Raw genomic sequence first — 144179 nt, 5'->3', positions numbered from 1 at the left:
CAAAGAGATCCCCATTTGTACCAAGATTATTAGGGAACTCTGTCTCAAGAAACACGGGAGGAAGAGATTGGAACCCCAAACCATTCAATTTGTTTGTAGGGTAGCAGAGTTGATGACGGGATGTGTGTCTATGGAAAAATATACTGATCCCGGAAACCCTGTTGTCTCAGTTCAGATTGGTAATGTCCTTGTATCTAATGTTCTTATAGACCTCGGGGCAGCCATTAATGTCACGACTAAGCAAACTATGGATCAAGTTCGATTATATCATCTTCGCCCTACTCCCACTGTGCTTGAATTAGTAGATAGATCTAAAATTAAGCCAGAAGGAGTATTGGATGATGTGATCATATCATTAGATTGTTGGTAATATCTTGCTGATTTCATTGTGCTTCAGCCAAAGAACCCAGTAGGAGGACATCCATTGTTCTTGGGTCAACCATGGCTTGCTACAGTCGATGCACATATTGATGTCGCTCCGGTGACATGTATATTTCTAGGAAGAAAGTTACCATATACCCCCCTACCTGATCCATTCAGGACCTTCGAGATACTTTATGGTTGGATCAAAGAAGTGATGAGGAGACTCAACCCATTTCCCTTATCCATCATTGTTACAGGGAAAAGTGTCTATTTAGAACTGCTCTATCCCACTAAGGTGTGACAGCTGCCTTAGAAACAAACAGAGAAAAACTACTTTTGTTTTTCCTTTATGAATTATAGATAGAGAGGAACAGAAAGACCAACCTCTGTCTTGCGCTAATCCTTCGATTCGATCCCTCTCCTCTTTGATAGTCCTCAGCTAATTGCTCCCTCGCACGCCTAGCTTCACAAAATAACTGCAAGATCACAGAAGCATAACACTATACAAAGACATGGATCTATAATCATAAACAATCTAGGATCAGATGTAAATTGACCATACAAATGTAACAAGCATCAATGATACAAAAGCATGGAGGAAAACTCAAATAGCTTTTATTGATAAACAAGAAAATATCCAGGAGGAGTTACAACCAGTTGTTCCGACCCAGCATCAACCTCCCAGCAAAGAAGCCCCTCTTCACCTCAAACAAAGCTTAGATCACCCAACAATCTGATGTTTGTCTCTAGAAACCAACAACAATTCCTTACAATATGCAAAATTCCAGCCTCTGGATCTCAGGGATGAGGGATCCATATATAGATATCTGTAAGGGGGATGAGTCAGCTTGTGATTTGATTAGTGTCTTCTCTCTGACAGTTCTTGCTTCCACTTGGAGACTGAGGGCCTCTTACTCATCCTTGGTCGAATTCAGTGAGGCAAGTGTCACAGGAGAAGATTCTGGAAGCTTCCATTGCCTCTCCACCTCGCGGAATGACACTGCCATTTGTCATTTCTCATCCATCGCACCCCACAAAAGGGACTTTTGAAATGCAACGCACCCTCAAAGTGTATTTAGGTGAGATGCAACGCACTTAGCTAGTGGAGAAGTTGCAATGATCCTATTTTGACCAATTCTGAGCAGTTTCTCTTGGAGAACTTCTGGGAGAAGCTGTAATCTGTTGACCTTGTTCCTTTAGGGGTTAGAACAACACTTTTAGGGACTTAGGAGCCCTTGGTTTATGGGCATTTCATGCTTGGGGTTGTAGGGCACAAAAATGTCTATAACAGTTTCCCCCTAAAGTATGAGGCCGTTAACCTTTTGGTGTCGGGTGAAATGCTTTATTATGAGGATCCGAAGTTCTTTCAATGCTGGGAGGAGACCTGTAATAAGATACAATACAATACATTATCTTCATAATATTTTCATGATCTAGCTGAGGCGGGCATTCCCATGCTCAGCTTTATAAATTCATTTTCATTTACATAGGACAGACAATCGTCTGAGTGTAGGCTGATGATTATGATAGAGCCATCATCCTTTTGAGTGGATGATTATCTGTGCGGCAATGATGTACATTTAATGTCTTTATTTCTTTGAATATATATCGCAGCCCGGATGGATGAAACTAGATCCGGAGTCTTCAATCTCGTCCAATCTTCACTCGAAGTACAAGTCGATCCATGTGACAAATGTTCTAAAGTCGAACATGGAAAGACATCGCTTGATTACCAGTCAATGATGTAAACTGTTAACAAGCGCGAGAGGAATCACCGATAATGATAATGACCCTCAAGGTACTGCAGTACAATTCACGTGGTGTGAATAAAGGACTTGGCGTCGAACACCACGCAAAATCTTTCGGTCGAAGGCCATTGATGTAAACCTGTCGCCGGAAGTGAGAAACTTGCCATTGAGGCATGCAAGCTTCAAAGTACTGAATGGGGTGTTCCTAGATAAACTTCTCGGATAATGAGCTGATGTCGACAAGAAGTGATCTGTCATAGGAGGGCCTTAATGATTCCCACATCAATGACACGAAACGGAGCAAATTATTTTAATGGAGGTGAAAACGATCTGGTGATATAAGGTTCAGGGTGGCGGTCTTGAAAGAATGGAGTATAATGTATGGTAGTGGGTGAGACACAGGTGAATTCACTGAATGACTTCTCTTGAACATATCGGCGACACTGATGTGATGGATTGGTAGCATTAACCCCAAATGTGGATGGTATGGCGTGACCATGGTGATGTGACCGGTGAATGAAACAACCCAACCCGACTCGGACACGGAGTGGAAGTGTCATGTTCAAGAGCGACTTGCTACCAACAAAGTTTCTTTGAGTTTTCTTCCCAATTTTTCCCCAGTCATTGCTGACCAGTACCTCTTTATTTTTGTCAAGCTTGAGGAGGATAACATATGCTTGTTCTATAATTTTCCCTTCGGGCAAACCCATCGCTATGTTTTAATGAGCCTAGCGATAGTGAAACTCGTTCTCGTCTATCGACAAGTTTGTCTCTATTAATCTTTTTAACGAGTTTAACGACAAAGATAACTCAGTCCTTTTCAATTTTAGAGAGTCTGAAAAGGAACATAAAGGTAACTCCAAAATTCCTTTTTCGTCATCTAATCCCTTAAGTCCGAAAAAGTATAAAACAATACAGAAGGGATGGATTTTCGATACTTTTAACGAGCTAAACAAAACAAGCGCTCGATCTTTTTGTGTAATAATCCCTCAGGTCCAAAAAGATTAAAATCTAGAGGAGGGATAGCACTTCCTGTCCCTTTAACGAGCTGGAGAGGCCAATGGCTCGGCAATATTTTCATATTTTACGAGTCAGTTGAAAAGAGCTTAAAGGAGACTCGTCTTTTGAGGAACAAGTGATAAAACGGGTAGCAGCTGATTCCAGGTAAGGTTTGGAATTTTCCAATCACGGCAGTGTCACAAGGATGGCTAGTGAAATCACGCTTCGCAGTTGTTCCTCAAAATGGGTAAAAAATCAAATGGAGGTGAATGATCGGCCAATGAAAAAGTGGAGGTGACGGTGCAAACACGACCAAGGCTTTAACGACTGAAGTACTAAATTCACGATGGTTATTTACCGGGGAATAGTTCATTTTTTAACGAGCTTAAATGCGGGGGGAAACATTTGCTCATGTCTTATGTTTATTTTTTAACGAGCTTGAACTATGTGCTAAAACTGCTCGATTAAATGGTCCGATTTTGATTTTACCATAAATAGCTCTGTTCTTTCAAAGATTGTACTGTATCTTTAACTGCTTCATCAAACTAGTCAGAAATGAACAATATATGCTTGAAAATGAGTTAGAACACCAATATTTTACTTTGAACTACATAAAAAGTAATGAAAAAGCGTTTTTACCTCTCGTTTTACCATTTCATTTGAACTTTGGTTTGTTGGAGCTTTGTAGGTGCTTTCCCCCTTTGATTTTCATCAGCTGATTTCGGGGGATTCTGTGGATGATTCTCGGCGCCGTCTGGACAAGGTAGGAGCTAAACCTGAGCTCTTTCATTTCATGGTTTCCATTTTGCATTTTGAGTTTGATTCCTAGTTTTTCTGAGCCCCTAGGGTTTGAAAAACTCGTTCTGCCTTTAGCGCACCCTCTGTGTATCGAAAGGTGCGTTGAATGTTGGCCATTCTGAAGGGCATCTGACATGCAACGCACCCAGAGCACTGCTGTAGGTGCAATGGGCGCAGAGAAGGAATTCTGTGCACAATTTTTGATGGAAATTTTGCCTGTTTCTTACCAAAATCATAATCTAACTCTTCTCTTATTCATTTTTCAGAGATCTTTGGAGTAAGATGACTATTACATGGCGAGAACGTGAGCATGAAGAAGAAGAAATGCTTGCCCTACATGATCCAGTTACAGTAAACGCACTGCGGAACTGTGGCTTGCTGAAGTTTTTCCGCATTTCTAGCATGAGACAACAGATCAACTTACTGCAGTATTTGCTCGATGCTTGGGATCCTACCAACCAGGTTTTCCAGATCAGGGGCAAATCTATCCCCTTGACTGTAGTAGACATCTATTTCTTGACTGGCTTGTCGAGCCAGGGTGCCCCCATCTCTTTATCAGGTTCGGCCTGGGGAGGCGACTCTTTGAGAGATTATGTTCGCCGGTACTACAGAGAAGGATCTCAGCCGAGTAAAGACGGCAAGATCATCATCCGTGATGTCACTGACAGGTCCCTGAGGACTATTCTGTTTACTTTTGGTAGGATGGCTGGTGGTGCGGCTCTTCATGTAGTCAACCGATCTTACATGCAGTATGCCTTGGAATGCCTCCAACCGAAGGTGTTCAACTGGTGCGACGCAATACTTCTTGTGATGAAAGAACAATTGACCAAGATAAAGAGCGGGAGGTTGAAGAACTTTGGGTACGGTTCTATCTTGACCACCTTTGCCTTGGAGAAGATACCACTGATGCAACCGCAATATATTGCACTCGATTTACCTTCTCCTACTGAACCACGTATGCAGAGATGGGTTGACCATATGTCTAGGCATGCTGGCCAGTCTTAGATTTCAGTTTCTGATACCTTCTTCAGGTGGTTTGATCGTCAGGAGATGGTTTATTCCGAGTATCCATACATTGGCATGGACTTTCGGGGTGATCCAGATTTAGTACTGCCGGATGGCAAACAATGGGGCGCCATTGGTAAAATCTTTGACCATATTCCTATTTATCGTTTTTCGTTTATAATGTCCTTGTGCTTTATTTTATCAAGACTTTAATCAAACTCATGTGTACATGCAGATGTTGGTCCTGTTCGTCCAGTAGTTCGCCTGAGAGTACCAGCTGTTGCCCCAGCAGGAGAGGCCGTCGGAAGGGCTATCCTTCATGACCTCGACGTGGCCGAGACTCTCACAGCATTACAGGAGTAGGTTGAGGGCCTCACTCTTGGTATTCCAGATGTGAGGATTGACGAGCTACCTTTAAGGTTACAGCGGCATACTACTGGTGTGCCCAGACGATGGACTCGTCTCTTACGCATGATCGCACAGGCTGTGACTTGCTATCATGAGCATCATTAGGCTAGGGTGCCCCCAGCATTTTGAGTTTTTTGGACATTTGACCGATTTTGTCTTGGTTACAGAACATTATGTGTAAACCATAAACAGTTATATATATTTTTGATTTTCGGAGTTTTATTTTGGTTAAGTTACATGATCCAAATGCAAACATTGATGATATGTTTCTTTTTATAAATGTTGCAAATGTCTATCTAACACATAATTTGCTAATGAGTCAGTTAATGTGTTTAAGTTTCTGGAAATGTGTTGATATTGAATAAAATCAAATTGTCTTTCTAAAATCTTAACCCTTAGGAACATTCGATAAATAGTTGGGTTTTGGACGGAATATATACCATTGAGTTGTATTATTACGAGTTGTGAGTCTAGCCTGACAATTAGTCAGCGTATACCATGTGTGATGGCATCAGAGAGAACTTCTATCAACGCGCTATATTCAGCGATGTTATTTGTTGATCGACCAATACATACCCCTCTGAAACTTACTAACTCGCCGCTTGGATAAAAAATAGCCCAGGCTGCGGAAGATAGGTTCCGCGAACTACGACTTGCTCCATCAGCATATCCAACACATGACTCCAATAGGTTCGACATCTACAATGAATGTAAAAAGTGGATTACTTGACCAAAATAAACACTTTAGCGAAAACAGAAACATAACAAAAGCATACAGGTTACCATTACGCATAGTAACGCTTGAGGTACAACCCATTACGGGGTTGCGCCAGTGGAATTCCATCATAATCCATTATTCGTAGGCTCCTTTTGCTAACACTCGTTTAACAATATAGGGGCCCATCCATAAAGACTTAAATTTACCTGCTCCCAATTTATCGGATTCTTCGTCGTAAAGCAAGACCAAATCACCTTCTGAGAAGACACGGGGTTTGACATTTTTGTTGAACTGCGCCTTGACTCGTTTCTTATGGGCTTCATTAGCCAAAGCGGCATCACGACGGGTTTCATACAATTGGATTAATTCCAAGAAACGAGCTTCTTCTTCTGAAGTTCCAGGGAGGAGATCAATTGCGAGTTTGAGAGACGAGATTTCACACTGGATTGGTAAGACTGCTTCCAGGCCATATACCAGTTGGAAAGGTGTAAACCCGGTTGCATTCCTTACCGATGTTCGGTAAGCCCACAGAGTTGAGTACAGGATTAGGTGCCATCTTCTTTTTTGAACTCCAATCATCCTTTGCAGCATGCGCTTTAGGACCTTGTTGATTGCTTCAACTTGTCCGTTGGCTTGCGGATAATATGGGGTAGAGCTGTCGTGAGACAACCCTAGTTTGGCAGCTAATTCGACCATCATGTGATTGCGAAAATGCGATCCATGATCTGTGACTATAGCCTGTGGTACGCCGAATCTGGCGACTTCATGATTGAAAAAGAAGAGGGCGGCTGTTTCACCAGTATTATCTAATGTAGGCATCGCCTCGGCCCATTTGGTAAAATAGTCAACTGCGACTATGATATACCCATGCCCCCCGGTCGAAGTGGGGTTACATGTCATGAAATCGATGCCCCATTTGGTGAATGGTCCGACAGCCACTATTGGCTGTAGAGGTGTGGGTGGTCTTCTGGTTTTGCTATCGAAAATTTGACAAGCATGGCAACTTCTGACTGCGGTTATGCAATCTTTGAACATTGTTGGCCAGAAGCATCCTGCTCGTAAGATTTTTTGTGCTGTAGCATATCCAGATTGATGCCCCCCACACGCGCCTGAATGACAATCATTCAGGACTTTTTCGGCCTCCACATGGGTGAGGCACCTTCTCAGAACTGTATCGATACCATGATGGTAAAGTGTATCACCGATGATCATGTAGTCTTTTTCTTGGTATCAAATACGTTTTTGTTCGGAGTGGGAGGTGTTTGGCCTGTATTTTTGGGTTTGGAGATAAATGATTATATCCCCATACCACTCATTGCTTGCAGATATCAGAAATAGATTTTCGTCCACGATTATTTCTTCGGATGTGTCATCGTTGGACGACGATGGGAGATCGCACAATAATTCTGCGAAAACTAGAGCTTTCTTTGACTTGGATTTTACAAATTCCAGATCAAACTCTTGTAGGATTGCTATCCATTTTGAATATTTCCCCCCAGCAACTGTCGCGACAATATATAAGTCATGGGGTTGCAATCTGATAGAATGGTAGTTTTCCGAAAGAGGACATAGTGTCGAAATCTCTGTATCGCTTGAACAGCTGCAAGTTCTAGCTTTTCAACGTAAGAATATTTGCTTTCTGTATCATTTAAGTTTTTACTTAAATAGTATATAGGATGTTCAATTCCATCGACTTCTTGAACTAAAACCATTGCGATGGTTGTATCCGCTGCAGCCAGATACAGGTTAAAATCTTTTTGATAATCAGGAGCGTACATTAATGATGCTTTCATTAGTGATTCTTTTAAAGCATCAAAGGAAGCTTGCGCAACCTGATCCCAGACAAAGGGCACTTCCTTCTTCAAAAGACGTGTATAACCTTTAGCAAGTTCGGCGTAATTTGGAATGAACCTCCTCAGAAAGCTTGCTTTCCCTTGGAGTTTCTGAATTTAAAGCAAATTCGAAGGTGGAGGCAAATTTATGATTGCCTAGACCTTACATGGGTCGAGACGAATCCCGTCCTTCGAGACTACAAAACCAAGTAAATGACCAGAACTGACGCAAAATACACATTTGTGTGGATTGAGTCGTATCTTGTAGTGTCAGCAACGTAGAAATATTGCTCTTAAATGCTACGGATGATCAGTCCGCTTTCGCGAATGAGCCGGAAGGTCATCGAGGTATGGTTGAACGATGTTTTTGATGTCATGGAAGGCATAATTCATTGCCCTCTGAAACGTCGCCCCTGCGTTCTTTAAACCAAAGGGTAATTTTCGATATGCGAATGTGCCCCACGGACAAATAAATGCAGTGTTTGACTGGTCCTTTGGGCGGATATTTATTTGATTATACCCGGAGAATCCATCCATGAATGAAAAGATTTCGCATCCGTTGCATTCATCAATTATCTGGTCAATGAAGGGTGTAGGGTAGTTGTCTTTTGGACAAGCTTGATTTACATCCCTATAATCGACGCACACTCTAACTGTTCCTTGTTTTTTCATAACAGGGACAATATTCAATACCCAATCGGTTAGAGGAACCGGGTAGATGAAACCAGCATGGAGAAATTTTTCAACTTCTGCCTTAATGGCAGCGGCTTTCTTGGGGTGCACCTGCCGTAGCCGTTGTCGTAATAGTTTGACATCTGGATACATCTTAATTTCGTGTTCAATGATACTCGAGTCAATGCCTGGCATTTCAATATATGACCAAGCAAAGAGATCTCTGAATTCGCGAAAAAGAGCGTTATATATTTCCAGTTCTGAAGGAGAACAACATTTGCCAACATAAATATTCTCTACAACATTTGTTTTGGTCGAGATATTTATGGCGATAGTCTCTTCAATGTTGGACAAGTTTTGCTCGGAATCCACAGTGTTTACAGTATTTGATAGAAAATAAAAAACTGAAGGATGATAAAGATCATCAGAAGTATCTTCTCCACAATTTGGGAGAAGGGAACGATGGTGGGAATCATTCGATGGTGCCCCTTCAATTACCATTGATTGGACGATCCCTTCGTTGGTGACATGCACTCGCGACCAAGGATCTGAAGGGGTACCATATTCTTTAGACCTATCTATCCAAACGCTTGATGAGCGTTGATTTGGGTTTGCTTCCCATGCTAGGAACATTGATTGCTACAATATTTCCGTTGGGCTTGGGGGCAAAACCATTGCATGATCCATGTCGATATCATTTTCTGAGATCTTTTTAGAAGATATCATGTTGCAGGTTCCTATCAACGCTACTTCCACCAGGTTGATTGGAGGTGGAAGGGCGAAAGTTCCCATTAGTATAGGATCTTTTAATAGGCCTACTTCGATATTTTGAAGCGAATGGGGGCTTCCATGGATCATGGGAATGCTTCCTGTAACTTGAGAACCATTGGGCAGGAAGTTTTGTTGATCGACGATTGTAATCCCCCCTTGAAAGGGAAATGAAATCTTCCTAAAATAGGTCGACACAACAGCTACCATAGCATATATCCATGGCCTTCCTAGTAGGATGTTGTAATCAAGATTTCCATCGATTAATTCAACATCTATTTCTACCGTTTTCCCTCCTAGTTCAACTTTCAAGTTACTTAGAATACCATATGGGATATATGTCCTTCCGTCGAATTCTTTTAATGTCGTCGAAGATCGCGACAAGGTTGGAGATCCTAAAGTTTTCCAGCAACTCATCGACATAATGCATGTAGATGCCCCCTCATCAATAATTGTTCGATGAACAGTTTTGTTGAGGGCTTTCACTTGAACAAGGAAAGCTAGTTGAGCTAGTAATTGAGGATCGTATCCTTTATGGTCAAAGGATACAAGATTGGAATCCTTTGGGTCTATCCCACCAATGGCTGATAATAAAGCCTGCCTTTGGGATGGGCAATTCTGTAGTACTTCAAGAGTCGACATAGCGGATGGCGATTGGGCCAAATTTTCCACTATATTATAATGCTGTGCCGCTCTAGGACGGGGATTAAATGTCGACTTGTGTACTACTCCCTTTGGCGGTTTTATCGTCAATTCAGGAATGGTAGGTGGCGCAACTTCTCTCGAAGTTGTTGTCGAACTACTAGGTTGATCTTTATCCTCGTTGTTCGACAGCTCTGGATTCCGATAATCTTTGTTCCTTGTCGACATCAAAGCATCATTTTGCTGTTTTGAAACCGATAACATTAGCACTTGAGACGGGGAAGCATCTTCACTCTCAACCAGATTTGTTCCTGGATTTGGAAACGGATCAGTTAACACTGCGGAGGTTTTTGAATTCTTGAAGAATTTTTTAAGCTCAGCTCTGTGTGGACAATCTGCGGTCCGATGATCCTCATCGCATATCATGCATGGAAATTTTAGTTTCCTATCTCCAGGAGGGTTTGAAGAAGATTTTTCAGGTGATGATTCCTCCTGTTTCTTCTTCTTCCCTTTGCCTTTCTTCTTGCTTCCTGGTTGTTTGGTTTCTTTGCCTTTATCTGTCGATACGACATTTACTTCCGAAGCAAGAAGTTCATCTTTTGCATTTTGACTTGAAATCTTACGGGCCTTTTTGGATGTAGCCTTTGTCGATTTCGTGTCTGTTGTGCCAATCACACCATCGCCGGCATGAGATTCATTGTTCGATTTAGGAGGGGGAGGAATTGAGAATTCCGGTCTAGGGGCGTCAGGTATTTTATTGTAGAGTGTGCCAGACTCAGTGTAAATCAAGTCCAGATATTGCGCACGAGCGATAACTTGCTCTTCTGTTATGACTCCTCCCTTTGCCACATCTTCCGTGATGGAAGGCAGTAATGACTTGATAAACCATTCAGCTAAGAGCTGATCGAGGACATACGTTTTTACCATTCTACGATGACATCGCCACTCATGTATATGATCAGATATGTGAGTGGTCGTTGTCTGTTTGAAGTTGGTAAGAAGTTGTGTTCCCGTTTCGTACCTTATTGGTAACTGAAAATGGGTTAAAAAGGTTGTGGCTAAGGTACTGAAGTTGTCGAACGAAGCTCTAGGCAATTCGATGTACCATTTTGTCACCGGACCCGTTAACGTCCTCTAAAAGAGGCGAAGTCTTATCGAATCATCATTTAGGGTGTTTGATGAACACAATAGATGAAAGGTCATCATGTGATTCGATGGATCTTCACCCGGATTTCCATTAAATTTAGGAATATCTGATGGAAGTTTATGCGGAATCGCTGGCCACCAAGGGGCGTAGGCGATTGGATCGTTTGTTAACCGGTTTAAATCAGGTAACTCCAAAGTTGCCACAAAGGGTAACTGTTGATTCAGGTTAGGTGAAGCATACCCAGGATAAGATGGGATTGCCTCAGCAGTTGGTCTTTGCATACCGGCATAATGCATTTGATGCTCTTATGTTTGGTAAGGTTGGTGGGCATGACCATTGTAAAATGGTTGATTTTGACCGTTTTGAATGTACGGCTGTACACTATTAGCAAAGATTTGTTGCTCAGAACCTTGGTATACTTGTTGGAATTGCGGTTGTTGGTATTGCACCAGCCATGGCTGTGAAGCCATGTGCTATTGCCCAATACTAACAGTTTGACCAAGATGAGGGGTAATTGTACCCGTCTGAACCTGTGTCGTTCCATCGGTTGGCGATTGTGGTTGAGTCGCAGGGTCAAGGGGCTGTTGCATTACAACCTGAGAAACTTGAGGTTGGCATACAACAGGCAGCGCTTGAACTTGCGACACCGTCACAATAGCTGGTGTAGTTGGGATATTTGACATAGGTAAGCATTGTTGCATCGAGTATACAACTCTTGGTTGTTGAGGTAGTATAGGTACCCAACCGCTTGAGGTAATTCCAGTATAACCTGAATGTGGTTGTGAACTCCCGTATGGATATCCTCCCGGAGGGGATAATGAAAGGGTATACTGCCCCCCATACGGTGGTAATCCAGAACTCAAGGGAATTGTTTGCCCTTGGGCGCCGGACTGCCCAAATTGACCTCCAAATGGATCAATTTGTTGAGACTCAACATAAGAGTTTCCGGATATTATTCCGGATGAACAAACAGGAACAGACCATACTGTCGAAATAGCCCCTGAGTGGACTCCTTCTAGCGGTTGAGAGCTAGTCGGGACAGATGGTATACCGGCGAACATTGTCGGAGTGATAGCAAGGAATTGTGCTGTTGCTGTGTCAGACGACAGAGTCCTAGATGTTGACGGTTGTTCAGACATTTGTAGTCTATCCAAAAGATTACCTAGCGATTCTACAGGAGCTTCCACTGGTGGTAGACTAAATTCTGATGAAGAAGGATATAAAGTGACCCCGACTCCAAATTGCGTTGGAGTACTTGTTGGAGGTTCTTCTACAATTTCTTCTATGGAAATCAGACCAGGTGGAAGGGGAAGATCATCAGGTCCGTAGAATATTTCTGGTGCCGAAGAAGGTGTTAAATCGGCAGCGACATATGTTTGAAGAGCAAGACTCTCCGAACCGGTTGTAGATGGAACTGGTTCGGTAACACAAGTGTTTACTCTCAAACTAGGATCAGTATCACTGTCCTTTTGTGGCTGTTGAACTTCTTCTGTAGAGGCAGGGATTCCAGAAATGTTTGGAGTAACCGGAGTCTCTGATGTTGTTGGAACACTTGTTCTAACTTTAATAGGAGATTTGGAACCGGTTAAACGAGTTCGCTTTGTCCGTACTGGCTTCGATTCCGGAGACAAAGACGGTTGACTCGTAAGCCTCCGCGAATGACGAGGTTTCAATTGACTTTCTTCCACGATTGTGGATTACTCGATCAACTAAAATAAAGGGGAAGTATGTTTCCGAATTAAATGAATTTTAGACGCTTTGACACAACTTGTTTTTTCAGTTTTTAAGAGTCGAGAAAAAACAAAAGATGACTCTAGTCTCCTTCGATTTTTAATGAGCCTGAAGTGACAAGTGCTCAGATGGACCTTTTCCGTTAAGGAGTCTGAAAAGGAAAGAAAGGGACTGCTCTGGAAGTCTAGGTAGAGGGAGTACCAAACCAGTCGCAAAACTGCAAAATACGTTTTACGGTACGACAGTCAATCTTCCCGAATGCTGTGTTCAGTGCATTGCGATTAATAGGGAGGCAGCCACGACTTCCTATGGATAAAGGATTAAGCCTATTAGGGTCTCCCAAAATATACTCGACGGTACATGGGAGCACAAGTTCGTACTGGCACTTATCGTCTCAAAGTGGAGGAATCACCCAACCATCAGTGAGAACAACAGTTACTAGGCTTTACGACGCCAGAATACATCTCTAGCCTAGACTTCTAAATGTTGTGCGTTAAGTTCCAGAGCGTTGTTAGATTCCTTGAATTTATTTTAAGTTGATCTTGTTTATGAAGTTTGCCTTTCGGGTTCACCACGAGATGTAGATGTAATTCCTAAAATGCAATCTAAGATGATAAACAAACTTTTTATCTCTTTTATGCAATGAAAATCCTAGCTACTAGGGAAAAGAAAGACAGAATATTTTCACAAAGAGCAAAGAGCACACTCTAAATGCACTTTCGTAAATCAAGCCAATCAGACTGTCTATATGCAAATGCACATGCATGTATTTGTTTTCTACTTTCTTAGTATATGGATGCTAAAAAGAAAGTTGATGCACAAATTTGAATTTCTTTTCAAGCGACAAATATCAACAAGCTTCTTTTCGAAATCAAAAAATGGAGACGATTACAACACCTTACGATTTTGAACTGAATACTTGTTCTTGACACTAGAAAATTATAAATTGAGACCAAAAGCAATAGTAACAGGATAATCGACCGTCAACAGCAATCAAACTTTTTCCTACGATCAAAATTGACACTTGCGACAGATTCAAATCAAAGGATGACAGTACGACTATGCTAATTTTGCAAAGGAGAACTGTAAATGACTCAACAAACACACAAAAACATCTACAGTTATCTTTTACAAAGGAGGCGGAATAACAGCAAGGAAAAGGGGTTTCAAACAGACATATACTGATCACAGGTAGCAAAATTCAGGAATAGAACTGGAAAGAATGAATCACAGAAGCCACAGTTGCACAGAGCTAGTCTGATCAGCGCACCTGTAACACAGAGAATCTGAAATGCAGCGCAGGTTGTCTACTCAGGAAGTGCGCTAAAATTTAGAATCTATGAACAGTACCTGCGCTGGGCCAGAAACGAGACTCTGTTCGGGTTCCGGGTCACAGTTTGCAGTTCAGTTCTTGGGTTTTGGCCGAGTAAAAAGCAATCAGTAATGCAACAATTAGGGATAGAACTAAGGAGGATCTAAGAGCTATCACAAGGGCAATCAGATAGTTTGTGAATTAGTTGTTTAAATCATAAACAAATATAGTAGATGGATTGAAGTAGTAGTTGTCTACTTTGCATTTGTTATGGCAAATTCAGTTCGAATGCTACTTGTCAGTTTATGAAACAAACAACAAAGAATGATAAACAAACAAACTAATTAGTTCCCCAATGGAGTCGCCATTTTGTTACAGGGAAAAGTGTCTATTTAGAACTGCTCTATCCCACTAAGGTGTGACAGCTTCCTTAGAAACAAACAGAGAAAAACTACTTTTGTTTTTCCTTTATGAATTATAGATAGAGAGGAACAGAAAGACCAACCTCTGTCTTGCGCTAATCCTTCGATTCGATCCCTATCCTCTTTGATAGTCCTCAGCTACCTGCTCCCTCGTACGCCCAGCTTCACAAAATACCTGCAAGATCATAGAAGCATAGCACTATACAAAGACATGGATCAATAATCATAAACAATCTAGGATCAGATGTAAATTGACCATACAAATGTAACAAGCATCAATGATACAAAAGCATGGAGGAAAACTCAAATAGCTTTTATTGATAAACAAGAAAAGATCCAGGAGGAGTTACAACCAGTTGTTCCGACCCAGCATCAACCTCCCAGCAAAGAAGCCCCTCTTCACCTCAAACAAAGCTTAGATCACCCAACAATCTGATGTTTGTCTCTAGAAACCAACAACAATTCCTTACAATATGCAAAATTCCAGCCTCTGGATCTCAGGGATGAGGGATCCATATATAGATATCTGTAAGGGGGATGAGTCATCTTGTGATTTGATTAGTGTCTTCTCTCTGACAGTTCTTGCTTCCACTTGGAGACTGAGGGCCTCTTACTCATCCTTGGTCGAATTCAGTGAGGCAAGTGTCACAGGAGAAGATTCTGGAATCTTCCATTGACTCTCCACCTCGCGGAATGACACTGCCATTTGTCATTTCTCTCCCATCGCACCCCACAGTAGGGAATTTTGAAATGCAACGCACCCTCACAGTGTATTTAGGTGAGATGCAACACACTTAGCCAGTGGAGCAGCTGCAATGATCCTGTTTTGACCAATTCTGAGCAGTTTCTCATGGAGAACTTCTGGGAGAAGCTGTAATCTATTGACCTTGTTCCTTTAGGGGTTAGAACAACACTTTTAGGGACTTAGGAGCCCTTGGTTTATGGACATTTCATGCTTGGGGTTGTAGGGCACAAAAATGTCTATAACAATCATTATAGTGGTTCTTCACAAGAGATGAGATTCAATATTTCCTGAACAATCTAGACACTATGCCTAATTTTGAGCCATTAAGCCAAATTTTCAGCCTAGATTTTCAAGATAATCATGATTCTCATTCTTCTGTACCACTACATTTGACCACTCCCTTGAGTACTCTTGAGCCTGATACTACTCTTGTTGAGATTAGCCTTGGTAAATCCTTGCATATTAGTTCATATTTGGACTCATCTCAGCAGGAGCAGCGTGTGAATTTGTTGCAAAACCATCTTAGTGTATTTTTTTGGGGCTATGAAGATATGAAGGGTATTCCTCCTGAAACTTGTACACATCATATCTATATTCAGGAAGGAACCCGACCTGTCCAACAACCCCAAAGACGAATGAATCCAACTCTAAGAGATATTGTGAAGGAAGAAGTACAGAAACTCTTGGATGCCAGTTTTATCTATCCAATTTTCGACAGTCAATGGGTCTCTCCATTAGTGCTAGTACCTAAGAAAGATGGAAGATGGAGTATTTGTATTGATTATCAAGAATTAAAGAAAGCCACTCTCAAATATTATTTCCCTCTCCCTTTCATTGAACAGGTGCTTGATACCCTTGCAGGAAAGAAATATTTTTCCTTTTTGGATGGCTTCAGTGGTTATAACCAGATACATATTGCACCCGAAGATCAGGATAAAACTACTTTTACATGTCCATGGGGTACATTTTCTTATAAAGTGCTTCCCTTTGGTTTATGTAATGCCCCAAATACCTTTCAAAGGGTAGTCCTAGACATTTTTGTTGATCTAGAATTTGTAGAAATTTATATGGATGAATTTTCTGTGTTTGGTGATTCTTTTCAAGAAGCTCTCAAAAATCTGGAGAAAGTACTTGTTCGTTGCTAGGAAGCCCACCTTGCCTTGAGTGACAAGAAATGTAGATTAATGTGCAAAGTGGGAGTGGTAGTTGGTCATTTGATTTCTAGTAAAGGTATTTAGGTTGATCTAGCAAAGATTGAAATCATTCTGCATCTTCCTGCACCCAAAACTCAAAGGGAAGTAAGAGTTTTTTTTAGGACATGCTGGTTACTATGGGAGATTCATTGAAATTTTTTCTAAGATAGCTACCCCTCTTTTCCAACTTCTAGCTAAGGGTAGTGAATTTTCTTGGACCACAGCTTGCCAACAGTATTTTGAAACATTGAAGGCAAAGTTTTTACATGCACCAGTTTTGAGAGGTCCTAACTGGTCCCTGCCTTTTCACATTTCCTCTGATGCTTTAGATTTGGCTATTGGCGTAAACAATGTAAACTTTGAAACTGGAACTATAAACTCAAAACGGGAACTCTGGCAAAAAAACCCCCAAAAAACATCAAAAACAGTGCTAAAAACGAAAAGTGTATATACTGGAACGATGTTTTTATTTTTTAGGCATTAATTTTGAACATGTTTTAAAAATGGCAGTAACTACGAACTTTACTATGAAATTTTCGTGCAAAATATAGCTTCAAAATGAAAGTGATGATACTGGAATAATGATTTTTTTTTTTAGGGTCAATTTTCAACATTTTTAAAAAAAGCTAATAAAACCAAATTTTTATGTGTCAAACAAAGTTGTTTATGAGGAAAAAAAACACATCAATGTTTTTGGTAGAATATAATTTTTCTTTCCTAAGTATAAATTTAACATGTTTTCAACCATAACATGCTAGGGTGGGCGCCACAGCCCGACTCGTCCCCTACCTCTAACCCCCCTCTCGACACCCTCACTACCTTCACCCACACCCCGCGCCCCTGCCCCCTTTAATCCCTACCAACCCAACCCCCGCCCGGCCCGGCCCGGGCGCCCTCTCAACCCCTGCCCCCCCAACCCTCCCAACCCTCCCAACCCCCCCCCCCCCCCAACCCTCCCAACCCCCCTGCTGGCTGGGGCGCCCTGCAACCCTCCCCGCCCGGGCGCCCACACAACCCCCTGTGCCCAAACCCTCTCAACGCCCCCCTCCCCTGGCCCGGGCACCCTCACCCGCCCCCAGAACCGACCCCCCACCCGGCCACGACGCCCTCACCCGCCCCCCGGCCCTGGTGCCCTCACCCACCCTCACCCGCCCACCCACCCGACCCGGGCGCCCTGCCAACCCCCCCCGCCCCCCGGCCCTGGTGCCCTCACCCACCCTCACCCGCCCACCCACCCGACCCGGGCGCCCTGCCAACCCCCCCCGCCCGAGCGCCCATACAACCCCCCGTGCCCCAACCCTCTCAACCCCCCCTCCCCCCGGCCCTGGCGCCCTCACCCACCTTCACCCGCCCGCCCCTCTGAGGCCGAAATTTTGAAGCAGGTTGCTGAGATAAGGCGCAAGACGAAGCCGACAAAGGAAGGCGGTTCCTTGAAGCTGAGTTTTGTGCAGGCAACCGTAAAGGGGAAAAGGTTTGCAGCTTTGATTGATACAGGAGCTACTCATAGCTTCGTGAGCAGGAAGGCAGCAAGGTCCTTTGGGAAGAAAGCAAAGATGGAAGGAGAATGCAGTGCCTTTAAAGCAGTTAATTCTACCATTCGAGCTGTTGATGGTGTATTAAAAGACACTCAGGTAAGGGTGGGATCATGGTTTGGGAAGCTGGACTTGAGAGTTGTAGATATGGATGATCATTCTATGGTGTTGGGGCTAGACTTTATGGAACTTGCACAAGCCATACCTATGATGACCCGGGACATTCTCTTGATCACAGCTGGTGGAAAGAACATGATGGTGCCGATGAATAGGAAAAGTCGCTTGGGATATAGACCAAGGATGGCTTCTATGACCTTATACCCCAAAGACCCAAATGTGAAACATGAGGATGTGGAGCAAAGAGGGCTTGGGAGCATAGTTCAAACAACGAAGGAGAAGAAACTTGTTGACTTCGTTGCAAAGGCTGGAAAAGAGAACAAAGGGAGTGAGGAGAGGACCTCACGAACTTGGAAACACTTGTTGGGGACATCTTTTACTAAAGGTCTTCACGAGGAAGTTGCAGATGAAGTAAGCCCGAGTGCTACTTCAGAAGCAGTGATTGGTGAAGATTATGAGGGAAGAGATCCCGCCGGAATAGTGGATTTTTGCAGATATGCTATGGGCATATACGACTTCCAATTGACAAAAGACAAGCTAGGTGAGCTTGGGTGCACATGTGAAGAGGTTGAAGCTGTACACAAATACTTGAGGACGCAGTATCAATCTGACACATGGGTGGACGAAAGCCAGGGAGGGAGCTTCCTGGCTCTCCTATCTTCTTAGATGACATAGAAGATGGGGCTCATTGTTAAGCTGCTCATGGCAGTGAGCCCTCAAATATGGTTGAGCAGGTATGATGATCGTAGCATGTTGCAGATGTGATGGATGGAGTTTTCATGGACCTGAACATGGAGATAAGTGTTGACACGTGACCGGGATGTGTAGCACTTATACATGGGCAGTTTGCACATGGTGATGACTTGATGGGGACGAGGCCTCATATATGTGGCAGTGATGGTTGCCTTATATGGAGGAGTCTACATCATGGTCGATGCAGTCTTGGTGGAGAGCTACTAAGATGGAGTGTTGTCGAGGACGACAACGATTTCAGGTGGAGGAGAATGTAACGCCCTCGAGTCTCGGGCAGGCGTGCACGATGGGCGGGCGCCCTCGTGCACGACGGCGGGTGCGTTTTGACCCGACAATGGGCGAACCTCCGACACTTGGACGATGGACGGCAAGCCATGGTTCGGTGCGATGGACAAGACGGATAGGCGAGCGGTGCGAAAGAGCAGTGCGACGAGATATATGGAGACACATTGGCCGGGATGTGGCCAAGTGTCGAACGATATATATTAAGAGCACGATAATGGAGCTCATATGCATGTACGTAATGGTATGAGCACACATGATGACATATTATATAATGGCTGGATGCACATATGAATATGTGCGTGGACAAATGGAATATAATATGTGAAAAATAATAAAGTATGATATGAGTGGCCTTATGTATGGATAATGGGATGGCCATTGAGACATAAGGAGGAACGAATAGCATATGAAGATGAACACATATATTAATATGTGGAAAAATAATAATAAAATATACGTGGCTTATGTATACGTAATGGAGGTGGCCATTAAAATACAAAGGAGTGCCTATATGAAGAATAATTATAAAGTGGAGCCGACATATGAATATGGAAGCACATACACATATGTGGAATGGCGTATAAGCAGATAATAAAAAGAAATAAAATATGATTTAATAAAATACGTGGCCTTATATGGAGTATGGGACAGCCATTAAAATATGAGAGAGGGCGTATATGATGAAGCCGACATGTAAAATCTGTACACGTGGCTTATGTAATGGAGAATGGAACGAATGAAGGCCGACGTTGTGGGCGTATTATGCGAAGTCGGCCTCATGGCTGGACACGTCTGTTGGAGAGATAATAATACGCATATAAATAGCACATGATGAAGCTTCATTCGGATCATCAATCAATCGACGAACCAAGAGATCTCTCAAGGACAGCTGCGCAGTTCTAATGCGCACAGCTCGATGAATGCGCAGAGTTAATTCTCGGTTGAATTAACAGCAGGAGAGATAATTGGTGAACAGGATTGCGTGGACGAACAACAGATCCTTCATACGACCAAGAGAGCGAAGGTCGCGCAGACTTGGGGATTGGAAGATCGGCCGGAAGAACAGAACTCGGGCAGTAGTTTGACATATAAGTGCGCAGAGAGATAAGTACGTTTCAGGTATCCGCTCTCGGGTAAAGCGCAGTGATTTATATGTAACCAGCAGGCTGTCGGGTTTTGGTAGAGTTACGTGGAAAGACAGCTGCCTTTCGGACAGTAAACAACTGCGCAGATTGAGGCCGAAAGGTTAGTTGGAAATCAGAGTTCGGGCAGCGACTGAGTATATGGTTGCGCAGGTTTATATGAGCGTTGGAGCCCTCAAATAAATGCGCAGAAGTTTACATATACGCAGTCGGTTGTCGAACTGATTAAGCGGGTTACAAGAAGGTTGTTACGTGGCAGTAAGATACGGGATTGCGCAGGTTGGCCTTGCGCAGGTCTACTGAGAACTGACACGTGTTATGGTATGAGCCTGTGGTTGCGTATACAGGTTTACAGTCTCGGTTTTATACACGGTTTGTACAGAATCGGGTGAACGTCTCGGTGATCCGTGGGGACACTCGTTCACAAGTAAAGGTGTATAACAGTGTATGTAAAAAGGCGGTTTGGCCTGTTATGTATTATTACTAAGTGTGGCCGTGGTTTTGCCCGGCACACTTGCTGTGTTGTATTTCTGAAATAATCATAATAAATATTATTGGGGCAGACTCGTTTTGGGAGTTGCCCCTCCCGTGCATATAAGAGTTGCAGTTGCTATTTTGGTTTAAACGTACATGGAGATGTTTAGATGTGGTATAATGGAGAATGAAGTTTAAGGTTTTTATGTGGTTATAAGATAATAATTGAAGCTGGTTATATTGGATTAAAGACTCGGTTATATCAGTTAACGTTGAGTTATAACGGTTGAGGCGTAGTCCACAACGTAAGCTTGTTAAAAGTGAGCGTTGGTGGTGCCGCACCCGCCCAATAAAAGAAAAAAAAAGATTGGGGGCGTGACAGAGGGTGTCGGGCGGGTGGGCGAGGGCGTCGGGAGGGTGGGCGGGCGAAGGCACCCGGGCGGCTGAGGCGGGTGAGGGCGCCGGGCGGGCGGGCGGGTGAGGGCACCCGGGCGGGTGAGGGCGCCGGGCGGGCAAGGGCGCCCAGGCGGGTGAGGGCGCCGGCGGGCAGGCGGGCGAGGGCGCCCGGGCGGGTGAGGCGGGTGAGGGCGCCGGGCGGGTGAGGCGGGTGAGGGCGCCGGGCGGGTTATAGTCACAGCACATCTGTAGCTCGTTCGAATCCTTCTTCCGTTGGAACAGTACTGGGGCTCCATAAGGGGACCTTGAAGGTCTGATGAATCCTGCCTCAGTTAACTCATTTAACTGGCGCTTCAATTCCTCCAATTCAGGTCCCGACAATCGATAAGGTGCCTTGGCCGGGGGCTGCTTCCCTGGCTCAAGTTCAATGCTATGGTCCACTGCACGTCTTGGTGGAAGCTTCTTTGGAAGCTCGTCAGGCATCAAATCTGCATATTGAGTAAGTACCTCAGATATTTCGGTCGGAACAGGTGTTCCTTGTCCCCCTTCCTCAACATCTTTGAACATTACCGCATATGTTTCCATATTTGAGTCCTTCATGGCCTTCTCGAAGCTTAGTGCCGAAACATGCTGCACCCTGGCTTCCTTCCTTTGCCCATGAGTTGGCAAAGTCCAAATTTGTGATTGTCCAATCAGCACCACCTCATCACATAAAGGAACAACAATAGCCTTGTTCCCTTTCAAGAAATCTTGCCCAAGTATCATATCGAAGTCGTTCATCTCCATCACCGTGAAGTCCAACTGACCCTTCCATTCCTTTATTTGCACAGGTACATCGTGTACCAACCCCACCACCTTAGCTCTAGAGTTCACTACCTTAACCTCCATGTTTGATGGGGTGATTGTCAGCCCAGCCTCTTTTGCTAACCGTGTCGTCATAAAGTTGTGTGTGGCCCCTGTGTCCACGAGAGCTTGGATGGTTTTTCCATGTACCACCAAGTCTACGAACCCCAAGCGATTCATCCATGCTTTCTCCATGGCTTCACCTGTCATGAGCAACCTTTGCTCTGATACCACCTGTCACACCCCCAATCTTTTTTTTTTCTTTTGGGCGGTGTGCGGCACCACCGAACGCCACTCTTAATCGAGTAATCGTTTATGGACTACGCCTTTAACACATAACCATTATAAGTTTCCAACACTTACATTTATAAACCATTCATAACCATGCAATATAATAAACAGCAATATTAATTCACCGAAGCACAATGTCACAATATAATAATTCTCTTTATTATATCAAAATATATTACAACCGGGTGGGCGACCGCCCATGCACCTCTGCACGGCGGTCCGCCGAGGCCCCTTATGAAATACAATACAATATAGAAATGGTGGGCGACCACCCGTGCGCTCCTGCACGGCGGTCCGCCTAACCCGTTATACTTTCTGATATGCAAGTATGGTGAGTGGGCGACTGTCCGTGCGCTGCTGCACGACGGTCTGCCGAGACCACCGCTACACCCTGTAACCGCACTTGCTGTTGTAACTTCTGCACATCGAGACTCGATATAAGACGGGCGACTGTTCGTGCGCTCCGCCCAACAGTCCGCCGGTTATATGCAATCCGAGACACGATAAGCGGGCGACTGTTCGTGCGCTCCTGCGCAACAGTCCGCCGGTTATAGCACCCAAGACACGGTAAAGAGGGCGACTGTTCGTGCGCTCCTGCACAACAGTCCGCTGGTTATATGGCAACCGAGACACGATAGAGAAGGCGACTGTTCGTGCGCTCTTGCACAACAGTCCGCCGGTTATGACAACCCGATAGGGAGAGGTCGGCACCCTGTACCACACCGAGTCCGACTCCAACCGAGTTATGACCTCCGCCTCTTGCCCCGAGCTCATCACCAATTCTGCTGCCTTCGCCCGGCATGCGGGCTCATCTCACACCGCTCGACCAACTGTCCCTTCTTCTGTAATTGCGCACTGTTGTTGTGCGAAGATGAGGAGATACTCGCCGATTGAGTGATGATCCAATGAACCACAACTCACTTGCATTTATATGCTTCCATCGTGAGCATATTTTCTCTTGGCCGACGTTATAAACCACGACAAGTTGCCACCATTCATTTTAACTTACCGTCGGCCTTCCAACAATAATTAAATCTAACGGTTGGCTTTGAACATAAGGCACCTGCCTTATAAACGAGCGATCCATCCATCTCTTGTGCGCATTTCCATCGCACTTTCCATGGCTCGCTCGTGGCTCTGTTATTTTCATGTGTTGGAGGGGTGCGTGCTCGGGCAGAGCTGCAGCTCGCCTCCTCGCGCGTCCGGGTAGGGGCGCAGGTCGTCACACTCTCCCCCGCCCGAAGTCATTGTCGTCCTGACAATTGCTGCTCTCCTTCTCAATTTTCTATCATATCTCGCGATCTTATCCTTCCATCTCCAAAGTGAATCTTCTGTCTCCCAGCTCTCCTCTTCCGGGGCATCCTTCCATCTGCAAAGAAATTCCCGTCGTCGGTGGCAACCAACACCAGTAGTTCTGAGGTTCACAATCTTCTCCAGCTCTAGTCCTGGTCTGTCCACGATCCCAGCTGGCCTCCTTGTCGGTTCAACTCTTTCTGGATGGTTGGAATCAAGTAGGCATTTTTTTAACTGACTCACATGAAAAACGGGGTGTTTCATGTTCATATGGTGTGGAAGTTCTAATTCGTAAGCCACTTCCCCCACTTTCTTCTTCACTCGGAATGGTCCCTCATATTTCCGTGTCAGTTTACCCGTGGTCCCCTTAGCTGGCTGAAACTGCTCCCTGGTGATTCTGAGAAATACCATGTCCCCTTCACCAAAGTGTGCTTCCCGTCTCCCACGGTCAGCATACTTCTTCATCCTCTTTGCAGCATCGTGCAAGTGCAACCGTGCTAACTACAGGGTCTCCTCCCAAGCCTTCATGAATCTCTTTGCATGAGGACTCCTCAAGAAACCCCCCGTCACTACAGTATGCGGTGCAACCGGCATCTGCCCATTTACCAACTCGAATGGACTGTACCCTGTTGCAGAACTCTTTTGAATATTGTAGCTAAACTGAGCAATATCCAAGAGTTCCGGCCAATTCTTCTGGTCAGCTGTCACATAGTGTCGCAAGTAGTCTTCCAGCAACGCATTGATTCTCTCGGTCTTCCCATCTGTCTGGGGGTGGTAACTCGAGCTCATCAACAGTTCTGTCCCGACCAACTTGAACAATGTTGTCCAAAATCTCCCTGTGAATCGCGGATCCCTATCTGACACAATACTCAACGGCATTCCCCAATACTTCACTACGTTCTTAAAGAACAATTCTGCTGTTCGCTCAGCCCCACAAGGTATCTTTGTAGGAATAAAGACGACATACTTGGAAAAATGGTTGACCACAACCATGATCCCATTATACCCCTGAACCTGCGGCAACTGGGTGATGAAGTCCATTGAGACACTCATCCATGGTCTCTCTGGAATCGGCAAAGGCTGCAATAGTCCTCCTGACCTCTGGTTATCCGATTTGTCCTGCTGACAAATGATGCATGTGTGTACATACTCCTCCACATCCTCTCTCATCTTCTCCCAGAAGAAACCTCTCTCCAACAAGGACAAGGAATGGCGTTGTCCTGGGTGTCCAGCCCATGGAGAATCGTGACATTCCTTCAAAAGGTGTCTCCTGAGTCCTGATGACTTTGGAACGTAGAGTCGGTTCCCAAAGAACAAGAACCCATCTCGTAGGAAGAATCTTCGTGTCTTCCCTTCCTTAACCTGCTCCACTATGTTTTGTGCCAAAGTATCGGTACCAATGCTTTCCTTGATCTTGTTTTGCATCTCTTCTGACATTTGAATTCGGCTTCTACCCCTAGCAGCCCGGTCCTCTCCTCCCTCCAATGCTGCCAGCTGTCCCTTCCTACTAAGGGCATCTGCTACCGCATTGTGCCTCCCCGGTCTATACTCGATAGTCATGTCGAATTCTGCCAAGAAATCTTGCCACCGAGCTTGTTTTGCTGAAAGCTTCGGTTGTGATGCAAAGTAACTTGCTGCAACGTTGTCGGTCTTGACAACAAACGGCTTCCCGATCAGGTAATGCCTCCACACATGAAGACAGTGGATAATAGCGGTCATCTCCTTCTCATGAACCGGGTACCTTTTTTCTCTATCCTGTAACTTCCGACTCTCGTACGCCACTCGATGTCCATCCTGCATGAGAACCCCTCCTATAGCAAAATCTGAAGCATCAGTGTGTACCTCAAATGGTCTTTCGAAGTCAGGTAACTTCAGTACCGGAGCTGTGACCATCCTCTTCTTCAAATCATCAAATGCTTCCTGACATTTGTTCGTCCAACTCCACCTCTTGTCTTTCTTTAGTAGGTCTGTCAGTGCCGATGTCACCTTGGAGTACCCCTCTACGAACCTCCGTTGGTAGTTGGTCATGCCCAAGAACACCCTCATCTCATGGACATTCTTTGGTTCAACCCAGTCTTCGATCGCCTTCACCCTGCTTGGCTCCATCCGTATGCATCCTTGACCAACAATATGACCAAGGAACGGAATCTCAGTCTGGGCGAACACACACTTGGACTTTTTCAAGAACAACTGATTTGTCCTTAGCGCCTCGAACACCATTGCCAAGTGTCTCTTGTGATCTTCCATGTTGTCACTGAACACCACTATATCGTCCAGGTATACCACCACGAACGAGTCCAAGTATGGTCGTAGGACATCATTCATCAAAGTGCAAAATGTAGCAGGAGCATTACACAACCCGAACGGCATAACAAGGAACTCAAAACTACCATACCTTGTTACTATCACAATCTTCTTTTCATCTCCTTCTGCTATCCGCACTTGATAATATCCATGCCTCAGATCCAGCTTGGAAAACACCCTAGCTTTCGCAAGCTTGTCAAAGCAATCAGCCGCTAATGGCAAAGGATATTTGTTCCTTACCGTCTGCTTGTTCAATGCACGGTAGTCACAGCACATCCGTAGCTCGTTCGAATCCTTCTTCCGTTGGAACAGTACTGGGGCTCCATAAGGGGACCTTGAAGGTCTGATGAATCCCGCCTTAGTTATCTCCTTTAACTGGCGCTTCAATTCCTCCAATTCAGGTCCCGACAACCGATAAGGTGCCTTGGCCGGGGGCTGCTTCCCTGGCTCAAGTTCAATGCTATGGTCCACTGCACGTCTTGGTGGAAGCTTCTTTGGAAGCTCGTCAGGCATCAAATCTGCATATTGGGTAAGTACCTCAGATATTTCGGTCGGAACAGGTGTTCCTTTTCCCCCTTCCTCAACATCTTTGAACATTACCGCATATGTTTCCATATTTGAGTCCTTCATGGCCTTCTCAAAGCTTAGTGCCGAAACATGCTGCACCCTGGCTTCCTTCCTTTGCCCATGAGTTGGAAAAGTCCAAATTTGTGATTGTCCAATCAGCACCACCTCATCACAGAAAGTAACAACAATAGCCTTGTTCCCTTTCAAGAAATCTTGCCCAAGTATCATATCGAAGTCGTTCATCTCCATCACCGTGAAGTCCAACTGACCCTTCCATTCCTTTATTTGCACAGGTACATCGTGTACCAACCCCGCCACCTTAGCTCTAGAGTTCACTGCCTTAACCTCCATGTTTGATGGGGTGATTGTCAGCCCAGCCTCTTTTGCTAACCGTGTCGTCATAAAGTTGTGTGTGGCCCCTGTGTCCACCAGAGCTTGGATGGTTTTGCCATGTACCACCAAGTCTACGAACCCCAAGCGATTCATCCATGCTTTCTCCATGGCTTCACCTGTCATGAGCAACCTTTGCTCTGATACCACCTGTCACGCCCCCAATCTTTTTTTTTTCTTTTGGGCAGTGTGCTGCACCACCGAACGCCACTCTTAATCGAGTAATCGTTTATGGACTACGCCTTTAACACATAACCATTATAAGTTTCCAACATTTACATTTATAAACCATTCATAACCATGCAATATAATAAACAACAATATTAATTCACCGAAGCACAATGTTACAATATAATAACTCTCTTTATTATATCAAAATATATTACAACCGGGTGGGCGACCGCCCGTGCACCTCTGCACGGCGGTCCGCCGAGGCCCTTTATGAAATACAATACAATATGCAAATGGTGGGCGACCGCCCGTGCGCTCCTGCACGGCGGTCCGCCTAACCCGTTATGTTTTCCGATATGCAAAGTATGGTGAGTGGGCGACTATCCGTGCGCTGCTGCATGACGGTCTGCCGAGACCACCGCTACACCCTGTAACCGCGCTTGCTGTTGTAACTTCTGCACGTCGAGACTCGATATAAGATGGGCGACTATTCGTGCGCTTCGCACAACGGTCCGCCGGTTATATGACAATCCGAGACACGATAAGAGGGCGACTGTTCGTGCGCTCCTGCACAACAGTCCGCCGGTTATAGCACCCAAGACACGGTAAAGAGGGCAACTGTTCATGCGCTCCTGCACAACAATCCGCCGGTTATATGGCAACCGAGACACGATAGAGAAGGCGACTGTTTGTGCGCTCCTGCACAACAGTCCGCCGGTTATGACAACCCGATAGGGAGAGGTCGGCACCTTGTACCACACCGAGTCCGACTCCAACCGAGTTATGACCTCCGCCTCTTGCCCCGAGCTCGTCACCAATTCTGCTGCCTTCGCCCGGCCTGCGGGCTCATCTCACACCGCTCGACCAACCGTCCCTTCTTCTGCAATTGCGCACTGTTGTTGTGTGAAGAGGAGGAGATACTCGCCGATTGAGCGATGATCCAATGAACCACAGCTCACTTGCATTTATATGCTTCCATGTGAGCATATTTTCTCTTGGCCGACGTTATAAACCACGACAAGTCGCCACCATTCATTTTAACTTACCGTCGGCCTTCCAACAATAATTAAATCTAACGGTCGACTTTGAACATAAGGCACCCGCCTTATAAACGAGTGATCCATCCATCTCTTGTGCGCATTTCCATCGCACTTTAATGGCTCGCTCGTGGCTCTGTTATTTTCATGTGTTGGAGGGGTGCGTGCTCGGGCGGAGCCGCAACTCGCCTCCTCGCGCGTCCGGGTAGGGGCGCAGGTCATCACACGCCCACCTGCCCGGCGCCCTCACCCGCCTCACCCGCCCGGGCACCCTCGCCCGCCCGCCCGCCGGCGCCCTCACCCGCCTGGACGCCCTCACTCGCCCGCCCGCCCGGCGCCCTCGCCCACCCGACGCCCTCACCCGCCTCAGCCGCCCGGGCGACTTCGCCCGCCCGCCCTCCCGACGCCCTCGCCCGCCCGCCCGACACCCTCACCCGGCTCACCCGCCCGGGCGCCCTCGCCCACCCGCCCTCCCGACGCCCTCGCCCGCCCGCCCGACACCCTCACCCGGCTCACCCGCCTGGGCGCCCTTGCCCGCCCGGCGCCCGGGCGGGTGAGGGCGATTCTGGGAATCGCCCGGGCGCCCTCACCCGCCCGCCCGCCTGGCGCCCTCACCCGCCTCACCCGCCCGGGCGCCCTCGCCCGCCCGCGTGCCCGACGCCCTCGCCCACCCGCCCCCCCGACGCCCTCGCCCGCCCGCCCGGGCGATTCCCGGAATCGCCCTCACCCGCCCGGGCGCCCTCACCCGCCCGGGCGCCCTCGCCCGCCCGCCCCGCACCCTCACCCGCCTCACCCGCCCAGGCGCCCTCGCCCGCCCGCCCGCCCGGCACCCTCACCCGCCTCACCCGCCCGGGCGCCCTCACCCGCCTCACCCGCCCTCACCCGCCTCACCCGCCCGGGCGCCCTAACCCGCCTCACCCGCCCGGGCGCCCTCGCCCGCCCGCCCAGCACCCTCGCCCGGGCGATTCCCGGAATCGCCCTGCCGCTCGGGCGATTCTCGGAATCGCCCTGCCGCCCGAGCGATTCCCGGAATCGCCCTCACCCACCCGCCCGCCCCCCCGGGCGGGTGAGGGCGCCGGGCGAGCAAGGGCGCCCAGGCGGGTGAGGCAGGTGAGGGTGTCGGGCGGGCGGGTGAGGGCGTCGGCGGGCGGGCGGACGAGGGCACCCGGGCAGGTGGGGCGGGTGAGGGCGCCGGGCGGGTGGGCGGGTGATGGCACCCGGGCGATTCCCGGAATCGCCCTGCCGCCCGGGCGATTCCCGGAATCGCCCTCACCCGCCCGGGCGCCCTCACCCGCCTCACCCGCCCGGGCGCCCTCGCCCGCCTGCCCGTCACCCTTGCCCGCCCGCCCGGCACCCTCGCCCGGGCGATTCCCGGAATCGCCCTCACCCGCCTCACCCGCCCGAGCGCCCTCGCCCGCCCACCCGGGCGATTCCCGGAATTGCCCTCACCCGCTCGGGTGCCCTCGCCCGCCCGCCCGGCACCCTCACCTGCCTCACCCGCCCACCGACCCAGCACCCTCACCCGCCTCACCCGCCTCACCCGCTCGGGCGCCCTCACCCGCCTCACCCGCCCGGGCGGGTGAGGCGGGTGAGGCGGGTGAGGGCGCCCGGGCGGGTGAGGCGGGTGAGGGTGCCGGGCGGGCGGGCGGGCGAGGGCGCCTGGGCGGGTGACGCGGGTGAGGGTGTCGGGCGGGCGGGCGAGGGCGCCCGGGCGGGTGAGGGCGATTCCGGGAATCGCCCGGGTGGGCGGGCTAGGGCGCCCGGGTGGGTGAGGCGGGTGAGGGCGATTCCGGGAATCGCCCGGGCGAAGGTGTCACGCCCCCAATCTTTTTTTCTTTTATTGGGCGGGGTGCGGCACCACCGAACGCTCACTTTTAACCAAGTGCACGTTTATGGACTACGCCTTAACCAATATCAACAACTTTAAACCGATATAAATATATCTTCACTTATTACCATAAGCATAAATCTTCTTCAATCTTCACAAACCATTCTTATCATTACCATATACAATTTAACCAAATACAATTGTAAGACAACCGAGAAGAATGGGAGGGGCAACTCCCAGAAAGTCTGCCCAAATATATTATATCATGAACTTTCTTCAATAATACAATAAACAAGTGTGCCGGGCAAATCCACGGCCAACACTTAAGATCTTTTACAATATATACAATCAGGCATAAGAAGCCTTTCAACGCACACAATTCTGCACCTTTATTCGTGAACGGGCCCCCTACGGGTCACCAAGACATTCACGAAAACCTGCAGCAATCTGCGCACGTCCAACCCTCGACCGACCACAAAACAGTCCTCCACCGAGACCATAAACCAGTCCTCCACCGAGAGTATAAAACAGTCCTCACATAAGTCAATCTGAAAATATACGAAGGTCCTCTTTACCTTATTCCTCATGCGTATGAGGAATGCGCATTACAAGACCTCGCACCTTTTTCTTTCCACTTATGCCAAGTCATGTGAGCGAAGATGTGATGGAGAAATGAACTCCATTCCTCCTCTATATATACGCATCCTTCTTCATGATATGAGGGGCTTCTTAACTTTCGGCCGACCTCCTTTATCATATACAAAGCCCACGTATTACATTATTTACTTCGCTTTATTCTTATTTAATTCTTATTTAATTCCACATATATTTATATGTGTTTCCTCCATATAACATGCGTCTTTCTTTGTATTTTAAGGGGTGTGCTTCCTCACGGCTGCCCCATTATTACATAAAAGCCCACATATTATATTTGATTAACTCCACATATGCGTACAGCCTTCATTAACGTATGCTCATGCGTCCATTTGAAGAGGGGTGTTCAGCCTTAAGGCTGAACCCCCATATCCTTCGCCCAACGCCCGTAAGCCCATGTCAATATGTCGGCCTCGCCCATACGTGAGTCTCCACCGCCATACTATAAACCACTTGTCGTCCTCTTCTTGATTCGCACTAAGTATTACACTTAGTCTCATCGTCCAAATCGACGTCGCAAGTGACTTGCATGACTGTCGCACCATAACCGGTTGCTGCCCGAGTCGCGCCCGTTTATGATGCATCGCCGCACCAGCTCGTTGGTCTGTTGCACCGGCTCGCCTACCTGCTGCACCGTGTCCTCGTATCAACTCGCTGATGACCCATTTGCCGGGTCCGCCCATCGTTGGGTCCGCCCATGTTGTCGAACCATACCGCAACCTCACAACGGTGCTGCCCACTACGTTGCTTTTGTTGCTCGGTTGTCCGCCCATCCGCAGCCTTGGTGACCGCACCTCAGCTTTGGTTCATCGTCCAAGTGTTGGAAGTTCGCCCACCGTCGTGTCAAAACGCACCCGTCGTTGTGCACGGGGCGCTCGTGCCATCGTGCATGCCTGCCCGAGACCCGAAGGCGTCACAGAGGGTGCCGGGCGGGCGGGTGAGGGTGACAGGCGGGTGGGCGAGGGTGCCCGGGCAGGTGAGGCGGGTGAGGGCGATTCCGGGAATCGCCCGGGCGCCCTCACCCGCCCACCCGCCCGGCGCCCTCACCCGCCTCACCCCCCCGGGCGCCCTCGCCCGCCCGCCCACCGGCGCCCTCACCCGCCTGGGCGCCCTTGCCCGCCCGGCGCCCTCACCTGCCTGGGTGCCCTCACCAGCCCGCCCGCCCGGCGCCCCCACCTGCCTCAGCCGCCCGGGCGCCTTCGCCCGCCCGCCCTCCCGACGCCCTTGCCCGCCCGCCCGACACCCTCACCCGGCTCACCCGCCCGGGCGCCCTCGCCCGCCCGCCCTCCCGACGCCCTCGCCCGCCGGCCCGACACCCTCACCCGGCTCACCCGCCTGGGCGCCCTTGCCCGCCCGGCGCCCTCACCCGCCCGGGCGGGCGGGCGGGCGGGTGAGGGCGATTCCGGGAATCGCCCAGGTGCCCTCACCCGCCCGCCCGGCCGGCGCCCTCACCCGCCTCACCCGCCCGGGCGCCCTCGCCCGCCCGCCCGCCCGACGCCCTCGCCCGCCCGCTCGCCCGACGCCCTCGTCCGCCCGCCCGGGCGATTCCCGGAATCGCCCTCACCCACCCGGGCACCCTCGCCCGCCCGCCCGGCACCCTCACCCGCCTCACCCGCCCAGGCGCCCTCGCCCGCCCGCCCGCCCGGCACCCTCACCCGCCTCACCCGCCCGGGCGCCCTCACCCGCCTCACCCGCCATCACCCGCCTCACCCGCCCGGGCGCCCTCACCCGCCTCACCCGCCCGGGCACCCTCACCCGCCTCACCCGCCCGGGCGCCCTCGCCCGCCCACCCGGCACCCTCGCCTGGGCGATTCCCGGAATCGCCCTGCCGCCCAGGCGATTCCTGGAATCGCCCTCACCCGCCCGCCCGCCCAGGCGGGTGAGGGCGCCGGGCGAGCAAGGGCGCCCAGGCGGGTGAGGGTGTCGGGCGGGCGGGCGAGGGCGCCCGGGTGGGTGAGGCGGGTGAGGGCGCCGGGCGGGTGGGCGGGTGAGGGCGCTCGGGCGATTCCCGGAATCGCCCTACCGCCCGGGCGATTCCCGGAATCGCCCTCACCCACCCGGGCGCCCTCACCCGCCTCACCCGCCCGGGCGCCCTCGCCCGCCCGCCCATCACCCTCGCCCGGCACCCTTGCCCGGGCGATTCCCGGAATCGCCCTCACCCGCCTCACCCGCCCGGGCGCCCTCGCCCGCCCGCCTGGGCGATTCTCGGAATCGCCCTCACCTGCTCGAGCGCCCTTGCCCGCCCACCCGACACCCTCACCTGCCTCACCCGCCCGCCCGCCCGGCACCCTCACCTGGCTCACCTGCCCGGGCGCCCTCACCCGCCTCACCCGCCCGGGCGCCCTCACCCGCCTCACCCGCCCTCACCCGCCTCATCCGCTCGGGCGCCCTCACCCGCCTCACCCGCCCGCCTGGCACCCTCGCCCGGGCGATTCCTAGAATCGCCCTGCCGCCTGGGCGATTCCCGGAATCACCCTCACCCGCCCGCCCACCCGGGCGGGTGAGGGTGCCGGGCGAGCAAGGGCGCCCAGGCGGGTGAGGCGGGTGAGGGTGTCGGGCGGGCGGGCGAGGGCGTCCGGCGGGCGGGCGGGCGAGGGCGCCTGGGCGGGTGAGGCGGATGAGGGCGCCGGGCGGGTGAGGGCGCCCGGGTGGGTGAGGGCGCCGGGCGGGCAAGGGCGCCCAGGCGGGTGAGGCGGTGAGGGTGCCGGGCGGGCGGGCGAGGGCGCCCGGGCGGGTGAGGCGGGTGAGGGCGCCGGGCGGGCGAGGGCGCCGGGCGGGCGGGCGGGTGAGGGCGTCAGGCGGGCAAGGGTGCCCAGGCGGGTGAGGCGGGTGAGGGTGTCGGGCGGGCGGGCGGGCGGGCGAGGGCACCCGGGCGGGTGAGGCGGGTGAGGGCTGCGGGCGGGCGGGCGGGTGAGGGCGCCCGGGCGATTCCCGCAATCGCCCTACCGCCCGGGCGATTCCCGGAATCGCCCTCACCCGCCCGGGCGGGTGAGTGCGCCGGGGCCGGGTGGGGGGGCGGTTGGGGGGCGGGTGAGGGCACCCGAGCCGGTGGGGGTTGAGAGGGTTGGGGCGCCGGGGCTTGTGTGGGCTCCCGGGCGGGGGGGGGGTTGGCAGGGTGCCCGGGCTGGGGTGGGGGGCGGGTGAGGGTGGGTGAGGGCGCCGGGGCAGGGTGGGGTGTCGGTTGGGGGGGCGGGTGAGGGCGCCCGGGCCGGTGGAGGGGGGGGTTGAGAGGGTTGGGGCGCCGGGGGTTGTGTGCGAGATTCGCAGACATCAAAGACCCATTAGAAGAGGAAGATGAGCAAAAGGAAACAGAAAATATTGTGGAAGAAGGCAATGATGAAACTCTAAAGGACGAAGAGTTTGGATTACGTGACATTATTGATTAAATTTAAGTTATGCTTGTAAATCAAGCTTTGCAATGTTTTGACTTTGACATTTTATGAGAAGAATAAACACTCAATTAGGGTTGTTATACGTTCAATATCTGTAATATGTGATTTTCGCATTGATTTTTAAGTTAATCATTATTTTTTGAAAAAAAAAGTGATTATTATTATTTTTTTGACATAAAATTCATAAAAAAAGCTATTATTTAACCATTTTTAGTTAAAATTATCATATAAAAATTGCGATTTTGACATGTCAATTCTAGCAAAAAATTATCAAAACGTGTAGTTTTTTAGTTATATTTATGTTAAAAATGGTTATTTTTATGTCCATTGTTAAAAAATATTGTTTTTTAGAAACAATTATTTCATGTGGAATGAAAAATTAATTAAGGATGTATAAATATGTAGAATATCGAAAATTCTAAATATCGACCTCCTAATTTAAAAATGCAAAACAATAAAAACCTCACTAAAAAAAAAGTTAAAATTAAAATAAGAAACAAGAAAATGTGAAGAAAACGACCACTTCAACAATGGTCAAATTTACAAAATAATTATTTACATTTTATACATTAGAGAATTTAAAGCCAAAAAACAGGTCGTTTAAAAAAAGGGGGTGATGCAGAATACTCACTTTTTTAAATCAGCATGAAAATCACTACGATTCTAAAACGTAATGTACATAAAAAAATTAAAGTGCCAAAAACTATGCTCTAAAAAAAACATGTTTGTTCTGCATCACCCCTTTTCAAAATCAGGTCAGTTTTTTGCTATCTCTACGAAACGGGTAACAGTATCAGTTCCCGTTTCAAAGTTTACATTGTTCGTAGCCTTAGGACAAGAGGAAAATAAGCAATCCTATGTTATTTATTATATTAGTAAGAATTTGTCTTCCGCTGAATTAATTATATAGTTACAGAGAAAGAGTTTTTAGCTATATTTTTTGCAATTAATAAGTTCAGGCACTATATTACAGGATATGAAGTATTTGTACATACTGATCATTCCATGATTAAATATTTGATGAACAAACCATTAACTAGCAATAGAGTGACTAGGTGGTTACTATTGTTGTAGGAATTTAATATTACTATTGTTGATAGACCAGGAAAATATAATGTTGTAGCATATTTTCTTGTTAGATTAGGTAATCCTGGTGAAGCAAATCCTGTTAATGATGATTTTCTAGATGAACATCTTTTTGCTATGTCAACATATTCTCCTTGCTTTGCTGACATTTCTAATTACTTGGTTACTGGGAAAACACCACCCCACTTGTCCGCTCGTGAAAAGCGGAATATTATTTAGAAAAGTGCTGCATACTCCTGGATTCAAGGAGATATCTTTTACACTAGTCCAGATTTGATTATTCGTAGGTGTGTAAGAGAGGATGAAGTGTTTGACATATTGAAATATGCTCATGATGAATCTTGTGGAGGCCACTTCGCTGATAAGCGAACTGCATATAAAGTATTGCGTGCTGGTTACTTTTGGCCTTCTTTTGTTTAAGGATGAAAAAAAATATGTCAGGCGATGTGATAGCTGTCAACGAATGGGCCAGCCTAATCAAACCAATGAAATGCCTTTATGCCCCCAAGTTATGATTGAGCCGTTTGAAAAATGGGCTATTGATTTTATAGGGCCAATAAATCCAACGTCATTAAGTAAAAACCATATCTTGGTTTGTACAAATTTTGTTACAAAATGGGTAGAAGCTAAAGTTGTTTCCTTTGCTACAGAAAAAGTTGTTGATTTTCTTTTTACTAAAATCTTTACTAGATTTGGTGTTCTTAGAGAAATTGTTTCTGACAATGGTCCGAATTTTATTTGTAATCTAGTACAGGGTGTGATGGAGCAATACAAGATCCGGCACATGAAATCCATGTTGTATCACCCGCAAGCAAATGGCCAGGTGGAATCAACAAACAAAGTGATCGAGTCCATTCTTACAAAGACAGTAAATATGCATTGGAAAGATTGGGCTGAAAGATTAATAGAAGCTTTTTGGGCATACAGAACCACTTGGAGAAATAGCACAAGACATACACCATATGAGCTGGTATAGGAAAACAGGTTTTGTTGCCAATTGAATTTCGGATTAAAACTTTCAGAACTGCAGTTCAGTTAGGACTAGATCTCTCTGAGGCACAACAACAACATCTTCTCCAGTTAAATGATTTAGATGAATTTCGTAGGGATTTTGTTTAGCGGAACATACTAATTCAGTAGCAATGCAAAAGGTGGCATGACAAGTCTATTCAGAAAAAGCAATTCCAACCAGGTGATTGGGTGTTACTTTATGACTCTAGATTTAAAATTTTTTGTTAGGATATTCCGACACATAGGAAATAGTTAAGTATAACTTGGTCTAGTATAGAGTTAGGTAAATTTTGTTTCTTTACTATGTACATTTTGTAACTTACAATCCGACGATCACGATATGTAGTGATCCGACGGTTCATTCTCTCCTCGGTATTACTGACACTTGATCCGTGGCTTGACACCCGATTGGTCCATGATCTCTATTTAAAGAGCATGGAGGGTCATTTGTAGGGCAACCATCCATTAGAAAATCTTATGACATTTTTCATTCTTTTATTAATAAATTGCCTGAAGTGGCCACGTTGGCTCAGGCCGTGGACTGTTTCCCTCTTTGAGGGTTTTAACCATGTCAAAAATACTGGTGTATTGATCTGTGATCTTTTTGTGAGCGGTGTCCTTTGGTGTTCTATCTGAGGAACTTACCCTGTAAATTCCTATATGGTATCAGAGCTATTTGAGGGCCGCGTCTATTGGTGATCCAAATCTGAAGCCGGTAGAACTGCATCCAACTGTCGTTTCCTAGATCTATTTTTTCTGACTACTTTTGGGCCGAGAGGACTGCTTTATTGTGTTAGGAGCATATGTTCTAGTGAGGAACCCCTTTCGTTTCACACAAAAAGGTTTCCAGTAGCCCTAGCTACGTCATTTTTAAGATCTAGAGGTATACATTGTTTATTTGCATTTTACAGTTATTTTCTCTTTGTTTATTTCAGTTTATTTAGCTTTTTAAATTACCGGAACTATACCTTTCATTTCGGTGTATGCTCTTTTCCCCATGACTCTGTGCAATCTGGGCAAATTAGAAACAAAAAGGAAGGATTTTTCTCATGCGTATGCTCTTTTCTGTTGCACCTTAGTGTGATCTCGGAAAATCAGAAACATTGAGGAAAATATTTAGTTTTCGGCTAAAGCTAACCTTGAGCCGTAAGGTTCGTTTTTTTGTATGTCCGTGTTAGGTTTTGTGTTTTTTGTTTTTTAGGGAAAAAGAGCTTTCTCAAAGTAAGCACGTAGCCCAAAGCTTCAGCGACTATAAACACCCGTGGACTGTTTCCCTCTTTGAGGGTTTTAACCACGTCAAAAATACTGGTGTATTGATCTGTGGTCTTTTTGTGAGCGGTGTCCTTTGGTGTTCTGTCTGAGGAACTTACCCTGTAAATTCCTACATGGTATCAGAGTTATTTGAGGGCCGCGTCTGTTGGTGATCCAAATCTGAAGCCGATAGAACTGCATCCAACTGTCGTTTCCTAGATCTATTTTTTCTGACTACTTTCGGGCTGAGAGGACTGCTCTATTGTGTTAGGAGCATATGTTCTAGTGAGGAACCCCTTTCGTTTCACACAAAAAGGTTTCTGGTAGCCCTAGCTACGTCATTTTTAAGATCTGGAGGTATACATTGTTTATTTGCAGTTTACAGTTATTTTCTCTTTGTTTATTTCAGTTTATTTAGCTTTTTTAATTACCGGATCTATACCTTTCATTTCAGCGTATGCTCTTTGCCCCATGACTCTGTGTGATCTGGGCAAATTAGAAACAAAAAGGAAGGATTTTTCTCATGCGTATGCTCTTTTCTGCTGCACCTTAGTGTGATCTCGGAAAATCAGAAACATTGAGGAAAATATTTAGTTTCCGGCTAAAGCTAACCTTGAGCCGTAAGGTTTGTTTTTTTGTATGTCCGTGTTGGGTTTTGTGTTTTTTGTTTTTTAGGGAAAAAGAGCTTTCTCAAAGTAAGCACGCAGCCCAAAGCTTCAACGACTATAAACACCCATGGACTGTTTCCCTCTTTGAGGGTTTTAACCACGTCAAAAATACTGGTGTATTGATCTGTGATCTTTTTGTGAGCGGTGTCCTTTGGTGTTCTGTCTGAGGAACTTACCCTGTAAATTCCTACATGGTATTAGAGCTATTTGAGGGCCGCGTCTGTTGGTGATCCAAATCTGAAGCCGGTAGAACTGCATCCAACTGTCGTTTCCTAGATCTATTTTTCTGACTACTTTCGGGCTGAGAGGACTGCTCTATTGTGTTAGGAGCATATGTTCTAGTGACGAACCCCTTTCTTTTCACGCAAAAAGGTTTCCGGTAGCCATAGCTACGTCATTTTTAAGATCTGGAGGTATACATTGTTTATTTGCAGTTTACAGTTATTTTCTCTTTGTTTATTTCAATTTATTTAGCTTTTTTAATTATTGGATCTATACCTTTCATTTCGGCGTATGCTCTTTGCCCCATGACTTTGTGCGATCTAGGCAAATTAGAAACAAAAAGGAAGGATTTTTCTCATGCGTATGCTCTTTTTTGCAGCACCTTAGTGTGATCTCAGAAAATCAGAAACACTGAGGAAAATATTTAGTTTCCGGCTAAAGCTAACCTTGAGCCGTAAGGTTCGTTTTTTTGTATGTCCGTGTTGGGTTTTGTGTTTTTTGTTTTTTAGGGAAAAAGAACTTTCTCAAAGTAAGCACGCAGCCCAAAGCTGCAGCGACTATAAACACCCCCCCCCCCCCCCCCCCCCCCTTCCTCTTTTCCAAAAATTACTAAACTTTTAGTTTAGCTCACTTGGTCCAAAGCTACTTTATGAGAGTAGAGCTCTTGAGTTCAAGTCTTATTTTTTTTGAGCTAATTAAATTAAGTTTGGAAAGGGGGCTGATTTTTTTTATAACATTATCATTCATTTCTGCACATTCCCGCACTTCGTCGGCATCTTCATCAAATTTTCTTCAAAAAGCCATAACTTCTACATCTGGAAGCCGTTTTTAGAGCTGTTTTTTTTGAACCAGCTTAATTTTTCAAGATCTTTCCATTGGAACACTTAGTTTCAGCATCTATAGCTTCAGTTTCTGTTAAAATGGAAAGTCCATGCCAAGTTATTCTTGACAGCACCAACTACTTCCAATGGTGGTCCTACATTGTGGATTTACTTAGAAGTAAAGGTGTCTACAGAATAGCCTCAGGCTAAGAAACCAAACCAAAAGATGAAGATAAGGCAGCTAAATGGGAAAATAGGCAAGATCAAGCACGAGGGTTGATAGGGATGTCTATTTCTCATGATCTTAGATTCCATATTGTAGAACTTGATACTCCTGAGGAAGCAATAAAACGGATCACTAAAGTTTTTGGAATTAAAAATGAACTTAAAGCCCATCAACTCGAAAATGAGTTACTTACATTGGACCCCAATAATTTTTCTTGCATTGAAGATTTTTTGTCCAAGTTCAAGACCCTTAGACTTCTCTTGGAAGGTGTTAAGGTTAAGAAAGAAGATAGTAACCTTATCTATTCCATTCTTACTAAGTTGGGACCAGCCTATTTTGTGTTTGTTTCCACCTTCCATTCTACAAGAGAAGCCTTCATTTCTCAAGGACAAGCCTACAAGTTCCCTTCCTTTGATTCCTTTTGTGATTCTTTAATAAGAGAACAAGAAAAACTCTTACACCTTGGTCTTCTTAATCTTGGAAACTCTTCTAAGAAAGAATTAGCCACCCAGCAACAACCAAATTCAAAGAATCCTAAGAATTTGTATCCTAAAAGGAATGGTCCTAAACCAAACAAGGGTCCTAAGCAACTTCAGCCTCAAAATGAAAAATCATTTCAACAAAATGATAAGACAAATAAAAACAAAGGGAAGAAGACTGATAGACATTGCAACTTTTGTAATCGAGATGGTCACTTAGAATCCAAATGCTTTAAGAAGATGGAAGCCTTGGAAGTAGCAATGAAGAAGCATAACATCCATTTGGAGCACTCTTCAACTTCAACTTCATCTTCAGGAATAACACTTTCTGCATGTGGTTGTCAAGCATCTCGGTCTGGCTATGCACTAAATGTATCTTCTTCTTCTCATTCTCATTAGTGGCTCATTGATTATGGAGCTTCTTATCACATGGCCAAAAACAAAGCCATGTTTTCTTCTTTAAATGATTTTAACACCAAAAATATATATGTTGGTGATGTTAGATCTCTTAGTGTTGTAGGGACTGGAACTGTTCATATAGACAATGGTCAATTTAATGATGTATTATGTGTTCCAACCTTATCCTGCAACCTTCTATCTGTATATTAGATAACTCATTCAGGTGAAGGTAAAATCGTTGAATTTTCACCTCACGATGTTGTAATTAAGGACCTAAGAGATCCTAGACAGATTTTAGCTACTGGCATTGCTGATGATTCTACAAGGTTGTATAAGTTTCACAACTTTGGGTCATCAAATTTTCCCTCGGTATTTGTTGCTCATAACGATGAAGTGAGCAATCTTTGGCATGAGCGATTTTGTCACTTAAACTATCGCTCCTTCAGAATCTATATAAAGAAAATATGGTGACAAGTCTTCCAATGGTATCTTGTAGAGATGGTGTTTGTTCCGGATGTGTACTCAGAAAACATCATCGGGATAGTTTTGAAAAACGTGCCTCTTGGCACGCCTCAGCCCCTTTACAGCTTGTGCATAGTGATTTAAGTGGTCCACTTCCATTTGTTTCATTCTGTGGCTACAAGTATTTCTTAACTTTCATTGATGATTTCTCCAGACGCACTTGGGTATACTTCTTAAAACTCAAGAGTGAAGTATTTAACATGTTCTTGGCCTTTAAGGCCTTTGTTGAAAAACAATCTGGACATCAAATTCTTAAGCTAAGATCTGATAATGGCGGAGAATATGTTAACAACAAATTCATCAAATTTTGCACTAAGAATGGACTTCAAATGCAGCATACTGTTCCATATACTCCACAACAAAATGGTGTAGCTGAAAGGAAGAATCACACCTTAAAGGAAATGGCTAATTGTATGTTTCAATCTAAAGGACTTGGTCTTAATTTTTGGGCAGAAGCAATTAACTGTGCAAATTACATAATAAATCGTACTCCTACTAAGGTTTTAAAGAATATCACTCCAGAAGAAGCATGGAGCTCAATTAAACCAGATGTAAGTCACTTTCATGTTTTTGGAAGTGAAGCATGGGCCCATATTCCAGATGAGAAACATAAAGCTTTAGAACCTAAGAGTGAAAAATGTATTTTTGTTGGATATTCTGAAGATATCAAAGGATATAGACTTATTCCACTTAAGTCCAAAAATGTTATCATTAGAAGAGATGTAAATTTTGCTGAAAATATATCGGCCTACGAGCCTAGTTCGACGAATGTGCCACCTCTCCCTATCTCTTCTACTTTTGAAAATATTTCTTCTTCAGATGATGAAAGCGAGGATGAAAATCCTCCCCCACCTTCTTAGGATCCTCCTTCAGCTCCTCAGCTTCCAAAATGGGTCCGTGCTACGCGGAATGCAGCAGGTAATCTTGCCGGTGATCCTACAGATCAGCGACGTACACGTTCTCAGTTCGATAGAGCCTCTTCTTTACTGGTTCAAGCTTCAACGAATTATGATCCTGACACCTTTGCAGAAGCTTCAGGCCATCCAGATTGGGACGCAGCTATGAATGAAGAATATCGTTCATTATTGGCAAATGATACATGTGATCTTGTTCCTCTACCAAAGGGACGAAAACTTGTTAGATGAAAATGGGTTTACAGAACCAAGTATGGACTAGATGGGAACGTTGATAAACATAAAGCTCGTCTTGTTGCTAAGGGTTTTTCACAAGTTGAAGGAATTGACTATACCGAAACCTTCTTCCTTGTTGCCAAAATGAACTCTATCTGCCTTGTTCTTTCCCTTGCTGCCTCTTTCAAATTGGAAGTCCATCAGATGGATGTTAAATCTGCCTTCTTGCATGGGGACTTGCATGAAGAAATCTATATGGAACAACCTATTAGCTTTATACAAACAGACTCCAGCCTTATATGTCGACTTAAGAAATCCCTTTATGGTCTCAAGCAAGCTCCTCGGGCTTGGTATGCCAAAATGGATAGCTTTCTTTTAGAATTTGGCTTTTTTAGGTGTCATTCTGATAATACTGTCTACACCAAGAAAGTGGGAAAGTCTCTTATCATTCTTGTTCTTTATGTTGATGATATTATCCTCACTAGTAGTGATCTAAACCTTATAAAACATGTGAAGTCCAGCCTTAAAAAGAAGTTTGAAATGACAGACTTAGGACACTTGCATTATTTTCTTGTTCTTCAAGTCTTGCAATCCAAGGAAGGTATTTCCCTTTCCCAGTCCAAGTATGCCTGTGATCTTCTACGCCATTTTCACATGGAAGACTATAAGCCAACCCCTTCTCCCTTTTAGTCTGGAGTCATCCTTTTAGTCACTTGCACTTCCCCTAAAGTTGATGCTACCTTATACCGTCAACTTGTAGGAAAACTTTTGTATCTAACCCATACTCATTCTGACCTTTCCTTTGCCGCTGGCCTTGTTGCTCGGTTTATGCAAAACCCACATGAAAGTCATTGGAAAGCAGCTAAAAAAATACTTCATTATGTTCAAGGTACAATTTAGTTTGGGATTGATTACAGTGCCGAAGCATCTCCCCTATTGGTTGGTTTCACTAATTCCGATTGGGCTGGTGACCCTGATGATCGGAAGTCTACTGCAGGTTATGTGTTCACTCTTGGTTTAGGACCTATTACATGGGTTTGCAAGAAACACGGTGCCATTTCTCTTTCTTCAGCAGAAGCAGAGTATCGTGGTGCCGTAGAAGCTAGTAAGGAAGCCTTGTGGCTTCATCAGATCCTGTCAGAGTTTGGCTTTCAGCAACAACATCCGACTACACTTTGGTGTGATAATCAAAGTGCCATTCAACTATGCAAAGATACAGTCCAACATCAGCGCAGCAAACACATTGAACTGCACATGCACTTCATCAAAAAGCTCATTCACTACCATGTTCTTGAAGTGCAATATTGTTCAACAGATGATCAAGTTGCAGACATCTTTACAAAGGCTCTCATAGAGGCGAAGTTTACTAAACTTCGATTTATGGTTGGAGTTCAGGAAGTTGCCACTAAGGGGGGATAGGCTCTAGTGCCTCCTTCCTTCTCCTATTGTGTCATATTTGTAAATCCTTCAATCCTATCCCAAGTTGTTCTTAAGGGTGGATGTTAGGATATTCCGACACATAGGAAATAGTTAAGTATAACTTGGTCTAGTATAAAGATCGGTAAAGTGTGTTTCTTTACTATGTACATTTTGTAACTTACAATCCGACAGTCACGATATGTAGTGATCCGACGGTTCATTCTCTCCTCGGTATTACCGACACTTGATATGTGGCTTAACACTCGATTGGTCCATGATCTCTATTTAAAGAGCATGGAGGGTCATTTGTAGGGCAACCGTCCATGAGAAAAGCTTATGTAAATTTTCATTCTTTTATTAATAAATTGCCTGAAGTGGCCGCGTTGGCTTAGGTCGTGGACTGCTTCCCTCTTTTAGGGTTTTAACCACGTCAAAAATACTGGTGTATTGATATGTGATCTGTTTGTGAGTGGTGTCCTTTAGTGTTCTGTCTGAGGAACTTACCCTGTAAATTCCTACATTTTAAAAGGGAAATTCCATACACGTTGGATGGGACCTTATGAAGTGATCCGAGTATTCGAGAATGGAGCAGTAGAAGTTAAAACTATTGATGGACAAAATTCAGTATTCTTGGTAAATGGACACAGATTAAAGAAGCATTTTCAGCCACTTACCAGGAAAGATTTTACACAACAAGTCCAACAACAATTCAGGACGGTAGTGGTGAATGGTAATACCAACCTTTTGAAAACATGAATTCTTCTTCTTCTTAAAAAATAATACAAAAAAAAGTAAAGAAAAAAAAACATTTTCCTCTAATTATGAAAATCAGTTCGCTGACATGATTGCAGAAGGATCAACTTGAAAACCAGCGTACTGGTAGGAAGATCAAAAATTTATAATAAAAAGAAAATGTTGCTTGATCTTTAGATATGCTAGAAACCACCAAGTAAAAGCAGGTTCAGAAGAACCAACCTTTATACAATTGGGGTAATTAGCATGGATATGTTTATTCAAGTAACGCTTAATTTTCACTGGAGTTATTTTTCTTGCACCAGTGCAGGCAAACCTTCCAGAAAATTTTCTGCCTTTCTTCATATTCCACTTTCGTAATATTCCCTCAGTTTTCTTCTTCAATCCCAAAATGATTAACCTTCCCATATTCTTTTGAATTTATCCTGTCTGTTTCGTAAAAACCCCACTTAACCCTTAAATTTGTTTCCCTATCCCACTTCTGTTTATCCCCTCTTGTGGTACTATTCCTGGAATCCCTGTAACAAAATTCCTTCCCATTCTGAAATTTCCCTTTTCCCACTTCTTTGTTCCCTCATGAATTTATTGTAGGATCTCGCGCACAAAGAGCAAAAGGATATGCTCTGAAGCATCAAGAAAGGGTGAAGCAAATTTCCAGTATAAATTGAGGAAGCCATGTTGAAAGTCCAGCTTATATTTTACTTAAATTCCCTGTTCTTTTTTAGATATTATGCTTGCACTAGTGCAAGCATGTTGTCCTATATGATAATGCAAGTAGAATGGTACTAGTAGAATAGCATAATTTAAGTTGTGCAAGCATGCACTCTGTCAGAAACATAGTACAATTTGTTCATTTCATAATATACATCATAGGAAAGTGGTCATCATGAAAATTTATAAGAAGTCCTTTCACTTAATCGATGAGTACTTGTGCTATCATATTAACTAGGAGAAAATTATTTAAAGTACAAGGTGTTTTAAGTTAAGAATCATGATCCTTTTTTAATGAATGCTAAGTTCTCTTTTTTGAATTTAAGGAATGCGGAAGTGTTTAACCGTTGCTTGGACATAATTTCCCCTTTCTGCCATAATCCTAGATGTCCGTCACTCATAATGATTACCTCACCTAGCTGTTAAAATGCCGCCGCAAGTACCAATCTGACCTGATTTCAAAGATGTCGTGCATCCATGACTATTTCAGTGGAATGAATGGCCGATAAGATGGAAAGGATGGTGGACAGTTGGATCCCTATCTACAAGAACCAATTTTCCAGTGTTGCATGCAAATTCTCTGACTATTCATAGTCGTGAAGCAGCGATGTTGCCTGTTCGAAGCGAACCCTCGTCTCTCAGTAGGGTAGAGCAGACTACTGAGTATCGCAATAGTCTTGCACTATTGTGAGACTCAGGCTTTTTTCAGTTCTTGCAAAATTTTGACTGGCACGACAAACCAGTGGCCTTACATTTTGCCAGAAGTTTCAAAAACGGCTGAGTAAAATTTGGGCCTCTAAAATTTGGAGTTACATAAGAGTTTGTAGTAGCAGCGACAGGCTTGGAAAATGCTGGTGAGCAGTGGTTTAAAAATCAGAAACTAGAAAGGAAGTGGTGGCAGCATTTTGTCGATGATAAGAAGATGAAGGTAGATTGGAAGGAAGGAGTTCCACCCAGTGCCCTGCTGGGACAGTGGCAGGACCTCCTTTTCATCCTACAAAAATTTGTGACCTGTGAGGAAAGGTACTCCCGCACTTTTGTATATAATTTTAGGATTTTTCAGCATTTCGAAGCTGCCCGACACATCCGGTGGAGGGTGAATTTCCCCTATTTTTTGCTTAAGAGCTTGGAAAAAATGGCCAAAGGTGTGCAGGACAGACGGGCAGACCAGGTCGACAAGAAGCTATATCACCACGGCTTGATAAAGATTCTGGTCCTGAAACAACTAGAAGTTAAAGGCATGACTTGGGAGGCATTTTTAAAATAGCTACATAAAAAGAAAGCTGCTGGAAAGGAGACAAAGGACCCCGCTAGCACAAGCAAGGGCCCAAGTAAGAATGAAAAGGGGAGTCCTTCTTGCACCAGTGCAAAAAGGTAACGACCTGAAAAATCAAAAGAATAAAGGGCCCCATCTCCAAATAAGAAGACATCTAGTGCACATGTTGAAGAGACTCCTTCTACGCCACTAGTACAGGCACAGACCCTTGAACAAGGCAACCTGTCAGTCCCTATAGACGCAACAACATTTGTAGAGAATGAAGACGAAACTCTGTTGGAAAATTTCATTTAAAAACCCTGGAAAAATAATAAATAATTTGGTGCAGGAAAAGAACCACAGTCCCCACCGGATGTTGAATCCCCTCCTGCACCAGTACAAGAAGAAGAAGTAGTGCAAGAAGAAGAAGCAGAAGAAGAAGAAGAATTTCCTGATGTAACCATGAGGGATAATAAGGTCCCTGAGGAAGACACAACCCTTGTTGAGACAAAAAAATAAAAAGATTTGGTAACTCCTGCTGCTCGCGTAGTTGAAATAAAGCTTCAAGTGTAGAACTTAGAACAGCACATAGCTAAAGCGCAGGAGGATAAAGAACCGAGTAAAGAAGAATTAACTACGAAGATCCAGAAAAGGAAAAGAGAAGTTAAAGTCTGGAAGTGTCGAGCTGCGTAATGTTTCAAGCGACTTAAAAAGGTGACAAAGAAACTAAATAACATCATAAAGAAGCAGTCTAAAACATTGTAGGCTGATGTCAGTATGCCCGAGCAGGATTGAGCTGGAATGCTCAAAGTTTTGAAGGTTTTTTGCAAAGGTAAAGAGTAGTGTGAGGAAACACAACAGTTTAGGGATGGGAGGCTATTAGCCCCCTAATTTGTTCTCTTTTTTCCACTTCCCCCTTCCTAAATCATAACCATTTACCACTTTTTTACCTCTCTTATACACCCTCATCTTGCACCAGTACAAGCATGGTGACATATTTCGTATAAACTTTATTTTTCATATTTTTAACTTAACTTAGCATTAATTAATCATCTATTACATGATTTCTTACTTTTAATCACTCTTTGTAACTTATCGATATCTCCAATGTTTATTTGGTAGTTATAGTACTTACTGTGACCGCTGATCTTAGCGCAGGATCGGATCTTGCACCATTGCCAGCACAGAAAATCCTTGCAGCAGATCTGAACCTCCTTGATCACCACCTCATTTTGAGCAGCTTCAACCACGACAACAAGATCGATCCAAAGGCAGCCGAGATCGAATCGCCCCATTTTGAGCAACTTCAACCACGACAGCAAGATCGATCCAAAGGTAGCCGAGATCAAAACTATGAAGAACGAAAGCTAGAGATTGGCTACGGCCAGTTTTGTTAACTGTCTAAGTTTAAAGGCCGAGAAGCTAAATTCTGTGGTTGGTTATGTAATCGGTTGAAAGATCTATTTTGGCCCTTGGCCAAAGATCTATATAATGTAGAATGTAAATAGGACTAAGGGAGTTTTTTTGGGATAGAATAGAGACACAGCCAGAGAGGCAGTAATAGGTTGTTGTATTTTGTTATCGCCCGAATCTGGGCTGGATGATGTATTAACGTATGTAATCGCCTCAGTGAATTAATAAAAGGGAGCTCCACCTCATGTTTCACACCTTGCATTTCTGTATTTGAGCTGATGAATTGATTAAAGTACTGAGCAACGTTTTTATTTGAAGGGTAAACACACTAGTTGGCTATGGCACAACCAACCCAGCACGTTTACCCCATTTCTTGTTTCTTGTAATTTGTGTTTATATTGTCAAGTGTGACTTAATTTCAAGCACATGCATTCATGTTTGAGTGAAAGTGGATCCGTTGTGTGAAGTAGATAAATTTCCTTCTCTGCACATGATTTCAGCTTGGTTTCCTCTGCCCGGTCCAAGCAGGAGAAATAAACCTGCACTAGTGCACGTTGGTGTGATATTTCCTTTTCTTCAATTCTGTTTGGTTGGTTTTACCTGCCTGGTCCAACTAGAAGAAATGAACCTGCACCAGTGCACATTGGTGTGATGCAGGAAGCCTTCTTAAGTTTACTTCTTGCAATAGTCTTTCTTTCCTTAAAGGCTTATGACAGGATAAATGTATATTGATTGTTTCTTTATCCCTGCACTCTGTCAAGATCAGAAACATTCACTTTTTATGTGTGAAATTTGATTTAATAGTATAATAGCACTTGTAATAATTAAGCACTCATTTTAAGAATTAAATGCTAAGTGCAAGAAGCTCTGATCCGGTGCAAGAAATAGTTTCATGCCACTGGATCTGAGTTCTTTGAACCTGGAAAAGTTCAAGCCCTTGTAGGAAGTAAAAAGTCTTTAGTAAAGACACCATTTATACCTTCTGCATAAATCTCTGTTCCTGCACTAGTGCAAGAAGACTGCAATAGTACATGACATATTAGTGTAAGAAGGAAATCTCTAAAGGAGCAGGTTTAAGGGCCCATCTGATGAGACTGCTAAGTGTCTCTGCTAAAGAAAAACACACACTCAGTAGTTAAACAATAATTAGCCAGACTGATTTCCCTTTATATTTAATTCCCTCTTGCAAATGCATTCTTCCTTGTTCCAGTCTTAGATTATTTTGATGGTTCAAGTTGCCTTTTTCTCTTTTTAGTTTGATTCTGCAATCTTTCCTTTAAAGAAAGTAGGGATTTATATTAGAAAGATTCATACCATCTCTGGAATTTCCTATGCTTCGTCTCTAAGTTTACAGATCCCCCGTGTTGACAAATTAAGTGTTGAGGAGTTTGCTGAAGTGTAATTCCTACACTTAACATGCATACCGACTGTTCTTTGGGCATATAGAACTACATGTAAGAAGTTGACTGGATAAAAACCATTTCAACTGGTTTATGGACAAGAAGTGGTGATGCCAATGGAATACATAGTGCGTAGTTTGAGGATTGCTAGAATCATGGAGATGGCAAGTCGGGATATAATGGAAGAAAGCCTCATGCAAATACTTGAGTTAGAAGAAGATCGATTCTTGGCAGGTTTTCATCAGTAGGTGCAGAAGGCTAGAAAAAAGGCATGGCATGATCGCCACATTAAGTAGCAAACCTTTAAAAATGAATATTTAGTATTTCTGTATGATAGCAATTTTACTAAGTTCCCAGGAAAGTTTTAGATGCATTCGCTAGGACCATACATTGTCAAGGAGATTATGGATGGAGGAACAGTTCAACTCGCGAAGATGAATGGGGAGCTATTTTCGAGAAGAATCAATGGGAGACAGTTGAAGTTGTACAGGGGCGATCCCACCCCCGCACTATGATTATATGGATGCAGGACAGTCTTAGTACTTTAGGAAGTTGGAAGGAAGTACGGGACTCTAAACCACTCTGCCAAGAGAAACATTTGGCAAAGAGATTGGGCTGCATGATGGTTTGGAGGAAGGCGCAAATGGTAGCTGCAACGAAGGAGCAATGTTAGCAAGGTGGGTCCCACATAGCCTGGCTAGAAAGTGACTGTTGGGAGCACTGCAAGTAGCTGAATGGCTATTTTTTCGTTAAAGGGAGTGGGGGGAAAGCATTTAAGGAGCATATCATTGGAAATTTGTCGCCAAAAGAGAATTAATGAGGGAGATTTGGAGGGAATTGATGGATTTGAATTCAAAAAGGGCTATAAATACGACATCCTGATCCACATTCAAACACTTTGTTTCCAGAGAGCTTGTTTTGAGATTTTTCACCTAGGTGTGAGCATAGACGATTGCTGTATGTTTGGATGAGATTGGCAAGAAGTAGAGAAGGAGATTTTGTAAAAGGGGTTTGTGTTTGAGGCAGATTTACCTGAGTGGTAGAAGAAACTCTTTTGGGAGAGCCTTGATAAGACGACTGCAACACCACTAGTCACTACTGCAACACCTATGTCATCGCAGCTGAAACCTACTGCCTCCGCAGTAGGAGAGAAAAAGAAGAAGAGGCCACAACAAGATCTAGTTTGGCAATCGTTGTGAAAAATCCCAACTGAGATTAGACAAAAGGGTCGTATGGATAAAAATAAGCAGCCAAAGGAACCCTAGGATCTGGATGAAGAAGAGATGACTATGGGGGTTGAAAATATCAATGCAGAGGATGCATAAACAATTACTCGGCTACCAACATATATTTCCCCAGTAAATCAACGACCAAAGTGACTAAGGACCCTGACTCATTGAAATACAAGGTATTCATGTCATTTCTGCCAGAGGAAGTACATGTTGAGGGTGACTTTGTTGATTTGGGTACCATTTCTAAAGATGGAAGACTCGGATTTGGGTGACCATGCGAAGTTTCCGCAGTTAGAACCCAGTAAGTTCTTAAAATTGGTCTACTATGAGGAGGTAGGTGTCACAAGGCTTGAACAAATGAAGTGGGAGGATGACACTAAGCATGCAGAGTTGCTCAACATGTTGTATGTCCCACACTTTAGCGCAACATCATTAATACCATCTATGTGCATCAATTGTTGGTGATGGTTCATGATGGGTGCCTCTCGTTGGGAGGGCCCATCCCAATTGAGGATATGTTGTTCCATAGAATCACAACACTTCCTTATCAGGGTGCGAACTTTGTAGATGCCTTTGCAGGGATGTTGCAGGAGAAAAAAACTGCGGACCAAATCAAGAGTGACTTTGGGTTGGTGAAGAAGTCACGAGGCTATGCCATTAGCTCCATATCAGATGAAGTTGTGCAATTTTCTACACAGATATTAGCATTTAAATAATGAGGAAGTGTCGTGCTGATGAACTGCTAACCCCAGTGGTATCCTTAGCTACACAGTACAGTCAAGGCGTCTAATTAAATTGGGCATAGTACCTCTACCAAGAATTCTTGGAGGATTTCCGCGAAGCCTAGGAGGATGGGAAAGCTTTCCACTACACATGGCTATTGTTACTGATCACACTAGTTGCTTGGAGGATGCTTGAGGATTCCCATTTCCCACTGACGGATCTAGACTTGTGTGAGGCTACAAAATTTTCCTCGTTGTGGGAAACGAAGGACCCTAACCATATTATTGAAAACAAAATGTTCTGGGTGTTGTTTCAATCAGAGTTGCGTATGGTGATCAACCGACGACCACGGTTGTCACTCATTCTACATGCACAGTATAAAAATATAACAGACATCAAAGCATATTTTCACAATCTCTCCATACGCGCGAAGAAGGATGTTGTAGGAACATGGCACACGTTTCCTTATTTATTCGCGGAGGATGATATCATGGGGGTCATCAACCGATGGCCGAGTGATTAGATCACCTCATTTGGCGAAGCTGCAGGAACAATTAAGGTCACAAAAGTTGCAATAGGGAAAATAATAGCTGCAACAAAGGCCATGAAAGACAAGGAGAAAGAAGCATAGAAGGCTTCCAAGCAAGATAAAGAAGCACATAAGGCTTCTACGAAAGAGAAGGAATCACATAAGGATAAATTTTCACAAGAAACAACATCACAGGTCACCATTGACCTCAACGAACCTGAGATAGAGCACACAGATGTTTAAATAGAAACCATAGATGAAGAGGAAGGGGGTGCAGAAACCTATGTTAGATCGGAGGACTTAGAGTCGCCCTTCAAGATCAAGAAAAGGAAAAGGTGTAGCTCGACGTGGGCATGCAAGAAGCAAAAATCTGACAAGTGTGCGGGTACTGAATCGTTGGCCCTCATGGAGGGGGATATTGATGAAATAGGTGATGTTGTTCACTTCGACACATAAAATATATGGGGGCACATCGAGGACCAGTACAAGAAGGTACTGGACAAAGTGCAACAGGGCTTGAAGAAATTGCAGGTCTAGATAGGAGTGATCTAGGTGAGCGTGGTGCAAGTGAGCGTAGGTCAAGCGAGTGCGAGTCAGGTGAGCGGGACATCAAAGGCAGAATTGACTTCAGACCTTCGCACAGTGATTTTTCCAAAAGGTTCCCTACATGTCGAAACAACTGAGGATTAGGCTAGGCTGCTGCATATGACCAATATGTTTATCAACCTTTCAACACTGCCTATATAGACCTTACATGAGCTGCACTAAGGAATTTTAGATGAGCTCTATGTCTGGGAGAAATAAGCTCTATTTATTATTGAAGAGGTAAATATTAATAATCAATATATTTTTGCAAAGAGAGCGCAACCCTTGCAGGCCCGCGACGAGGTGATGCAGCGAAATCACCAGCGAGAGGCATCCCTTACCCAAGTGTGTAGCGAGCTCTCGGAGCTCCAAATTCTAGTTGAGGCGGTCTCTATGGAGAAAATTCATAAGTTAGCTGCTGTAGTGGAGGAATCCAAGGAGGAAATTGCAAAGGTTTAGTTTGAGCTGCAACTGCATATTTTAGAGCTTCGACTGAAGCTGCAGCCAACCACACCTTCGGAGGTCAAAGAACATCATGAAGCTGCCATTAAATAAGATATGATAACTCTGGCTGATGCATCCAAGGATTGCAGCCAATTATTTGAGTAGCCAATGGAAATGTGGACCTCGCTGCAGGAGGATCCACACTTATAGATGATTGAAGTTGATATCCATGAAAAGAAACTGCAGTTTGATGAGATCAAGGCTACAACACAGACCTTAGCACCTGTGTAGAGGTTCACCAGACTCTAAGAAGGGAAATTCATATAGACCCAGATTGATATGATATGTTGGAAGGCCTCTATCATTTTCGCAAGGACATAGCCATGGGCCGGCGGAGCAAGCCAACTGTCACAGACCATCCAAAGAAAGTTAAAAGCTCTTCAATAAACACAGAGAACTACGGTCCTTGCAGTTGAAGGTCCAATGATGGAGAAGTTGGTTGAAGAAGTTTGTAAGGCCGCCACGCAGGGAACAACAGATCTTCAAGCATTGAAGATCGAATTTAGAAACCTACAAGAAAAAGTTGAGACAACACCAATAGAGTGACGCGGGACGAGTCACGACTTTGTGTTGGCGGCCTGTTGGGACGGGGTACCCTAGGTCAGATTTTGTTCAAATTTTATTAAGATACAGTAAAGTCTCTGCATTTTGAGGAGCAGAGCGCAAGTAGCACAGGTCAATAGGAGTAAAAGGGGCTTTAGGAAGGTCAAAGCCCCTTAGTTTGTAAAGTCAAGTTGTTTTGAGACCTGCCCATAGTTCGCGGACCATGGTATTGTAATGAAGGAAGAATATAAATCATAGAAGAGTCATAGGAAGGCTAAGAAATAGACAAGAACATGATCTAAGTCTTTTTTTTTCTATTCTATAGTTGGGAGAAGGGGAAATTATGATCCTGTAGCTATATGTGCGGAGACCTTGGTAAGTCCGCAGCTACGTGCGTGGACCCCTGCAACTGTGTGCGTAGGGTCGGAAGAGGTTGTATATGAGAATCTAAGCATAATAAAGGCATATTTTGAAGTGATATCTATGTATATATGCATTACTATTTATTTTTGAAGTTACTGTGTTTATAATTTGTTGAATGCATTTAATCAGGAAAAGTACTTAATGGATTCACGAAGAAATAGATCTATTTATTTATATGATGTTATGAATGTTTAGCCCAATCAGAAAAGGATAAGAATATGTGAGTTATTATTTGCTGTAAGTTCTGGATTTCAAAGGTTAGGGTTCGCGAAGGTCAAAGTAAAGCCCTAATTCTGGAGAAATCACATCACATAGCCCCCTGGATGCAGAAACATGGTTTCTAGCATCCCCCAATATTGCCTCGGGTGAGACTACAGCCTGGGCTACGCAGGTTGTTGTCGAAACGGAAAATAGTGTAGGGTTTTGTTGGTTAGCACAACTAGCTCTGAACCTGGGTCCAAGCCCCCTCAAGCTAATACTTCCTTCCTCTTTGTTTTATAATAAACCAATATTCTTGGGAAATTTTACTTATTTTTCATTTATTTATGTGCAAAAAGAAATTATTATCCGTGAAGAGAATTTGTCATTGGCATGGTATGATGTCAAGAAGGTTGCACATTTTCTGAATTCCATGCTGAAATTGTGGATGATGCAATCATTGAATACCATTTTGATTTCATCCATGATGGATTAAATTTAAATCTAAAGCAAGAGAAAAAATGGAAAGTTTATACAAAACTTTTAGGAATCAAGAGGAAACTAGGCCCATTTGATGTGGAAACAGAGGGTTCAAATGTAATGGAAAGAACACCAATCTTTGAAAACACTAAAGATAATGTGGAGGGACCTATGCATAAAAAACCAAGAGTTGAAAATATGTCTTTGTCAGTGGAACAAACCATAGTTGTTGATCCTAGTTTATTGACATCTTGGAAAAAAAAAGTGAAAAGTTTAATGGAAGAGTTTGTCAATGAGAAAATTACTCCCAAAGTATCGTCAGAAAAGGGATAATCTAAAATAAAGATCCATTGTGAAATTCGTAGCATTGATTATGAAACAAGTGTTGTATTTTTGGAAGCGCGATCATTCCGCAACTTCAAAAATAATAATTTGAAAATAGGGGCCCATCAACAACGCCTTTCAATTCCAAGTTGTAGTGAAATTCCTTCATGTAACAAAGTACAAAGAGACAATGGTGTTTGGAGATCAATTTCATATTGATCAAGAAATCAAACTTCTAGATTATTTCAACAAGACACAATACTCTAATTTGTTCAAGGTGGTGGAAGAAACATTTGCAGACTATAATGACATGAAAAAAGTGAGAGTGGAATGTACACGATGCAATAAATTGTTTTATTTAGTGCCAACAAGTGGTAATATTGTTAGTTATCTATATGAAGACATGAAATCAAAGAAGCACACTACTACTACTACTACGAATGAGGCTTCACATGAGGAGATTACGTTGAGGAGTGGCACGATCAGGAGACCCAAGAAGCCTACCAATGATAAGTCCCAACAAAGTTTGACTAGGTTCTTGGTCCCATCAACACCATCAGTATTACATATGGGTTCTACAAGTGAGAATCCTTCTACTTCAGGTGTGTTAATTGACAGTTTATACTAAACTTGAATATGAATTTGTGTATTATTTTATTTATGTTACTTCAAATTTATTTGTTTTTTATTGTGTTGTCATATTATTATAGCTCAATTATCTCCCTTGTTGTTACTATGTTTGGGGTATTGGTATCTTATTATTGATATAAATGGGGAGAGATTGGAAACAAGGGTTCTAATGGATGATCAAAGGGGTGGAAAATTATGGGCCATAGAGAAGCATACCAAGAACATGCTATGTTATGAGGGTATTGAATGTTGTATTGATGGTACATATAGGCATTGTCATTGCCAAAGGGCTTCTGAAACATGGATCCCATTTGATTCATTAAATTGCATATTTTGTAAGTTGGTTCCAGAACCTAATCACTTCAAGATGCGATTATATTGTGAATCAAGGTGCACCAATAAAATAAGTGGACGAGATACAGGAACAAGGTATATGACTGGAATATTTGACTCAAAATGAACTGAATAATGTTGCAAGGGTTACAAATGCTAACCATAGATCAACAATGCGAGATCTTTGGTGGGAGAGGACAAAGGTTGCTACAATATAGATTAGAATGAAATCCCTGAAGGAAAAGTTGTTTGAATCAGCAGAAAGGAAGGATGTATTTAGGTTTTGCAAGGATTTGTGTGAGCCACATAAGCAAGGAAAATTACATGGTAAAGATGCAGTTTGGGATTTTTTCATGGATATCTTTCATAACTTGATGCATGCAAAAGCATAGAAAAGGTATAGTACATCCACAAAATCCCTTCATGAGATGATCAAGTTATGGGGATGTCCTAGATTACATAGCCTTATTAGCTTGAATCTGGATGGTCTTTCAATATCTACAACTTTAAGGAAAGTTTAAATTCATTGGCATATATCCTAGGTGAGCAAAAGAATATTTTTGAGGTAGTTGGAAGATTTTATGCTTATAAAGAAAAACATGGTATAGATGGCTCAATTCATGTATGCGTTGCTGAAGACAAAACAATTGTGAAAAAATATGTTATGTGGGTAGAAAAAAGCGATACACTGGTGGAGTTTTGTGATACGAAATAAGAACATCAATTCCAATCACATTTCTCGGTAAGAGTTGGTGAGGGAGTTGTAGGCTATGAGATTAGAACATATTCTTTTAAGAACAATGTTATTGGCCATTATGCACGTGTTCTTATTGCAAAACCTTTACATGAAAAGCTTCCTCGTTTGGTTGTGGTTGTTCATCCAACATGTAATAGGTTCAATACAAATTTTGTTTATCAACAATGGGAAAAGGTAGAATCTATGTGGAAGAAACACGTGGAAAATGATTTGGGACCTATTGTTGATAATTCCTCGGATGGGGATAACAGAAGAAGACAACTTATGTTGAAGGTTTATTCTTCAACATCAGGTCTTCGATATCAACCTCCTTGGGAAGGGTGGAGTCTAACTAGGTTGTATAATCGTTCCAATGTAACAAGATTTCATGACCAAGATTACATCCACAACGACAAGAAGCTAGTGAACCCTTTGTTTAGTGGTCAATGAGAATTGGTTTTAGGAAATGAGTACATAAGTTTTGGTCATTTCAAAATGGTTTGTCACACTTTTAAAGTGGATGATCACAAGCTTAATGGTGAAGATATAGAGAGGACAAACTGATAAAATTCAGGTTCCTCACAATGCATTGCTTCAAGGTATGTTTAGAGGTGTTTGCAAGAGTTGATAAGTACACCATGTGGAAAGTTAGAGAGGACATTAGCTATAGATACTTATCTAATGATTGATGCTGACTACATTGACATATTTATGTCTTATAGTTTGAGCCTTTGGGAAAGAGTGTGAAATTCTTCACGAGTTCATCATTTCTTCACATTATGGTTATGTTGGGTACAAAAACAATCTCATACTAATGTAAACATAAATTTCATTAGTAAAGAGCCATATCAAGATGTGAAAACTTCTTGCCATTTTGCGGCTTTGTTGATGAGATTTTTTCGAGATCAATAATCTAACTTTCCATGTGTTTTTCACCTGACTAGGTCAGATGTATGTGAGAAATGATTTAGCAAAGTTGGTGGGATGGTTGGAGTGGAGAGGGCATATGATTTCACTGACTTGCTTCATGTTGTTGGAACCCTTAATAGTTTTCTTGAAGAAGAATCAAATCCCGAAGGGCTTCATTTTAATAAATCTCATAAGAAGTAAGAAATCATTTGGAATAGATTGCACCAAGAAACAATACAAAACATTGACATGTTGTCACAGTATGATTCAATATTCATAAATGCTAAAATTGTAGAAGCCCTTAATGTTAAATGAAGGATGCACAAGACATTTTATCAACTCTTAGAATGCAACCATAAAATTACACTGAATGTTCTTGGTGGGTTAAACCATGGACAAAGGATCAAAATTATCCAACATTCCAAATTTTGGATGAAGTAGTTGATGATTCTCCACCGAGTTGTTCCAACTTTATATTACAATCTTCCTCTTCATTGCTACGCAATGAAAGTGAATTGTAAATAATGGAAAGTGAGTGGAGACATGAGTTGGATGAAATTTTAGATTACATTGATGAAAATGTAAGAAAATTTATAAAACTATTGGTGGATCTTGATGGTAAGGATATGTTCAAAGCATGTTTGGTTCACCAGTTGAATGAAAATTTGACATTATCCAAAGATAGGTTGACAAAAGTGAGAAATGGGGTCTACTTTAGGTGATATGGGAAGGCTCCACAAGAGGGTGTTTCAATTGTCTTTGGAATTGGATCAGATTGTCGGGTGTTGTTTGAAGGAAATTCAATTCCCCCCACTAAACATACTGCAAGAAAATGTGTTCGTCGAAGTACAAAACAATGTGTTTCTTGTTGAACGTGGTACATTGGAAGGGTTCAAAGAATAAGGAAGAAGGATCGTAATAGGGTGTTTGATTACCATAATGACATTGACCTTTTGGATATATTAGAAGGCATTGAGCTTCAATTATGTTGGTATAATAGAATAAAGGGGAAACACATGTATAAGTATGATTTGATAGATCATGCTTTTGTACAACTTGAATATGTTATAGAAATTGCAAACTTATTATACAATGCTAAAAATGATACATAGAAATTAGAAGTGATTACAAAGTTATTTCAGATTTTGTGAAAAATTTGAACAACGTTAATTTTCAAAACATTCTACTTTCACTTTCCTTATGAATTTCCATATGTTGAATCATTTATAAATAATTATTGGTTTTATTTTTGTTGACTTGTTTGTATGAATTTGATGTTAATTTTGTAATTTTTGGCTTTAGGTCTAGTGAATAGCTCAAATGGCGAATGTTCGAGATACCTCAACCTTTTTTTGCTACTTGATTTTGAGTGTAAGTTTATTTCACTATCCATTCATCTTTTTGTAGTTGTGTTTCATTCAAGCATTAATTTGTTATTTCCTCCATAAAAAAATAGAATTACATACCTATATAACTATATGTATCCCTTACTTCAACTCATATATACAATTTGGAGATAAGTGTATCCCTTATCTCAACACTTTTGTTGGATGCCTTCTACTGTGGTTCCTTTGAAGTTGGTCCATTTAATCATGGAAAATAAGAAGACTTGGTTCCTTTTTCATTAATATGTTTCCTTTGGTTTCTTCCTTTCCCTATTGTGTCTGTAACACAAATATTATGTTGATTGTAGGTTTAAATCTATTCCTTGTTGACCGATCCAAACCCTGATGATCTGCTTATGCCCGAGATTTCTCATATGTACAGGAATGAGAAGAAAAACTACAAGAAACTGGACCCAAAAGTATGCAACTAGACCCAAAAGTATGCAATGGGTTAGACATGTTAGAAGAAACTGGAAGAAACTTGTTACCTATAAAACTTCAACCCCGCCTAAATTTGCTTTAAGGACATGGTTATAAAACTAGCCTCTTGTATGAAATGTTATTACAAGCTTTGTTTCCCAAAATTTGCTCAGAATGGTTACTTGGGATGAGTATTAGGTGTTATGTTATTTTTTGGAAGTGGATCTGCATATTTTAGGATGAAGATCAAAATTGGTGCTCTTACTTGTTCCATTGTGTAAAGAGATGGGAATTATTAACATTTATGACTTTACGAACTTTGAGCTTTGCATGTAAGGATTTTATGAAATTATATTTTGTGACTTTAACCTATCAGATATTTAGACTTGGATGTTGTTTTGAGTAATTCAGAACTTTATCTACGTTAATATATATTTCTTGGATGAGTATTCACTTTTTTGGTATTACTTGGTGAAAGTCTGAAAGGGTTTTCTGTTGATGGTACCAATTTTTGCAATATTTTAAGAGTTAATTGATAGTTTCTCTCTCAATAAAAAATATTGTGGTTATTGCCAATATAATGGTGATGATTTATGGATTTTTTGTGTGTTGTACTACCATTTCTACTTAATCATTTTCCAATGGAGTGTCCATAGCAATAACCATCTTTATGTGGTGCCCATGGGAAAAATATGTAAATGATATTTTTTGTGTTCTATTTGAATGAAGTTATGAATCTTAATTGAAATTTACTATGACAAAGATGGCCCAATGATATGGAATGTTTTTTAACCCAAAAATTTCATAAATTCCAACCTATTATTTATAGGAAGAAAAATACACAAAAAATATAGGGATAAATGTCTTGAATTTGGTTGTTTTGAGGATTCTTATTGCAAGTTTGTTCCATTATATTTTAGTGATTTTGAATTGTGATGTGAATAATGTTATATATCTTAAAATATGTAAGTTGGTACAACAAACAGCCATATATTCTATTTGGTATTTAGAGAGATTAAATTTCTTGTGGTTTTGGGTCCTTGAATACATTTCTTTTATCATGTCGGGTGGCATCTCTTCAGAAGTGTATCATTGCCTTTGGATGTTGGATTATTGTATTATTTGTTGATATTTTTCTTAAAAGTTAGTAGAGTGCTCATAAGACAGATACTAATCTAAGCCGAAGAGGTGTTTGGTTTTTGTACACCACACTCTACTCTTAAGGACAATCCATACATTAAAACAAGAATAGGGGAACAAGGAGAACTTTGAAAAGGTAATCTATTACACAAGAAAGGGACAAATGTGGCTTGACATTGGTGCATTTCACCTAACATGGAAAACTTTGAAAAGGTTCCCTATTTCACAGGCGAGGAACATGGTTTGACTGAATCATGACTTCACATGGTCAATCAATTTGGCATTCCTCCTGGTAAAGATGAGATCATCAGACTAGCTAGGAATAACATAGTCAAAGGAGGTTTAAGGATCATCTCATTTAAATTTTGAGTTACAAAGAAATATATGATTATTGAAGTTTTATTTAAAGATTTGGATCAATTTTAACAAACTCCTTTCTAGATTTCACATAAAATTAATTAAATTTTTTCAAAAAAAAAAACCACAAAACAATAAATTAGTAAATGTCTCATAACCTAAACCATGCCTTAAAATTAAATTATTATTATTATTCTTATTTATTTGTTTTAAATATTAATTTTACTATTTGTCTCATGAATACTCATTCATCCTTGTTAGAAAAGAAGCCTTGAACTTAACTTGACAAAGAACACAAATTTTTAATTAATTCCATGAAAGTGTCCATGTTTATGAGATGGATATTTCATAGTCACATCATCTACATATCGACATTAGAGAAATCTTTCACATTGAAGAAGGAATAATCCATTCTAGAGGATTGAAGAAGGGAGGGTAATAATTGAAGGTTGAGTGTAAATTCCATAAGGGTATTCTCTATGTGAATTCCACTTGTCATTAGAATTCATTAGAGCTTTCATTTTTATATGTTGTTGGAGAGATTTTGCAGTAACCAAATAATAGAATGAAAAAGTGGAAGATTTAAAATAGAAGGTTGTAGTAATAGAATCTCCTGTAATAAACCTTAGCAAAAACATGAAATACTGAGAAGGTGACAATATGAAACTATTGAGCACAGTTTAAGGTTATTTTAATAAAAAATCTACAGTTACTATGAGCCTTTTCAAGAAAAGTAAATATGTATTAATAGAAATAACCAAAAACTTCTTACACAATTTTAGAAGAAGAAAAACAAATAATGACTTACAGTAGAAAATAAACACATATCATTTTCAAAAGGCAGTTGGAATCATCCAAAAAATTTATTAAATCTCCAAGAAAATGTTGATACATTACACTAGTATTGCTCTCTGAAGAAAATTTTCAAAACCCAAAAAATGGTTCCTCTATGTCTTTTTAAAGAAACATTACATTGAGGACAGTTACAAAAACTATTAACTATGAAGAACTGATTTCAAACTACTTTCAAAACTATCTTTAGTTCTACTCGGTCCTTATGAGGACTCAAAAATTAAACTTAGAAATTAAAGTGTTTTGACTTGAAATTACAAAATATAATATATTTTTCCAAAATAAACTATTTTCTTTGTCTTCATTGGATCACTTGGGATTGTTGTGTAGGTTTTCTTGGGGAAGCTCCAAGTTCCACTTCTTTTGTTGGTGATATTAAATCTAGGCATTTCTTCCACACTGCCAAGTCAGGATTTGGACACTTGATCAATCTATCATAGGCCATCTTGAAATTCGTTATTCTACTGTAGGTTGGATTTTCATTGAAGAGAGTCTTAACTAACATAATAATTGAAAATCTCTTTGAAAGTGATTCATAATTGTTGACCCTTTTAAAATTGTTGTTTTTTCATGGGAAGCATTGATTTTACTCTTTTCTTCCGCTAATAAAGTTTCATAGGTCTCCCATGGAAGAAGATTTCCTTTCTAGTCTCAACATGAAGGTAATCTTGCTCGAACTGTCTTATCAAAGTTTGAATTAAAGGCCAAAATTAATTCATTGATCTCTCCCTATCTGATTTTTTAATTTTTCCTCTAGATATTATTTTGAAATATGTTATTTATTTATAAAACAATGGATGTTCCTGTCTTGAATATCCATTGCTCTCAACTCCAGAGAATACTTAGCATTAAGAAAATCAATCATCCTTTTTTCCAACTGTTCACTCTGTTGTGACTTTTTTTATTGGAACAAATAACCATTTCTATATCCCTTACCATTATTATCTCTTCTGCCATGACCAACATATGATCCCATATTACCTTTTTCTGTTGGATGATATCATTCCAAATAATTTCACTTGCTTGAATAAGAGACATGTTACCTTTTAGTTTTCTTTTAATTCATTAATTTCATCAAAGGCTGTTAAATAATTTTTGTGGTGTTGTGATGCATTTTCTTTAGCCATGCTCAACTATCTCTCATTATTCTTCAATTTCTCTTTAGTATCATCTAAACTCTTTTGTATTTTCCTTAACTCATCCTCTGAAATATTTAATTTATTCATCACCCTAGTGAGCTTATTATTAGGGTACTCAAAGTCTAGTTGCAATACAATTGTAAAAACATGTGCATCTATCTTCTGTTTTAGTCATGCATTGAGTTCCTTTAGAGTTTCCACCTCCTTATTTATTTCTAGTAGTTCATGAGTTATAAGTTATTTTTCATTTTCAATTTGAGCTAATTCTAGAGCCAAGACATGCTCAGTAGCAGGAAATTTCATTTTTTTTCTTAACAATTGGATCCCATATTTTGCTCCTTGTAAAAGTTTTGGGACAACTGTTTTTTCCTCTGGATTCACCTCAAGCTTGATAATTAACTTCTTAAATTTTTAATTTTGAGTGTTTAGAGCTTGTGAGTTAGCCTTTTCTAATTTCAACTGACCAATTACTTTCCCTATCAAGGCCTTTGTCTTACTTGCTGCTAATGAAGTTTTATTGAGATCATTATAAATGAACTCTCTAGTTTTCCTGTGCAGATTTATCTTGTTAGGAAAATGTATATCTTTGGTATTCATTGATAAACTAATTGTATTGAAATCAACTCCATAATTACTTGACTATGTCATAGGGTGTGTAAATGAGAGTTTCAACTGGCTCCTCTCCAAATCCATAGCTAAAAGGAGTATGGTTTGATACTCAGGAATAGACTGTTCCTCCCGTTGGGTAGCAACATTAGTCTTTATTTTTTGGTTACTTTCCTCAATTTTTTCATATGAATATTTTAAAGATTTAAAAGATACATCTTCTTTACCTTCAGGATTGGGGGATTAGGGTGCACATTTGGCTCCTCCTATTTGCAATTTAAACCCAATTTTAGTGGAAGGATTTTCCCTCAAATCTTCAACTTATGTTCCTCCTCTCTGCACCTTTTTCCTCTTATTGCCTTGAGAACTTTCTCCTTCTAATTCCATAATTTCTAGTCCTATTTTTAACTCTTTTTCAAAAGGAAGGGGTGTTTCAACTTCCATACTTCTTGAAATTTGGACTGTGCCTCCATTTGCCAATTTCTAACATTCAAGTTTTGGTTCATGGACATAAGGAGCATAAGCATTTTCTATTCTCCTCTTAGAAATAATTTGATGAGGATCATAAGACCACTTCTCTCCCAGCTAGAAATTCATACTATGTAATAATTTTCTACCTCCTCACATGCCTTCCTGCTATTGACAATGAAAATCCCAACAATCTTGGTTAATTTGAATAAATATCCTTTCTTGGCTGGCACAAAATGCACTTGATCAATATTTAGGCTCTGCCTAATGAATTCCAATGCAAATATTCTCATAGGCATAAACACCAGAAATCTATATGGAGGAATATTTGTACCATATAATCTAATCTTTGTGTAATCCTCAAATGGAAACCAATCTCCAACCTTTAAATATCTACTCATTTGCAACAAAGACTGAGCTTTTGGAAAAATTCTAGGAGGGGCAGCATTGTTAACAATTCTGTAAACAATTGACATGAAGGAAGAAAGGAAATAGGAGAAACCTTGATTATTTGGTTGAGCTCTAACAACATCAATCCAATTCACAATTGTTTGTTTATTCTTATTGGGATCTGAAACATTCAATCCTAGGTCCATAAATTTCTCAACATGTACATATAGAAAAATATATACTAGGAGAGAGGGAAATATGAAACATCCAGTTATGTTGAAGTTAAGGAGCTAAGAATTGATGATTTTCTCCCAAATTTAGGAATATCTAGCACCACATTTGAGTGCATCATTGTTGATGGTGCTAGACTCGCCAACATTTAGGGGATCTCCCCGGTACGAAGTCCTAATCAGAACTCACATTGTTTGGTGTAGGAGTCCCATCCAGTATGAAGGCCCGGTTACTGAATACTTAAATATTTTCCTTGGCTCTAACTATCAGCACAAGAGAGTGATGCAATGGTATCTTTGGAAAGCAAGGTGAGTGTGCATGGTGTGTGTGCAAAGAAAGTGTGTCTAGGTTCTCTTACTGCAAAAAGATGGGGGAGAAAAGTGAGCCACTAAGTAAGAAGTAATACTACAACCTAGGAAGAGACACACATGAACCAAAGGACTATGTCTAGCATCCAACATAATAGCCCACAGTGGACATGATAGTTGTTACAACCAACAAACAAAGGGAAGATTCGTCTAACATCCAATGATATTCCACAATGGATGATGGTCGTGATCACCAATAAGAAAGGAAAGATCTGTCTAATATCCTGTTGAATAGTCCACAAATATGGGACAACAATAATAACCATTACAAAACATTCTCAACAAAATAAGCACTAAAATAATTGAAATAGTTTAACTATCTTAGTACATGTGAACACAAACATGAAATGAAAATGTCCATATAATAGTATTACACACATTCATAAGTCATGCATGAAGAATGTGCTGGCCTTAAATGGCTTCTTTTATTAAGAAAAAGTTCCAAGATACATATTCACATTGTGCATCACTAACCCCATTAATGGGACATTGGAGCCACTCCTTTCTCCTCAGAGAACTAGCTAGTCTCTCTAATGCCTTGCAGGAGGAGCCAAGGTGAAAAATCCTTTGCTCATATAATGAGGGGGTATATATAACCAAGGGGTGATGCTTACCCCTTGTAGCTCTTTGACTACCCTCATGATAGTTCAACTTCCTATGAATTTTTAACTTACATGACTCTTCATATTCATGTGTGTCCATTAGAATTCCACTTTACAATACATTTGATTTACAATATACATGGCCAACAATAGTGATGTGGCATATGATAAATCATGACACAAATTGACATGAAACTGTTGACATGGAATATGATTTCTGGTGAGTGCTAGATATGTTCTTGGATATGATTTCTCTTCTCCTTCGCATGGCTTGGTAATGCGGGGTATTCCATGATCTTCGGTCTTGGAAGGTGGTTGCACACTTGTGTTCCTTTACTTTCTCTTGATAGTTCCACTTTTCTGTTCAACTACAAGTGAGTCTTTATGCAAGATTCTCTCCTTCTTCTCCTTCTTGTTCATCTTGCATGGCTTGATAATGTACATGTTCCTATAATTCACTGATGACAGGATGACATCAATTCAAAAACTCCCTAGTCTAACATGATGCCTTATTAACCATGTACTTGTCCCAAGACAAGTGACAGGCTTAGAGAGAGGGCCCAATAGCTGTGTATTGTGCAGTTCCAGGTGGCAGGGAGAAATCTTGATCATTAGGACTGCACAAAGCGTAGCTTAGGCTTGACTGAGGAACTTTTTAGCACAGTCCCCAGTGGGGAAATAAATTTCATAGTGGTTACTAGGATTCAGGTTTGTGCAATTCGAGTGAGTAGTGGATGATGCGGGATGAGGCCCTAAGAGGTTAGTTCTGCGCAGTTTTTAGAGGCAAGGGGGGCTAGGCAGCAAAGAGGCACGAAGGACAAATCTGCACAATTCTTGAGGCTAGTGAGCTACCGATGAGGGAAGGACACTAGAGGACACATCTGCACATTTATAGACACCAAGGGAGGTTAGGATCTCTACGTATTGCGAGGTTCCAATAGAAAAGGGAAAATCTTGAGGAGTGAAAATGAAAAGTACGAATTTTAAGGAAACCTATTAGGCACAATTGCAAATTCTAGGGGTTAAGGAAGGTTGTTGGGCTCTGGAATTACGCAGTACAACTGCCCTGGAGGACAATGATGTGCACTGCGTAGTTCTAGGAAACAAGGTCACATCAATGAGGGCTAATACTGTGCAACTCAGTCAAGGCCCGATGAAGTTGAGTTGCCCGGTCAGGAAGATTTTCCGAAAATGGATGTGTAGGAGGAAGATAGTTTCGTGATGGACTTAAACTTGTGATCACACACTTAGCATACTTCGATGACATGAAAACATAGACCACCGGAGTAACAACCAAAGCATTACCCTCTATGTGACTCTCTCATGACAAGAAGCGGCAAGTGCGACACTTGAGATAGACTTTAGGACGACTGTGACGACACTTGTGTGACACTGCACAAAACTTTGTGTATGAGCGCGATAGATGTTTACATGGCTAGGAAAAATAGTATGCACAAGAAAAACCTTTGAAACAACTAGAAAGGTTTTCAAACATTACATAACAAACAAACATGACAAAAGACAATAGTTAATCCAACAAGCGAAAGGATTTGAAGGAATTGGAGAAAACATGTGAAATGAGCTTAAGTGTTTGCAACAATCAAGGGAAAGACCAAGGAAGGATTCGAAATTTGAGTGAAATCCAAAATTTTGGAGGGTGTTGCAGCACCTACAACACTTGGCAACATACTAGTTGAATTCCATCTTCTCTGTCTTGGTTAGTTTCTTTTGTGTAGGTGATGAGCCTCAATATTGCAACAATAATGCTTCAAATCCCAAGGCTACCAACTTTAATTATCAGCCTAGGTTTCATACAAACTTAAGAGGTATCAACACTATATGTGAAACATACAATGTGTCCTTCCTTTGTTGCCATGCTGTAATAGAGTGAATGTAATCAAAACATAAACTAATTGCAGAAATTGAAATGCTCGAAATAGAAACCTTAAACTATTGCAGGAAAGAAAATACAAGGAAAGAAAACCTATTATAATTCCGTAAATAAAATATCATGAACGAAATATGAATCATTACATCTCAAATATTTTATATCCATTGACAGATTTCATTGGATGTGGCAATCAAGAAAATCATCATTGTATTATCCATTTCATAAATATGTCCATTAACCCAAATTGTTGAGATGTTTTGCAAGGGTAAAAAGGAAAGTTCTAAGTGGTGTTTATTCCTCTTCAACCATTTATTTAGATCGTAGGGGTCATGATTCAACCCTAAGAGACAAAAACCAACCTTTTTGAGAAAATCTGGGCAAGTATATACATGCTGGAAGAGTGCTAGAGGAATATGCTACAGGAAACAAGTTTGCTATAGGAAGATCTAAGTCACCGAATGACCAAGAAAATCAAATCAAGATTGGATGCGAATTTTTTATTTATTTAATAGGATGTCTTAGGTCTCCATTACAAGTGGAGTCACTCAAAAATACCCTTGTTAACACATGCTAAAAAATAGTAAAAAATTACTAGTCTAAAATCTAGAAATTCGAGAACTAGTGAGCTAGTTAATCAATCAAATGCCTAACCTAATCAAGTGAGAATGCAATGGGGTAAACGTTTTTACTAACTAGATTTTGTTTTTAATCTAATGCAAGTGGAATCAACTTGATTGAATCTTGTTAGCTTGTTCTAAAAAATAGTAGAAATTTACTACTATTTGCCACAAGGGACTTCCAAAAATTTAGATTTGGGAATAAGAAAACTAATACAAATAGCTCAATGATTACTATGACCATCAAAATCTATTCAAAGGATGAAATAATGATTTTTATCCTGCAAAATAACTCACTTAAACCACTTAACCCAATCCTACAAAAAGAAATCAACAATACTAAATGCAGAAATAGAAAAAGACAAGAACACGAGATGCATGTGAATAAGAAGTGAAAGGAAGAAAAGTAAATAATACAAAAGGGCTATGAGGCTCTTTGGATGACCAAGCCCAAGGAAACACAGATTATTATTAAGAATACTAAGATTTATAATCTGAAAATGGCACCAATCTTCATTATTTCCATCAATACAAATACATCCCCGCAAGAAATGAAAGTTGAGCTGCAAAAATACGAGTTCTCGCCACAAGAAGACTAATATAAATCAACCCCTAGAGGCAAATTCGACTTGGTACTTATACAAAATTATTAGGAAGCATTTCCCATGAAAGGAGGAAGATTTCCTCTCCAAAATCTCTCAAATAGTGGATCTGGTTCCCAACAATAGGAATCGACATTAAATGATAGGGAACACATTCCTAGAGTTTCTCAATCATTGGAGCTCCAGAGTCTATGAAATAATTTCAGAATATCTTGTTGATTTATTATCCAATATTGATCCTCCTATAGTAGGGAGTAATTCCATAAATTATCTCCTCCAAATCTCCCTAATCTGCCTAATATTTTCACAATATTCCACAAAAATAAATAATATTAGGCACAAATATGCAATTATCCATAAACCTTCTTCATGAACATATTAAAGCTAAAAAACCTTATTAAGTGGAGAAGAAGAGGTTTAATATAGCCTTCATGTTCCTAATAAAGGTTAGATGGGTTTTAATTTATGACTAATTTCGAGGCCCGTCATACCCCCTTGCTGAAACTGTTACTCATCCTCTGGGTGACCTATTCATCCCGCTCACCTTGTTATTCTTCATGTATGCTGACATATTGCGTGCTTTGTTTTTTGGTCTATTTGATTCTCTTTCTGCAGCTCTTCTTGCTACTGCATCTCTATCTCAGTTTTCCAAGGAAGCCCTAATGTAGGTTGAGGTTGCTTCTTTCCCTTAGGTGGTTCTTCAACTATAATGAGTTGCACACAACCTGAATCCTGTAGAAACTAAATTTTTCATGGCAAGAGGTGGTGGTCCACCTTTTATTTCTTTTTTCTTTCTTCGTATTTTCATTTTTTCCATTATTTTTTCTCTTTTTTCAACTTTTCTCTATTTTTTTGTTGCATGCAAAATAAACTCAAAGTTCATTGAGTTATTTGGGTTGGCTCTCACCTACCCCTTCACACTCCTTGTCTTCCATCATGACTAAATGATTACATCCCACTTTCTCAAGTCCTTTTCACTTTTGTCTTGTCCTCTCCCCCATATGTGAGTATCTCGATGGAAAAGTGAACTTAATTGCTAAATAAGGTCGATGTTGCTCTGCTACTAATCTTGGCTATAAAAGCCCTTTCCTTCATACACTTGCAATGTTTTTGAAGCTAAAATAAGTTCTCTAGAAAGGTTTAAAGGATTGCATACCTGAGCCTTACTCTTGATGTGTTTTTGCAAGTGATATTGAGGTTGCTGATATGAATGTTGAAGTTTCTTTTGGTGGTCTTGAAGCTGCATGTGATAATTTTCTGTAGGTCCTATTGATGATAGCCTCGAATATGGAGGTCACCTAAGTTTTTTTGGGTGTTGTTGCTACTGCTTCACATCCGTGGCTAAAATGTTGTTGCTAAGCTTCATAACATGATGATTTCAGAGGTGTTGACTTCCTTTGTTTGTTGATGCATAAGAAATCATAGCATGATGTTTTTTTCTGAATGATGTAATCTTTTTTTGTGTGTAGACCTCTTTCCAGCGTTCAATCTACTATTGTTGGAGTTGATGGATGCCAACCTACATTCTAAACCTCTGTCTTCCAGTTACCATGAGCAATTTGTCTTAGTAAAATCTGACCTTCTTGGAGTGTCGGGATTGGTCATGCGTGATGTTCACCTTCCCCACACTTTTCAAAACTGTCATACACCCTTCCAACTCTTCATCTCACCATTCTTTGCCTCCAAAACTCCTTAACCGACTTATTGTAGCAGTTCAGGACATCCTATAGCAGTACAGGGAATCTTGTAGCAAACCTGTAGCAGACTTGTTTTTTCCATATCTCCCAAATGGTATAAGAGATTGACCTAAAATTTTCTAAGCATGTTTCCATCATGCTTATGCAGATCCCAATAAAACATCTTGGCCAATGGGTGCACGAATCTCGAGAAAAATTAAAAATGGATGTAAGTGATGGGGGTCGATTTCTCGAAAACTGTGCCCTGGAATTTGTTGAAATATCTTGGGCATGTTACCATCATATATATCCATTTCCCCATTAAAAAACTTGGAAAATGGATGTACGAATATCGAGAAAAAGTAAAAATGGATGTAGGTGATGGAGGTCAATTTCTTGAAAAGTGTGCATAATTTTTTTTTGAAATTTCTTGGGAATGTTACTATCATCCATTTTCATCTCCCCCTAAAACAACTTGGCAAATGGATGCATGCTTTTCAAGATATGCCAAAAATTATTTTCTGCTCTGTGTATTGTTACTTCCTGTAGCAAAACAGACCCTTCGCGTAGCATTTTAGGACAATAATGAAAATGAGTGGTAAAATCTTGGGAATGATGAGTGGATGGTGGAAATAGATGAGGGTTATGTATTGGCATAGCCTTGGTCCTTTTGTATCATTTGAGCAAAGGAGGAGAAAGTCCAATTTTGACTTCCTTTAACTAGGCTTTTGATCAACTTTTCTTTTGGTGGCTAACTTGTTTTATATGCTTGCAGAGGTTGGAGAGTGCTTGCATTCATGAGAGAGAGAAACATGGAGCAATTTTTTCTTTATTTTCTTTTCCATTTTTTCTCCTAGGTCTACTAGCCACCTAAATGAGGTTTTCAACTAGTAGGTCTGCCCAGGCTCCTCAAAGGAGGTTTTCACCTAGGATCTTTTATTTTTCTCCCTTTTCTCCATTTTCCCAACCCATTCACTGCCTCATGGTGGTTTTCAATCAATGAGCCAATCTCAAGCGCCTCAAAGGAGGTTTTCACCTAAGATTTCATTTTTTTCTCTTATTTTCCATTTTTTATTTTTTTCTATCCTACTCTACTTGAAAAAAAAATCTCTTTCAAGTATAAGAATACTTCTAATGGAGCCATGTTCACATCAATATGACAGATAAACTGATGTGTAGGCTTGAGGTATATGCTTTGACATGAACCTAAATTTCATAGACCAAAGGCTTTGATTGAGATGAGATCAAGAATCGTTGAAAAAGAGTGTGTGCTTGCAAATTACTGATTGTCTAGAATCATATTTCAATATAGTTTTGATGCCCCTAGTCCACTTTCTGATTTAGATCATCTTGGATGTCTTCTTCTTCCATGAAATTCATATCTTCTTCCCTTTTCTGATTATTCTCTTGAACACATAGAGGATCTAATGATGTAACTTTCTCAATCTTTATTCTGATGTTTTATCTTCATCAAGTACAAGCCATAATTCTTTGGTCTTCTCATTTGAATCTTCTTTTTCTACACATTATCCTTGAATGGCATCAAGAGAATCTCTTTTTTGCAGTATTCTTCTTGAGCTAAGATGAATACCATTGAGATCAATAGGAGATGTTAGGAAGTGTTGTACCTTAGCATTGTAAGTGGGGTAAGCGACTTCCTTGTGTGACTTTTGGAAATGGTGGTACACGTAGTTTAGTGGGAATGGATCTTTGAGATTGATTTTGTTGAGGCTGTGGTTGTGGTGGAGGTGGATGGTAGGGATAGCATGGAGTTTGTTAGAAAATTATATATTATAGAGCAATGGAACACATAAAATATTGCAGAAATATAAACATAGAAAACACATAAAACAAGAGAGACACAGATATACGTGGTTCACCCAGTTTGGGCTATGTCCATGGAGAAACAACCAGTCCTTCCTTTTATATTATCCAGCAAAATGAAGAGATACAACCTACAACAGATCCGCTGTAATTCCCTCTCTTCTCGCAGACATTCTCCTCTCTCTTTCTCACTCAGAATATAGATCTACATAGACGCAATACAATTCCCTCATATATAGCGAGGGGTTTCCTTCTAGGCGAAAAAACCCTAAATTAAACATAACATCTACCGTCAGATCTCCGCCTAATGAACGATCCATATTGACTACGAAATTAAAACATTTTACAAGGCAATTTTACATCTATTTTTAGCTTCAGGGGCACTACTGCCCGCTCCTAGACCCCCCTTACAGTGTACATTTTACGGGTGGTGTTGCCGCAACATTAGAAACTAGGGTCCACTGTGGTGATACCTCTAAATAAAGAAGATAATCATGCTCCACACCCAACAATCTCCCACTTGGAAACTAATTATAACAACTCCACTGCTGCTTCATTTGCTGGACAATGACTCCACTTTGGACCTGGCTGTTTCTCATCTTGTTCATCATACTTGAAGATCAATTGAAATTGAGAAGAATCTCAGTTTCTCCCTAGTTACAACTTTTGTTAACATATCTGCAGGATTCTGGCTTGTGTGTATCTTTTCCAACTTCAACTGTCCATCTTCCAATACTGACCGTATGAAATGGTACTTGACTTGCATATGTTTAGTCTTGTAATGAAATGTAGAGTTCTTTGCAAGATGTATGGCACTATGGCTATCGCTATATAACCTGCCCAACTCTTGCTTCTTACCCAATTCATCTAGAAACCTTTGTAACCAAATCATTTCTTTACTAGCCTTTGTAGCAGCAACATACTCTGCTTCCGTTGTTGAGAGTGCAACAATACTTTTCAGTTTTGAGACCCAACAGACAACTGTTCCACCTACAGTGAACACATACCCTGTGGTGCTCCTCCTGTTATCTCTATCACCCACGATATCTGCATCAACGTATCCCTGTAGAGCAATGTTTGAACCACCAAAGCATAATGCTTGATTTGTGGTAACTCTCAAATACTTGAGAATCCACTTCACTGCCTTCCAATATTCTTTTCCTGGATTGTTCATGTACCTGCTTACAACTCCCATTGCATGTGCAATATCAAGCCTTGTGTAGACCATTGCATATATTAAACTTCCAAGTGTTGATGCATATGGAACTTTAGACATATAATCCATTTCTTCCTGAGCCTTGGAACACATTTTCTTACTTAGTTTGAAATGGATAGCAAAAGGTATACTAATTGGTTTTTCATTCTACATATTAAACCTTTTCAACACCTTTTGTATGTACTCACTTTGAGACAATGTTAATTTGAGATTCTTCTTGTCTCTAGTTATTCTCATACCAAGGATTTGTTTTGTAGCAGCCAAATCCTTCATTGCAAATGAGTTTTCCAATTTTGTTTTGAGCACATTTATTTCCTGCATGTTAGAAATTGCAACAAGCATGCCATCTGCATACAATAACAATATAATATAGCTGCCATCATTTTGCCTTTTGAGATAAACACAATGATCAGAGTGACATCTAGTATAACCTTGTTCATACATAAACCTGTCAAATTTTATATACCACTACCTTGGATCCTGTTTTAAGCCATACAAGATCTTATTCAACCTACACACTAGTTTCTCCTTCCCTTTTACCTCATATCCTTGTGGATGCTACATATATATCTCTTCCTCAAAATCCCCATGGAGAAAGGCTATCTTTACATCTAACTGCTCAATATGCAAATCTTCAGCTGCTACTAGACTTAAAATAGTTGTGATTGAAGTCATTTTAACAACAGGAGAAAATATCTCATCAAGGTCTATACCTTTTTTTGTGGAAACGCCTTCACTAGAAGTCTAGCTTTATACCTTTTTGTACCTCCATCTTCTTCCTTCAACGTGTAAACCCATTTATTCTATAATGCTATTTTACCTGTAGGCAACCTGACTAAGTCCCAACTCTGGTTATGTGCTAAGGATTCCATCCCTTCTTTCATGGCTTGCTCCCATTTCTTCCTGGTTTCTACCTGCACTACTTCTTCATAACATTCCAGTTCACCAGAATCAATGAACAATACATAATATAATGAAGGAGAGTATCGTTTAGGGGGTAGGTCTTCTAACACCACTTTCAGGAATTTGAGATGCTTTTTGCTGTTGTTCTTGTTGTTGTTGTTATGGTTGTTGATCATTATGATTTTCAGGCACCTTCACTTTTTTTGTGATCTCATCAAGCACTGTGTATTTTCTGTTTTCTTTTTCCTATTTCTTTTCCTGCATCTGATCCTTATAAAAAACCTTTTCATTGAATATGAAATCTCTTCTCCTAATGATTTTGTGTTTTTCATAATCATAAATGCGATAACCAAAATCATTAACACCATATCCAATAAAGGTACATTTCTTTGGTTTTTCTTCAAGCTTTGTTCTGTTTTCTTTATTATTGTGGACAAAGGCTTAAAAACCAAAAGTCTTTAAAAATGAGTAGTTTACCTTTTTACCTTTTCATGCCTCCTCTGGAATACCACCATCCAACGAACTTGAAGGGCCTTTGTTTATTAGATAAACAACAGTGTCTACAACATCTGCCCAAAATTGTAAAGGCAATCCTGCATGCAATCTAATGCACCTTGCACACTCCATGTTTATCATGTTCATCCTTTCTAATGTAACATTTTCTGTGGTGTTCCTGGAACTCTCTTTAATCTACAAATTTCATTCTCTAAACAATACCTATCAAACTCTTTGCTGCAATATTCACCTCAATTGTATGATCTGAGATTGGTAACTGTATTAAATTCATTTAAATGATCAACAACAGATCCACCTTCTAACATCTTCATGTTAAATAAACACTTCATAATAAATACCTTATTTGAGGTCGAGGGTTTTTCATATAGTTTGGACAATGCCGACATTAAACCCTCCATTGTCATTTTCTTTGAAATATTAAAGGCTACTAATGCCACTAGGCACAGCCTTATTGTTCCAAGTGCCTTTCTATCGAGAATATCCCATTTTGTGTCTGTCATACTCGTCGGCTTCTTTGTCTTTCCTATCAATGTTAGGTACAAATCTTTCTGATACATATAATCTTCCATCTGCATCTTCCACATCTAGTAGTTTTAGCCATTAAACGTTTCGACCCTAAAGCTACCATCTTCCGCCATTACTCCCACTCGAACCAGTAACCCTTCTCTCCTGCAAGTTTATCGGCCAAGTAGACCTTTGACTCTAATACCAGTTGTTAGAAAAATATATATTATAGAGCAATGGAACACATAAAATATTGCACAATTATAAACACAGAAAACACATAAACAAGAGAGACACAAATATACGTGGTTCACCTAGTTTGGGCTATGTCCATGGAGAAACAGCCAATCCTTCCTTTTATATTATCTAGTAAAATGAAGAGACAAAACCTATAGAATATCTGTTGTAATTCCCTCTTTTCTCTCACACAATCTCCTCTCTCTTTCTCACCCAGAATACAAATCTACATAGTCGCAATACAATTTCCTCATATATAGCGAGGGGTTTCCCTCTAGGGAAAAAAACCCCTAAATTAAACATAAATTCTACTATCAGATCTCCACCTAATGAAGGGCCCAGATTGACTACGAAATTACAACATTTTACAAGGCAATTTTACATCTATTTTTAGCTTCGGGTGCGCTGTCGCTCGCCCCTCGATCTCCCTTGCAGTGTACTTTTTATGACCAGCGTTGCTGCCACATTACAAACTGGGGTCCAATGTGGTGATACCTCTAAATAAAGAAGATAATTAGGCTCCACACCCAACAGGGTTGGGTATGGAAGATATTGAGGATATTATGGACTTCTCCCATAAGGTACTCGCCAAAATTGTTGCCAAGATTGGTTTTGGGGTTGAGATGACCAAGGTTTCCAAGGAAAGGGTGTGTTCCAATTACTTTGAGATGCATGAGGTTGAAATTTTGAATTAGGATCTTCCCACCATGGTATTCTAGGAGCTACATAACATAGCTTCTTGGTGATTGATTTGCTCCATTTTCCTCTTGGAAAACTTCCTTCAACTTTGGTAATGATGTAAAGTATTTAGTAGCATGTGATTCTACATGGACAACACAAATATCAACATCTTCTTTTTGCTCATTTTTCATTCTTAACATTTCTACTTGTTCACTTAGATTTCTAAGAATTTCCATTTTAAATTCATGAAACAAATTTCCAAGTTTAGCCTGAATTATCGATATTGATGTTAATTTACTTATGCTTGCCCTTCCTCTTGATATGTGTTTGCATGTTTCAAAAATTTCTTCAAATGATAATTGGTATACATCACCTCTACTCATGAGATCAAGGATATCAATCCACTCATCCCTAATTGTTCTAAGTAAGAGGGTTTTTAGTGTGCCAGATCCTAAATGATGTAATTTTTCCCTCTTAACATTATACATGAACCTCTCTATTAGATCCTTAAGGCTCTCATCTTATTTTTGATTCATTCTAAATATTTCCTCTTTAAGATCATGGTCTTTATATTTTTATAGAAATATCTTTTGCATATCATTCCATGATCTTATTTAATTAGTCCCTAAACTCATGAACCATTTAAGAGTTTTATCCATCAATGTAACCAGAAACAATATCATTTTTTGAGTTTTTAATAAGTAACCATAAGATCTACAAACAATTTCAAATTCAAAGAGAAAGGTTTCTGGATCCTCTGACCTCATACCATGGAAGTTGGGAAGGAAATATGGAGGGATGTTATTCATATGAACACTGACATCAATATCTTGAATGGGAAATCCAAGAGGATCTTCTTCATTTTCATCATCTCCATCCATTTCTTCTACCTTCTTTGGCACCTCTTCTTCTTCTACTTGAAAAAATTAATGGTGATGTGGCTCTTATGACACCACATTATCAAATGGGGGGGTTGGTGTTGGAGAATTGTTTTATGAATAAGAATGCTAATACAATGCAATTTACTGTTTTTGAAATGAAAGATGTCTAATGGATTTTTTTTTTTTTGGTAGAAAGTAAAAAGAAATTAATCAAATAGGGAAGAAAACAATGCATACTTTGACACCTCCCCTGCAATGACGCCAAAAAGTGATAAGCCTCAGTATTGCAACACGAATGGTACAACTCCTAAGGTTACCAACTTTAATTATCAACCCAGGGTTCGTACAAAATTAAGAGGTATCGACACTATATGTGCAAAATACAATGTGTCCTCCCTTCGCTGGCATGATGTAATGGAGTGAATGTAATCAAATACTAAACTAATTGCCGAAATTGAAATGCTTGAAATGGAAACCTTAACCTATTGTAGGAAAGAAAATACAAGGAAAGAAAACCTATTCTAATTGTATAAAGAAAAGATCATGAAATAAATATCAATCATTACATTTCAAAGAGTTTAGATCCATTGACAAAGTTCATTGGTTGTGGCAATCAAAAAAATCATCATTGTATTATCCATTTCATAAATCTGTTCATTAACCCAAATTGTTGAGATGTTTTGCAGGGGTAGAAAGGAAAGTAATAATTTGTATTTATTCCTCCTCAACCATTTATTTGGATCCTAGGGTTCATGATTCAACCATAAGGGACAAAAACCAACCTTTTTGAGCAAATCTGGGCAAGTATATACATGCTATAAGAGTGCTACATGTATGTGCTACAGGGAATATGCTTGCTACAAGAAGCTATAATTCACCGAATGACCAAGAAAATGAAATCCAAATTATACGACACAAATTTAGTTTTGAATAGGATGTCTTAGGTCTCCATTCCAAGTGGAATCACTCAAAAATACCACTGTTAACACATGCTAAAAATAACAAAAAATTACTAGTCTAAAATCTAGAAATTCGAGAACTAGTGAGCTAGTTAATATGTGAAATGCCCAACCTAATCAAGTGTGAATGAAATTGGGTAAATTTTTTTCTTAGTGGAATATTTTTTTGATCTAATTCAAGTGGAATCAACTCAATTGAAGCTCGTTAGCATGTTATAAAAAAACAAAAATTTACTACTATTTGCCACAAGGGACTTCCAGAAATTTAGATTTGGGAATAAGAAAACTAATCCAAGTATCTCAATGATTACTATGACCTTCCAAATCTATTAAAAGGAAGAAATAATGCTTTTGATCCCACAAAATAACTTACTTCAACCATTTAACCCAATTTTTATAGCTCCAAATCTCACTCTTATGGTTTGTGATGCTGCACTCATGGCCTAGGGCAACCCCTCCTTCCAGACTTGGTCCTAAAATTTAAAAAACAACGTTTTATCCCTTATACGCAACATTTCCCTGAGTTAAATGCGTGTATACGCGGGTCTATGTATACCCAACCCACGTATATGTATTAAAGTTCTTAAAAAAATATAAAACTCCTTATTTTCGGGTGGAGATCCCTGGTTTTACCTGCTGATCACCTGTTAGTGCCTGTGGCCCAACTATTCCCAACCAACTCCCAACTAAAAAAATACTTTGGGAGAGGTATAAAAAGACCTCAAAGGGAAGGCCTAAGGGAGGAGAGAAGAGAGAGAAAGGTTATTATGCTGAGATTTTTCCCCTGACCAGGTCTGAAGTCCCTTGTGTCTTCTGCACTTCCCCCATTTGTACAGGAAACCCTTGTTTCCTTGTGTGTTGATGTTCATCCACCATTTATGACATCATGGAGTGAGTCATGGAAGGCGTTTGTTAAAGGCTTGAGGCTGGAACAGATCCGGAAGGAAGCTTTTCTTGGAGCCTGCTGAAGGTGACTCAGGTGAAATTATTCCTTTTTATGTACTTTATTTGCCTATAGTAAAAGAAACACATGTCTTGGTTCCCGATATAAATCTTCTTTATGTTTATGATATTCATGTTTAGAATTCATATGTAAATGGTTGTTTGGATTTCATACTAACTACCTTTATTTATAACATGAATATAGTTTCTTTATAAGGTTTTGTCCATATACTGTTGTGTTCTTTGGAATTGGTTGTTTTGCAGGACAAAAAAGAAGAAGGGAACTCCAAGAAGGGTTTGGACCCTAAGGGCCTTCTAAAACGTAGGACCTAAGGTACGTACCATTTACAATAGAATTTGCTTATAATAACATAATGGCTGTGTGAATGTGTGTTTCTTTGAATAGATAACTTTCAGTCTGCTAGGGTTTCAACCCAAAAAGCCCTAGGGGAATATTTTCCTCCAACAGAATTGGCGACTCCACTAGGGACAACACTCTTGTTGTTCCTAGTTTGGGTGTTTTCAAGCCAATCAGGGCTCAGCTGCCTTGTCTGCTTGCTGTTACTGTCTAGTCTGTTCTTGAATTTGAAGTTTTGCCAGTTTCTTCAATTTGTTTTTTATTTATCTTGAAACCTTTTATATACGTTGTTTTTCTTAGTTACAGAGGCGTATGTACGCATGTTTCTTTAAGTGAACCCGCATATATGCAGGTTTCCTTAGTTACAGTAGCGTATACACGCAATATGTACATAAGTACAGTCGCGTATATCTTGCAATTTTCAAGATTTGTAAATATTTTTGTCTCTGAAGGTCTGTCTGGTAGTTTGAGTCAGTCTGAAACAATCATTTTCCAGTATCAGTTGTTCTTTTTACAACAAGCATCTTGTTCCGAATTCTCTCTGATTATAAGGAGTATTGGTCTTGTTTTTTGTTATTGCAAGCATCATCTTTTCTTGTTCAAGCACACAAGATTTCTTGTTTGGAATCTTGGCTGCTCTGATTCATCAGGGTAGGGAGATTGATCTCAATCTTCGTGTCAAATCTTGCTTTTGGTGACTTTTTGTTTGCTTGACAAAACTGCTTTTGTGACCATCTGCTTCTTTGTTTCATGAAAGTTGTTGATTGACACTTTCTTGAAATTTGTCTTTTTGATCTTTTTGGTTTTTGTTGCCAAAGCTTTCATTACTGCTTTTGATTGTGAAGAGCACCTTTTAAACACATCTATTTTTGTTGAGTTTTCATCCATTGTGTGGTGTCAATTTGCGAAAGTGTTTGTTCCCTATTCTTCAATCACAAGTTTCAGTGTTGTTGAGAGAATTTTTGAAAAGACTTTTTTGTTGTTACTTTTGAAGAAAATCTTTTTGAAAAACTTAGTTTTGCTTTCTTGAACTTGGTTTTCATTTGGTTTCCTTTTAGTGAATGAAAGTGATTTATGTTTGTCGTAGAACTTGTTTTTAGTGTTTAGACGAAATGAATGGTAGCATCCCATATTCCATCTAGACATTTTAAGTGGCAAGATAAAGATTGATAAGCAAGCAACTTTCATTTTTTATTTTAGAGTAGTTTCGAATCTTGCATCGGCATATATTTGTTGCATTAGGATAGATTTGCATACCCTTTTAGGCATACATAGCTTTGTTAGCTTTTGTGAGTGTGAATCATGAATCACTTCCGTTACCTTGTGACTTAAAGAACAGCCTATTTTAAAATCAAGTGCTAACTAAAATTCACTAGAACTTTTTGTTTAAGTTAGTTACACCAACAAGTTTAGGATTTTAGGGCCTTGGATTAGGCGAGTGGAGAGCTAACTCTCCAAGGCCATTTAAACATCAAACGTAGGAGTCTGAATAGCGAGTGAAAATCTAATAGCGTTAGGAAGACCAGGAAAGCTCCGGATCTGGGAGTTAAGCACGAGGGTCTATGAAGACAGGAAAGAGAGATACCCCCTCTCCTACTTGTCCGAACTTACCTCACGACTGTTCCGCCTGGCTTTTGTGACAAGTTGGTATCCATAGTTGCTACTCTTAGGGATCTACATAGGTGGTTGCAGAGGGGAATCCCGTGGCACTTGAGGTCGACGTTGCATCACTCTCGACAGTACTACCGGAGGGAACCCTTGCGAAGCTTGGAGGCTTGCACCGGCGCAGGCTGTTGTTAGGAGGTCAGCGTAACTTCCTTTGATACCTTTGCTGATAGGACTGGGCCCTCATCATCCCAGACTATCTTCGGAAGGCCCCTTAATTCACTTTCTTGTATTTTGGTGTCCGGTCCTAATCACCCAGAGCGGAAATGCTTGGAAGTTGTTTGACTGGCTGTTATCTTTAGGGACTTTATAGTGTGTGCTCTGTGCTCTTAGTTGGCCTAGATTTCAATTTTTTGAGTCTTTAGTTAGATCATAACAAAAAATTCAAAGTGGCTGACGATCTCCCAGACGGTCTCGAAGACTTCGTGGTCTTACACCACCAAGTTTAGAGCCTTCTCCTAGAAGGTGCAGAGGTAATACTACTGGTGGGTTTCGTCCCACGGCAGTTGATGTATCGGGGATTGATCCTCCTCTCGGGTGCATTAGTGTTCAAGCAAGGCCTGGCACTTCCAAACAAGAGAGGGACACTCCAGTCCTTTCTCGAGTTCTCTTTCAAGCGGAGAATAACATAGAGGTAAAAGAACTCTCAGAGTCATTAGCAGCTCCGAATTCTCTACTACCATATAGTCATCCAGACGTATTACAATACGTTGGGACTCCGACGCATAGACCGTCAAGTCCAGGTTACGCTACGCGCTTACCATCGATGACCACTATTGGAAGCATGGCTTCTACAAGTGCTACGACTATGCAAACTCCAACATCGGTGCAAGGGGGATGAACGATTTCCATCTCCTCTGCTTGCTTGTTTGGATCTTTTGCTAGCACATCTTTAGTTGGGTCTACCTCCATTCCGTCCACGAGTGGAAATGCCCAAACGAATGCTTTTGGTACTGGATTCTTCCCATTTGGCACCGACTCACAGGGTATTCCATCAGTTCCATTTAGTGCCGCTACGTCCATGATGGGCGGATCGGCTTCATTCTAGGGTTTTCCTTTCGGAAGTGGTCATATACCACATTCCAACCCAACGATAGGATCCATGCCTTTTTCTTCTGTAGGACAAAGCAGTAATCCTTTCCAAGGTTGGACTAACCCTGGGGTTAGTGGCGCGGGAACTGGGAATCCGTTTATCGGCCAACAAGGGAATAGGCCGTACTCCACGGTTAGTTCGTTTTAAAGTATTCCTCCCTTAGCTTCGGCTTGGAATCCGTATCAGGGGTTATCAACTCTTTATAATCCTTTAGGAGGAAACTTTGCAGGTTATGGAGGCTTTGCGACCGGAGTTGGTCAAACTTCGAATTTTGCTGGATCACAAGGCTTGCCTTTTGGTTCAGCCGGTTCTACTGGTTACTTCGGGCAGCCTGGTGCCTTCCAAAATCCAGGCCAATCTTTTCAAAACTTTGGGAGTTCCGCCCAGTCTGGGTGGAATCCCCAAGGTCATCCTAGGCTTCTGTTTCTGGTAACGTTGAACTTTCCAGATCTCACTAAGTTAACAAACGATCCAATCAAGTACAATCCATCCTGGCCTCCAGTCCCAACCAAACTCCCTTCGGACATTCCAAAATTCGAAGGGAAGAGTGGTGAGGACCCAGACGACCATGCAACCACATTCTATTTGTGGTGCTCATCTAACTCCCTTATCGATGACTCAATCAGGTTGAGACTTTTTCAATGCACCTTGACCGGTAATGCGGCCAAATGGTATATAGAGTTGCCAGGGGGGCAGCTTTACATCTTTCGCTGACTTAGCTAATATTTTCTTAAATCATTTCCAGTTGCCTGTCTGTTATGATGCCGGAACTGAACTTCTAGCCACTTTTTGTCAGGATAAGGCAACTCACATTTCTAACCATATTCAGAAATGGAGATAGAGAAAGAGGCTCATTAAAGCTGAAATCCCTCCGGAGTACCGTCTCGAATGGTTTTTGAAATATTTACAACCCGAGATCTCCAAGGATGTCTCCACGTCTGGAGTCTATTATGAGGAGCAAGCCATTTTTAGGGCCCAGCAATTAGAACTGATCTACTCTCAGTCTGGGATCCTACAAAAATACTTGCCAGATGCTCCTGGGTCTAAGGTTGACATAGCTAAGTCGAAGCCAGGTCCCTACGCGGATGGTATCGTTGGGTTGGTAGACACAACTATCGTGAACTTGTTGAACCAATTGCAGTAGTTGTCCTTACAAACTGCTTCTAACAACCAAGTCACATCGTCTAATCCCCCGGCTTCCCAAAATTCTTCAATTAATGTTGTCCAATCTGATAATCCCAAAGGAAATCAAAATTCCAATGGGAAAAAGAAAGGACGAGGTAAGAAAAAGAACCAGGATGGGAAGCCTGATGCAAATAAATCTGGCAACAATGCTGGTGGTGGTAGAAATGAGTCTAGAAAGAAAGTCAGGTTTCCATGCAAGTTGTGCAGTGGAGACCATTTAACTCATCTCTGCCCTAAGATTGAAGATGATCAACGCTTGTTAGGACAGCAAGGGACTTCTAGTTCTCACGCTGTGTTAACAAACCCTTTTCCCCATGGGCAACAACTTCTTGCTGGCACGAGTTCAAATCCTGGTACGTCCGCAAGGGGCAATCAAGAAGGGGAAAAATCATCGAATTTTTTCATGATGGGTTCTAACGTCCATGTGACTACTCGGTCACATGATTACGGTGAAGCCGAAACTTCCAAGGACAAGACTATTCCCGGAAGTACCGACCTTCATATTGAGCAACTACCTGTCGAGACTATACCACGGATACTGAAAGGTTCCGCTAAACGCGTGACTATTAATCCAAATGCTAGGGCCGCCCAGAGTTACTCCATTGTAGAGGATCTGGCTCAGAGTCCATGCACCATGTCTGCTTTAGAGGTTCTCCAGTCATGTCCGGCTCAGCGAGGTGCTTTACTTTCCACGATTAGAGCAATCGATCCAACTAACTCTTTAATGCTCACTTTTGACATGTTAAATGTCAAAAAGAGACTCCCTCATCATATGGCTTTCCAGATAAAGTCTACATACCGGAAAATCAACATTTTTTGTACCGTTATAGATGAAGGAGCTTCCACGTGCGTCATGTCGATGTCATGCTAGAAGGCTATTGGATCACCTTCGGCTGTTTCTTCACCCACCATCTTGACTGCATTTGATGGTCATTCTCATAAGCCGCATGGGATTATCCTGACCTTTCCTATATGTGTTGGGGGGAAGGTCATCAATATTGAAGTCAAAGTCATAGATGCTAACCTAGACTATAATCTCCTATTAGGAAGGAACTGGGTATACGAAATGGACGCCGTTGTTTCGACTCTGTTTCGTGTCATTTGCTTTCCTCATGAGGGGAAAATCGTTAAGGTTGATCAAATGGATTATTGTCTAGTCGATCCTCAAGCAAGCTCTAACTCTACTGTTCCTTTAGTGGATAAACCTCGCCTGCCTATTGAGAATTTAGGAGTGGGAATGTATTCCTCATTGATGGGTACCTTTGATCTTCCCTCTCCTTTCGCTAAAATCAATGCCATTTCATCATCTAAGGAGTCTCCTCGAGAAGAGTTCTTTCGAACTCGTTATTTTTCAGACCCTTGGACCTTGCCTTCACCTACGACCACATTAGTTGAAGGAAAAGTGAATGGAATGGAATTCCCTATATCTGTAGAAGAGCTTAGATATCAGTCTATCGTAGACTCTGCAGACAACCACTCTGCTCCTTTTTCCGAAGAGGAGTTAGATGGTGATGTGGCCCCGGCTTGGAGCCTTGATTCTACCTCTGCTTTGGACTACTTAGATTTAGTTTTACCTTCTGAAGAAGCAATCCTCGAAGTAATGATGGGTATAGATCAACCTTGGGAAGACTTACACCATCGTTCATACTTTCTTCCTCCATTGCAGGAAGTAGAATCTAGATTCTCCGAGCTCTTCACTAGTGATGTTTGTACGGTGTCAAACCCTTTGGCTCCAGCACACGTTCGTGTCAAAGGTAATATGTCAGTGATTTCAAAAACGATACCTATAAACATCTCTAGAGACCCTAACGTGATCGAGAATCTCTTCATCGGAATTGAATGTTCCCCTGAAGAAATTCAAATTTACATCGACCTATTTAAGGAATTTCGAGATGTTTTTGCTTGGTCTTATGAGGAAATGCCTGGAATTGATCCTTCTATAGTTCAACGTGAGATCAAGACGTATGAGAACGCCAAACCGGTTCATCAAAGGCTTCGGCCGGTTAACCCTAGGAAAGCAGCAGCTATCAAAGTTGAAGTTGAGAAGCTGCTAAAGGCGGGTTTCATATACCCTGTTCCTCTTACTGAATGGGTTTTTAATCCAGTCCCTGTGGATAAAAAGCAAGGAATAATCCGAGTATGCATCGATTTTAGGGACTTAAACAAGGCTTGTCTGAAAGATAATTACCCCACGCCATTCATTGATCAGATTATCGACGAGTGTGTGAGTAATGAGATTTTTTCCTTCATGGACGGTTTTTCGGGTTATAATAAAATTTCTATCCATCCTGAAGATCAACATAAGACAACCTTTATATGTCCCCTGGGGTACCTTTACATATAGAAAGATGCCTTTTGGTCTTAAAAATGTTGGAGCCACTTTTCAGCGGGCCATGTCATATGCTTTCCACGACACCAAACATGTCATCGAGGCATACTTGGATGATCTCGCTACTCGTTCTCGAAAGAGAACTGATCACTTGAGTCATCTTCGATTGGTTTTCGAGCGATGTCGTTTTTATAAAATCCGGTTGAATCCCAACAAGTGCGTTTTCGTGGTTATGTCCAGTCGGTTGTTAGGGTTCATCGTGTCCAATGAAGGGATTCAGGTTGATCCCTTCAAGGTTGAGGCAATAGTTCAGTTGCCTCCCCCGTCCTCGATTCGACAACTTCAAAGTCTTCAAGGGAAGGCTACGGTTTATAGCAAACTATGCCGAGATCACTAAAGGGTTCATGCGTTTGCTATGGAAAGGAGTTCCATTTGTATGGGACGACTTTGCGCAGCGATCATTTGATGCTTTGAAAAAGGCATTAGTCTCTGCCCCGCTTTTGAGTCCACCGGATTATGGTAGAGACTTCCTTTTATATCTCGCTGCAGCAGAATCAACCATTGGTATGGTTCTCGTTCAGGAGGACAATGCTCTCACCGAGCATGTGATTTATTATTTGAGCCGAGGCTTAATAGGTCCTGAACTTCGCTATTCTCCGGTTGAGAAGTTGGCCTTGGCAGCTGTCCATGCCGTCCAGAGGCTCCGTCATTATATCCGACTACGCAAAACTTTTTTCTTAGCGACAGTCAATCCATTTCAATTTGTCCTCAGTAGGTGAGTGATTGGGGGCAAATATAATTGATGGATAGTCATTTTGCAAGAATTTGATCTCGAGTTATTGTCTGCAAAGTCTACGAAATCCATGGTTTTCGTGGAGCTAATTTCTGAGCTACCTTGTGGAGAGGATATTGTTTATGAGGAAAGTTTTCCCGACGAACATTTATTCCTCATCTCTTCACTCGACCCTTGGTATGGAGATATCATTGTCTATCTCCAGACTTTGAATTTTCCCTCTACTTTCTCCAAGGATGAACGTCGAAAATTACGTCACCTGGCTAAAAAATATGTTACCATTGGTGACACATTATACTGTCGAGGGGTTGATTCAATCCTTTGACAGTGTTTAACTTTAGAGGAAGCAGAGTTAGTGCTCAATGAATGCCACAGTGGAGCTTGTGGTGGTCATTTATCAGGGCTTGCTACAGCCCAGCGCATCTTACGTGCCGGCTATTTTTGGCCTTCACTCTTTAAAGACTGTGTGGAAGCGGTCAAACGTTGTCACCCGTGTCAAATTTTTACTCGGAAGATGCGTGCGCATCCAACTCCTCTTTTTCCTATTGTCGCCGTCGGTCCCTTTACTAAGTGGGGTATTGATTTTACGACTTGTAATCCGCCTTCAGCGGCGAATCATAGGTACATTATCGTGGCTGTAGACTACTTTACGAAGTGGGCTGAGGCCATGCCTACTTATAAGAATGATAGTGACATGGCAGCATTGTTTCTTTTCAATCAGGTTATCTCAAGATTCGGTATCCCGAGAGAGATTCTCACTGATCATGGCAGTCATTTCTAGAATCAACTGATGTCTGAATTGGCTCTCAAATTAGGTTTCTGGCAGGAGCATTCATCTCCTTATTATCCTCAAGCCAATGGATAGGTCAAGGCAGTCAATAAAACTCTTAAGACGATTCTCCAACAGACAATCGACAAAAATCGATCCAATTGGCACGTTATGTTGTATTCGGCTCTTTGGGCATTCTGAACCTCCGTGAAAACGACTACTGGTTTTACACCTTTTCAGTTGGTTTATGGGATGGAATCTATCTTTTCGGTTGAATGTGAAATTCCATCTCTTAAATTAGCTATTGAGCTCCTTCCAGAGACTTCGAGTCTCGAAGAGCGCCTATTTCACTTGGAACATCTCAATGAGCAGCATCGAGATGCCGCCATGGTGAATGAGGCTCATAAGAAAAGGGTTAAAATGCAGTATGATAAATCTGTCCGTCCTCGAGTCTTTTCTGAAGGTGACCTTGTCCTGGTCTATGACCAAGATAAAGACACCTTGGGGGCAGGCAAGTTTAAGCCTATGTGGTATGGTCCTTTCATTATTAAACGAGTTTTAGAAAAAGGGTCGTATGAGTTAATCGATTTTGAGGGAAACAAGCTGGTGGAGCCCCAAAATGGGCTCTACTTAAAGAAGTACTTTACTTAGTTTTGGCCAGGCAATGGCTTCTTTGTACTTTATGTATATTTGTACATATATCATCGAGAGTTTTTTGATATCGGCACCTTTTGGTCTGCTGTGGCAGGTGTTGATGGATGAATTGGTCTATTTTGGGGTCGCTGATGGTGCTAGTCGGCACACTCGGAATCTCGCTTCCGCAGCTTGGGTACTCTATTATCCAACTGGTCAATTGATGGTATCAAGAGGCGTATGCATCGGTCTTGCTTCAAACAATATGGCTGAGTATATTGCCGTTATCAATTTATTATCCGAGGCAATCTCTCATGGGATCGACTCGTTGGTAGTGTATCTTGATTCTCAATTGATAGTGTCTCAATTAAATAACATTTATCGGGTAAGGGATCCATCTTTATATCGCCAGTATTTAAGGGTGAGGTTGTTGCAAACATCATTTACTTATATTAATTATTTTCACATTCCAAGATCTCATAATTGGTTAGCTGATTCTATCGCTAATCAGGCATTAGACTGGCACATCAATTGTTCATCACAATAAAATCAAACATCAAAATTCAAACTGTATATATATATATATATATATATATATATATATATATATATATATATATTGTTCATCACAATAAAATCAAGCATCAAAATTCAAACTGTATATATATATATATATATATATATATATATATATATATATATATCATGAAGCGTCTCGAGTGTACATATGTGTGTCCAAAAATATACAAAATTGGGACTCAAATGCCCATAATCATGTCCGCATATCTAATGCCCCGGCTCAGGATGAGTGGCTAAGTATGTAACTATCACATTGACCACACGCTGAAAAGTGTGAACCCAATCACGTGGCATGCCAACCACATGACGCTGCATATCCTCAGGAAGGTCATCTATCACAACCATCGGTACTCGACAGCTCAGTCTCGCCAAGTGTCGCTGGATGTTGTTTAGAGTCTGTTCTGTATCAGCAGCCGCCTCTTCGGCTCCTCGGCCGCGCCGTCCATGCCGCGGGAACCCATATGGTCATACTGGCCCAATGTCTGGAACATGATCATCATACCAATCATTTGAATCTCATCAAAAATATTTTTCAAAATTCATCATTATATTTGAAAAAAAAAAAAATCATAAAATTAAAAAATTCTTACCTCTCGCCCCATGCTGCGTTCGGTGGTAACGCTAGATCAAGATCTCCTCGGAAATCCAGCCCAGCATAGGGGTATTCATCCACGGTGATGATCTGCTGATCCCACCAGGTGAAGAAGTCATCGTCGAAGGTAGTCCTTGGGACCTCCCCACCCCCCAGACATTTCATCAGATCAGCCCATCGGCCCATGCGTGGATCGCGTGGGGTGCTGATGGAAACTGCTACCCTGGGGCAGAGTGCGGGAGCCTTCTCGAAAAAGAAAGTACATAGGATAATCCCATATCCAAATTTTTTGGTCTGTCCCCTCCTGATAGAAGTGAGCTGGCTCTTCATGTTGGCCAGAAGAGGAGTACACCAGTTGAACACAGTAGTGAGACAGTCAACTGCCACGCTCATGGTTAGCCGTGATGCCTGATGCAAAGAGGACAATCCATTCACTCGAGCTATGGTGAACAAGATTATCCTTAGCGATAAACTCGCCACATGTGTGATGGAAATCTGGCTCCCAACCTTCTTGGGATGTCCCGGGCAATATATATGTACATAGTCCTCTATCGTGAGACTACTTCGTGTCCTGCCCCGGGAATGTACTACCTCTCCCCTTCGGGAAAGGCCCGTGATGAAATAGATATCCTCCACTTCTACCCTGAGTGGCATCTGATCAATCATAAAGGATTCCTCCTCGACATCCCAATAATCAATGAGCATCTCAAGCAGACGTGTGTTTGCTTTCATATTCAGCAATTTGAAGAATTTAAGCAAACCGCATCCCCGTAGGGCATCTAAAGCTTTTGGACTGTTCATAACTTCATTATCCATCGCTGCGTGCTCTCTTTCACGCCACGTGACAGGCATTCTGAGAAAAAAATGATTTGTAAACGTTAGTTTTTGTCTAAAAATTTTTCGTGGCGTATACGCGGGTCCCTGTGCACACAGTCACGTATAGGGTCCGCGTGTACGCAGGTTTCATATTACCAACCCTCGTATACGCCACGGAGAAATTTTGGGCAAAAAATTCAACAGTGAAACATGAATCAAAAATCTTAAAACCAGTCACAATCAATTGCAGCTAAGTATAAGAGTTACCTGGAGGTTTTTGACGAATTTGAACAATTGAATCTGGCTATGGGAAGTTTGCTCCTTTTGCTCCAAATCCTTTGCTCTCAAACTCAAATGGTAAAACTGGTGAGTGTAAAATATTTTTTATAAGTTTTGAAAATGCAAAATTTGTTCAAAATTTTATTTTGTTTGGCCTCATGTGACTTTTAACTTGGGAGCTTGGAATGTCGAGATTGGTTTGTTTTTCAGGACATTTTGGACGTTTTTCAGTTTCGAGACGGTTCCATGACTGCTGACCCGTCATGGCAAGTATCATTTTCTCACTGGCATATAGGTTAGGGACACCATTTTTCCGTTGCATTATGCATACTAGCCTCCATTTGCCGATACATCGGCCATAGGATCGACCCCATCGTGTTATGGTTCGTAAGCCATCTTCACTCGCTGATTCTTTAAATCATGACACGATGGTAGAGCCATCCTTTACATGGGCATTGTAGTTAGCACCTCATTGACATTTGTTGCCCATGCTGCTCCGATTTGAGTAGGCTCGGGAGTTCTCGGTAGTCCCGCCATTAATTATGCATTGAAGACTCATTCCTCTTTGCTTCTTCGCTTCGTTCTGGCCTTATACCCTAGAGGCTCCTTTGTGTTGAGTTGTACTATTGCATTGCATGTTGACCACTTGCACCTTTTGGCCCAGAGCTGGCTTCACTTGGAATCGTGTTTAAGCCAAATTTTGACCATGACAACTGCAAAATCAACCTTGCATACCTTTGACTTCTGCAACTTGACACACCTTGACCCGTGGAAGGAACACACCTTTGAGTGTCACTGACCAGTTTTCACCTCCCTGCATTGAGCATAGGAACGTTCCATTCCCAGGAACTAGATCATCTGTTTCACCGACACTTGTTCTCTCCACTATACCATAGCATTCTTTTATTCTTTTTCAAGCTTAACAGAAAAAGACAAAAAAAATTAAATATTCCAAAAAAGAGCGGGAACGGGACATTATTTCCATTTATTGTTGGCAGCTAGAGTCAGTCGTGTCGCCCTTGAACAAAGCACTCGAAACAAAGTCTCCTCTGTTTGGGTGGGATTTAGTTTGACTTAGGTACGCCTTAACCTTGTTATTGAGTCAGTTCTCCCCCGATTGGTTATCTCTTCCAATCATATGGAGGGTTCGTTCGTGCCTCCTGCGTGACGAACTTATACAGAGTCATCATATGCTGCCACATAGTCACATTGAGTCGTGCTTTTGTTCAAGGGAAGTTAGCCTGAGTCAGCCTTTCTGCGGTGTCCCTTGACTCATTTTTCAGTCAGCCATCCCTTGTTGTCAGTATCATGTCTATCATCACATCAGCTATATTGGTCCTTTACTCGTGCCGGTTTGAGAAGGTCCCCATTGACTTCTTGCTGGCGGGTCTTATCCTTATCGACGACGGCACCTTGCTCTGAGGATAGGCCTAGAGCTACACCCTGGCCCTATTTTCATTATTGATAGGTCACCTTGTGCTCAACATCGATCAGTATCATGGGTCTTTGACTGAGTGGTTTCCCTTGTGTTCAACATCAGTGTACATTATCACATATTGGGATTCGTGCAATACCCTGGTTTCCATTTGACCCTATTGGTGGATACCTCGCCTCTGTGTCAACTTTCATTATTGGTTTTTTCAGAGGGTTTCTGTCGTGCGCTAGCCACATCTTGTGTACGCCGGAAACGTACTTTGGTTTGGTTACTACATCTCTTTTGTCCGATTCCTTCCACATTATTGGCCTATGGGTTACACTCGCGCTAGATTGATGAAGGATGCCTTAATGACTTCCTTCTAGTGGATTTTTCCCTATCGACTCTGACTCATTGCTCTGGGGCAAAGATCTAGAGTCCATTTGGCAGTACCTTGGGGTTTGCAGTCATTAGTGGCAGATCCTTCGCTATTGACAGTGGGAAACCATCATTGTCTCCTGATTGATAGATTCTTATAGGTGTTCGACTCCAGCTCATCTATTCACACTTGTTAGATTGTACTGGGTACCTTGACGCTCATTATCATTATCGGTGAGTAGTCTCGCGTTTGTTAATGGTATACATCAATGACCGGTAATCAAACGATTTCTCAAATGGTCAACTTCAGATCATTTATTCCCATGGTTTAGAAATGTACCATGGCGGTCGGTGAAGACCTCAGGTTGCATCAGCATTCATTGGTTTAGTTGACAGTTGCTCCTGTTGCTGCTAGTTGATACCACTCCATGTTATATGTTGCAGTCAGTCATGGTGACATTCTATATGCTGGCACCTGAGTTTGTAGTGTAGTACCATCCTATTCCATCATGTTCAGTTGGTTCCTTTTGGGATCAGTCTTTGATATCAGTGATCTGTTGCATCTTTCAGCATCATTGACAGTCTTATATGTGATATTTAGACATGTACTTGTTCATGATGATTAGATGATCCATTATGTATTTTCCAGTCATTTATACTTGTATACTTAGTGGATCCACTTGTACTTGATATGCGGACATGCTTTACTTTTTCTGAGCATGGGTATGCCCGCCTCAGACAGTGTTTCTTTCTGATCTCCTTTGGTGACTTGGCAGGCTGAATTATGGTGAAGTCCTCCTCGGTTTTTGACAGATTTCCTTTCCATGTACTTGCATAATACATTTCGGCCATCATGTACCCCTTCTGACCTCATATATCAGGGGGCATCTGTTATAGCTCCAAATCTCACTCTTATGGTTTGTGATGCTGCACTCATGGCCTAGGTCAACCCCTCCTTCCAGACATGGTCCTAAAATTTAAAAAACATTGTTTTATCCCTTATACGCGACATTTCCCTGAGTTAAGCGCGTGTATACTCGGGTCTGTGTATACCCAACCTGCGTATATGTATTAAAACACTTAAAAAAATATAAAACTCCTTATTTTCAGGCGGAGATCGCGGGTTTTACTTGCTGATCACCTGTTAGTGCCCGTGGCCCAACTGTTCCCAACCAACTCCCAACTAAAAAACTACTTTGGGAGAGGTATAAAAAGACCTCAAAGGGAAGGCCTAAGGGAGGAGAGAAGAGAGAGAAAGGTTATTATGCTGAGATTTTTCCCCTGACCAGGTCTGAAGTCCCTTGTGCCTTCTGCACTTCCCCCATTTGTACAGGAAACCCTTGTTTCCTTGTGTGTTGATGTTCATCCACCATTTATGACATCATGGAGTGAGTCATGGAAGGAGTTTGTTAAAGTCTTGAGGCTGGAACAGATCTGGAAGGAAGCTTTGCTTGGAGCCTGCTAAAGGTGATTTAGGTGAAATTATTCCTTTTTATGTACTTTATTTGTCTATAATAAAAGAAACACATGTCTTGGTTCCCGATATAAATCTTCTTTATGTTTATGATATTCATGTTTAGAATTCATATGTAAATGGTTGTTTGGATTTCATAACTAACTAAATTTATTTATAACATGAAGATGGTTTCTTTATAAGGTTTTGTCCATATACTGCCGTGTTCTCTGGAATTGGTTGTTTTGCAGGACAAAAAGAAGGGAACTCCAAGAAGGGTTTGGACCCTAAGGGCCTTCTCAACCGTAGGACCTAAGGTACGTACCCTTTACAATATAATTTGCTTATAATAGAATAATGGTTGTGTGAATGTGTGTTTCTTTGAATAGATAACTTTCAGTCTGCTAGGGTTTCAACCCAAAAAGCCCTAGGGGAACATTTCCCTCCAACACCAGTCCTACAACAAAAAATCATCAATACTAAATGCAGAAATAGAAAAAGACAAGAACAAGAGATGCATATGAATAAGAAGTGAAAGGAAGAAAAGTAAATGATATAAAAGGGATCTGAGGCTCTTGGGATGGCCAAGCCCTAGTAAACTCAGAGTCCTATGAAGGAGACCAAGATTTATAAGCTGAACATGAAACCAATCTTCATTATTTCCATCAATACATTTACATCCTTGCAAGAAATGAAAGTAGAGCTACAAAAATACAAGTTCTCTCCACAAGAAGACTAATAAAACTCAACCCCTAGAGGAAAAGTAGAATTGGTACTTATACAAAATGATTAGGAAGAATTCCCCATGAAAGGAGGAAGCTTTCCCCTCCAAAATCCCTCAAATAGTGGATCTAGTTCCCAACACTAGGAATTTGCATCAAATGACAGGAAACACATTCTTAGATTTTCTCAATCACCAGAGTTCCAGAATCTGAGCAATAAATCTAGAATATCTTATTGATTTATTACCCAATATTTATCCTCCTGTAATAGGGAGAAAGTCCCTAAATTATCTCCTCTTCCAAATCTCCATAATCTGCCTAATATGCTCACAATATTCTACAAAAATAAATAATATTAGGCACAAATATGAAATTATCCATAAACGTTCTTAATGAACATGTTAAAGCTAAAAACATTATTAAGTGTAGAAGGAGATGTTAAATATATCCTTTATGTGCCTAAGAAAGGTTAGGTGTGTTAGGTTCCTATACCAATAGGTGTCATAATTTTGAATGACTAAGGTTAAGCCTTGTAATATTGTACATACCTTTGTTTTCTGCAAATATTTTCCATATTATAAAAAGGAAAAAATATAAAGAGGGTATGTCCTAAAAGAAAAATCAAAGGACAAAAAGAATAAGATAAGGTAAAAAATATGAAAATATACGAACCCCAAAAAACAAAGAGACCATGAAAGTGTGCAAGACTAAATGCAACTACTATTTACTTTTATGCATAATAATGATTGTGTACAACTTGTTATTCATGCCACAATCCATGGTAATCAAACTGTTTAATCTTGGTTATTCTATGCTTTGAATTTTATGTTTATAGATTAGAGAATAAAATTTGACCAAACAATTTAATCTTGGCAGATCATAGTTAGATAGAGAAAATAAAAGGAGATTCTAAGCTTAATCTGAGCCCTTGGCTGATATAAGGTTAGAATTAGATAGATTACTTTACAAAAGAAAAATAGATGAATAATAGTTTGCTAGCCTAAATGCACCCAAAGAAATGAAAGAAATATGTTAGAGGTAAGAAATGGGTAAGTAGAAGAAAGGTTGCTAAACCACAAAGTTAATTGGATAAAAGCACACTCCTCATGCTTATACACATCTTTCAACATGTATGGTCAACTATGGAAGCAAAGGCAGAGGTTTACAAGTTCATGTGATTAACTCCTCCTCCATCATTTTCCCTTATACTTACTAATTTCCTATTCACAAGTATGTTCTAGTACTTTTAATCCTACAAGTCAAAGAGGTTCAGAGCATTTCTCTCACTTTTGGTGGGACCAGACCCTCGGCTTAATTACTTATGGACACAAGTGCTAGAATCCCCTTCATAAGATCCATTTCCATTCACACCCTAAGAAAACCCCTTTTCCTAAGGTTAAAAACCATTTACCTAGGAAAAGTGAAAACCCCCCATGTAAATCCCTTTTCACTCAAAAACCCACAAAAGCCTTTTATCCTAAGTATAAAGCTAAGTGCGCAAATGCATACACTTTACCTCTTTACTTAGGAAAAACCCACTCCACCCATCGCTTTCAGGTTAATTATTAATTTTATTATATAAAACCGATACCCTTTTCCCGTATATAAACTAAATCCCTAATTAAATACCCCAACCCTTAGTTTTTAATAAATATAATATGAATTACTCATATCCTGATACAACTTTACTTAATTTACATGATACTAATAAACCTAAGTTAATCCTGTCATTAACCTCACCCAATTCCCTAATCCTGTGATTAAGCCCCGCCCGATCACTTAACCCAGGATTAATTCCTAAACTAATCCCAAACCGCTGTGATTAAAACCCTTGGGCCCCTTCTAAACTCCCGTTCATTTCCTCCGCGCATCTTCTCCGTCGACTATCGTCAAATCAAAATTGCCCAAATCTAACGGACCACAGCCGTATTGGCCAAGCCCGATAGCCGACCTTTACTCGCCCGATAAGGCGGTTTTCCCCAAGCCCCCGATGGCTACATGTCAAGCGCCTGAATACATCGAGTGACCCCTCCTAAAAATCACCCACGCCACAAAAGCGGTGTGACAACCCCCAAAACCACCTCCCCTCCAACCCGATAAACCTTCAATTATTCATAAATATGATATTTTAGGCCTTATTTGAAAATTTGCCCGTTAAGCTTTAAACCTTGAAAACCTGTGTTTCTGTGCTTTTCACTTGTTTATCAGTGTAAACCCATAAAACCCTTCAGCTCCACCCTGAACCTCTGTGACACAATTCCACCTCCATTCACGTCCAAAACACTGCCATGACCCCTTCCCCAGGAATCCCCTTGAAAATAAAGCTATCAAGAGCCTTTCAAGCTGATCGAGGTTTTCTTAATTATTATTGAATTTTGCAGATAATCAGCTGAAGACCAGAGCTTGGATAAACAGTTCTGATACTAGTCGCAGAACCTGTTTACTCCAAGACTCAACCAAGAAACCTATTAAAATCCTATATTCAGAAGAAGAAGACCATTATACAAGGAACAGAAGATGAAGAAAATTACACACAGAGCCAAGAAGAAAACACTTATACAGAGCATTGACAGTCAAAATAGAGGAGCCAGACCAAAGATGCAGTTAGAAGACAAAAGATGAAACATTCAAAGACTTGATCAAATATCCACTTCCCAATGCTGATACACGTAAAAACAAAAGAATTTACTGTTGAAACACATAGTAAAAGGTTAAATGTGCAGTAAAAGGGAAAACACAGTGAAGGATAAAGACAAGTCATCAGAGTAAAAGAGTATTAGTGACAGAGAGTATCAGATGAAATACTGAAGTAAATAAAGCCTCCAGCGTGATAATTCAAACAACAAAGAGCATAAAGAGCTAAAAACAAACCATAAAAGCCAGCAATACCACAATAAATGGGACAACATGAAAACAGTTCAATGGCTGCCTCTATCTTCCCGCGAGAAGATATTTGTACTTCCTAGAATAAATCTCAAGTCAATTTGAGATATTTGTAATAAAACCTTAGTATAAATACTTCACAATTCAAAGTATGTAGTGTGGATTCTTAGACATTTCTATAGACTTCTTGATCGAAAGACTGTAAGGCCATTGGAGCACTGGCTGAGCCGAAAAGCTTGATTGATGAATAAAGACCCAATATTTCAAAGGATTCATGTGTAGAGCAAAGTGAAAACAAGTATTTCTCACGTTGTTGTGATTTCTTAAAAGTTTTTCCATAATGTTTATCTGAATTTGAATGCCATAACTGGAGTATTGTATCAGAATTTGTTTAATTACAATCTATTATAACAATTAGGCAAATACATGTTCTCTACTAATAATCTAAGTTAAGGAATTCTTAATTGCTCTTTAGTTTAGGTTGTTTCTTTATAATCTATAGCAAAGGATTCTTAATTTCCATTTGTTTCTGATTGCCCTTTGTTCCTCGTTTCAATCCTGGTCTGAGAATTCTTAATTTCTCCCACCACCCAATCTTCAATACAAATCAAAAACCCCCATGAACATTAAGAACAAGCCTAAAATCCATCAAACAAAGCTAAATCATATAGAGAGAGCCCTCTATGGACTTAGGTTGTCTAGAGCATATGCTTGAAAGTTGGTTTGTGGTTACATCGGTCATTTTCTTTCTTCTAATAACTTCTAGAGAAAATTCTGAGTGATAACATAGTGGCGACTCCACTGGGGAGCAACAATTCCTCAGTCCTAATAAAGCTTTAAGAAAATTCTAATTCTATATTTTGAGCCTCTTAAAGTCATTTGTTAGAAGCTATATTGAAAAAATCCCATCAAAAAAAGCTAAATCATATAGAGAGATCCCTCTCTGGAATTAGGTTGGCTAGAGACTATGCCTGAAAATTGGTTTGTGGTTACCTCGGTCATTTTCTTTCTTCTAATAACTTTTAGAGAAAATTCTGAGTGATAACAAGGTGGGCCTTAATTTATGTCTAATTTGGAGACCCATCAGTAGGGTCTTGGTTCTTCAGGGAGTATTGATTCATCGTGTAGATTACTTTGGCCTCCCCACTTACCCCATGGGTAGAATGGTGCCCTCTATACCTTCTCAATTGAACAAAACATAATATTTATCATAATCACAATGTTTCGAGTTTTGAGTAAGCACAACAGCAAGAGAGGTGTCAGAAGCAAAAGTCATGTAGAGAAATAAGTCTTTATCGAAGTCTGGGATGTACAACATGGGTGCTTCTTCTATAACTTGTTTGATATGGGAAAGTGCATCCTTTTCCTTCTTATCCAATTCATAAACTACGTTCTTCTTGACCATCTCCTATATTGGTTTAATAATTTGACCATAGTCAGAGATGAACTGTTATGAAACCAGCTCACAAAAAGATAGAAAAGAAAGATCAACGCCTTAGAATTCATCCTCTTTGAGGGGGAAACCTCCTTTACATTACACAAATGAAAAATTCTTGGATGATACAAATGAAAAGACCTCCTTTCAATATATAGGAGTCTAAGGGGTCATAATATAATCAGAGTCGACATAACAACAATAGTGTAAGGGCACAATAATAACAATAGTGGGCTTCTATGGGGTAGAATAATAACAATATGCGGACTACATGGGCACAACAATATAATAAGGGGGTTGTACTAATAACAATAAGGGGTTACACTAGTAGTATAAGGACCTAACATGCCCCTTTCCTTCAAAAAGTGTTGTCCTCATCGCTTGAGTAGTTCTTTATGCTTTTGTATAAAATTCTTGTCCTCCCATGTGGAATCTTCAGTGGGTAAGTTCTTCCACTTGATGAGATACTCTGAAATTAATCAATTTCGTAGCTGTCAGGTTCTTGTTTCTGTGACTGCTCCAGGTTCCAATATTATTTTTCCTTCCTCGTCAAGTTCTGGAAATATTGTTTGAACTGGGATCTTCTGCAACTTTTGAATGAGTGGCCACACTTCTTCGTCCTTCTTCCATTCATCCCTTGCTTCGTTTATCCAATCTGGTTTGGTAATAGAAATAGAACAAAACAATGCTTCCACATCCACATCCTTTCTTGAGAGTGAAATTGCAGCAACATTTTGCTTCCCTTTTTTTGTAGATGATTTCAAAGTCATAACCCAACATATTTGTGACCCATTTTTTCTGTTCTTCTAAAGATAATCTTTGTTCTAAAAGGTATCTAAGACTATCATGATCCATTTTTACCTTGAAGTGTCTTCCCATTAGGTAAGGTCTCCATTTCTTAAGTGCATGTAGTATTACTAACATTTCCTTCTCATAATTAGCTTGCTTGAGATGTAGACGTAAAAATACCCAATCACCTACATCAAAACTTCTTTCACTGCAATGTTGATTTGCCTATTGTTTCATTTGATTCTGCACCAAAGTGGAATTATCCTTTAAAAGTTGGAGAACTTGTTGTTGATGCTCAATGTGATCTTTCACTTCTTGAATATTTTTCTTCTTGATATGTCCTTCTATCTTGAGAGTTTTAGGAGTGGTAATTTCTTCCAATGCATTACAAGATATGGTCGGCTTCATTTCTTGATGGTCGATGTGATCTTTCACTTTTTGAACATTTTTCTTCTTGATATGTCCTTCTATCTTGAGAGTCTGAGGAATGGTAGTTTCTACCAATGCATTACAAGATATGGTCAGATTCATTTCTTGATGGTTGATGTGATCTTTCACTTCTTGAACATTTTTCTTCTTGATATGTCCTCCTATCTTGAGAGTTTGAGTAGTGGTAATTCTTGCCAATACTTTACGAGATATGGTCAGATTCATTTATTCTTTCTCTAGGGTTGGTTCCTGGTGTATATCCTCTTCTTTTGATATTTCTTGATCATTTTCTTCCTCCTCTCCACAATCAATGTAAGACAATTTCTTTTCAGCACACTTATGACCTTTAATGTATTTGTTATCACAATTGTAACAAATCCCTTTTACCCTTTTTTCTTCCAATTGTTGTGGTGTCAACCTTGTAGGTTATGGAAGGCTAGGAGAAACAACACTTCCATCTTTATAGTTGTGAGGGGTAGACTTCCTTGTTGCCATAATTTTTCTTTCCACTTTTCTTTCCAACTTGAATGCCTTCTCCAATGAATGAGGTTCCCAAAGACAAACCTCATGTTGAATGTTATCCTTTAAAGTTCTTATGGAGCCATCAATTCTATGCTTCTCTGGAATATCATTTTCCCTTATATTCAATTTTTGAAAGTCCTCAATAGGCTTTGCCATTGAACACTTTGTTTGAGATTTATCAATTGGCTAAGGAAGGTGTTGCTCTTTGTATCCTCATAATGTGCTATCATTTCCTCTGTGAAAATTAACCACGCAACAAGTGGTTTACGAGAACAAAGCCCTTTATACCATAAAAACTGATCTGATTCTAAATATGAAGATGCAGTATGTACCTTTTGTAACAGTTGCACCTCATGTAGATCAAAATATTGCTCCATCTGTAGTATCCAATTTAACGGATCCTTGCCATCAAACTTCCTCATATCGCCTTTTCTTGATTTTAGGAGCTCGATCTTGAAATGATTGTAACTTTGTAATTTCAGATCTCCAAGTTCTAAAATTACATCCTGCAGTAGCCCTTTGAGTCCTCTTTCTAACCCTGCAAGTCTGATCAAGATTGGATTCTACAAGGAAGAGTTATGTAAAATCTCCCACGATGACTCGATTATAGACTGGTTTAGTAGCGCGAACTTGTACGAAGTGCCACGTGTCATTGTGTCAACCTTAGGACCTGAAACCAATAATTAGAAAACTAAAGTTGGTCCTCTCTCTGCTACTTCTTATGAAATTTGAATTTGATTCTTAGAGAGAAAGTTATGACGATTTTCCCAAGGTCACTTGTTTAGGTTGTAATTTGGGAGCCTGCAGAAGCCCTAAATGTCTTGGACTGTGTTGCTGAAAATATAGAGAACAAAGATCTGAAATTTGGGCCCAAGATTCACCAAAATGTTGTCTCAAATGGGTTTTAATTTCAGAGTCTAAAACTTCTCAGAAAAACAATTATAGTGAACATTCCACGATGACTTGTTTGATATGGAATTCTGGAGTTTTCAAAAATCCTAACTTCCTCAGATCATATTTCCAAAAATATAGCAAGAGAAGATATGAAATTTAGATTCAAGGTTTAGAATGATTTCCGGTCCAATGGGTGTTTGTTTTAGCTTCTGAAACTTTGTAGCAAAAACGTTATAGCGAAAATTCCAAGATGACCTATTTGGAGCAGCAAAACCCTAGAATCGAAAGCTCTAATACTAAGTGTTATGAAACCAGCGCACAAAAAGATAGAAAATAAAGATCAATACCTTAGAATTCAGCCTCTTCGAGGGGGAAACCTCCTTTACATTACACAAATGAACAATTATTGGATGATATGAATGACAAGACCTCCTTTCTATATATAGGAGTCTAAGGGGTCATAATATAATCAGAGCCGACATAACAATAATAATCTAAGGGCACAATAATAAAAATAATGGGCTTCTATGGGGCACAATAATAACAATATGGGGACTACATGGGCACAATAATATAATAAGGGGGTTGTAATAATAACAATAAGGGGTTACACTAGTAGTATAGGGACCTAACATGAACCTTAAGAGGAAGTTGATATTCCCGAAGAAAGACTACATGGGTTTCTTGTTCACTGGGTGGGGAATCTGCATAATGGTCTCAACCCTGTATGGGTCTACCTTCATCCTAGTTTTAGAAACAATGTGTCCAAGGTGATTACCTTTAGACAATGCAAAGATACTCTTCGTAGGATTCAAGGATATCCCGTATTTTCAGCATCACTCAAAAATAATTTTTGAGATGACACATGTGTTTTGACCTCTGTTTGGAAAATACTGTCACATCATCAAGGTAGAACACTACGCTTTGTCTAATAATTCCACATAAGGTGATTTCCATCGCACGTTGGAATGTTGCACTGACATTGACTATCCCAAACGACATTCGTTGAAAGGAGAACATGCCCTAATTCGTCTGGAACATAGTTTTCAGTCTGTCAAGCTCTGATACCAGAACCTAGTTGTAACCTGAGAATCTATCGAGTGAAGAAAAAATTTCAACCCCCGATACTATTTGCAGTATTTTCTCCATGGACATCACGTGGTAATTGTCCTTGTCCAAGGCATAGTTGATATTGTAGAAATCTACACACAAGCGGATCTCCCTAGACTTATTTCTCATAGGGACCAAGCTTGATACCCACATTGAATGTCGTACCTTGTACATGATCTGAGCATCCAACAATTTTCTCAAATCATTCTATATGAGGGGCTCGAGCGTTGGGTGGACTTTCCTTAGTTTCTGCTAAACTTAATCGGCCCCTTCCTTGATTGGTATCACATGATGGATGATTCATGTGTTATATGTCGCAAAGACATCATGGTACTGCTTGAATAGGCAGATGAAGGCTTTTTTCTCTTGTGGTGTGCAACAATTACTGAGATTGACATATTTATGATCTTTCCTAGTTCCCAAGTTGATTTTATCATGCAACAAGGTAGAACTGTGGGTCTTAGCGTTAACAGATCCCCGGAAGCGGCTCTGCAGTCATACAATTTTTCAAGTGATACCACACCCTTAGGGATGAGGTTTCCTTTATTTTCACTGGCTGCATCCTGTAGTGTCTGTTTGTGCTCATCCTCTTCAATCGTTGTGTCTTTGAATATGTCAACGTTTGCCATAAAGTATAATATATGTTGGTCTTCACAAAAAACACGTAACTTATTTATGTTATCTGGGACGGATGGCTTATGTAAAACTTCAATAGAAAATATGTCCCTTAAAGGTAACATCCTTGCAGCAGCATGTTCCAAGGCATCCATAGCTGCGTTATGCATTCTTGGTATTGAAATAATATTGAAAGATTTGAAATGAGAGATGAGTCTCCATACCTCTTGTTGATAACTCTTAGGATCAGGTGACACACAATTTATAGTGTTACATACCTAACGCACCACGATTTCAGAGTCACTTACCAATTTTAAAACAAAAACGTTGATGTCAATGGCATTTTTTAATCCCAAGGCAAGTGCGTCATACTTTGCAGTGTTATTCATGCACTCGAATTCCAAGCGACTAGAGATCAAGTGTTTTCTCTATAGCGGGTCTATTAAAACACAACCAGCTCTAGAGCCCTCTTGTGTCTTTTTTCCGTCAAAGTACATTGTCCACATATCACATGTACATGGAATTATCACTGCACTAGTATTGATACTACTACTACTAATTGTAAAAAGTTCATTATCAATAGTTGGACATGGAAGGAGATCCAATTGTGTATCTAGTAGAACTGGGGATGGATCTGCAAGATAGCACTCCAACTGTGTTTCCAGAAAATAATTGCAGAATAGAAGTTCTGCGAAAGCCATTGGCCCATTATGCCCATTCAAGGGAGTCACTATGTGCTTCATGTATCTCTCTGACTATACCCATATCTAATTGCTCTTGCCTTTGTATGGAAGCCATAAGTGTGACCAGTATGTGGCAAAGTATCCTGAAGATTACTTGACCATTATATGCTCAGGAACACTACATATGCTTCTGGAATGTCCACAATCACTATGTTGATACACTGGTGAACTCATCCATCAGATGATAACCAGATGATGAAATCCCTGAGTCCACCAATTTCCTAGACTTAAGTTCTGTCAAGATGAATGATCTATGCATTCGTCTTGTCCCATTTAGCATTGATGTTCTTGGCCATAGATAGCGGCATGACATTCACTGATGCACCTGAGTCAACCAAGTAATTGTGCACATTGAAGTTGAAGATGTCAATTGTAAATAAGAATGGTGGGTAGTGTGTGTTTTCCTCTGTCGTGAGTGCATTAAGTAAAAATGCGAGAGTGTTAAGAGAATTACTAGATCCCTTGTCTAAAGAGGTAGAATTGCTAGTAGATGTTTGTCTAATTTCTCGTAGAACTTGGATGTCCCACTGGCTTGTGATCTTTTTAATTCAAATAGGGATATGTTTGCACGAACCTTCTTCATATCTTCTACAATGTTATAATTTACAGTGGGAAGATTCGTCGATATGTCTGGGGATAGAACTGGGTTTGTGGTTTCTGGAGGGGTGATTCTACCTTTATTGCTGTCATAAACAATTTTCATTGAAAACTCTTTCCCGGACTTTCTCTGAGTGTTATCTACTGAGTTAGCCAGAGGATTGAGTTTTCCTAACAAATTTTCTTTGAATTTATGTTTCAGCACCTAAATCATATTGGTCGGCCCTTTTCTTCTCAAGTTGTATCATTTTCTCTACTTCTATTATAGCATCATTTATCAACCTTATATACTTGATGCTCTAAGTCATGGCCTTGGGCAACCCTTTCCCTTTAGACTTTGTCCATTTAGTAAAAAACATTATTTTAAATTCCATACGCGACTCTACCCTTGAAAAGGTGTGTGCACACGCGGGTCCAACTATACCCAACCCACGTATATGATTTCAAATATTAAAAAATATAAAATTCCTATTTTATGGGTGGGGTTTACAGGTTACATCGGAAGCCTACCTACAGGAGCCCGTGGCCTAACTATGTCCCAACTGAAAAACTGTTTTGGGGTGTTATAAGTACACCTCATGGGAAGGCCTAAAGGGAGGAGAAAAGAAAAGATATTGATATTATATCCAATTATTCCCTGATCAAGTTTGATTTATCCCCATGCCTCCTGCACTCCCCGCTACAGGAAACCCTTGTTTCCTCATAGAGATGTCCATATCATGTATATGGCATATATATGTATGCAATTGAAAGAGGATTGTTGAGGCTTGGGCTGGACGGATCTGGAGGAAGGTTTCTCTTGGATCCGTGGTCAAATAAGGTTGTATTCTTCCACATTCTTTTGTTTTCATTAATAAAGAGGCTCTGTCTTGTTCTTGATGTTATGATCTTTATGCTTTAACTCATGTTATGATCTAATTATGTATGATTTCATGATTTATACCTATATGCTTATATGATCTAACATTTATATCTTGAACATGCTTTGAACTACTGCTAGTATATATTATTTTCTTGAATGAGTTGTAGGTTTTGAAGCATTGGAGGAAGCAGCGGGTTTGGACCCTATGGGAACATCCTCAAATGTAGGACCTTCGGGTACTATGTATTCATCCTACTTTAGTAGTTTGAGCATTAGGACTGGTTGTTTGCTTTCTTCTTGTTGGTGTATGCCCTTCCATTTGTTGGGGTGCTCAAACCATACCCTACGGTGTATTATTCTTGTAACAAAATTTGTAACTTCGTTGGGGACTACAATTATGTATTTCGTAGTTTGGGTTGTTTCTCTTGATTCAAGCCTTGTTGTTTGGTTTCTGGGTTTTTCTAGTATCTTTGACTTGTTTGCAATCTGGGAAAAATGTCTTATCTTCTGGATCAGACCTAAATTTTTATTTTTATTTGCTGAATTTTTATATGTGAGTTTTAATTCATATAGTCACATATACACACACTTTTTTCCAAAGAAACACACATATACGAATTTTCCTTGGTTACAGTCACATATACACGCGGGTTTGTCACTGTACAGTCGTGTATGCTTGGTTTTGAATGAATTTTTTCAAATGCTGAGTCCAGTAAATGATTTTTCATTATTTTTCTTGCTCCTTTCTAGTCATTGATTATCTGGGAGAGTCTTTCTTTTTGCAGTTTTTTCAGTTGCTTGTCTCTCTTTGTGGAAAAACCTAGTCAATCTAGGGTTTTATTTTTGGTGAAGTTTTGGTTTCTATGTTTGGGTTCAAGGCTTCTGAGTGAAGTTCTTGGATTTTCTGGACTTCTGGAACAGGGAATTACTCTTAATTCATTTATAACCCAGCCTTTAAATTTCTTTTCCTTGCTTTCTTGAGAGTCAACATATTTGGTTTTTTCTTGGCTTTTGAGAAAGTCCTTCTTGTAATCTTGAAAAGTTTTCTTGGTCTTCTTGAATTATTTCTTGTTTGCTGAATTTTTTATGTTGTTGTTCAGATCAGTCTGTTTGAGTTTGTAGCCTCTTTTCACTTTAAGTCTTATTATGCTTATGATTCCTATTGCTTTTGAAATTTGAGATTCTTTATGCTTGAATGTGATCTTGAAGCCTTTAGTAGCTTTTGTTTTCTCAAGAAATCTTTGTGTCCTTAAAAAGAGAAAAAGATAAAAACATTTTGTTGTTGCCTTTCTGTTTCTTTTTGGTTTTGTTTTTGGTCTTGTTATCATTTTAGAGCAAGTGTGAAGTCCCTTCATTAGGTTGAATTTGATTTATTTTGGGAAGAAGTTTGTGAATGAATTTGTTCCACCTTTTTGTCAAGTTTTGGCCTCTTGATCTCTCTAATAAAGAAATTTGATTGATTTAAGAGAAATCCTTATAATCTTTCATTAAGCATTTAGTTTTCATTTGGATAGTTGCGCTATAAGAATTTTTAGTCTTTTTGTAGATTTTGAGTGTGTGAGCATGTGTTTTGAAAAGCAAAAAGATAAATTTTTTCTTTCATAGTTTGTTCGTAGAACCTTGTAGAAATCTCTTTCATCGAAGAAAAAAGTTGCATATGCATATATCCAAGTTTTCTATTGATTTCTTTTTTCATCCATAGCATCATAAGTTGCACTTCTATTTTACCCTTGACTTAAGGAACAAAAATTAAAATCAAGCGCTAAAATTAAAATGAACTAGAATTTTTTGATTTGTCATAGTTACACTAACTAGTGTAGGTCATTTAAGGCCTTGGAATAGGTGTGTGGAGAGTTAACTCTCCAAGGCCACCCTAAATATAAACATAGAAGTTGCTTAAAAGAGTGAAATCTAGTGTCGTTAAAGTTTTGCGAGAAATCTATTCTCTTTTGGGAGTTAAGCACAAGGGAGAGTGAAGGCAGGGAAGAGAGATACCCCCTCTCCTACTTGTTGGATCCCAACCGAAGACTGTTCCGCCCAACCTCTGATGCAAACTAGTGACCCTAGTTGCCATTCCTAGGGACCACATAGGTGACTGCGGGGGGGAATACTGGTAGTACCTGAGGCAAAAATTGTATCACTCTCATTAGCACTTTTGGAAGGTGCCTTTGCGAAGCTCGGGTACTTGCACCGGCAAAGGCTTTTGATTGGAGGTCAGTGTAATTGTTTCTGTTTCATTCGCTCATAGTCTTGGGCCATAATTATCCCAAACTATCTTTGGAAGGTCCTTTACTTCGCATTCTTGTAATTTGGTGTCTAGTCCTAATCGCCCAGACTGGAAACACCTGAAATTAGCTTGATTGATTGTATCTTTAGGGAAATTTCAGTGATCGCTCTTTGCTCCTAGATTACCATAGCTTTATATTGTTGGAAATAATACTAAGAGGTGGGGGGGGGGTGGTGAATCAATATTATCAATTAAATAAAATTCATTTCCCAATTAGATATATATACACTACTTCAGTGAAGTGAACTTGCGTGTGTGCGCTAGTGTGATTAAGAAAACCAACGTATACCCCAAGAACTTATGATTTAGTCAATTTATCTTGTGTTGATCATTAATCAGTGCATGGATATCTTATTATACAGTAACTATGTGCAGTAAGAACATAATAGACCACAACAGACATGAACACCAAGATTTAAGGTGGAAACCCAATGCGGGAGAAAAACTACATGTTGCTGTCATCTTTGTCTTCTTTTAATATAAAGAAAATTTGTTTACAATCTTGTACTAGTGTAGACTCATACCAATATGCAAGCACCCACCTGCATAAGGTTACAACCTTCTCTTGTTCTCTAGCTTCTACTGGAAGGGAGCTACAACCCCCTATCCCTTGTATTAGCTGATATGTTTACTGGTATGTAGGCGCTAGCCTACTGAAGGCTACGACCTTCTCTCTTCCTCCAGGGACCATGTTTCATTAATTTTTAGACTGGATGCTCTTGGTACACAAAAATACAATATGAAGGGTTCGTTTCATCAAATTTTCACACTAGACCCATCAAAAACTTAGAAACTAAAACTGCATCAACCAAAAATCAGTTAATCTAAATAGTCAAATCACTGTCACCAGAACATTGTGTTGAACCTAGAAACCTGCATCATCATTCAGAATCAGCCACAACCTAAAAAATTATACATCAGAATGTATGCACTACTTTAATGAACCCAACCTGTGTGTATACACTACTTCCTATAACAAAACCTGCATATACCTCCAAAACTACCGAATCATAAAACTTTTGAATCAAATATGTACCAACCAGTAATATTATGAACATCAACTGTCAATTTGCAGATATCTAGACAATCAACAACAAAGATAACCCTTCTCACTTAATCAATCAATGAATCAGACACAAACTCCTTATGCATTTAGTTTTAATTTCAGATCTAAGAAGATTTCATTGACAGACAACAATAAAACAACAACACTGATTACATAGATCATTCATTACAGAACAACATGCTTTTCTTTTGAATACACTACTTGGAAGAGTCGAAACTACGTGTATACGTGCCTTTACCAAGACGAACCAACGTATAGATCAACAAATATTAACTTACAACTTTGTTGCTATTCTAGACTTTAGAAATACCCAGATCATGACATTTAAAGAATAAAACATGAATAAGCAATCAGATCTAGCCCAAGCAATATCAGATCATACAATGATAAGTCATTTTAGGTCTCATGATCCTGATCCAACATTGTATCCAAGGTGCACAAAATATTTCAGATTATATCATAATCATAACCCCTACAACATAAAATATACTTCAGATAGAGGTATTCCTAAGAAACCCTTTCACTTGCATGCTTGGCCCTTTGATCTTCTCCTCCTTATATAGGTTTGGCCTTCCTCAATACCTCGGACCAAAACAACACTTCGAGCCTTTGGTATTCTTGGATGGGATCAAATACTCATTACTCCACTCAAAATTATGGGCTAATACCATGGTATTGACCCTTGGTATTCTTTACTCTTGAATTTTGTTAATTTTCCAACCCATACGCACTTTTACTCTTGTGAAAGTGCGTGCATACGTATACCCTCATTTTTTTTTCTATGAACCTGCGTGTATATGTTTCTTTGTCAAGCTGAACCTATGTATACAACTTAAACAATCTGAAAACATCCTTTTCCTTCAACTTCTTGATTCTGATTAGTAGAAAATTGTTCCAACTTCTGTTCTTCTGTACCAATGCGCTATTACCTATGAATTGACCTCTTACATTGTGAGCTTCCTTTTATCAAATCTGAGCTGGCTTGTGAGTGAGTTTCCATCAAGGACAACACCTGTATCATAATGCCAACAATCTCCCCCTTTCGAATTGATGGCAACCATATTGGTGTTGATTACTGCAATATGTAGAACCTATTAGAGATATCAAGCAACACAAAAATACTCTCCCCCTTTGCCATCAAGGGCAAAGGGCAGACCAAGATATTCTCCCCCTTTGAGATACACTATGTTGTCCATGCACCCCCTCAGTACATGTAGAGTCTGCAGAGATAATTTTCAAAAAGAATAACATGACTCTATAACTGAACTAAGTGAGTATGACCTCCCTAAGACCAATGAATCATACATACATCAATGCCTCAATCAAGAGGGGATCCACCAAATTTGACTCATTCGCCCAACCAAGTGGGGATATACCAATTGTTTATACATGGCTAAAATATAGCAATTATTACATCATCCTTACCATGTAAAGTGGGGATACAAATTACATCATATGTCCAATAGGACTCATTCACAAATATACTATGATAGAAGGAGACATATTACACCCTAGATCTCTACATGACCTATGAAACAATTGAATATCTGAAACCATAGTTGAAATAAACAACCATAATTCAAACAATGTAGAATGTTTGTGAAGGCTAATGCTCCCCTTGAACATGTGCTACCTGTGGATTGTCAACAAACCATTCATCAAGGCATATTCATTAGTTAGATAAAAATCAATGAACAAAGCATATCAGCAGACAATAATCATCAATATCAGACTAAGCACCCATGTCAGAGTCTAACCCACTGTTTTTATATCAGAAAAACATATACACTCCTTAAGCCACAGAAAATTGCGTACACACGTGACTATGCTTCATGAAACCCATGTACAGGAACCTTCTTCTGAATACTTGATTTAACAGCAGGATGATGCAGAAACTACTCCCATAATTTGTCTGAGATATTCAAATGTTTCTTTGGGAAGCGGTTTGGTAAATATATCAGCAACCTGTTCTTTCGAGGGAACTTACTCCAATTTAGCATTTTGTTCAGCACTTTTTCTCGTAGAAAATGGTACTTAATGGGTATGTGTTTGGTCTTGGAGTGCATGACTGGATTTTTTGAAATAATGATGGCACTTGTATTATCACATAGAATGGAGATGGGTGGAGAACATGTGATTTGAATGTCTTGCAATGTTTGCATCATCCAGAGTAGTTGTGTGCAGCAAGATGCAACAACCACATATTCCGCTTCAGCTGTAGATAAGGCAATCAAACTTTATTTCTTGCTGAACGAAGACACTAACTTTGATCCCATATAGAATGCACCTCCACTAGTCCTTTTTCGATCATGAACATTTCCTGCCCATTCCACTTCTGTATATGCATGAAGAGTGAGATCTGTATCTTTAGGATACCATAGGCCAAAGTCTTGATTTCCTTGAAGATATTTGAATATTATTTTTATAGCCTGAAGATGTGATTCCTTTGGATTTGCTTGGAACCTCCCAACAATTCCTATTGCATGCATTATATCAGGTCTAGTACCTGTTTGATAAAGTAGACTTCCAATCATAGATCTATATGCTGGTTGATTCATTGTAGGTGATTCATCATTAGAGATGAGACTACATCCTATTACCATTGGAGTACATACATATTTGGAATCTTCCATTCCGTATTTCTTCAAAATCTGCTTGAGATATTTGGTTTGTGAAAGAAAAATACCATATTTTGTTTGTTGTACTTGTAGACCAAGAAAATAAGTAAGTTCACCTAGAAAGGACATTTCAAATTCTTGCTGTATAACCCAAGGAAAGTTTATCATTTTCAATCTTTGTGTATAAGTTTCTATATGCAGAAATTTTTTTGAAACCTTGTTGTTGTAGATATTTGTCAAGATGATAATACTAGGCCATTGGATCTTGTTTCAAACCATATAGATCATTTTTGAGCTTGCATACAAGTTTTTCATCGTTTCCTAGAATGAATCCTTTTGGTTGCTCAAGATAAACTTCTTCTTCTAAATCCCCATTAAGAAAATCTGATTTTACATTCATTTGATATACTTTGAATTTTCGAAAACTTGAAAGAGCAAGAAACATTCTTATCGCTTCAAGTCTGACAACATGTGCAAAACTTTCTTCAATGTCTATACCTTCTTGTTGAACATACCCTTTACAAATAAGTATTGCTTTGTTTCTAATAACCTCTTCATTTTCATTCAACATATTCTTAAATATCCATTTAGTTCCTATAAGATTTTTCTCATGAGATCTAGGATTTAATTCCCAAGTATCATTCTTTTCAATTTGGTCAAGTTCTTCATCCATGGCCTTAACCCAACATTCATCATTGCTAGCTTCATTAACATTTTGTGGTTCTATGGAGGATAGTATTGCTAGATAACTTTAAGTTCCTATAACAGTTCTTCTTGTCTGTACTCCAAACCCTTTTTCTCCTAGAATTTGAGATTCTGGATGGTTCTTTTGAATATACCTGGATGGAGTCTTTTCCCTGTCTATTGTATCTTCTTCTGATGCTTCATTGGTTTCTACCTCTATATCATTTTGATTTGATATGGAAAAGCATTCACCGTCTTCCTCATTTTCATATTCCTTTATTGGTTTAATTTGTTTTGGATTTATGCATGCTTCATCAATTACTACATCAATGCATTCAACAATTTTCCGAAGTATTTTATTATAACATTTGTATCCCTTACTTCTGGATGAATAACCAAGAATAATTCCTTCGTCTGCTTTGGTTTCAAACTTACCAAGTTTGTCATCAGTCTTTTTAATGAAACATTTTCTTCCAAAAGCTCTAAAGTATTTTATAGTAGAGGCTTACCATACCAAATTTCATATGGAGTTTGATCACTATTTACCCGAACATTAGCTTTTTTGAGAATAGTTATGGTAGTAAATGCAGCTTCACCCCAGAAGGTGGTAGGAGTTCTAGATTCATCAAGCATAGCTCGAGCCATTTGTTGAACTGTTTTGCTCATTCTTTCTACTACACCATTTTGTTGAGGAGTTCTGGCAACAGAGAACTACCTTTTTATTCCATGTTGTTCAAAAAATCAAATAATTCATCTGATATGAATTCTCCCATTCGATAAGATCTGAGATATTTGATTTTTCGATCTGATTCATTTTCAAATAAAGCTTAAACTTTTCAAATGCTTCATCTTTATTCTTTAGTAGACCTATCCAACACATTCTATAAAAATAATCAATGAATAAAAGAAAGTATTCTTCTCCACGAGGTGAATTTTTCCTTGTTGGTCCACACAAATAAGTATGGATGATTTCAAGAGGCTTACTTTCCGATCCTTCTTTTTCACTGAAATGAACTATGGTTTTCTTATCGACTTGACATGGTTTTCATATGGTATTTTTCTGGGATGCTGATATCTGGAAAATAATGGAATGCCTTGAGCCTGCATGATTTTTTTATTTGAGTAAAGCTTATATGTCCCAATCTTTTGTGCCATAACCAATTTTCATCAGTTTTTCTTAGATATCATTGATTTTGGCCTCCTTTGAGTACGTATAAATTGTTTCGAGTTCTTGTACCTTTGATTACAATATTTCCTGTATCAAGCTCACGAACTACACATCCATTTGATCAAAACACAACTTCATTTCCTTGATCAGACATTTGACTAACACTCAACAAGTTATATTTTAAACCATCAACATACATGACATTTCCAATTTTAACCTTTTCTTTCAAATAAACATAACCTTTTCCGTTAATGATGGTTGCTGTGTCATTTCCAAAGGAGACATTCTTTTCCTTTTCTAAGGCATTATATGAATGAAGTCTCTCTTTATCACCGTCATGTGTTTGGAGCATCCACTCTCAATGTACCATTGATTCTCTTGTCCTTCTTCAAACAGAGCTATGACACATCTTTCTGATTGAAATTCCTTCTTTCTCCATACCTTAAAATTTGATGATGTTTTCTCCTTTTGAAGTGTTGGCCAAAATTTTCTCCTAAATTCAGATTCTTCATGACCGAAGTTATTACGAAACGAACATTCAATTTCATCTTAAAGAGGAGAAAATTTATTATAGGAGATTTTCTTGAATCCTGTTACGCTCCTTTGATTACGTGTTTCTCTAGTCATGATAGTTTTGTAAGAAACACATTGAGAAGCCTTATGCCCAAAGTTATGGCATGAAAAACATTGTACGTTAAAGAAGTTTATGTGATCATAGAATCTTTCGGCATTGTTTACCTGTTGGTTGATGCTTCTATTGATTTTCATCCTTGGAGTAAATTGGGCATGGTTTACCTGATGAGTATTTTTAGGCTTTTTATGATGATTGGCATACTATTCACTGGTCTTTGTTGCATAAAGGTAGCTTCTGGTGGAGGCTGGCGACTTTTGTGATTGGGATGATTCTTCAGTATATCCAAGACCTGTCTTTACAAGAGTGGAAATCTAAAATTTTATGATTTCATTTAAAGTTTCTGATCTTTTAGCAAATATAAGATTAAGAGATTTGGTCTTATCAAGTTCTTTTCTTAAACCTACAACTTCACATTCTAGTTTTTCATTGTGATTTTCTCTTTTAGTGAGTTGATGTGTCAACGTGTCTATGATCATATTATTTTCTTCCAAACATATTTTGAGTTTTGTGATTTCTTCAAGAAAGTCTTCCTCTTCTAAGGCATCCAAAAAATCATCATTGTCATAAGCCATGAGTAGTTTATAATCTTGTTCAGTTTCATCTTCATCACTATTAGATAATCCATCACTATCTTCATGGGTATAGAAACGTCTATTGAAAACCTGTTTGCTATTTCATTTTGCATATTCCTTTCCTTTTTCATATTTATCTTTATGAGGACATTTGGCAGCATAATGGTCGACTCTACCACAAGCAAAGCATTTGAATGGTAGCTTACCTCTGAATCTTCTGGAACCCCGTTGAAGCTTCTTGACAAAGTTTACCTCATCTTCTTCTTCTAAAACATATCCTGATTCATTGTGTTCTTCCTTTTCTTTTCCCTTTGCTGAAGCTTTGAAAGCAGCTTCTCTCATATCTGATGGACCTCCTTTCCTCATTTCAAAGGCAATTATAATTCCATGAAGTTAAACCATAGTAATAGATTGAAGATCTTGCTTTTCTTCTATGGTAGATACTTTTGACTCAAATTTAGAAGACAAATATTTGAAAATTTTCTCTACTAAAGTAGCCTCCTTTATCTCTTCACCTAGATTCTTCATACACTTAGCAATCTTATCTACAAGTAAAACGTAACTAGCAATACTTTCATCACTATGCATCTTAAGAGTTTCATACTGAAATCTGAGAGTTTGAAGCTTAACACGTTTTAACTGGGAGTCTCCTTCATAGCTCTGAATTATTTTTTCCCATATCTCTTTGGCTGTCTTGAACTCCATGACTTTGACAAATTCTAATTCTGACAAACTTCCCAATAAAGTATTGACTACTTTGGCATTGGTTTCATATAACTTCTTACGTGATGTATCTGTAGGTATTACTGTTAGAAATTGAAATCCTCCTTCCACAACTTCCCAAACATCGACTCTAAGCAATTGAAGATAGGCTCTGGCTCTTATTTTCCAATATACCAAGTTGTTCCCATTGAATATTGGTGGTCTGATAGATCCCATGCTTTCGTGATTGTTCATCTTGAATGATCTCCCTTCAAGCGATCAAGCTTCTTATGAAGGACCTTCTCTGATACCATATGTTGGAAATAATACCGAGAGCGGGTGGGGGGGGGGTGAATCAGTATTATCAATTAAATAGTATTCATTTCCCAATCAGATTTATATATGCTACTTCAGTGAAGTGAACTTGCGTGTGCACGCTACTGTGATTAAGAAAACTAGTGTAAACCTAGAGAACTTATGATTTAGTCAATTTATCATGTGTTGATAATTGATTAGTGCATCAATAACTTATTATACAGTAACTATGTGCGGTAATAACATAATAAACTACAACACACATGAACACCAAGATTTAAGGTGGAAACCCAATGCAGGAGAAAAACCACTTGCTACTGTCATATTTGTCTTCTTTTAATATAAAGAAAATCTGTTTACAATCTTGTACTGGTGTAGATTCATACCAGTATGCAGGCACCCACCTGTAGAAGGCTACAACCTTCTCCTGTTCTCTAGCTTCTACTGGAAGTGAGCTATAACTCCCTAGTTCTTGTACTAGCCGATATGTTTACTAGTACGTAGGCGCCTACCTACCGAAGGCTACAACCTTCTCTCTTCCACCAGGGACCACATTTCATTAATTTTCAGACTGGATGTTCCCGGTACACAACAATACAATATGAAGGCTCTGTTTCATCAAATTTTCACATTGGACCCATAAAAAACTTGGAAACTCAAACTTCATCAACCAAAAATTAGTTAATCTGAACAGTCAGATCACTGTCACCAGAACAATGTCACCAAAACATTGTGTTGAACCCAGAAACCTGCATCATCATTCAGCACCAGTTGCAACCTAAAAAATCATACATCAGAATGTATACGCTACTTTAATGAATCCAACCTCCATGTATATGCTACTTTCAGTAACAAAACCTGTGTATACCTCCAAAACTACTGAATTATAAAACCTATGAATCAAATCTGTACCAATCAGTAATATTCTGAACATCAATTGTCAATTTGCAGAGATCTAGACAATCAGCAACAAAGATAACCCTTCTCACTTAACCAATCAATCAATTAGACACAAACTCCTTATGTATTCAGTTTTACTTTCAGATCTAAGAAGAATTTATTGACATACAACAATAAAACAACAATACTAATTAGTTAGATTAATCATTACAGAACAAGACAATTTTATTTTTCATATGCTACTTGGAAGAGTCGAACCAGTGTATAGATGAGCAAATATTAACTTACAAATTTGCTGCTATTCGAGACTTTAGACATACCCATATCATGAAATTTAGAGAATAAAACATGCGTAAGCAATCATATCTAGCCCAACCAATATCAGATCATACAATGTAAGTCATTTCAGGTTTCATGATCTTGATCCAACATTGTATCCAAGGTGCAAAAAATATTTCAGATTATATCATAATCTTAACCCCTGCAACATAAAATATACTTCAGGTAGAAGTATTCCTAAGAAACCCTTTCACTTGCACGCTTGGCCCTTTGATCTTCTCCTCCTTATATAGTTTTGGCCTTCCTCAATACCTCGGACCAAAACAACACTTAGAGCATGTGGTATTCTTGGACGGGATCAAATAGTCATTACTTCGCTCAAATATGTTGGCTAATACCATGGTATTGACCCTTGGTATTATTTACTCTTGAATTTTCTTGATTTTCTAACCCATACATGTTTTTCCTCTTGTGAAAGTGTGTGCATACATATACACTCTTTTTGTTCTGTGAACTTGCATGTATACACCTCTTTGTCAAGATGAACTTGCATATATAGATTAAACTATCTGAAAACATACCTTTCCTTCAACTTCTTGATTTTGATCAGCATACCCTTTTTCCAACTTCCTGTTCTTCTATACCAATGCCTTGTTACCTCTGAATTGACCTGTTACACTGTGAGCTGCCTTTTATCAAATCTGAGCTGACCTGTGAGTTAGTTTTTGTTGGCTTGATGGGCCCTGACCTAGGTTCATCATTAGTCATCCAAGCAAATCCCTACACTACTAGCCCTTTCGGCATCAACTCGTGGAGCGTGGACTGAAGTCTCACCCGAAGCAGTATGGTGGGATGCAGGAACCAAGTTTGCGCACCCTAAGATGGTCGTGATGTCGATCTATACTTCCTGATCCTACCTTCATGTAGATCGATAAGCTCTTAGGGCTTATCGATGTTCCTTCTCTTCCATTCTTCAGTACCTTTGCGAAGGTACCCAACTGATCTTTGTGCAGTCCTAACCCAAGGTCCAAACACTTACGCGCCTCTATGGCTACGTTACTGTATAAGTTCCCAAGTTAACTTAAGTGTTACCTATTCTACCATGCATTTACAGTTATCTTCACGTAATCTTATATTCTTGCTCGCATTCAATTAACAGATATAATCAAATACATTCGCGCATTAAATAGGAATTATAATGTAAAGCTAGATCGTATCATAATATAATCAGATGCATTTAATCAGAGACAAAATACACAGAGATTTGTAGAATACTTTTCTTTATTGATATCTGAAGTTTAGTAAAGACTCTATCCACCATGCACACACAGTTGTAGGGGTCCGCACACTCAGCTGCGGACTTCCACCCTAGGCCTTTGCGCACTCATCTGTAGAGCCTTTACCTACACTAAGACCCAAGAACACTTAGAACTTCTTACCCAAACTCTTCTTTTCACTACTAACTTTTTTCCCTCTTAGACTCTTCTAAGACACCCTTTTTATACAATCCCATGGTCCATGGGCCATGGGTAGATCTTTACAGCCGACATGAGACCTTACAATACAAGGGCGGACAACCCTTTGACATCTTTGCGCTCCGTGACCAAAAAATGTGGAGACTTTACATCTTTATTACAAAATTTGGGCCTTTTTCCCCAAAACATGGGCTTTTAGCCCCAAAATTGGCTCTTTGGGGAATGTGTTCTCAACAGGCCCCCAACACAAACATGGTGACTCGCCCTCGAGTCACTCTATAGGCATAGAGTTCTTGGCGCGAAGACCCCCCAGCTCAACCTTTACGACTGCTACCTTGGCGGTGCACTGCGCGACCGCTGCTTTATTTCTTCGACCAATTCTCCATTGCTGGCCCTGCACTGTCAGCCTGAAGCTTCTGCCAAGTCTCTTGCAGACTAGCCATCTTGTCTTCAATGGAGGCCATGATCAAGTAGGCCTCGTCCAACCAAGGCTTCAAGCGCACCTTTAACACTACCTCTTTGTGCTGAGATGCATCTACCTATTCCTTCAATGCCTTGGTCTCCTGCAGCTTCGCGAGTCTCTGTGTGAGGGCAAGAGCATGCACTGTCCCTTTTACCTCATCGTAGCACTGCTACAGCTCTCGTACTTCTGTTTCCAGCCTCTGCATAGTAGGGTCTTCTTGTAGGCTGGTTAATACTTCAAACGATTATTCGAAAAGCGTTGTGCAGTCCGCCGCTGCACTTTCTACTACCTCTATTGCCTCTATTATAGCAGTCACATGCTACTCCTTGATTTCGGTGGCGTCGAAGGCTGGGCCCTTAACTACAATTCTGCAATTTGGAGGTTCAGCTCCAGCTGAACCTTTTCCAATTCTGTGCGGGCGTCGCACACCCCCATAGCGAGTTTGCGAATGCACACATCTACCGGCTCATCCGCAGGAATGGCCAACTCCGGGACCATTCGACATGCTTCCTCCACGGCCTTAATCATGTGCTGATTCATGTTAGTGAGTGTCATCATGGAGGCGATGGCGGAGTCTCACTATACACCCATCTGAGTATTGTTGATCTTCTGCTCGCTGATCACCTGCAAAGCACACTGTTCGTGGGCCCTTAGTTCTGCGATCACCCCATCTTGCAGCAGGTGGAGCGCCTCGCTAGGAAGTGCTACCAAGTTCAACCCTACTCCCTTAAGTGCGCTGACAGTGGTCCTGTCAGCTTTCATCTCTGTCTTCAGTGCTCCATTTGGCAGCACTCTGGCTCGAGAGTCCTTCACATGCAGCATCCCGTTAGCTTCTCAAGTACTAATAGCCAAATTGGTGGAAGTCACGCCAATCTGTGATTCCCAAATCTACAGATCTTGTATATTCACCTGAATGGCCCCTAATGCCTACTGCTTCTGCTTCTCAAAATTCTATAGCGGTTTCGTGGTGGAATATCGCACTATATCTCCAATGTCATTCAGATCCCCCTCTTTTAGGGTGATCGAGTCCATGGATGTCTTGCTGGCCTTGGAATTATTTCGTGGGCCTACTTTTTCTTGTCCTCTTAGATGCTTGATACGGAATGGAGGCGTTAGTGGGTCCTCTCCTCCCTACTCTGTCTGATCGTCCTCTTCTTCCTCTTCTTCTAGGGAGGGTGACTTCTCTTTGTTGGATCTGTGCTACTCTCCTCCTATCTGTCCGCCTGTCTCCTATGTGGCAGTGTGGTCTGCCTTAGCCTTATCCTTAGCCTCCTTTTTTCTTTTCTCGGCTAGCTGCTCCATCTTGAGCTTGGCTTCATCCTTCTTCCACTACAGGACTATCTTGCTGGATCTATCATTAAGTCCGAGGCAGTGTGCCATTCTACCGGCTAGCTGTCAATAACCACTTGAATCGCATCATCCGTCGCCAAGTAGTGCAAGCCATTCCAATTTTGCTTGGGTTCCTTCCACACCCTTATGGATACATGGTGGAAATCAGCCTTAAATTCCAAGTACTGCTGCAATTTATGAAAGACAGTAGGTGACAACCGCGGCTTGTAGTTGATGGCCATGTGCACGTTAATCTCCATCAAGATCCAAAAGATCTTGCTATCCTTGATCTGCTGAGGATCCTTAGTCGCCCATAACGAAGCATACTTCACAGCCTCAGGCAGGTCTGGCACGACCGAGGGAAATTGGTTGTCTTCGGGTAGCTCCCAGGCTACTAGTATGATGGATAGCAAGAGCCATGCATAGTGGAAGGTCTTTTTGAGATCCCACGCCTCATGGAAATTCGCGAGGAACTCACCACAAAGGTATCACACCTAATTAAACTAAACCCCCTCTTCGCATTGGGCCGCTAGAGCCACGATGGGCGCTGGTACTTCATCGGAGCAACACTTCCGCATGACCTTCCTTGCCAATATCTATGTGGCCACTTTGACTGCAGGGTCGGAAATATTTGTAATCGCATAGCCACGCGGCTTCTTTACTAATCCAAACTTCTTATTCATGGCCTCCGTGAGGGCCAGCTCACCCGCCTTTCCACCAAACATCATAGCCATATTCTCCCCTGAATATGGTAGCCTCATGATCCTATGGATCAGTCTATCATTGATGGGTATTGGCTCCTCTAGCCATAGACACCCATCATGTACCAAGCACAACAGCTGCTTGATTACCAACAAGGTAATGGGTGTGCGATTTTAGTGTGGCACCCATAGTAGGTTGAGTAGGCCTGCCTTATCCACTCCTTTAAACCACTTCTGTGGTTCCAACACGGCCATCTCAGTGGTCTTATGGAGGACGCGATGCATCAGCTAGTCTGTCACCAAGTGAGGGAATCGATCGGTGTTAGCTAAGTCCCAGTCCTCCAATTTCAACATTAGAATCTGCCCCAAGTGCGGTCCTTCAAAAACAATCTTGTCCGACAACAGAGGTGTGTACAAGGTGACCTTACTCTCATCATTATCCTTAGGCACCCTGTCCTTACCCGTGCACGGAGGGACGTACTCAAAGAATTTAGTAATGGGGTCAGACCCCTAAACTTCAATGTCCTTCGTTTCTATCCCAAGATCCTCATCGACCATTGGGATATCCTCAATTTCTTCCTCCTTTAGTTATAGGCTAATGGTTTTTCCATTTTCTTGAGTGGTGGGCTTGTCCTTTGGTGAATTTCTCCTAGGTGACGTGTGCACTGGTGGTGTCGCGGCCTGCTTTCCTTTCTTTCCTTTCATGCCTTCCTAGGTCTGGGTAGGCCTTGGTCTAGGCAACCGTGGTGACTTGGGTATCTTTACAACCTCTGAAGTAGTTCCCTCTGCTTCCATAGAAACCTCTATCACAACCCCTTCGACTATCACTGCTTCCCCAATATCTACGGTTTCTGTTGGTGTCGACATGACGCTATTCAACAGTTCTTGTGTCTCCTTTGGCAATTGCTCAAATGCCAAACTCGCTATCATAGCTTTAAAGAATTCATGTTTCATATGCGTCTGAGAGCTCAACAACTCAATGCTCAAAATGCCAAGTGTTCTTCGTTGGGCAGCCACATGTAATTTAAAGGTCATTGTGAATTCAAATCAAATCGTTCCCCCGAAAATCGGTTCATTAATGCTAGATTGGCGACATATTTTCAAGGATCTCGCCCATAAATTTCGTCTTAAATGCTGCCCCCAGCTTGATTTGGCCATTTTTTCTTCGTCAAATCATGAACAGTGACTTTAATAGTCAGTTTCTGGCTGACCTATACGGTTTCATCCCAGGTAGCATAGCCTTCTGCGCGCTTGTGTGGTCTCTATGACATCTCCTCATTCCACGCAGTTTCTTCATCGCGCAGTTCCCCAACTCGGGCAGTGTAATTTATAGTCCCGCCTCCTTTCAGTTGCCTAGAGTGCTAAGACTGCACTTCCTTCATATAGTCACCTAGTCGAATCACCAGTGTATGGCTTCAATCAGCTACCATTCACCTTTCTTGGAAAGGGTTCCCCATTTAACTTAGTGAACTGAACTTCTCCACCATCGGTAATCTTTTTGATGACATGGGGCCCCAACTAGTGCATTCTAAATTTCCCTAGAATTTATCAAACTTGCTGTCATATAGCAAAACCAGATCATTTACCTTGAAGGTGCGTAGTTTAATGTGCCGATCATACCATGCCTTTTCGTGCTCCTTTTGAACTTGGTGATGAAATCTAGCTAGAAATCGGTCCTCCTCAATCTCTGCTAGTTGCACGAGCCTCTCTTCCATGGCTTCATAGTCTGCCATTCCTATGAATGCTGCTATGCATAGACTAGGTACAATGTATTCCATTGGCATCACAACTTCTACGCCATACACAAGTCTGAAAGGCGTTTTCCTATTCAACTTCTTGCAAGTCGTTCTGTAGGCCCACAGCACCGCTAATATGCGTACATCCTAGTCACTTCTCTGAGCATCGTAAACCTTTGTTAGTGCATTCTCCAGTATTTTATTGAATGCTTCCACCGTCTCATTGGCTTGTGGGTGATAAGGCATGCTCTTATGATGATACACCTAAAATTCTTCCGTCAACGCGTTGATTGTTTCATTAAGGAAGTGTGTACCGCAATCACTCATAAAGATCTTTGGACAGCCAAATCTTGTCAATACGTATTCAAAAAGAAACTTCGCTTCTATTGTGTCGATACAGTCCTTCATAGGTTGCGCCTCTGCCCACCTAGTCATGTACTCTGTCATGGTGATGATGTACCATGCACGTGTTTTCTTTCCCGAAGGCTGAATTGGTCCCACAAAGTGAATTGCCCATTTCTCGAATGGTTGTAATGTCACCTGCAGTATCAATGACAGTTCATCTCTTCGTGATGGCCTGCTAGTCCTTTGACATGGGTCATAGGCCCTACAGTATGCTTTCGTGTCCTTATGCAGAGTTGGCCACCACAATCCAGCACAAAAAACCTTTCGTGCTGCCGCTTTTCCTGCATAATGTCCTCCTGCAACTCCTCCATGAGCCTCCACGAGAATTGTGCTTTTCTCAAAGTCAGGTACATAGCGTCGCAATATTTCATTCAACCCCATTTTGTACAAATGTCCTATAATTATGGAGAACTCGGTTGTGCACACTACTAAATCCTCCTTCTGCTGGCTTGTATACCCTTCTGGAGCAGTCCCCATTGTTAGGAATTGTATGATATCTTCAAAGTGACTGTCCGCGATGTGTACCGCAAAGAGCCGCGCGTCAGGCAATCCTTCCTCCAAATTAGTGGGCTCCTCTCCCATTTCATTGCGCAACAGATGATCTGGTACTGCGTTCAATTGTCTAGGCTACACAATAACTTCAAAATCATACTCTTGGAATAATAAAAACCACCTGCAGTTCTTCCCCCCCAACACAAGCTTATTAACTAGGTATTTTAACGCAGAATGATCTGTATACATCTTAAAATGTCTACCCAACAAATAGTGCCTGAACTTTTGGAGCACGTATACCATGGCTAGTCCTTCATGCTCTGTAGTGGAATAGTTCTTCTCATCCTTGGACAACTTCCTGCTCGTGAATGCTATAGTATGGTCTAATTCCCCATCTCCCTCATGTGTTAGCACAACCCCCAACATGATACATGCAACGTCCACGTGCACATGAAATTGCTTCTTCTAGTTCAAAAATACCAGGATTGGCGCGGTGACCATTTTCTCTTTCAACACGTCCAAGCTCTTTTGGCATTCATCATTCCAACAGAATGTAGCATCCTTTTCAACAATTTCTCCATGGGCGCCGTGATTTGGGCATAGATCTTGATGAACTTCCTATAGTATCCAGTATGCCCCAGGGTTGTGCACAACGTTTCCACATTCCTTGGTGCCTCCAAGTTGATTATCAATATGATCTTCGTGGGGTCTATCATCAATCCCTGTCTGCACACCACATTCCCTAGCAGTATTGTAAAAGGGACACAAAACAAAAACTTCTTAAAATTGAGCGCGATCTGGTATCTTCGACATGTATCTAAGATTAAGCGCAAACTTGCCACATGGCGCTTGACCAATCCAAACACTGTCCAATCATCAAAGTACACCTCTAGGAACTTATTAATGAAGTCTTTGAATGCCACAATGACTACACGCGAAAAGAATGCTATCGCATTCTTCAGTCCAAAAGGAATTACAATATACTGAAAACATCCCCATTCAATCACAAAGGTCATCTTGCTTCTATCTTCAGGTGTGATTTTAATTTGATGATACCCACAGAACCCATTAGTGAAAGAGTATGCTTCTTGGCTGCCTACATTATCCAAGACTTCATCAGTGAACGGGGTCGGGAAGGGGTCATGCACACAAGCAGCATTTAGCTTACGGAGATCCACGCATATCCTTATTTCTTCTTTCTATTTCTTTTCCTGAACCACTATCAGGATTACCCAATTGGATTCTTCTATTGGTTCAATAATTCCTGCTGCGAGCATCTTATCTAACTCAGCGCGAACCCTTTCCTTATATTTAGGATTAAGGTGGTAAGGTATTTGTTTTATAGGCTTCTTCTTCGGTTTCAGGGTGATCTTCATGACACCCAGGTCTCCTATTATCCATTTTAGATCAGAAAACTTTGTGGGGAACAAATCCTGATATTCACGAAGGAGCACAACGACCTTGTCTATTGTCGCATCATCTCAATAGTCCCCAATATTTGTGAATTTTGGTTCTGCCTCTGTGCCATTGTTTACCTGCCTGGTTTTCAATGGCACTGTTATGTCAGGATCCTCTATCTGCAGACCTTCAACCTCGTGGTGACCTTCAATTTCTGGAATATTAACTTTTCGGGGATCCTCGTCTTCTTCTTCAATGATCACGTTATAGCATTCCAGTGCATGGCTCAACTCGATAATCCAATAAGGTCCAAAGGATCTTGCGGTATCCTAAAGATCGCTTCTTTAACCTCTTGTAGTGTCGTGTCAATACAGTCAAACCCAAAGATGAACGTCATTAAAAATCCCTCACGCAGGATGTCCCATTCTTCAGTGCCTAGGTGGAGCTCAATTTCCAAATACCAATTCATCGGTATGCCGCCCAGGGTATGACAAAATAGATGCACCCATTTAGGCTGGGGCTCTGCGCCATAAGCCTTATTCCATTTAGCTAGGTGATCATGTGGGTCATCACGTGGGTCATCTCTTCCATCATACTTATCTATCATCCGAACTTTTGGCTACCCAAAACGTATTCTCATCATCCTCCTATAGTCACGCCAATCACTGAAACTATCCTTGTGTGCACCCCACCATCTTGCCGGTGTAGCGCGCAGTACCCAATCCAAGGCCTAGAAGCGATGTTTCTCTGGTACTTCTCTTTCAAATGCATCTAAAAAGCAATGAACATTACTTAGCCCATCATAATGAGGCAAATCCCTGACTTCAGATGACCCACATTGCAACGACATGGTCATCATATTACAATGCAATGTCGAAACTTCATGCAACCGGTTCTGCCAATGCTCCAATTCTTCATCCGAATATGATGTGCAGGAGCTTTCGATATCCCATGCAATGCGTCTGTTCGTTGTCGGATTCACATAATCCTGGTCTCGCACTGTTATCTTGTAAATCTGGTCTAGATCATCATCGCTTTCATAATCTCGGACTAGTTCTGTATAGCGCAGTCCCTCCGTGGGATCCAATGGCACCACTACGCGGAGCGACTTGTTTTCAAATATCATATTCCACTTCTTCAGGTTGATTACCCCATTCATGTTAGTGACCCAATAAATTCCAAGGAGGATAGGGTAGGGATTGCTATCATCCACAATCTCTATTACCTCAAAATCTGCCAGCGCACTTGCGCCCTCAATGTCAACTGTGACCCCTTGCAGCCTCCCCATTGGGATAATTTTCTATTGATTCGCCATTCTTAACTGTATCGGAGACCACTGGAGCACATTTCTCCCCATTGCTTCCTAGTTCTGTTTCGGCAAAACATTTGTGTCAGACCCCAGATCTAGGATAACTTGGTCCATCTCGTATTCCCCTATCTGCACGGTGAGTCTCATCTCCTGCTCGGTCCTTTCCTTGTGCTTGAAAAGCTTCCTGACCAAGCGCATTTCACCAGTAGCACCATCCTTACAAGCACACCGATTGATCAGTCCTTGCAGGCCCTTCACAGCGTTACTGTCATGGAGCAACTTCATCTAGGTCTCCAGGAACGTGGTAATCATGGATGGTTCCATTTCTTCAATTGGTTTCCCTTGACTTCTAAAGGTAGAGGCCTCAGCGAAGCTTTTCTTTGCTTCCATAAATGTTTCTTTTATGTGCTCCAAATCAAACCCACTCTCCTTTTTTGGTGCTTTGCGGACCCATTCACTCTCTGCATGCTACTTCCCTTTATCCTCTCCAATCGTGGTTCCACTCCATGACATAATGTTTACCTTAGGGTCTTCCTCGCAAGGCTCAACCCTCATCATTAGTAGGTTCTGCGTCGATTACGGAGGCTGTGCCCCCTTTTCGCGGATCTTAGCCAACAATATTAGGCAATCCTCAGTCGCATGGTCAAACTAAGTATAGTAGCTGTATGACAATCGCGTCGGATTCGGATAGTCCCTCGCGTAGTGTCCCAGGCCTCTACAATTGTAACAAATTAGCTGTCCTCGGCCTCTTCCAGGCCCTCATCCACCGCGGCCTTGGCCATGCCCTTGATACTCACCTCATGTTCACTAACACCTTGGTCTGGAGGTCGTGTTTATGTCCTATCCATCATCAATTCATAACTTCGACAATTGCGCTGGTCATGGCCTACTGATTGAGAGAAATTGTAGAACATTTGTTGTGGTGTTTGTACAAACTTCTGTAGTAATTGGAAATTATTAGTTGTATGTTTCCCTGCTACCTCACATATAACACACCATAGTGCAGGCCTTGCACTTGGCCCTGCCACGATTTTCGATCGTAGAGGCATTGGTCCTCCTGCTACAACATAGTTTGTGAAAACTGGGTAGTGATCCTTGTCATGCCCCTGACCCTTGCATTTTATGCACCAAAATTCTTCACGCGCCTCTGGCTGAGCAGGTTTTTCCTCCTTCAGAATTTGCATTCCGAGATAAAGGTTTTGCAACTGTGCATGAATCTGCTGAACCCCTAGATTCGGATCTTGCATCGATGTTTCATGCAGTCTCATTGCAATCTCCAAGGATTATGCATGAGTCATAATCTTCTTTTATGACAGCGTAACCATTAGGTGAGGCAGCAGAAAAGCCACGATCCATTCGTGATGCTACCCATCCATCAAATTCATGTTAGCTTTGCAGATTTTACACTTAAATCTCTAATCTAACTCCCAAGGGGTCTCACCTGGTTTCATTGCGATTTCCATGAATCCCACAATCGATTGCGCTTCATACTTAGGCCTATTGAATTATTTATTCAGTGCAGTCTCGATCTTTGCCAGCATAGCTACGTGGTTATCATTAGAGTACTTGATGTACCAGGTTAGCACGCGATCCTGCAAAGCACTAACCAATTTTGTTAGAAGTTAGAAGTTATATTGAAAAAATCCCATCAAAAAAAGCTAAATCATATAGAGAGACCCCTCTCTGGAATTAGGTTGGCTAGAGACTATGCCTGAAAATTGGTTTGTGGTCACCTCGGTCATTTTCTTTCTTCTAATAACTTTTAGAGAAAATTCTGAGTGATAACAAGGTGGGCCTTAATTTATGTCTAATTTGGAGACCCATCAGTAGGGTCTTGGTTCTTCAGGGAGTATTGATTCATCGTGCAGATTACTTTGGCCTCCCCACTTACCCCATGGGTAGAATGGTGCCCTCTATACCTTCTCAATTGAACAAAACATAATATTTATCATAATCACAATGTTTCGAGTTTTGAGTAAGCACAACAGCAAGAGAGGTGTCAGAAGCAAAAGTCATGTAGAGAAATAAGTCTTTATCGAAGTCTGGGATGTACAACATGGGTGCTTCTTCTATAACTTGTTTGATATGGGAAAGTGCATCCTTTTCCTTCTTATCCAATTCATAAACTACGTTCTTCTTGACCATCTCCTATATTGGTTTAATAATTTGACCATAGTCAGAGATGAACTGTTATGAAACCAGCTCACAAAAAGATAGAAAAGAAAGATCAACGCCTTAGAATTCATCCTCTTTGAGGGGGAAACCTCCTTTACATTACACAAATGAAAAATTCTAGGATGATACAAATGAAAAGACCTCCTTTCAATATATAGGAGTCTAAGGGGTCATAATATAATCAGAGTCGACATAACAACAATAATGTAAGGGCACAATAATAACAATAGTGGGCTTCTATGGGGTAGAATAATAACAATATGCGGACTACATGGGCACAACAATATAATAAGGGGGTTGTACTAATAACAATAAGGGGTTACACTAGTAGTATAAGGACCTAACATGCCCCACATTGAATGTCGTACCTTGTACATGATCTGAGCATCCAACAATTTTCTCAAATCATTCTATATGAGGGGCTCGAGCGTTGGGTGGACTTTCCTTAGTTTCTGCTAAACTTAATCGGCCCCTTCCTTGATTGGTATCACATGATGGATGATTCATGTGTTATATGTCACAAAGACATCATGGTACTGCTTGAATAGGCAGATGAAGGCTTTTTTCTCTTGTGGTGTGCAACAATTACTGAGATTGACATATTTATGATCTTTCCTAGTTCCCAAGTTGATTTTATCATGCAACAAGGTAGAGCTGTGGGTCTTAGCGTTAACAGATCCCCGGAAGCGGCTCTGCAGTCATACAATTTTTCAAGTGATACCACACCCTTAGGGATGAGGTTTCCTTTATTTTCACTGGCTGCATCCTGTAGTGTCTGTTTGTGCTCATCCTCTTCAATCGTTGTGTCTTTGAATATGTCAACGTTTGCCATAAAGTACAATATATGTTGGTCTTCACAAAAAACACGTAAGTTATTTATGTTATCTGGGATGGATGGCTTATGTAAACTTCAATAGAAAATATGTCCCTTAAAGGTAACATCCTAGCAGCAGCATGTTCCAAGGCATCCATAGCTGCGTTATGCATTCTTGGTATTGAAATAATATTGAAAGATTTGAAATGAGAGATGAGTCTCCATACCTCTTGTTGATAACTCTTAGGATCAGGTGACACACAATTTATAGTGTTACTGTTATGAAACCAGCTCAAGAAAAGATAGAAAAGATAAATCCACGCTTTAGAATTCAGCCTCTTCGAGGGGGCAACCTCCTTTACATTACATAAATGAACAATTCTTGGATGATACAAATGAAAAGACCTCCTTTCTATATATAGGAGTCTAAGGGGTTATAACATAATCAGAGCCGACATAACAATAATAGTGTAAGGGCACAATAATAACAATAATGGGCTTCTATGGGGCACAATAGTAACAATATGGGCACTACATGGGTACATCAATATAATAAGTGGGTTATACTAATAACAATAAGGGGTTACACTAGTAGTATAGGGGCCTAACATGCCCCTCTCCTTCAAAAAGCGTTGTCCTCAACGCTTGAGTAGTTCTTGATGCTTCTGTATAAAATTCTTGTCCTCCCATGTGGAATATTCAGCGGGTAAGTTCTTCCACTTGATGAGATACTCTGAAATTGATCGATTTTGTAGCTGTCGGGTTCTTGTTTCTGTGACTACTCCAGGTTCCAATATGATTTTTCCTTCCTCTTCAATTTCTAGCAATATTGCTTGAATTGGGATCTTTTGCAACTTTTGAATAAGTCGCCATACTTCTTCGTCCTTCTTCCATTCATCCCTTGCTTCGTTTATCCAATCTGGTTTGATAATACAAATAGCACAAAACAATGCTTCCACATCCTCATCCTTGAAGAGTCTTCCCATTCGGTAAGGTCGCCATTTTTTAAGTGCATGTAGTATTGCCAACATTTCCTTCTCATAAATAGCTTGCTTGAGATGTAGCAGTAAAAATACCCAATCACCTACATCAAAACATTTTTCACTACGATGTTGATCTACCTGTTGTTTCGTTTGATTTTGCACTGAAGTGGCGTTATCCTTTAAAAGTTGGAGAACTTGCTGTTGATGCTCGATGTGATCTTTCTCTGCTTGAACCTTTTTCTTCTTGATATGTCCTCCTATCTTTTGAGGAGTGGTAATTTCTTCCAGTCTTTTACAAGATATGGTCGGATTCATTTCTTGGTGCTTGATGTGATCTTTCACTTCTTGAACATTTTTCTTCTTGATGTGTCCTTCTATCTTGATAATTTGAGGAGTGGTAATTTTGTCCATTGAATTACAAGATATGGTTGGATTCATTTCTTCTTTCTCGATGTGATCTTTCACTTCTTGCACCTTTTTCTTCTTGATATGTCCTTCTATCTTGAGAGTTTGAGGAGTGGTAATTCTTGCCAATGCTTTACAAGATATGGTCTGATTCATTTCTTCTTTCTCTGGGGTGGTGTCCTGGCGTATATCCTCTTCTTTTGATGTTTCTTGATTCTTTTCTTCCTCCTCTTCATATTCTATGTAAAATAATTTCTTCTCAGCACACCTATGACCTTTAGTGCATTTTCTATCACAATTGTAACAAAGCCCTTTTTCTCTTTTTTCTTCCAATTGTTGTGGTGTAACCCTTGTAGGTTGTGGAAGGTTGGGAGAAACAATGCTTCCATCTTTATAGTTGTGAGGGGTATGCTTCCTGGTTTCCATAATTTTGCTTTCCATTATGTCACAAAGCCCTTTTACTCTTTCCAATTGTTGTGGTGTTTCTCTAAAGAAGGTGTTGCTCTTTGTATCCTCATAATGTGCTATCATTTCCTCCGTGAAAATTGACCACGTAACAAGTTTTTTACGAGAACAAAGCCCTTCATACCATAAAAATTGATCTGGTTCTAAATATGAAGATGCAATACATACCTTTTGTAACAGTTGTACACCATGTAGATCAAAATATTGCTCCATCTGAAGTATCCAATTTACCGGATCCTTGCCATCAAACTTCCTCATCTTGCTTTTTCTTGATTTTAGGAGCTCGACCTTGAAACGACTGTAACTCTGTACTTTCAGATATTTAAGTTCTGAAATTGTGAACTATAGTAGCCCTCTGTGTCCTGTTTCCAATGACACTAGTCTGAACCAAATTGGATTCTCTAAGAAAGAGTTATGCACAATCTCCCAAGATGACCTGATTATAGACCTTTCCAGAAGAGCGAAATTGTATGAAGTGCCACGTGTCACTGTTTCAACCTTTGGATCTGAAAAATGCATACAATAAACTACAGTCCATCCTCTTTCTGTACCTTCTTATGAAATTTCAATCCAATCCCTAGAGAGAAAGTTATGACGATTGTCCCCAGGTCACCTGTTTCAAATGTAATTCAGGAGTCTGCAAAAAGACCAAATTCCTCAGATCATATCTCCGCAAATATCGCGTGAAAAGATCTAAAATTCGGACCCAAGGTTCAGCGCGATTTCTTCTCAAATGGGTTTTTTTTTCGACTTCTGAAACGTCACGGAAAAAACGTTATAGCGAAAATTCCACGATGACCTGTTTGGAGCAGCGAAACCCTAGAATCCAAAGCTCTGATACCAAATGTTATGAAACCAGCTCAAGAAAAGATAGAAAAGATAGATCAACGCCTTAGAATTCAGCCTCTTCGAGGGGGCAACCTCCTTTACCTTACATAAATGAACAATTCTTGGATGATACAAATGAAAAGACCTCCTTTCTATATATAGGAGTCTAAGGGGTTATAACATAATCAGAGCCGACATAACAATAATAGTGTAAGGGCACAATAATAACAATAATGGGCTTCTATGGGGCACAATAGTAACAATATGGGCACTACATGGGTACATCAATATAATAAGTGGGTTATACTAATAACAATAAGGGGTTACACTAGTAGTATAGGGGCCTAATAGTTACATACCTAACGCACCACGATTTCAGAGTCACTTACCAATTTTAAAACAAAAACGTTGATGTCAATGGCATTTTTTAATCCCAAGGCAAGTGCGTCATACTTTGCAGTGTTATTCATGCACTCGAATTCCAAGTGACTAGAGATCAAGTGTTTTCTCTATAGCGGGTCTATTAAAACGCAACCAGCTCTAGAGTCCTCTTGTGTCTTTTTTCCGTCAAAGTACATTGTCCACATATCACATGTACATGGAATTATCACTGCACTAGTATTGATACTACTACTACTAATTGTAAAAAGTTCATTATCAATAGTTGGACATGGAAGGAGATCCAATTGTGTATCTAGTAGAACTGGGGATGGATCTGCAAGATAGCACTCCAACTGTGTTTCCAGAAAATAATTGCAGAATAGAAGTTCTGCGAAAGCCATTGGCCCATTATGCCCATTCAAGGGAGTCACTATGTGCTTCATGTATCTCTCTGACTATACCCATATCTAATTTCTCCTGCCTTTGTATGGAAGCCATAAGTGTGACCAGTATGTGGCAAAGTATCCTGAAGATTACTTGACCATTATATGCTCAGCAACACTACATATGCTTCCGGAATGTCCACAATCACTATGTTGATACACTGGTGAACTCATCCATCAGATGATAACCAGATGATGAAATCCCTGAGTTCACCAATTTCCTAGACTTAAGTTCTGTCAAGATGAATGATCTATGCATTCGTCTTGTCCCATTTAGCATTGATGTTCTTGGCCATAGATAGCGGCATGACATTCACTGATGCACCTGAGTCAACCAAGTAATTGTGCACATTGAAGTTGAAGATGTCAATTGTAAATAAGAATGGTGGGTAGTGTGTGTTTTCCTCCATCGTGAGTGCATTAAGTACAAATGCGAGAGTGTTAAGAGACTTACTAGATCCCTTGTCTAAAGAGGTAGAATTGCTAGTAGATGTTTGTCTAATTTCTCGTAGAACTTGGATGTCCCACTGGCTTGTGATCTTTTTAATTCAAATAGGGATATGTTTGCACGAACCTTCTTCATATCTTCTACAATGTTATAATTTACAGTGGGAAGATTCGTCGATGTGTCTGGGGATAGAACTGGGTTTGTGGTTTCTGGAGGGGTGATTCTACCTTTATTGCTGTCAGAAACAATTTTCATTGAAAACTCTTTCCCGGACTTTCTCTGAGTGTTATCTACTGAGTTAGCCAGAGGATTGAGTTTTCCTAACAAATTTTCTTTGAATTTATGTTTCAGCACCTAAATCATATTGGTCGGCCCTTTTCTTCTCAAGTTGTATCATTTTCTCTACTTCTATTATAGCATCATTTATCACCCTTATATACTTGATGCTCTAAGTCATGGCCTTGGGCAGCCCTTTCCCTTTAGACTTGGTCCATTTAGTAAAAAACATTATTTTAAATTCCATACGTGACTCTACCCTTCAAAATGTGTGTGCACACGCGGGTCCAACTATACCCAACCCACGTATATGATTTCAAATATTAAAAAATATAAAATCTCTATTTTATGGGTGGGGTTTACAGGTTACATCGGAAGCCTACCTACAGGAGCCCGTGGCCTAACTATGTCCCAACTGAAGAACTGTTTTGGGGTGTTATAAGTACACCTCATGGGAAGGCCTAAAGGGAGGAGAAAAGATAAGATATTGATATTATATCCAATTATTCCCTGATCAAGTTTGATTTATCCCCATGCCTCCTGCACTCCCCGCTACAGGAAACCCTTGTTTCCTCATAGAGATGTCCATATCATGTATATGGCATATATATGTATGCAATTGAAAGAGGATTGTTGAGGCTTGGGCTGGACGGATCTGGAGGAAGGTTTCGCTTGGATCCGTGGTCAAATAAGGCTGTATTCTTCCACATTCTTTTGTTTTCATTAATAAAGAGGCTCTGTCTTGTTCCTGATGTTATGATCTTTATGCTTTAACTCATGTTATGATCTAATTATGTATGATTTCATGATTTATACCTATATGCTTATATGATCTAACATTTATATCTTGAACATGCTTTGAACTACTGCTAGTATATATTATTTTCTTGAATGAGTTGTAGGTTTTGAAGCATTGGAGGAAGCAGCGGGTTTGGACCCTATGGGAACATCCTCAAATGTAGGACCTTAGCGTACTATGTATTCATCCTACTTTAGTAGTTTAAGCATTAGGACTGGTTGTTTGCTTTCTTCTTGTTGGTGTATGCCCTTCCATTTGTTGGGGTGCTCAAACCATACCCTACGGTGTATTATTCTTGTAACAAAATTTGGAACTTCGTTGGGGACTACAATTATGTATTTCGTAGTTTGGGTTTTTTCTCTTGATTCAAGCCTTCTTGTTTGGTTTCTGGGTTTTTCTAGTATCTTTGACTTGTTTGCAATCTGGGAAAAATGTCTTATCTTCTGGATCAGACCTAAATTTTTATTTTTATTTGCTGAATTTTTATATGTGAGTTTTTAATTCATATAGTCACATATACACACACTTTTTTCCAAAGAAACACACATATACGATATTTTCCTTGGTTACAGTCACATATACACGCGGGTTTGTCACTGTACAGTCGTGTATGCTTGGTTTTGAATGAATTTTTTCAAATGCTGAGTCCAGTAAAGGATTTTTCATTATTTTTCTTGCTCCTGTCTAGTCATTGATTATCTGGGAGAGTCTTTCTTTTTGCAATTTTTTCAGTTGCTTGTCTCTCTTTGTGGAAAAACCTAGTCAATCTAGGGTTTGATTTTTGGTGAAGTTTTGGTTTCTATGTTTGGGTTCAAGGCTTCTAAGTGAAGTTCTTGGATTTTCTGGACTTTTGGAACAGGGAATTACTCTTAATTCATTTATAACCCAGCCTTTAAATTTCTTTTCCTTGCTTTCTTGAGAGTCAACATATTTGGTTTTTTCTTAGCTTTTGAGAAAGTCCTTCTTGTAATCTTGAAAAGTTTTCTTGGTCTTCTTGAATTATTTCTTGTTTGCTGAATTTTTTATGTTGTTGTTCAGATCAGTCTGTTTGAGTTTGTAGCCTCTTTTCACTTTAAGTCTTATCGTGCTTATGATTCCTATTGCTTTTGAAATTTGAGATTCTTTATGCTTGAATGTGATCTTGAAGCCTTTAGTAGCTTTTGTTTTCTCAAGAACTCTTTGTGTCCTTCAAAAGAGAAAAAGATAAAAACATTTTGTTGTTGCCTTTCTGTTTCTTTTTGGTTTTGTTTTTGGTCTTCTTATCATTTTAGAGCAAGTGTGAAGTCCCTTCATTAGGTTGAATTTGATTTATTTTGGGAAGAAGTTTGTGAATGAATTTGTTCCACCTTTTTGTCAAGTTTTGGCCTCTTGATCTCTCTAATAAAGAAATTTGATTGATTTAAGAGAAATCCTTATAATCTTGCATTAAGCATTGAGTTTTCATTTGGATAGTTGTGCTATAAGAATTTTTAGTCTTTTTGTATATTTTGAGTGTGTGAGCATGTGTTTTGAAAAGAAAAAAGATAAATTTTTTCTTTCATAGTTTGTTTGTAGAACCTTGTAGAAATCTCTTTCATCGAAGAAAAAAGTTGCATATGCATATATCCAAGTTTTCTATTGATTTCTTTTTTCATCCATAGCATCATAAGTTGCACTTCTATTTTACCCTTGACTTAAGGAACAAAAATTAAAATCAAGCGCTAAAATTAAAATGAACTAGAAATTTTTGATTTGTCATAGTTACACTAACTAGTGTAGGTCATTTAAGGCCTTGGAATAGGTGTGTGGAGAGTTAACTCTGCAAGGCCACTCTTAATATAAACGTAGAAGTTTCTTAAAAGAGTGAAATCTAGTGTCATTAAAGTTTTGCGAGAAATCTATTCTCTTTTGGGAGTTAAGCACAAGGGAGAGTGTAGGCAGGGAAGAGAGATACCCCCTCTCCTACTTGTTGGATCCCAACCGAAGACTGTTCCGCCCAACTTCTGATGCAAACTAGTGACCTTAGTTGCCATTCCTAGGGACCACATAAGTGACTGCGGGGGGGAATACTGGTAGTACCTGAGGCAAAAATTGTATCACTCTCATTAGCACTTTTGGAAGGTGCCTTTGCGAAGCTCGGGTACTTGCACCGGAAAAGGCTTTTGATTGGAGGTCAGTGTAATTGTTTCTGTTTCATTCGCTCATAGTCTTGGGCCATAATTATCCCAAACTATCTTTGGAAGGTCCTTTACTTCGCGTTCTTGTAATTTGGTGTCTAGTCCTAATCGCCCAGACTGGAAACACCTGAAATTAGCTTGATTGATTGTATCTTTAGGGAAATTTCAGTGATCGCTCTTTGCTCCTAGATTACCATAGCTTTATATTGTTGGAAATAATACTAAGAGGTGGGGGGGGGGGGGTGGTGAATCAATATTATCAATTAAATAAAATTCATTTCTCAATTAGATATATATACACTACTTCAGTGAAGTGAACTTGCGTGTGCGCGCTAGTGTGATTAAGAAAACCAACGTATACCCCAAGAACTTATGATTTAGTCAATTTATCATGTGTTGATCATTAATCAGTGCATGAATATCTTATTATACAGTAACTATGTGCAGTAAGAACATAATAGACCACAACAGACATGAACACCAAGATTTAAGGTGGAAACCCAATGCGGGAGAAAAACTACCTGTTGCTGTCATCTTTGTCTTCTTTTAATATAAAGAAAATTTGTTTACAATCTTGTACTAGTGTAGACTCATACCAATATGCATGCACCCACTTGCAGAAGGTTACAGCCTTCTCTTGTTCTCTAGCTTCTACTGGAAGGGAGCTACAACCCCCTATCCCTTGTATTAGCTGATATGTTTACTAGTATGTAGGCGCTAGCCTACTGAAGGCTACGACCTTCTCTCTTCCTCCAGGGACCATGTTTCATTAATTTTTAGACTGGATGCTCTTGGTAGACAAAAATACAATATGAAGGGCTCGTTTCATCAAATTTTCACACTAGACCCATCAATAACTTAGAAACTAAAACTGCATCAACCAAAAATCAGTTAATCTAAATAGTCAAATCACTGTCACCAGAACACTGTGTTGAACCTAGAAACCTGCATCATCATTCAGAATCAGCCACAACCTCAAAAATTATACATCAGAATGTATGCACTACTTTAATGAACCCAACCTGTGTGTATACACTACTTCCTATAACAAAACCTGCATATACCTCCAAAACTACCGAATCATAAAACTTTTGAATCAAATATGTACCAACCAGTAATATTATGAACATCAACTGTCAATTTGCAGATATCTAGACAATCAACAACAAAGATAACCCTTCTCACTTAATCAATCAATGAATCAGACACAAACTCCTTATGCATTTAGTTTTAATTTCAGATCTAAGAAGATTTCATTGACAGACAACAGTAAAACAACAACACTGATTACATAGATCATTCATTACAGAACAACATGCTTTTCTTTTGAATACACTACTTGGAAGAGTCGAAACTACGTGTATACGTGCCTTTACCAAGACGAACCAGCGTATAGATCAACAAATATTAACTTACAACTTCGTTGCTATTCTAGACTTTAGAAATACCCAGATCATGACATTTAAAGAATAAAACATGAATAAGCAATCAGATCTAGCCCAAGCAATATCGGATCATACAATGATAAGTCATTTCAGGTCTCATGATCCTGATCCAACATTGTATCCAAGGTGCACAAAATATTTCAAATTATATCATAATCATAACCCCTACAACATAAAATATACTTCAGATAGAGGTATTCCTAAGAAACCCTTTCACTTGCATGCTTGGCCCTTTGATCTTCTCCTCCTTATATAGGTTTGGCCTTCCTCAATACCTCGGACCAAAACAACACTTCGAGCCTATGGTATTCTTAGATGGGATCAAATACTCATAACTCCACTCAAAATTATGGGTTAATACCATGGTATTGACCCTTGGTATTCTTTACTCTTGAATTTTGTTAATTTTCCAACCCATACGCACTTTTCCTCTTGTGAAAGTGCGTGCATACGTATACCCTCATTTTTTTTTTTCTGTGAACCTGCGTGTATATGTTTCTTTGTCAAGCTGAACCTATGTATACAGCTTAAACAATCTAAAAACATCCTTTCCCTTCAACTTCTTGATTCTGATTAGTAGAAAATTGTTCCAACTTCTGTTCTTCTGTACCAATGCGCTATTACCTATGAATTGACCTCTTACATTGTGAGCTTCCTTTTATCAAATCTGAGCTGGCTTGTGAGTGAGTTTCCATCAAGGACAAAACCTGTATCATAATGCCAACAATCTCCCCCTTTCGAATTGATGGCAACCATATTGGTGTTGATTACTGCAATATGTAGAACCTATTAGAGATATCAAGCAACACCAAAATACTCTCCCCCTTTGCCATCAAGGGCAAAGGGTGGACCAAGATATTCTCCCCCTTTGAGATACACTATGTTGTCCATGCACCCCCTCAGTACATGTAGAGTCTGCAGAGATAATTTTCAAAAGGAATAACATGACTCTATAACTGAACTAAGTGAGTATGACCTCCCTAAGACCAATGAATCATACATACATCAATGCCTCAATCAAGAGGGGATCCACCAAATTTGACTCATTCGCCCAACCAAGTGGGGATATACCAATTGTTTATACATGGCTAAAATATAGCAATTATTACATCATCCTTACCATGTAAAGTGGGGATACAAATTACATCATATGTCCAATAGGACTCATTCACAAATATACTATGATAGAAGGAGACATATTACACCCTAGATCTCTACATGACCTATGAAACAATTGAATATCTGAAACCATAGTTGAAATCAACAACCATAATTCAAACAATGTAGAATGTTTGTGAAGGGTAATGGTCCCCCTGAACATGTGCTACCTGTGGATTGTCAACAAACCATTCATCAAGGCATATTCATTAGTTAGATAAAAATCAATGAACAAAGCATATCAGCAGACAATAATCATCAATATCAGACTAAGCACCCATGTCAGAGTCTAACCCACTGTTTTTATATCAGAAAAACATATACGCTCCTTAAGCCACAGAAAATTGCGTACACACATGACTATGCTTCATGAAACCCATGTATAGGAACCTTCTTCTGAATACTTGATTTAACAGCAGGATGATGCAGAAACTACTCCCATAATTTGTCTGAGATATTCAAATGTTTCTTTGGGAAGCGGTTAGGTAAATATATCAGCAACCTGTTCTTTGGAGGGAACTTACTCCAATTTAGCATTTTGTTCAACACTTTTTCTCGTAGAAAATGGTACTTAATGGGTATGTGTTTGGTCTTGGAGTGCATGACTGGATTTTTTGAAATAATGATGGCACTTGTATTATCACATAGAATGGAGATGGGTGGAGAACATGTGATTTGAATGTCTTGCAATGTTTGCATCATCCAGAGTAGTTGTGTGCAGCAAGATGCAACAACCACATATTCCGCTTCAGCTGTAGATAAGGCAATCAAACTTTATTTCTTGCTGAAACAAGACACTAACTTTGATCCCATATAGAATGCACCTCCACTAGTCCTTTTTCGATCATGAACATTTCCTGCCCAATCCGCTTCTGTATATGCATGAAGAGTGAGATCTGTATCTTTAGGATACCATAGGCCAAAGTCTTGATTTCCTTGAAGATATTTGAATATTATTTTTATAGCCTGAAGATGTGATTCCTTTGGATTTGCTTGGAACCTCCCAACAATTCCTATTGCATGCATTATATCAAGTCTAGTACCTGTTTGATAAAGTAGACTTCCAATCATAGATCTATATGCTGGTTGATTCATTGTAGGTGATTCATCATTAGAGATGAGACTACATCCTATTACCATTGGAGTACATACATATTTGGAATCTTCCATTCCGTATTTCTTCAAAATCCTCTTGAGATATTTGGTTTGTGAAAGAAAAATACCATATTTTGTTTGTTGTACTTGTAGACCAAGAAAATAAGTAAGTTCACCAAGAAAGGACATTTCAAATTCTTGCTGTATAACCCAAGGAAAGTTTATCATTTTCAATCTTTGTGTATAAGTTTCTATATGCAGAAATTTTTTTGAAACCTTGTTGTTGTAGATATTTGTCAAGATGATAATACTAGGCCCTTGGATCTTGTTTCAAACCATATAGATCATTTTTGAGCTTGCATACAAGTTTTTCATCGTTTCCTAGAATGAATCCTTTTGGTTGCTCAAGATAAACTTCTTCTTCTAAATCCCCATTAAGAAAATCTGATTTTACATCCATTTGATATACTTTGAATTTTCGAAAACTTGAAAGAGCAAGAAACATTCTTATCGCTTCAAGTCTGACAACATGTGCAAAAGTTTCTTCAATGTCTATACCTTCTTGTTGAACATACCCTTTACAAACAAGTATTTCTTTGTTTCTAATAACCTCTTCATTTTCATTCAACATATTCTTAAATATCCATTTTGTTCCTATAAGATTTTTATCATGAGATCTAGGATTTAATTCCCAAGTATCATTCTTTTCGATTTGGTCAAGTTCTTCATCCATGGCCTTAACCCAACATTCATCATTGCTAGCTTCATTAACATTATGTGGTTCTATGGAGGATAGTATTGCTAGATAACTTTAAGTTCCTATAAGAGTTCATCTTGTCTGTACTCCAGACCCTTTTTCTCCTAGAATTTGAGATTCTGGATGGTTCTTTTGAATATACCTGGATTGAGTCTTTTCCCCGTCTATTGTATCTTCTTCTGATGCTTCATTGGTTTCTACCTCTATATCATTTTGATTTGATATGGAAAAGCAATCACCGTCTTCCTCATTTTCATATTCCTTTGCTGGTTTAATTTGTTTTGGATTTATGCATGCTTCATCAATTACTACATCAATGCATTCAACAATTTTCCGAAGTATTTTATTATAACATTTGTATCCCTTACTTCTGGATGAAAAACCAAGAATAATTCCTTCGTCTGCTTTGGTTTCAAACTTACCAAGTTTGTCATCAGTCTTTTTAATGAAACATTTTCTTCCAAAAGCTCTAAAGTATTTTATAGTAGAGGCTTACCATACCAAATTTCATATGGAGTTTGATCACTATTTAGCCGAACATTAGCTTTTTTGAGAATAGTTATGGTAGTAAATGCAGCTTCACCCCAAAAGGTGGTAGGAGTTCTAGATTCATCAAGCATAGCTCAAGCCATTTGTTGAACTGTTTTGCTCATTCTTTCTACTACACCATTTTGTTGAGGAGTTCTGGCAACAGAGAACTAACTTTTTATTCCATGTTGTTCAAAAAATCAAATAATTCATCTGATATGAATTCTCTCATTCGATAAGATCTGAGATATTTGATTTTTCGATCTGATTCATTTTCAAATAAAGCTTAAACTTTTCAAATGCTTCATCTTTATTCTTTAGTAGACCTATCCAACACATTCTATAAAAATAATCAATGAATAAAATAAAGTATTCTTTTCCACGAGGTGAATTTTTCCTTGTTGGTCCACACAAATAAGTATGGATGATTTCAAGAGGCTTACTTTCCGATCCTTCTTTTTCACTGAAATGAACTATGGTTTTCTTATCGACTTGACATGGTTTTCATATGGTATTTTCTGGGATGCTGATATCTGGAAAATAATGGAATGCCTTGAGCCTGCATGATTTTTTTATTTAAGTAAAGCTTATATGTCCCAATCTTTTGTGCCATAACCAATTTTCATCAGTTTTTCTTAGATGTCATTGATTTTGGCCTCCTTTGAGTACGTATAAATTGTTTGGAGTTCTTGTACCTTTGATTACAATATTTCCTGTATCAAGCTCACGAACTACACATCCATTTGATCAAAACACAACTTCATTTCCTTGATTAGACATTTGACTAACACTCAACAAGTTATATTTTAAACCATCAACATACATGACATTTCCAATTTTAACCTTTTCTTTCAAATAAACATAACCTTTTCCGTTAATGATGGTTGGTGTGTCATTTCCAAATGAGACATTCTTTTCCTTTTCTAAGGCATTATATGAATGAAGTCTCTCTTTATCACCTGTCATGTGTTTGGAGCATCCACTCTCAATGTACCATTGATTCTCTTGTCCTTCTTCAAACAGAGCTATGTCACATCTTTCTTATTGAAATTCCTTCTTTCTCCATACCTTGAAATTTGATGATGTTTTCTCCTTTTGAAGTGTTGGCCAAAATTTTCTCCTAAATTTAGATTCTTCATGACCGAAGTTATTACGAAACGAACATTCAATTTCATCTTAAAGAGGAGAAATTTTATTATAGGAGCTTTTCTTGAATCCTGTTACGCTCCTTTGATTTCGTGTTTCTCTAGTCATGATAATTTTGTAAGAAACACATTGAGAAGCCTTATGCCCAAAGTTATGGCATGAAAAACATTGTACGTTAAAGAAGTTTATGTGATCATAGAATCTTTCGGCATTGTTTACCTGTTGGTTGATGCTTCTATTGATTTTCATCCTTGGAGTAAATTGGGCATGGTTTACCTGATGAGTATTTTTAGGCTTTTTATGATGATTGGCATACTATTCACTGGTCTTTGTTGCATAAAGGTAGCTTCTGGTGGAGGCTGGCGACTTTTGTGATTGGGATGATTCTTCAGTATATCCAAGACCTGTCTTTACAAGAGTGGAAATCTAAAATTTTATGATTTCATTTAAAGTTTCTGATCTTTTAGCAAATATAAGATTAAGAGATTTGGTCTTATCAAGTTCTTTTCTTAAACCCACAACTTCACATTCTAGTTTTTCATTGTGATTTTCTCTTTTAGTGAGTTGATGTGTCAACGTGTCTATGATCATATTCTTTTCTTCCAAACATATTTTGAGTTTTGTGATTTCTTCAAGAAAGCCTTCCTCTTCTAAGGCATCCAAAAAATCATCATTGTCATAAGCCATGAGTAGTTTATAATCTTGTTCAGTTTCATCTTAATCACTATTAGATAATCCATCACTATCTTCATGGGTATAGAAACGTCTATTGAAAACCTGTTTGCTATTTCATTTTGCATATTCCTTTCCTTTTTCATATTTATCTTTATGAGGACATTTGGCAGCATAATGGTCGACTCTACCACAAGCAAAGCATTTGAATGGTGGCTTACCTCTGAATCTTCTGGAAACCCGTTGAAGCTTCTTGACAAAGTTTACCTCATCTTCTCCTTCTAAAACATATCCTGATTCATTGTGTTCTTCCTTTTCTTTTCCCTTTGCTGAAGCTTTGCAAGCAGCTTCTCTCATATCTGATGGACCTCCTTTCCTCATTTCAAAGGCAATTATAATTCCATGAAGTTAAACCATAGTAATAGATTGAAGATCTTGCTTTTCTTCTATGGTAGATACTTTTGACTCAAATTTAGAAGACAAATATTTGAAAATTTTCTCTACTAAAGTAGCCTCCTTTATCTCTTCACCTAGATTCTTCATACACTTAACAATCTTATCTACAAGTAAAACGTAGCTAGCAATACTTTCATCACTATGCATCTTAAGAGTTTCATACTGAAATCTGAGAGTTTGAAGCTTAACACGTTTTAACTGGGAGTCTCCTTCATAGCTCTGAATTATTTTTTCCCATATCTCTTTGGCTGTCTTGAACTCCATGACTTTGACAAATTCTAATTTTGACAAACTTCCCAATAAAGTATTGACTACTTTGGCATTGGTTTCATATAACTTCTTACTTGTTGTATCTGTAGGTATTACTGTTAGAAATTGAAATCCTCCTTCCACAACTTCCAAAACATCGACTCTAAGCAATTGAAGATAGGCTCTGGCTCTTATTTTCCAATATACCAAGTTGTTCCCATTGAAGATTGGTGGTCTGATAGATCCCATGCTTTCGTGATTGTTCCTGTTGAATGATCTCCCTTCAAGCGATCAAGCTTCTTATGAAGGACCTTCTCTGATACCATATGTTGGAAATAATACCGAGAGCTGGTGGGGGGGGGGAAGGGTGAATCAGTATTATCAATTAAATAGTATTCATTTCCCAATCAGATTTATATATGCTACTTCAGTGAAGTGAACTTGCATGTGAACCCTACTGTGATTAAGAAAACTAGTGTAAACCTAGAGAAATTATGATTTAGTCAATTTATCATGTGTTGATAATTGATTAGTGCATCAATATCTTATTATACAGTAACTATGTGCGGTAATAACATAATAAACTACAACACACATGAACACCAAGATTTAAGGTGGAAACCCAATGCAGGAGAAAAACCACTTGCTACTGTCATATTTGTCTTCTTTTAATATAAAGAAAATCTGTTTACAATCTTGTACTGGTGTAGATTCATACCAGTATGCAGGCACCCACCTGTAGAAGGCTACAACCTTCTCTTGTTCTCTAGCTTCTACTGGAAGTGAGCTATAACTCCCTAGTTCTTGTACTGGCCGATATGTTTACTAGTACGTAGGCGCCTGCCTACCGAAGGCTACAACCTTCTCTCTTCCACCAGGGACCACATTTCATTAATTTTCAGACTGGATGCTCCCAGTACACAACAATACAATATGAAGGCTCTGTTTCATCAAATTTTCACATTGGACCCACAAAAAACTTGGAAACTCAAACTTCATCAACCAAAAATTAGTTAATCTGAACAGTCAGATCACTGTCACCAGAACAATGTCACCAAAACACTGTGTTGAACCCAGAAACCTGCATCATCATTCAGAACTAGTTGCAACTTAAAAAATCATACATCATAATGTATATGCTACTTTAATGAATCCAACCTCCATGTATATGCTACTTTCAGTAACAAAACCTGTGTATACCTCCAAAACTACTGAATTATAAAACCTATGAATCAAATCTGTACCAATCAGTAATATTCTGAACATCAATTGTCAATTTGCAGAGATCTAGACAATCAGCAACAAAGATAACCCTTCTCACTTAACCAATCAATCAATTAGACACAAACTCCTTATGTATTCAGTTTTACTTTCAGATCTAAGAAGAATTTATCGACATACAACAATAAAACAACAATACTAATTAGATAGATTAATCATTACAGAACAACACAATTTTATTTTTCATATGCTACTTGGAAGACTCGAACCAGTGTATAGATGAGCAAATATTAACTTACAAATTTGCTGCTATTCGAGACTTCAGACATACCCATATCATGAAATTTAGAGAATAAAACATGCGTAAGCAATCATATCTAGCCCAACCAATATCAGATCATACAATGTAATTCATTTCAGGTTTCATGATCTTGATCCAACATTGTATCCAAGGTGCACAAAATATTTCAGATTATATCATAATCATAACCCCTGCAACATACAATATACTTCAG

General features: G+C 40.5%; 1 protein-coding gene across 1 annotated transcript; it reads right to left on the bottom strand.

Moving 5' to 3' along the window:
- Positions 1 to 20338: 20338 nt before the first annotated feature.
- On the bottom strand, positions 20339 to 22240 carry LOC149245434 (uncharacterized). Its single transcript, XM_089438437.1, has 2 exons — positions 21488 to 22240; positions 20339 to 20413 (listed from the first exon to the last, which is right to left on the bottom strand). The coding sequence occupies exons 1-2, from the start codon at positions 22238 to 22240 to the stop codon at positions 20339 to 20341; spliced, it is 828 nt and encodes a 275-aa protein (XP_089294563.1).
- Positions 22241 to 144179: the final 121939 nt, after the last annotated feature.

The sequence above is a fragment of the Pinus tabuliformis genome, chromosome 7 (assembly GCF_031772625.1).
Source record: "Pinus tabuliformis cultivar Carrire ecotype Pingquan chromosome 7, CPIR1, whole genome shotgun sequence".
In the NCBI taxonomy this organism is placed as follows: domain Eukaryota; kingdom Viridiplantae; phylum Streptophyta; class Pinopsida; order Pinales; family Pinaceae; genus Pinus; species Pinus tabuliformis.
This window is presented reverse-complemented; position numbering and strand designations above follow the sequence as displayed.

Coding starts and splice junctions, on each gene's coding strand:
- LOC149245434 (XM_089438437.1), bottom strand. CDS start 22,240: ATGGAGAAAGCATGGATGAATCGCTTGGGGTTCGTAGACTTGGTGGTA. Junction 20,414..21,487: donor GGTCCCCTTATGGAGCCCCA/GTACTGTTCCAA, acceptor CAATCTGCGCAG/TTGTTTACTGTCCGAAAGGC.